We start from the raw sequence: 118918 nt of genomic DNA on the forward strand, positions 1-118918 counted from the left end.
TCACCTTGGCTATCTTCTTCTCTTTAGTGATTTTTGAATTCATCCAACACATATTAAGTAAGTGTAAGAGGCGCAGCTAAAATATTTCTTAATATTTAATATTTATTAATATTAAATATATCTGAAACAAACCCACCCTGAAGCACCCTCCTTTCAGGCCTTTTCATAAATAAATTCAATATTCCTATATGTATGTATAAGTATATACAAAGGTAGTGTGAAAAACCATTAGTAAACATAATCAAAATATACACGTTAAACATTATAGTTGAAAATAACACAACAAAGAAGTATATTTTCTTGACCTCACTATCACAATAAGCATCAAACTAAAAACACACTTTCAGAATAAACGAAAACAAAAAATGACACTCATTTAAGAATACTTCAAATCACCCAACTTCATGTAAACCAGTTACTTGTAAAAACATGATCCACATACTAGTCAACACAATCATGTCATTCGAAGACAACATAGAAGAATTAAACTTCTGTTTTCTTAAAATATCTACTGTATAACTGCATACTTATTGACAGACTCCTACACAAAATAAATAAAAATAAAGAAACAATGAACAATTGAAAGTGCTCCATATTATAGTCAACATTTTCAACCATCTCATGGACACAAATCTATAAAAAATACTTGAACAATCTATTGACAACAAATTTGATATAACATTTTTACACGTACACAGAAAGTGCCACATTGTAATACACTCAAACATAAAATATGTGAACACATAAAAATATAAACAAAGGGCTAAGTGAACAGACACAATTGAAATCCAACACTTTTTGAGCACATAAAAAAATCAACTGATAACAGCAGCACCAATCACTGATAAAGTCACAAGTCAAATGAAGACATCTTGAAGTTACAAAACTTCAATTATAAAATATTTTGTTTGATTTGTTATTTTAGTTTTTTTTTTTTTAGCTTTATTTAAGCAATCACAAGTTATAAGTTGCAGTTTAAAATTTTTAAGTTGATATTGGTAAAATGCAGGAGTGATTAGAACCCCTTTGAAAATAATTTTGAAACAGTTCTCTCCCAAGGATGATGAGCATGCCAACAAACAGAATTATAAATTTCTTGTAGTTTTTTTAATACTAAATGTGAAGTTTTTTTAAATGAACACCTTTTTTAAAATTAGATTCAATATTTCACTTTAGTGTTTTAACTTGTATATATTACCTTAAAATTCATTATTATAATGTCTTATTATACTTGTATATACAAGAACATTCAGAAAGATTATAATGAATAAACAAGCATCAATGTCATATTGAAAAAAGTATTTATTTGCAAATAATAATAGTTATAATTGTTATCAATGAAACAATAAATATTGTGATATGGGCTTGTACATATCTAAACAAACTAGTAAATATTTTGGTTTAATTTTATGAAAGTAACTGGCTGACTATTACAGTGTTTAGTAAGTTGTATTGTTAATCTGAAGTCTAGATTAGCAACTTTCACTTGGTGGTGAAAAATTTCTCCTTTGAATAGCCTTAATTATAACTATAACAGGTTACATATTTATAAGCATAAATGAAAGTAAAGACATTCCATTAACTTATCATAATAAGTATTTAATAAACTAGAGACACAAAAATAAACACAATTGATTGTTGAAATGGTATAAGATAATACTCATAATATATCTAAAAAGTAATATCTAAAAGATTTTTATTTTTAACAGAAATAAAAATTTTGGCCAATTATATTTTTTAATTTCAAGTTTACTTATGTAAAAAAATATCAAAATAAATAATCTGACTCAGATGACCCAATCTCCGAATGTACACAAAATTTGGTCAAAAACAGCATATGTAGTTATGTATTTGGATGGAAAATATGAATAAAACAATCTTTAATTAGTTTATGTATTTATTCATAGATTACAACAGATACTTTTTTAAAAAAATAATAATTAATTTAGTTTTGGTTCACATAAGAAAATAATATTACATAAAATGTAAGAAACATTGTATATTTTGTACTACAAAGAAGCAGATAAAAAAAAAAAAATAAAGAAATATGATCAAGTGTCTAATAAAAAGGTAATATAACAGTACATTAAAAACCCACTTGTGAAATATATTAAAAAAAAACTTTGAAAATAAGAGTAATAAATAAGAACTGAGACTATGGCAGTTCAAATGTAATTTTAATTTTAATTTTAATGTACAATTTAGACTGGTTTGAGGTGTGTTGGTATTAATATCAACAATTTTGAGGAAAGAATAACAAATGAAAATTTAAAAATAATTTCCTTGTGAGTAGTACACACCAGATTTAATTACTAAATGATAGTATTATAGCACGTCATATGTATTGTCAGAATGTGAATTATGATTTTGTGAAATTTGGTAATTTTTTTTTCAGTAAATGTTTTACTGCTGTGCTTGAGGGTAGATTATCTGGAGTGGAATAAAAAAAAAATTACAAGTTTTATTTTAAATTTCATTTAAATAGACCAATAAAAGCAATGAATGCATCTAAAAAATTCAAATTCTGTGACTTAATAAAGCTGGGAAATTTAAGATAATTTCTGATTTACCCAGACTTACGGTATGCTTTTTTGAATGCAGTGCAGTAACATCAAGCCTGAATTAACAGATTTAAACTATGAAGGCTCTCAAAAACTGTACTGCTAGTACAACAATTCTACTGTAAGTGGAATTATAATTTTAAATCCTGTTAAAGAAGTTCAAGTCATTCATAGATCATAAATCTGAATAGACTGTTGAGAAAGTTAATAGCAATATCAAAAATTTTGATCATAAGTTGCAGAGGCAGGTATATTTCAAGTTTACCAGAATAAAGTAATGTGATTATTACAGAGCTATTAGTGAACTGAATCAATATTCAACTGGCCTGATGAAATTTCTTTTTTTTTTTGTCTTCCTAAAACACTTACTTTGTTGCGGTAAAAAAGATGTTATGGACTTTTTAACTGGTATTTATCTGGTATTTAAAACCCGAGACTAGCCCATTTTTTGTAAGATATTTGTCTGTTACGGTCATTTACAGTTTAGTTACGAGGGATTAAATAGAAATATTTTGCTACGGACTACTGGATGCCTTTTCTATCGCCAATCTACCAGAGGGTACACCCAGGTTAATGAACGTAAAAGAATGCATGCTATTATGAATGGTCGCCGGCAATCTACTAACTACACCCAGTGCTATTCAATATATAGGCATTATTGTGTAATTAGGGAGAAAGAACCTGGAGTTCATAATTGGTATGGAACACAAAAAAGGATAGTTGGGACTTCATTTTTCGACAGAAGTGTCGAAATAGTGGCAATTTCTATCTTGAGTTGTTAAAAGATGTTGTTATCCCCATGCTATTTAACAACCCTCTCTGTTTGACATTAGCCATCCCAGATTTTGGTAACAAAATGCAAGATGCCTCTTCATTGTAGTCTTAAAATTATGTACTATCTCGATTGAAATTTTCCTGAATGGTAGGATGCTGGGGAACAATTGAATGGCAACTGTATACATGTGATCTAACACTTTGGAATTTTTCAATCGGGGAAATCACCAGACATACTATTTTTTCATCTGTCGTTAAATTCATGTATCATAAAGTGACCGTAATTGGGCATAAGCCTTTGTTGCTTTGAAATAAATTAATAAATTCTTTTGCATTATTTACTATATTTTGAGCAAAATCTTAGTTTTATTCATTATTTTCTTTTTTATAAGAATCATTTTGTATTTTATGCATGCAATAAAATTTATGTTTTAAAGAAAGTTTGATAAATTTCCTGATCAATTTCATAAATAGTAGTAAACAGTTGGGAATTAATATAGTTTAACAGAAGACAATGAAAAAAGGCGAATCAGGAGATTTTTAGGAATTCTTTTTTAAATTACTAAAAACATAAAGAATAGAAGAAATATCATAAAATAAATTTTAATCCATAATTACTTTTTTTTAAGCAATCTCAGAATCCAAGAATATATAATTCTTTTGGTGCAAAAAAACTGCTAAGTAATGTATGATTCTAATTATGCATATTTAAAAGGACTAAGTACTGTATTTACATTATTGAATTTTCACTAGCTGTTGCATACTGTTACAATAATAAATTACCTGACCGACAGTAAGTGAAATTTTATCCATTGTACAAAGTAAATTAATTTTTGAGAAGGTTAATAATACCAATATTATCAATGTGCTGTGATGGATAGCATTCAGATGTGTTTGAAAAAATAAAGACATATTCTGGATAAAATGTTTAGGCATTATAAAAATAGGAGTATTTTCTGCAGATGTTTTTTCATAATATGACCAGTTATTAATTAACTTTTAATGTGATTAATAGAGCTCTTTGCTTTCCAGTTCCCACCAAACTGACTGTTTTTAAATATAAAAAGAAAGTATTAAAAAAAAAAAAAGAAAAATTCATATTTTTTCATTATTTTATTTATTTTTTGCTTAATTTAAACGAAAAAAATTATCCAGAAAGAGATTTTAATAAAACAATAGTGTTCTGCATGTAAATCTGTTAAAAAAAATATGTTAAAAATACTATTATTGTTCATTTTTGCCACCAAAAACTATAAATAAAACGATATACCGGTACTATTAAAAAAACTGTCGTTTATTACTTGAAATGTAACAAACTAACACTTAATATAAAGTCTACATTAAACTACTTTCATGGATAAACTTAAATGAATATTGTATAACTATTTCAATCCAACAGACAACAATGGTCAGGTGCGCTATTTTAGAGTTACACTCTTTCTCATCAGAAGCATACAGTTTTGGTTAACGATACAATAGCTGGTCAAAAGAGCATATAGCAAAATCAACATAATATGATAATTTATAGGCTACCAGACAAATCAACCAAAAGCGCAGTCAGAAGAGATTTTACCAAAAGCAAAATATTGATTTTTAAATTATTCGGAAATAGAAAATGGGTGTATTAAAATTGATGACTTCCAAAAAATCAGTGAATTAACTAAAAATTCTTTCTTAAAAAGACACTTTTAAAACAAACCGTCTTATTAATGCAGTTGAACAAGCCAAGATTATGGTTGAGCAGTAAATGCAACTTAAAATTACAGAATGCAAGTCATTTTTGTACATTAATTTTGTAGGATGAAATTTAGAAATATTCTATATTAGCTTATTAAAATAAGGTATAAAAAGAAGAGGGTATAAAGTCGTAAACCATTGGTCGACCTGTTTTTACGAGACAACCTGTCTTACAGGCTTTAGCGAGTGAAAACCTACCGACGCTCACGTCGACGAAGGTACTGAAAGTGCGGGTGGATAGGCAACATGAAGAATACGTGCTCCCACTTATGGTACATCACATGACCAAAACAACTCACTGTCCTTGACCTTGATAAAGACTATACCAAACTCATAATAAATTAAGTTGTAACGTATCACAACACTTTCGAATTTTAATAATATTTTTTTTTAGCAACTTATTTAAAGTATATTTTCAATAAAAATGTTGATGATTATCATGTGATAATATTTTTACCCTTGACTGTGTTTTATAGAATACCTATCCATTAAAAAAAAAACTGTACTTGTGAACTTAACATTGAGAATTTTATTTTAAATAATTAATTCGCTTAGCGTTAAAAACTCGATATAATATAAACATTTTATTTACGAAAACTAAAAATTACCGTCCAGTTGTAAAAGTGTTTTTGGTATGACTTTATTTGAACAAATAGCTAATATTCAAAATAGTCGTCATAGGCTTCTAAACGAGTCTTAGATTTGATTTTAGGTAAAGTTTTATAAATTTTAACCAGCCGTTTCATTTTCCGCATTCTTCTCACATCTCAAGACTAGGTAGTCTTTTCGTTCATCCGGTAATACTCGTATTGAAACAATTTCCTGATTACATTAATGGATAAATATATTAATCTAGAGAATATCTGTAGTGTACATGAAGTATTAAGATATCTTAAGGATTAAGGGATATTATGCAAGGGATAAATTAAGGTAAATTACTTTAAAAATACTTGCTTATAAACCGTGATTTAAAAATCACTTTACCAAACTTATCGACATAACTTGTCATATTTTTTTTTTTGTCTTCAGTCATTTGACTGGTTTGATGCAGCTCTCCAAGATTCCCTATCTAGTGCTAATCGTTTCATTTCAGTATACCCTCTACATCCTACATCCCTAACAATTTGTTTTACATATTCCAAACGTGGCCTGCCTACACAATTTTTTCCTTCTACTTGTCCTTCCAATATTAAAGCGACTATTCCAGGATGCCTTAGTATGTGGCCTATAAGTCTGTCTCTTCTTTTAACTATATTTTTCCAAATGCTTCTTTCTTCATCTATTTGCCGCAATACCTCTTTGTTTGTCACTTTATCCACCCATCTGATTTTTAACATTCTCCTATAGCACCACATTTCAAAAGCTTCTAATCTTATACTCCGATCGTCCTAGTTTCACTTCCATATAAAGCGACACTCCAAACATATACTTTCAAAAATCTTTTCCTGACATTTAAATTAATTTTTGATGTAAACAAGTTATATTTCTTACCGAAGGCTCGTTTCGCTTGTGCTATTCGGCATTTTATATCGGTCCTGCTTCGTCCATCTTTAGTAATTCTACTTCCCAAATAACAAAATTCTTCTACCTCCATAATCTTTTCTCCTCCTACTTTCACATTCAGTGGCCCATCTTTGTTATTTCTACTACATTTCATTACTTTTGTTTTGTACCTGTTTATTTTCATGCGATAGTTCTTGCGTAGGACTTCATCTATGCCGTTCATTGTTTCTTCTAAATCCTTTTTACTCTCGGCTAAAATTACTATATCATCAGCAAATCGTAGCATCTTTATCTTTTCACCTTGTACTGTTACTCCGAATCTAAATTGTTCTTTAACATCATTAACTGCTAGTTCTATGTAAAGATTAAAAAACAACGGGGATAGGGAACATCCTTGTCGGACTCCCTTTCTTATTACGACTTCTTTCTTATGTTCTTCAATTGTTACTGTTGCTGTTTGGTTCCTGTACATGTTAGCAATTGTTCTTCTATCTCTGTATTTGAACCCTAAATTTTTTCAAATGCTGAACATTTTATTCCAGTCTACGTTATCGAATGCCTTTTCTAGGTCTATAAACGCCAAGTATGTTGGTTTGTTTTTCTTTAATCTTCCTTCTACTATTAATCTGAGGCCTAAAATTGCTTCCCTTGCCCCTATACTTTTCCTGAAACCAAATTGGTCTTCTCCTAATACTTCCTCCACTCTTCTCTCAATTCTTCTGTATAGAAAAAATATGTAATAAATAAAAAACTTTTTCGATTTTTGCGGAAGGGAAAAATTTTTTTAAATTGTAAGATAACCATGCACGCATGTAGCGTAATATAAAGTGGGGTTTCGTTTGCAAAATTTTGAGAAAATTGACCTCAAAAAACTATCTACCCCTCTTGGAGATATTGACCCCAGAATTTTACCAACTAATTACTCCATATACACGAATCTTTGTATAAAATTTCATCAAAATCGGTTTATACCGTCAAAACTTATTAATTTCAACACATGTATATACACGTACGTATGTACGTGCGGTGTACTTGAAAATAATTAAAAAAAAAAAAAAAAAAAACTGTACCTTAACTGGTACAAAATTTCTGGTTAATATGTAATTAGTTTAGTAAAATTTTCAAAGTGTGACTACATTTAATAACAGAAGTGAAATTTATGTGTGTGTATATGTGTGCGTGCGGGTTCTTACAAACACCACACAGACACACAATGAGACTGGAATTGAATAACTAGTACGCAAAATTCAACCAGTGATTCTAAAGTGAACTCGACCGAAGTAAGAGCTAATAATTTATCATCGTTGGAACCTATCAATTCCGGTTAAAACTGCAGTTGGCGAAAAGATAAACCATTAATACAAAAATGATTGTTTAAAAACAAATATAACAATAACAATCCAAATTTAATTGCAGTAGAATGAACTGGAAAATGTAGAGACGTAACTGAAAGATTAATGATACATAATACCTAATTTCTCAATTTTAACATATTTTTATTAGTAAAATCTAGGAATATGTCATGATAATATCTAATAATCTGTCATGATATGTCTAGGTAAGTCATGATAAGTGATAAATGATAAGTAATAAGATTATCAAATAAAAATCTAATAATAATTATGATAAAAGAGTGGGATATCTTAGTGTATGCAATATAAAATTAATTTATTTTGCAATTCAAATTTATTAATTTATTCGTGGTTACGGTTATCTAATAAAAAAATAACTGTAATTTAATTTTATGACTTCTTAAATGTACATTAAGTTAGTTAAGGAGAAGGGTATGTAGCCATGCTAGCAGTTCTTATAAGAGGACGATTACCGCTGATGCTGTTGTATACATCCGCACTTAAACCCCGTTATGACCTCTAGACCCGGCTAGCTTTTGTACGTTACATATATATACATGCACACATACAAATACAACATATCCATGAGAAGAAATATATAGTTTATTTGTGTGCGGACATCCCCACTCAAACACACACACACACACACACACACACACACACACACACACACACACACACACACACACACACACACACACACACACACACACACACACACACACACACACACACACACACACTTTTGCACGTGACTTCTTAAAGTATATACTGTATTTCCTTCGTAACACTGACTTATATTACTAATGTAATTACGTACGTCTAATTCATTATGATCTTCACTTTTGGATTACGAGCTGTAGGAAACAGCAGTATGTAAATAAAATTTGAATCTTATTAATATGACAAAGAAATAATATATTTTTACTATAACCGATCAGACACTTTGTGTAGACACTTGATATTCACAGTCACATCACTTCAGATACCAGAAACTGACTGTGTTTTTTTTTTTCAATTGTGACTCAGTATTCGCAGGTTTCAGATATTCATTTTTCACTTTTTTTTTGTGATTTTCATTCTTAATTTATCTTGGGTATGTAACGGTAGTTTTATAAAAAATTTAAAAAATCTGATGTAGACACTACATGACTTCCTTGTACGCCTATTAAATTACATATACACATATTTTACTGCACTTCATTTAAACTTATTTCATTTGAAAATGAGATACGATCCTCCAATTCTTTAATAAAGAATGTTTTTATTTTATTTTTTATTTATTTTTTTGTTATTATTTATTGTAATTTTTTTTACAATCACAGGTTAATAATTATTAATAAATCAATATATTTAAATTAAAAAATTTTCCTTCTCCTTGTAAAATAAATATTTCATTAATTATAATTTTAATTGGCTATAACTCTGAAACCAATGAAAATAAGTACCTGTTACGATACATTGTTGAAAAGCTCTCAATGATGGCTTATTACTGCAGTTAAAAAAAAAGTCAAATATTTTGGATTTTGAGCGGTTTTTGATAATTTTGGTCCAGTCAATTTCAATCAAAAGGGGAGGTGCACAACTAGATGTTACAACAGTCCTAAATTCAAAATTTCAATATTCTCTAGCTAATCGTTTTTTAGTTATGCGAGATGCATACGTACGTACAGTCGTCACGCCGAAACTAGTCAAAATGGATTCAGGGTTAGTCAAAATGGATATTTCCGTTGAAATTTGAAAACCGAAATTTTTCGCGATCACAATACTTCCTTTATTTAGTGCAAAGCAGTAAAAAATATTTTCAATAAAATCACGATGGCGAGAACTATCCAAAAAACAAAGAAACTGGTTTTTGAATTCTAATATTATATCTAATATAATAAATAAAGAATTACGAGAATAAAGAGTCTAGTGAACACGATATTTTCCGTATTTTAAGTACATTTTTGTTGGCTGTTTCATTCATAATTCTTGATTAAGAATACGTATGGACTATTTTTAAAATTTAATATCGATTAACATGTAAATTGAAAAGAATACGTAAGAAATCACCTCATAATCCGAATTAGATAAAATTGCATAAAATCTTACAAATTAAGCTATCTCTACAAATTTTTTTCGCAAAACAATTTGCGTTCTAAAACAATATTATAATCACGAATTAATCGTCTGAATTCTACTTTACCTAAAATCATTCTCTGTTACGCTGAAGCATTGTACACATTGTTTCAACACAAAAAAGAGTAGATTAAGCTATTGCTTTATACTGTCTGTGTCATCTTTTCGACTGATGTGACGCACGTAAAGCACCTTAGATGCAAGAGACACCGATGCAAAGTTTTGTTCTCTAAGAGTAATAGTTTTCGCTAAGTAGTTCGTCTCTATTGTTTACAGAGTGAACGTTTTACTTCTAGACCTGAATAATATCTGAATTTTAGTGGTCTGGCCTGCTGAGGTAGAACCGTATATTCGATTCAATAAGAATACAACGGAAAACCATTTTACTCAATCAACCTGACAAGGGGTGAATTTTATTGTTCTGAATAGTGATATCTCTTTCGGAAACGACATGACTCATGTTAAGTCGCTTTACCCATTGCGGTTATAGTAATTAATATTCATGTAGAGAGTATACCAGTTTCTAGCTGGGAATCAAACTAGGAACCAGATAATCTAGAATCTACTTTATTAAAAACTACGCTAGTAGATCAGGGAATTAATTTCTTATCGAAACAAATAATTCGTAAATCTTTTTCAATGCTACACTGTTAACGGAATTGTACCGGATTAAGTCGGTTTTGCAGGCCCTAACGGGGAGAAACATAGACGAATGGAACAGAGAATTCGATAGCGTGATAGGGACGCAGTATTCGAATTGATATTTGATCTATTTATTTGGTAATCTCGAAATTATTATCGAGTTTCTCCTTGTTGTTCCTTCTAAAAACGATCAGAACCTATGAATGCTTTGATATTTATTGAAAAAACTCAATTGAAAAACACGACTTAATGACGAAAATAACTTTTTCCTTCATTTAGATGAACTTATTCAAGGCGTAGACCATGAAAAGGTTAGTGGCTCTGGCAGTTTACGCGATGGCCATTGCACAAATATATATTTATGTAGCGAGCATATATTTATACTCGCTACAATCTTGATCTGTCCATTCTTATAATATGATCACGTATCCTCACGACTAGAAACATATTTGTTCTTCTTAAATCGTTGTCTATTTCTTGCTAAGAATGAGATCCTTTATTCAGTCACTGATCAAGGAATCTCTTCTTTATCTCTTGTAATCTTTGCAGTTATTAACTTGTGCGCACTAAATATTTATATTCTACACGTATGTAATAGAAAAGACTCGTTCACTCAATACTTACAACCTAAGAGGTTTAGAATGTAAGCTAAAACGGGTGAACAGTCTTAAGGATTGAGAAAAAGATCATCTCCAATAATCAAAAGAGTGGGTGAACGCACAGGAAGACATCCATAATCACAGTTGCTTGTATATTTAAAATGAGTTATCAGCACCATCACCAAACTACTAATGTAACCTCAACGATTATCTTTACTTCCATATTAATAAAAGGTGGTAACGTTTAAATTATTTTATGTTAATTTAAATTATTTTTGGACATTTCAAATGTGTCTTGGAAACGGAAATTAGAATATCTTTTTATTTGCTGAAACTTCCGCATTTTAAAAGTAAAACTACGGAGTGATTCGAAAAGGATTTCACAAGTTTAAAAGCATATAAAAGTTATAAAAAAAAACAAAAAACAAAATAAAGCATAAACTTTGTCACCGAATAGTCACTTTGGTTCGATATGGCTTCCATTTGCAATGCGACATATTCCACCTGAAGTCGATTTCATTTCAGACTGTAGACAGCAAGTCAAGCGTTACCTCTGCAGCTACGACGTTAATTCAAAGTCTTAACTCAACAAGATCAGCAGGCAAAGGTGGCACATAAACCCGACTTTAATTAAGTCCCACAAAGAAAACTTTAGTTGAGTCAAATCTGGAGAGCGAGGTGGTCGTGCAATTGGACCCTCGCGACCAATCCACCGACCAGGGAATCAAGTATCAAGAAAATCTCGGACTTCTAGGCGATAGAGAGGTAGTGTCCTGACTTGTAATGGAGTCCATCTTGGTTATCATCGTCTAACTGAGGAATTAAAAAATGTTTAAGCATGTCCAGATAAACGATACCATTTACGATTGCCTCCTGGTAGAAGAACGCGCCGTACAGTCTTTGTTTGCTTTAGGCACAAAAAACGTTGAACTTGGGCTACCACGAATGGTTTTTGTTACCCCTATTCGGTAGTTATGAGTGTTCACTTTGCCACTGATGTGAAACGTTGACTCATCACTAAAAATTACGCGCCTAAAAATGTATCGTTGTCTGTAATTCTATTCATCATTTCCATACAAAACTGCAGCCGAGCATCTTTGTCGTCATCTGTAACGTTTTGTACCACGGTTAGTTTGTTTGGCTTCAAGTGCAATCGTTTTCGTAATACATATACAAACACGAAGAGAGCACGTTCAGCACCAGTAAATGTATCCATTTTTAACAAAACTGGTGGCTGAATTCGGTACTAGTGAACTACGCGAGTCAAAACTTGATGTGGTTTGCTACGAAATGAAACCTCAACCAAATCTGTAAGTTATCTGAATAAACTTCTACATACTTTTGATGTTTTGAAGTGCTTTTTGAATCACTTTGTACGGTTAATATTCTCAAAAATATAGTATGAAGTATGTCTTACAAAGAGCAATTTTTGGTGTTGGCAATAGATATACCCCTTATTACTTCTGTGAAAACCTACATGAAAAATACACCTAAAAAAGCACCTATCAATTCCTCAAATATCTTTAGAAACAAATATTGTATTTTCAACAAAAAAAACTGTATTAAAATCAGTCATGCAAGAACTATTTATAAATTTCCTGCGATAAGGTACGGTTCTAAACTCTCTTCTTTTCATTGTACGCAGTGTAGCGGGCCTTTACACTAAATATAAATTCTTCGTAGACCGACTTGTTATAGAAACCCCTTCCCGGACATACGTGTGTCTGGAGATTAATATTATCTACAGTAAAGAACTTCTGTTTGCTTCTGAAAAGGCAATCGCCGCCCCAAAACCGCGATCGCGAATTACCACCAAATTGTAAGTTCTCTATTCCCTTTCCTTTCAAGAAAGAAGAATGAGGGAACGAGCCCAGCAGTCACAAGCCCAGCAGTCACCTGCCCAGCAGCCACTGACAGCATGGAAGAAAGAAGAAATCTGCACTTTCCCCCGTTCGGGGCCTCGGGAATACTAAGGTTAACGGTATGTAACTTCGGTTACTACCAATTCTCGGAAAGTGAAGGCCAAAGAAGAATGAAGAAGTCATCGGAAGAAGAAGAGGGAGAAGAAGAAGATGAAGAAGAAGGAAGACCCTCTACTCGTCCCAACATCACGGATTGGAGTCCGGAACAGAGCCCAGCAGAGATGCGTCCTGAAAGGCAGCCATAACAGAAGTGGATGAAGAGTTTCTACACAACCCTTCCTTTAAAACTTACATAAAAATTAACACAAATCAGCAATTGCGACTCCTCCGGAAAAGGGGGCGCATTGCTCTCTCCATATAGTTAGTGACCCGTTCTGGCGTATTCCTGCTAGCCTATGAAGCGTTAGCACCGAAAGGACTTCAGTGGACGGTCTGAAGGGGAATTACGTCGGGAGGACAGGTTGCATAAGCCTAGCCTTCCGCGGTCGGCCCATAAAATGGGTTCGATAACGCCGGTTTAACAACGGATTGGAATGCAATTAAATCCGTCCTTAAAATACTAAATATTAAATAAAACAAAACTTGAAAAATTAGACCCGTCACTTAAAATAAACCTCTTAAAAACACCCCCGATTAGAATCATCCAGCAGCAAGGGACTCTGTCCAGGTTCTGCGATCCGTAGGGAGAAATAAACTCCCGCCAACTTTACATTCCATTCCATGTTATAGAATTTTAATGTTGAATAACTTTGATTAATCTCAAATCTAATATTAATATAATTAAGAAAGAAATTAATAAGCGTAAAACATTTAATTCTGAAATTAAAAATTTTTATTTAGGTTTTTATTATACTTTATCAGAAACAGCGTTTTATTATTTTGCCATGAATATTTTGAGATTAATTTCCTGCTACAGAAACTTCCGTATACATCTGTTAATTTACCCTACCGACTGTAAATTCATTGCGGGTCCTCGGGCACGTATCTAACATAAGTCTTAAGTAATACATCCATAATTCAGTTCCCCCTTCTTATTGTGTCCGCGCAATTTTTGTTGTGCTGATATTATCTTCTCGTTTTATTAACCTTAGGCTACACTGAACAATAGGTTTATACTAAGACTAATATTTGATATGATAAAATTGTTTGGTGAGAAATTATTACGGTACTTATAATAAATTTTAAAAGAAAAAATATGTTATTAGATACTGAAAAATAAAATTAAAATAAAATTTTACGTTTTGTTAATGTAGTTTTTGCGATAATATCTTAATGGGTTGAGTACACGACTTGTTTTTCATATTCTTTGATTCAACCGGCCAAATATCGTGAGCGTCCAGTATAAAACCTGCATCATCTCGTAATACTACAGGAGTAAGGCACGTCAAACGGTAATTTTTTTAATAAATCATATCTTGTAGGAATTATAAATAAAGCAGGGGTTTACAGTTCTGTTTAATTTTTTCAGTAAAATATTTAACAATGCAATTATAAATTAATTACTTTATGAATAAACTAAGATTTTCTTTTAAAAAAAATAATAAATGAATAACATTTTGAATCTACTTATTGTGCCCTAGTAACACTGTTGTTTTTGTAATCTACTTTTTAATCTCCATATTTATGTGGTATTATGCCGCAAATTGTTTTCGTAAGAAATTCTAATTTTACATGAAACAATAAACCGATGGAGTTAAATGAAATGATTAACCCGTAAAAATTAAATATTTCTCGATAGAACAAAAAGGTGATTGCAGTTAAGATGATTACATCGTAATACTACCGATAAAAAAATTTTATATCTTTTCAGTTTAGCACTAACAATTTATTACTATTACCCCTCTTAACCGAATGAAATAATTTAGTATTCTTCCGATCGAAGTTTAAAAGAAAAGTAAACAAATTGATTCGGTATTCAGCGATTCAAAGAATCTTAATAGAAACTTCACGAAATGTAATTGTAAAGAAGATTACACGGGTAAGTAAATTGAAAAGCGTAAATATTTCTCAACATTAACTTTCATCTCCTCATTTTTATCATTTCTCCTATGAAAACGAATTCCAACATACGCGGGTTGCTGTCTATCCTTTTAAAGCACAGCAACTGGAAAGAATAGTCAGCGTTATAAAGATGATTCCAACAAAACGTAGCTTTCACTTTATACCGGTTCTGCGTTAAAATGGCAATAATACAGGCAGCAATATCGCATTCAAGTTAACCTACCTTTCAGTAATCATCATAAGAATAGCTTTCGATAAGAAAAATTATTATTGGCTACAAGTAAATAAATTACTTCATAATCAGGGCTACCATGCATCCGTTACTACCACATACACAAACCCTCCCGCGCGTACTCCTTAATATATATAATAAAGCTGTTCTAATGATTGTGTATTAATTTGCACGGTTTTGAGGTCCATTTCGTGAAAAAGGATTTCTTTTCTATTAAAGATAAAAAAAATGATACGGCTAACAATTATTATAAAAATTCTCTTTGTTTCACTGAAAATTAATTATCTTGTTAAAACTTAATGTAATGCTCAATAAAAAAAATCAGTAATACGTAATCTAAATGAAGATAATTAAAAAATAGCAAAACCCTTTTCTTGCAATTTAGTAGGAATCTCATTTTAACACCTCTGTTTTTGCAGTTCGTTCACTAAATCAAACTCCGATAAAAGTATTTGTATATAAGAGTGGAAAATTAATCTGTCATCTGTAAATGATAATTCTTAAAGCTTCATCCTTACGGGTAGAGGTTTTCAACAATCTTATTGGAATCATTGTAAGGGGAAAATGTGAAGGCTTTTCCTTCAAATTTAGATACATGTGAATATTAAGTGATAGCTTTCAAGGTTAAATTAAAAAATTATTATTTTTTATCTAATAATGTCATGCCACAGAATTCAAAATCTGATTCAATTATTTCAAAAAATCTGTAAGAGTTTATAATGGTGTATTTGTTTAATTAAAAAATAATAAAACCATAAAAATAAATATTATGATTATATTATATTATATTATGATTTCTTTAAGGAAATTTTAAAGAAATAGTTTTTATATGCAACTGAATTTCGTAGCTCTTTTATAACTTAACAGTTACAGCATAAAAATACAATTTAGAAGAAATGAATGAATATACGATATTGAAAGCATTAAATTACAAATTTTTTCCACTTTATTTTTAATGTCATTAAACTATACAATTTTTTTAATTCATCCTATCTGTTACGATTCGCTTTAGATGAGAAACATCAGTGAATTTTTAAAATTTAATAATGTAATTAATAGTTAATGATGTTAAAGAACAATTTAGATTCGGAGTAACAGTACAAGGTGAAAAGATAAAGATGCTACGATTTGCTGATGATATAATAATTCTAGCCGAGAGTAAAAAGGATTTAGAAGAAACAATGAACGGCATAGATGAAGTCCTACGCAAGAACTATCGCATGAAAATAAAAAAGAACAAAACAAAAGTAATGAAATGTAGTAGATATAACAAAGATGGACCACTGAATGTGAAAATAGGAGGAGAAAAGATTATGGAGGTTGAGGAATTTTGTTATTTGGGAAGTAGAATTACTAAAGATGGACGAAGCAGGGGCGATATAAAATGCCGAATAGCACAAGCTAAACGAACCTTCAGTAAGAAATATAATTTGTTTATATGAAAAATTAATTTAAATGTCAGGAAAAGATTTTTGAAAGTGTATTTTTGGAGTGTCGCTTTATATGGAAGTGAAACTTGGACGATTGGAGTATCTGAGAAGAAAAGATTACAAGCTTTTGAAATGCGGTGCTATAGGAGAATGTTAAAAATCATATGGGTGGATAAAGTGACAAAGGAAGAGGTATTGCGGCAAATAGATGAAGAAAGAAGCATTTGGAAAAATATAGTTAAAAGAAGAGACAGACTTATAGGCCACATACTAAGACATCCTGGAATAGTCGCTTTGATATTGGAAGGACAAGTAGAAGGGAAAAATTGTGTAGGCAGGCCACGTTTGGAATATGTAAAACATATTGTTAGGGATGTAGGATGTAGAGGGTATACTGAAATGAAACTACTAGCACCAGATAGGGAATCTTGGAGAGTTGCATCAAACCAGTCAAATGACGGAAGACAAAAAAAAATGCAATTAATTATCTAAAAGGTTTTGGTAATGTTATGTAGAAGTATGCGGTTTTTCCAAAGCAATTAAAAATCCTTATTCCTACTTTGTTGCGGTAAAAAAGATGTTATGGTCTTTTTAACTGGTATTTATCTGGTATTTAAAACCCGAGGCTAGCCCATTTTTTGTAAGATATTTGTCTGTTACGGTCATTTACAGTTTAGTTACGAGGAATTAAATAGAAATATTTTGCTACGGACTACTGGATGCCTTTTCTATCGCCAATCTACCAGAGGGTACACCCAGGTTAATGAACGTAAAAGAATGCATGCTATTATGAATGGTCGCCGGCAATCTACTAACTACACCCAGTGCTATTCAATATTTAGGCACTGTATTAAAATATTACTAAGAAATATTACCCCATGAATTGAAATAAATAGAAAGGAAAAAACAGGAATTAATAAATCTTAAATGTTTTAATCCAAATATTAAGGATTATTAATTAATCTTTTAAACATAATTAACTAAAATTAAACATCATACGTAAACTTCACCAAATATATTTTCTGCGAGTAACTCTAAATTATGATAATAATAATAGTAAAACATAGTGCTCAGCACGTTACAAGGTGACGTGTGCAGATATTAAAAATAAGTAAGTAAGAAATTTCAGTAAAACGGTCAGCAGGACGGTTACAACACTCGAGTAAGCCTATAAAACCTGTTCATGCTCATCGAAAGAACTGCGTTATTTAATCTGATGATTGGTTGTGAAATTAAAATAACCAAACAAAAGTTAATCTAGATTGATTATTTTTACCGACTTTTTTTCAGGTTTTGGTAAACAGTTTTTAAAAAAAGCTGAAATTTTTAAAAAATTTTAATTAAGGAACGTTCTTCATGATTCGATCCGCAAATTTATTTTAACGAATTTTATTTTATCTAATATAGTGTTAGGAGATATTAAGTAGTAAATAGATTAACAAGGGCTTCGGTAAATACCTTAAAAATTTTGTAATAATTTTTTCAGAGTTTGTAAGGTTTCGAGTTGACAGAACGTATAAATTCTAAGAAATCAATGATGCTCTCTATTTAAAAGAGAACCAAATTAATTTAAATAAACTAACTCACAAATAATAAGTAACACAGAATGCGTCAAGAAAAATACTTATTTGCACTAGTAGGAGACTTAGTTAATTATATTAATTCAATCGTAGGTAACAGCTGTAAGTTTTGAACTTTACTCACCATCAACGTACAAAACAGTATTTACATTTTCTTGGAAATGGAAGTGGAAATAGGTTATCACCCGTAATTAAAGAGATACTTATACTGTGTTCACCAGGGAAACAAGTTTCTCAAGTAAAAAAAAAAACTATGTGAAAAACTCAACGATTAAAACAATAGCTATTGTCCGTTCTGTTATAAATTTCTTAAAATAATACCGTAATATGCTAAACCATTTGTACAATTTATTAATTAATCGAGATATGAACTGTTTTAGGCTGCATAATTAAGAAAAATGTATGCTACAGTATTAATTTATTATTTATATTTATATTTATTTTATTTTTATTTAGTATTTGTATTTATTTATTATTTCGTATGAAGAAATAATGCTGATATGGAATACGAAATTAATGAACTATGATTTATCAGATCACGTGAAAACATTTAAGAAGATATATAACGTTACATTAATATAATTTTTAAAAATTATAAAAAAGCAAGAAAATAATTAGTATCTTGAATTTTTTCGTTTAAAAGTAATAATAAACAGAATAAGTAGCGAAGAATTGATTATTCTGATCTTTTTCTTTTTACTCGTTTTGTCTTTCTTTGGTGGATTTTAGGTTATTCTTCTTAACTTATATTTTTCATCAGTTTCATCTTAGCGTAATATTAGGACGTTTTAAAAATTGTGGTTTTATAATCAAAAACAATCTATAACTTACGTTTCTACTATCATGTATTGGAAAAAAATTACAGATGCAGTAAAGTGTTGACGCTGATAAATATGGAGGACCGAAAAATTATTTATTTGCAAGTTTAAGAACAATAATAAAAATTTATAGTTACATACGTAAAAACGAGAATATTAACTTCTTCTAGCCTACGTTTTTAACAGGTGTTTTATAACCAACAAAGTTTTAGGTGTATTAATGAAATACAGAAGAAGTCTCCTATTTAATACTATAATAAAAAAAAAAAGGTATATGGAATTTACTTCCGAGTCTAATGCTAGGAAACATACCTCTGTTTAATAATAATAATCTCGATTTTTTCTGATTTTTTATTTAAAAAAATTATATTCCTCCAGCATACGTTTTAAGCTTGGAACATTAAGTTACGACCATATGGAATATTATATATTCACGAAAGGTGTTAATATTATTCCAAAGTTATTCCAAAAAAATAATTACATTTATATTTCCATTATTTAACAGATCGATAGTTCTTTGTAAATAATAATAAAAACATAAAAGTTAAAACAAAAATCTGATGTGGACACCCCTTGACTTCCTTGTACACCTATTAAATTACATATACACATTTTTAAGTACATAAAATTTTATTTCACTAATACTTCTGATTTTTTTATTGTTATTATTGAATTATTATTTATTATAAAACTTTTTACAATCAGAGATTAACTATTAATATATTTAAATCAATATATTTAAATTTAAAAAAAGTTAAAAAAAGGAAATGAAGTCAGATTCGAATCGATGTGCCTTCTCCTTGTAAGATGCAAATATTTCATTAATTAAATTTTTATTTGGCTATAACTCTGGAATAAAAGAAAATAAGTATCACTTATGATATATCGTTGAAAAGCTCTCGATGATGGCTTATTACTACAGTAAAGAAAAAGTCCAAAATCCAAATTGTTTGAATTCTCGGCTTTTCTGGACACTTTTGGTCCAGTCAATTGCAATCAAAAGGGAAGGTGCACGACTAGATGTTACAACAGTCCTAAATCCAAAATTTCAACATTCTACGTCTAATCGTTTTTGAGTTATGCGAGATAAATACGTACATACGTACGTATGTACAGACGTCACGCCGAGACTTATCAAAATGGATTCAGGGATGGTCAAAATGGATATTTCCGTTGAAATCTGAAAACCGAAATTTTTCGCGATTAATACAAGGAAGTAAAAATAGGCAAATAAAATATTACCTTTTTCATTCTTATTTTAAAATATGAATTTTCTAATATAACTTTTACTCACATTAAAATTTGGAGCAAAATATTTCTATAGACGTGGCTGTACAAGTTATTCCTATAAAAAAGGATCTGTCATTTATAAAAAAAATCAGTATTCTGGTGTAATAGAAACAATAATGATTTTCGTTATTAATAATAATTATCTGATTGAGAAATATATTTATATTAAAGTCGATTGATAAGTTATACCATTAAGGGTAATATTTAAACAATTATTATAACGAATAATGTAATTTAAATAATAAAATAAATATTGTCCTGTAGCAAGATTAGTATAACAACTCAGAAAATATCAAGTACTTACTATTTTACGTATTTAGAAATAATTATTTTCTAATTTGATCATTACACTGTGTCAACTAATTTGTTATAATGCAGAATATAAAATAATGGATCTATTTCATTATATTTTGGAAAAAAAAATGGAAAATGTATGTTATCATAATATTTTATGTTTACGCTACCGTGTTTATAATAATAAAAATTGGAATATGATTTAATCAGTAAAAAAAAAAAGTATTATATTCATTAACTATTTATATTGTTAGATTTTTCACACGCTATGTTTACACCCAGAAAAGTAAACGTTTTAGTGTGGTAGAGTACAATTAAAAGTAAAAATCAGAATTCCCTTAAAAAGTGGAAAAAATTATAAAATTTATAAAGATAATACAAGATTTTTCAAAAATAAAGGATATCAGTTACTTGTTTGCATAAGTACCGACCATGCGCATGCCCGTTTTATACAACAGCTAACGCTATCTCATATACCTGCGGATAAGTTGTATTTGGATTTGTATACTTTTAATCAGATAAGAGCTGTAACTTCAAAGTTCACTTTAGTCGTTAATTTAATAGGTGTTTTGTAAGCATATGTATATTTCTGGAAGTAAAAATCCACTTTCTACCAAACCCAAAATAAGCCAAAGCAATCAATATTTCTCCTGGTACCTTTCTTTCTTTCTTTTTCCTGTTTAGCCTCCGGTAACTACCGTTTAGATAATTCTTCAGAGGATGATATGTATGAGTGTAAATGAAGTGTAGTCTTGTGTACATTCTCAGTTCGACCGTTCTTAAGATGTGTGGTTAATTGAAACCCAACCGCCAAAGAACACCGGTATCCACGATCTAGTATTCAAATCCGTGTAAAAATAACTGGCTTTACTAGGACTTGAACGCTGTAACTCTCGACTTCCAAATCAGCTGATTTGGGAAGACGCGTTAACCACTAGACCAACCCGGTGGGTTTTCTCCTGGTACCAGATTTTATATACTGTCTACAAGAGATCCCTCAACCAAAACTCAAAAAAAAATTTCGTATGAAAATTGTTTAAAATGTTATTTACTTTAATACTTGTCCATCTAAAATGTATTGCTGATATTTATCCAGCGTATAAATCAAGAAATATTCACCTCGCGAGAGAGAGATTGATTAATTCTACTAGAAGTTTCAAAAACGTTTTTGTGTTAACTATTTAAGATTATATTTGCTTTTATTTTAATAGAGTCAAAACTTTTGTTAAAATGCATCCTGATGAGAATATATTAATTCAAATTTTTAATTTTATTCGTGTATATTCCTGTCTAGTTAAAAGTACTGTAATTTCATTTCACAGGTTAACGCTTAATCCCTGTAATCCAGCATAAACAAAAGCAGGCGTTGAAATAAAGCAATTGAAGCCAAAGCTCATCGCTTTATTTATTTTTTGTATCAATATAATTATAACGTGAAAATAAAATTTATTTCAGAAAATATTTACAAACCCAGTTTAAATTAAAGTTACAACACAAAAACAGTAGGCCTTTTAAAAAATAACTTTACTCGCCTATTTACGATAGTAAAACAAAATTTTCTATAAATAGATGATACCTCAAAATCAGTTTCATTTTAAAAAAATAAAACGGAAAATAAAGTTCAAACTTTTACATACTTTTTTTTTGCTCGGGAACCATACAGTTATCTCTTACAGAAAGTGATTAATTCAGCGACTGAAAATATGTCATCACGAAAAATTACGCCATAAAACACAACACTTTAAGTTGGGCTAGGCTTTAAAGCTCGACCCACCGGGTCTTCCCAAATCAGCTGATTTGGAAGTCGAGAGTTACAGCGTTCAAGTCCAAGTAAAGCCAGTTATTTTTACACGGATTTGAATACTAGATCGTGGATACCGGTGTTCTTTGGTGGTTGGGTTTCAATTAACCACACATCTCAGGAATGGTCGACTGAGACTGTACAAGACTACACCTCATTTACACTCATACATATCATCCTCATTCATCCTCTGAAGTATTATCTGAAAGGTAATTACCGTAGGCTAAACAGGAAAACGAAAGAAGAACGGTATAGCGAGCCTGAGTAACGGGTTCCTACCATTTTTCATGAAAGTAACAATTAATATAATAATGGGAGAAATTCAGAAAGGGACAAAAAGGAGAACCCTTTTTGTAAAGTACAGGTCCGTTTTACAATCATTCTTTGTTACACTGCCTGCTGACCTGTTGACGGTGAAAAGAGACCAGGTTTGAAATTCATGGGAACTAAAGCCTCGGCAGGTAAAGTCCGGCAGGTAAAGAAGCTAGCAGTATAAATAGCTCAGTAAGACCAGCTAAAAATGGAGACAAAATAACCCAGCAATTGCGACTCCTCCGGAAACGGGGACGCATTGCTCCCTCCTTGCAGATAGTGCCCCGTTGTGGCGTATTCCTGCTAGCCTATTAAAGAGTTAGCACCGAAAGGACTTCAGTGGACGGTCTGAAGGGGAATTACGTCGGGAGGACAGGCATTATAAGCCTAGCCTTCCGCGGTCGGCCCGTAAAATGGGTTCGATAACGCTGGTTAAACAACGGAATTGGAATGCAATTAAATCCGTCTTAAATTCACAAAAATAATAATAGACAAAAATTGAAAAATTAGATCCGAGATTAAAAATAACCTTTTAAAAAACAAGCCCGATTAGAAGGATCCAGCAGCAAGGGACTCTGTCCAGGTTCTGCGATGGAGTAGGGAGTGATGGACTCCTGCCAGCTTTGCATTCCATTCCATTCCTAAAAATGAGTTCTATTAGAACCAGTCTAAGAGACGCTACGGCGTCGGTCTCGCAAAGGCAATTCTGCGAGGAGTTCAGAAAGAAGAGGCTGAGAGCTGTATCGGTTTGTCGGAGGTCTGCGAACCAATCCAGTGAGAGTTTCGACGTCGGTTCAGCGAGGAGAGTCACAGGTGTGAGTCTGTGAGACGTCAGTCCAGCAAGGAGAGTCTTAAATTCGGTTCCATACAAGTAAGATGACGCCATGAGTAATTCCAGTAAACTAGAAATACTATCGGGGAGTTACAGTAAAACTATAAGTGTATAAGTGAAAGAAATAATGTAATAAACTTCATTCATAAACTGTTAGGGTAGACGGCAAAGATATTTGCAGGTGAACTTTATACGAATGTTAGCTGCTATAAGACTAGTGGTTAAAAAGGGTTAAGACTAACAGTTTCTTTTGTTAATGGGTCTAGTTTTAAATTTATCTACTTAGAATAAATTCCAAACGATTATTTATTATGAATTCTGTCTTCTGGGTAATCTGTATTTACTTATTTACCATCACTATTTTACGTGTAATATTTTGATTGTTATTCTTTGTTGATTACTTTATATATTTTGCTCTGTTTTTATGTCATATTTACTGTTTTGATTATGTTACGTATTAATTGTTTCAGTTGTTATTGACATGTAATAATGATATCGTTTAGTACAATTATCCTGATTATGATTGTGGTTATAATTACTATATTAATATTTTTGTTCATTAATTGTTTTGTTATTGGTCTTCCCAAATCAGCTGATTTGGAAGTCGAGAGTTCCAGCGTTCAAGTCCTAGGAAAGCCAGTTATTTTTACACGGATTTGAATACTAGATCGTGGATACCGGTGTTCTTTGGTGGTTGGGTTTCAATTAACCCATACATCTCAGGTATGGTTGAACTGAGACTGTACAAGACTACACTTCACTTACACTCATACATATCATCCTTATTCATCCTCTGAAGAATTATCTAAACGGTAGTTACCGGAGGCTAAAACAGGAAAAAGAAAGGCTTTAAAGCTCAGGTAAGTTGTACTGCTCCTCTAATGGTAAAATACATAGATAAATTCACGCCTAAAATTAACTTAGTTCAATAAATACTTCAAAAAAAAACCATTCTAACAGTTCCAGTGGTTCTTGAGTTTTAAGCAAATATCACACATTTACATACAAACATACACACGGACGGTCTAATTTGTTGATAAAGAAGATTCCTTTTGGAAACATTAAATAAGCTTAATAGGTCTCAAGTAAAACTCCTCTTCTACTAAACTCTCTAACCTTGGAGAATAACAATTGCATAAAAAGTAAATATTCTTCTGTAAATGGATTTGTATCGTTTTAGGTTTAGGTCCGTATGATATTTCTGATTTTTGAGTGTGATAATTGTAGTCGGTCCTGTTAAGGATGAATTTTTATTCTACAGAACATATATTAAATAAATTTCATATAAGACGCCAACGTGTATATATACGTTATATATAACAGGTCAGGTATATATATGTTTGTATACAGAGTGATTCAGGATGAAAGTGAAATAATTTAGGAACTGATTCTAAAGCATGAAATAAGGAAAAAAGTTCATATAAATAAATATTGTCCAAAATGGGCTTTATCAAGTTACGGCTAGCGGAATATTTCGTCCAGATTGCAGTAACCCCGGTTTAATGAAGTCATACTGAAACTTCAAGTATTATATAAGGGGTAAATTCTTATGTTTTTTGAACTAAAAAATAAAATAAAACAGGTTAAAAAATTGTATCTCCCGTAGTTTTCATGATATCCAACACAAAACAGAAAATTCGGTAACGAAAAACACTTTTTTGGGGGGGGGGGGGTTTGAATTACAATAACTTTGTAAAATGACTAATACAGAGTCTCCCATATAAAACGCAACCCATCAATCACTCTCCATAAAATTTCAAAAGGCAAGCTTACTCCCCTACTCGTTACTGAAATGGATTCGTCCAACATCTGAACATCGCGGCGACGCAGTAGAACACTACAGATAGTAATAACAATGTAATCATAACGTTCAGCGTATTGCTAGAGACAAGATGGTGTTTTCGCTAGATGAACGTGTTTTCATTGTTGAGTCGTACTTCAGTACGAAATCAGCGGTTGCAGTGCAAGATTTGTTTCGCCATAAGTACCCAGATAAACCGGCTCCTAACAAAACATCAGTATTAAGGTTAGTCGCAAAATTTAGAGAGACCGGTTCTGTTAATAACAAGGAACACAAAAGATCTGCGTCAGTGTTGAATACAGATACAGTCGCTGAAATCAAAGACCGATTACTCGCCTCGCCAAATAAATCGATCAGACGTTTGTCTGCTGAAATTAATTTGTCTAAATCGACTGTTCGTCGGGCGACTAAACGATTACAATTACGACCTTATCGCATTCAAACGGTTCATCGACTTCTTGAGCCCGACAAAGAAAAACGGCTACAATATTGTCAACGGTTCCATCGACTCCTGCGCGAGGAAATTAATGTTATGGATTCGTTATTTTTCACAGATGAAGCACGGTTTCATTTGGATGGCTACGTAAACACCCAAAACAGTAGAATTTGGAGCGCTGAAAATCCCCACGTTTATCACGAAAAACAATTACACCCGCAAAAGTCAGGGGGTGTGGTGCGCGATATCGCGGAAGAAAATAATCGGTCCTATTTTTTTCGAGTACACCATTAATGCAGAATGATATCAGGATATTTTATTTCAGTTCATCGCACTCTTGGAAGAGGAAGACAGACACTGCCGGCTACAACATGACGGTGCGACATCGCACTACGCAGGTTCAACTTCTGATTTCGTCGAGGAATTCTTCGGTAATCGTGTTATCGGTCGAGGCTTGTGGCCACCAAGATCTCCAGATTTGACTGCGGCGGATTTTTTTCTACGGGGTTACCTCAAAGAAAAAGCGTACAGCGACAAACCACGAACACTTGAACGATAGAAAGTCAATATTGAACAAGCTGTATTAAATATCCGGCCACAAACTTTGAAAAAAGTTGCAAGAAACGCTGTAAAAAGAATTGAAGCTTGTATTCAAGAAGATGGCAGCCACTTCCAACATTTACTCTAAATGTAAGGTAATGGATGGTAATAATAAAAATTACATTTACATTTACACATGCCTTTTTATTATTTCACTACCTACCAATATACGGTTGGGTTGCGTTTTATATGGGACACTCTGTATATGCGTAAATTTTATTATTTAAACTTTTACAGAATTTAATTCTGAGAAAATTAATAAAGTATACGAAAAACAAAAAAAAATCTTTTATTAAAAACAAAACAAAATATAACTTAACAGAAGTTGATGTGAATTTGTAAAAAACCAAAGATCTGTTTATTAAAATAAAATTAAACCTTTGTAAAACTAAGATACTTTTATATACTATTAAAAACGTACTCACTGTAGCCTATACTGAAATTATTTTACAGTAAATGTTCGAAAATTCTACCATTGATATCGAGCACTTGTATAATTCGTTTCCTTATATTTTCTGTCGCCAATCTAATGATATCTTCGCTATTCCTTGATGAGGGCCACAGCATTGAAAATACGAGCGATCAGTTCATCACGTGTATCTACTTTCTGTTTGTATACTTCGTACTTCATCCATCCCCATAAACAGTAAGGTCCGGTGATCGATTTACCTATTCACTACTCCAATTAATTTATCAGTAAAGTTTTCATCTAAGAATTGTTACTTCACTCATGATATGTGTTGATGCTACATTAATCTGATAGAATATTTCAATTCGTTTCTCCAATCAGAAATTTTCAAGTACTGTAAGAAATTCATTGTTTAAAAATTCCAGATAATTTCTATCCGTAATACGTTGTTGTAGTATTAAAGGGCCTATACCACACCAATGGGGTTATCTAGTATTGGTTGTCGATCGTTCCACACCAAACGTTCACAGAAAATCTTTGCTATAAATTTGATTCGACTACAGCATGCAGGTGGTTGGTAAAATCAGTGGTTTATCGTTGGTAAAATCGATGTTGTTTGTACTATTACAAGTAAAAGTAGCTTCATCCACAAAAAAATGTGAACGGAATTAAGTTGTAATTATTGCTAACTAATTGACAATGTGCAGTCGCCTGGCATAATCACCAAGCTGGAGTCGTTGAACTTTCTGAATATGACGAAGACCTAGTCCGTGAGCATGTAATATCCTCCACAATGTACTTTGTGGAATGCTGAGTCGTGTAGAAATTCCTCGTGTGCTCTTTGGAGGACGAAGCTGTACAACATGAAGAATGTTTTCCCTTTCATTACCATGTACCGTTGACATTCAGATGAAACATAAGCGCTGGGAAGTGTACCATTCTCATGAAGATTGTTGAAGTTTTGAAACTATTCGTCCATCGCACTTTTGTTATTCTTCCACAGCAGCTGGAGCATTTTCATCGCAAAAGACGAACGCAAAAATCATACGAGCATATTCTGCATGAGTGAAGAGACGCGGCATTTTTAAAAACAAAGAATTCAAAACGGAATTTCACTTTTTTAAATTCAGATTCGGATGTAACAATGTTGGCACAGTTTTAGAGTACAACAAACAAAAAAACACTACATAACTTGATTCTCAAAAATAATTAAATACAATCAAAATTCTGTCAAAAACAACTAAACTGACTTAACGTTTATTATTAACAAATAATCACAATTTTATAACAATGTGTAGTATTCAAATTAATCTCGAAGCATGCAGTTAAATTCACCACATTTTTCTGTTAAGTTTTGTTTTTAATAATAAAAGTTCTTTTTTTTGTTTTCATAGACTTTATCAAATAATTTATCATTCTCTCAGAATTAAATTTTCTACAAGTTTTGATAATAAAATCTCCGCGTTTATTAATTATTTAACAAAATTATTATACTTCAAAACTAAAAATCGTGTTTTTCGTCGATGAATTTTTTTTGTTTTCTGTTGGATATCACAATAACTATGGGACATACAGTTCTGGGACCTATTTTATTCTATTATTCAGGTCAAAAAAATATAAGAGAACATCAAATTTATAATGGCTTAAAAATTTAAGTACAACCTTATTTAACCGGGGGAACTGAGATCTGAGCGAAATTTTTCGCTACCCAACTCGACAACAAACCGTTTTCGGTCGGACATATATTTGCATGAACGTTTTTCCTTATTTCAAGCTCTAGAATCAGTTCTCAAATTATTTCCCTTTCCTACTGAATCATCTGTATCTATGAACTCGAAAACGATCTATCAAAAATTTTATTCAGAAACAGAGAAGTTTTCTGAGCTTTAATTATGAATTATTATAACAACCACAGAAAGCAGTAAAATAAGCTATGATCATATTCCTTGAAATATAATCCTGCACTGGAAAGTCGGTGTGAAAAAAGTAGCCTTTCGTTAATCTTTTTTTATAAAGCAATAAATCCTTTGTAATTAGTTTGAAATTTACCTCCAGAAGTATTTCAGAGTTACGATGTCATTTTAGAGCGGTAAGAAAATCCGTTTATTTTTTAGTCAAATAGTTTTCATCTGTGTAATGTTTCTCCATTTATTATTCTATTTTAGCACATTTAATTTATTTGTAAATTTAAAAATATTCTTCAGCTTTTTGAGCTGGAGAAATTGGGTATTCTGTGTAACATTTGAATGTTATAGTTAATCATTCATCAAGAAAAGAAAGCAGGTGCAGATAAATGTGAAGAATAAAGAACAATTAGTTTAACTAGTCATGCATCAAAACTCTTAACTAGAATTTTATACAGAAGAATTGAGAGGTGAGTGGAGGAAGTGTTAGGAGAAGACCAATTTGGTTTCAGGAAAAGTATAGGGACAAGGGAAGCAATTTTAGGCCTCAGATTAATAGTAGAAGGAAGATTAAAGAAAAACAAACCGACATACTTGGCGTTTATAGACCTAGAAAAGGCATTCGATAACGTAGACTGGAATAAAATGTTCAGCATTTTAAAAAATTTAGGGTTCAAATACAGAGATAGAAGAACAATTGCTAACATGTACAGGAACCAAACAGCAACAGTAACAATTGAAGAACATAAGAAAGAAGCCGTAATAAGAAAGGGAGTCCGACAAGGATGTTCCCTATCTCCGTTACTTTTTAATTTTTACATGGAACTAGCAGTTAATGATGTTAAATAACAATTTAGATTCGGAGTAACAGTACAAGGTGAAAAGATAAAGATGCTACGATTTGCCGATGATATAGTAATTCTAGCCGAGAGTAAAAAGGATTTAGAAGAAACAATGAACGGCATAGATGAAGTCCTACGCAAGAAATATCGCATGAAAATAAACAAGAACAAAACAAAAGTAATGAAATGTAGTAGATATAACAAAGATGGACCACTGAATGTGAAAATAGGAGGAGAAAAGATTATGGAGGTTGAAGAATTTTGTTATTTGGGAAGTAGAATCACTAAAGATGGACGAAGCAGGGGCGATATAAAATGCCGAATAGCCCAAGCTAAACGAGCCTTCAGTAAGAAATATAATTTGTTTACACCAAAAATTAATTTAAATGTCTGGAAAAGATTTTTGAAAGTGTATGTTTGGAGTGTCGCTTTATATGAAAGTGAAACTTGGACGATCGGATTATCTGAGAAGAAAAGATTAGAAGCTTTTGAAATGCGGTGCTATAGGAGAATGTTAAAAATCAGATGGGTGGATAAGGTGACAAATGAAGAAGTATTGCGGCAAATAGATGAAGAAAGAAGCATTTGGAAAAATATAGTTAAAAGAAGAGACAGACTTATAGGCCACATACTAAGGCATCCTGGAATAGTCGCTTTAATATTGGAAGGACAGGTAGAAGGAAAAAATTGTGTAGGAAGGCCACGTTTGGAATATGTAAAACAAATTGTTAGGGATGTAGGATGTAGAGGGTATACTGAAATGAAACGACTGGCACTAGATAGGGAATCTTGGAGAGCTGCATCAAACCAGTCAAATGACTGAAGACAAAAAAAAAAAGTTAATCATTGCAAGATAAATTTTGTAGAGGTTGGTATCGAATCTGGTTTATTTGACAGATGTAATATTTGGTATACACATTGCAGTCTAATTTGTTTATTTCTGGGTTACCGTATTCATGAGTCTTTTTTTATATTTCTATGGTCTATGGTTTTTTAATATTTCATTACTAATTAAAAAAAGCAAGAAAAAAATCATCATTTTTCCTTTAAATATTAATAAATTTGAATGACTACCATAATATATATATATATATGTTATCTATTTTTGTCACTAACTGTCAAAAGCTAAGTGTTAATTTCCTTCCCAAATGTGCCTAATTACCATTTTTTATGAAAGTAACAATTAATATAATAATGGGAGAAATTCAGAAAGGGACAAAAAGGAGAACCCTTTTTGTAAAGTACAGGTCCGTTTTACAATCATTCTTTGTTACACTGCCTGCTGACCTGTTGACGGTGAAAAGAGACCAGGTTTGAAATTCATGGGAACTAAAGCCTCGGTCGACTGTTCTCACGTTTCGAGTTGGGTCCGGTCCGGCAGGTAAAGAAGCTAGCAGTATAAATAGCTCTGTAAGACCAGCTAAAAATGAGAAGAACGAAGAGGTCTTCGGAAGAAGAAGAGGGAGAAGAAGAAGTAAGACCAACCACTCGCCTCAACATCAAGGACTGGAGTCTGGAACAGAGCCCAGCAGAGATGCGTCCTGAAGGGCAGCCATACCAGAAGCGGATGAAGAGCTTCTACACAACCTCTCCTATTTCAAAACTTACAATAAGACAAAATAACCCAGCAATTGCGACTCCTCCGGAAAAGGGGACGCATTGCTCCCTCCTTATAGCTAGTGCCCCGTTGTGGCGTATTCCTGCTAGCCTATTAAAGAGTTAGCACCGAAAGGACTTCAGTGGACGGTCTGAAGGGGAATTACGTCGGGAGGACAGGCTTTATAAGCCTAGCCTTCCGCGGTCAGCCCATAAAATGGGTTCGATAACGCTGGTTTAACAACGGATTGGAATGCAATTAAATCCATCTTAAATTCACTAAAATAATAATAGACAAAACTTGAAAAAATTAGACCCGCTATTAAAAATTTACCCTTTTAAAAAAAAACAAGCCCGATTAGAATGATCCAGCAGCAAGGGACTCTGTCCAGGTTCTGCGATAAAGTAGGGAGTAATAAACTCCTGCCAACTTTGCATTCCATTCCATTCCCTAAAAATGAGTTCTATTAGAACCAGTCTAAGAGACGCTACGGCGTCGGTCTCGCAAAGGCAATTCTGCGAGGAGTTCAGAAAGAAGAGGCTGAGAGCTGTATGGGTTTGTCGGAGGTCTGCGAACCAATCCAGTGAGAGTTTCGACGTCGGTTCAGCGAGGAGAGTCACAGGTGTGAGTCTGCGAGACGTCACTCCAGCAAGGAGAGTCTTAAATTCGGTTCCATACAAGTAAGATGACGCCATGAGTAATTCTAGTAAACTAGAAATTCTATCGGTGAGTTACAGTAAAACTATAAGTGTATAAGTTAAAGAAATAATGTAATAAACTTCATTCATAAACTGTTAGGGTAGACGGCAAAGATATTTGCAGGTGAACTTTATACGAATGTTAGCTGCAATAAGACTAGTGGTTAAAAAGGGTTAAGACTAACAGTTTCTTTTGTTAATGGGTCTAGTTTTAAATTTATCTACCTAGAATAAATTCCAAACGATTATTTATTATGAATTCTGTCTTCTGGGTAATCTGTATTTACTTATTTACCATCACTATTTTACGTGTAATATTTTGATTGTTATTCTTTGTTGATTACTTTATATATTTTGCTCTGCTTTTATGTCATATTTACTGTTTTGATTATGTTATGTATTAATTGTTTCAGTTGTTATTGACATGTAATAATGATATCGTTTAGTACAATTATCCTGATTATGATTGTGGTTATAATTAGTATATTAATATTTTTGTTCATTAATTGTTTTGTTATTGGCACTTATTATTCTTCATTATTGTATTTATCATCATTGTTGTTATTATTAGTTTGCCTGGTTGTAATTTGAACATTTTAAACCAATAAACTGTAATTATATAAACATTCTAAATTATCAACAACCTCTCGATATCCTTTCTTTTTCCTGTTTAGCCTCCGGTAACTACCGTTTAGATAATTCTTCAGAGGATGATATGTATGAGTGTAAATGAAGCGTAGTCTTGTACATTCTCAGTTCGACCATTCCTGAGATGTGTGGCTAATTGATGAAACCCAACCACCAAAGAACACCGGTATCCACAATCTAGTATTCAAATCCGTGTAAAAATCTTGGAACTTTACTAGGACTTGAACGCTGTAACTCTCGACTTCCAAATCAGCTGATTTGTGAAGACGCGTTAACCACTAGACCAACCCGGTGGGTTAACCTCTCGATATCCTGATCGAGCCGCGGAACACACGACAGTATGTAAAAAACTCCTCATGTTTATGTTTTTAGGGTGATTAGTTGTGTTTTGAATAAGTGTAGCATCTGGGGGGGAGGGGGGTTCTATGTGTATTAAGTTGGCGCAATCCACATATTAGATAAACAAATAGAATACAAATAAAATATAATTTCAAACTACATACTAGACGAATTTCCTAACCACTTTAAAAATATAGCTATTCATAACAGCGTCATCTGCTACACAGCTGAGGATGGAATTGCATTTTAGTTCTGAAAAGTACTTATGTAGTGTAAGTACAATTAGAATATTTAGAAAGTGTGCCGTACTACTTTCTTTTAAGTTCATAGCGCATTTTTTCATGCTAATTTACGATATTTAAAAAAATCTTTTACTTATAATATTCGTCTTTCTTTTTCTAGATTTGTGAAACATTCCAGAGATCTCCAAACATCTAATGCAGATGCAACCTTTTTTTATTTGGGCCCATAGTCCCATAGTTTTATCTGGGCCCATAGGTATGCTTTTTTCGTGTAATGAGAATACCCTTTTTAATGTACATATACACTCTTTCAATTTCTCCAGTTACAGATTAAAGCATCTCATACAATTATTACTTTCATTCGAGTATGAAATTTATACCATAAATACATGGGATTTTGTCGCAGATTTTAATGATTTAGTTATACATTTTCTAATTCATATGTTCCTAGAAGGGTTCTTTACGCGTGAGCCCGGTAGACGATTTTTTTCTGAAACTTACCCAATATTATTATCATAAATATTAAATCATTAAAGGAAACAGTAATAATTCTTCTACGATCAAATAAAAAAATAATCCTAAATTATTTCTATCTTAAACATCTTAAGAATAGAAACGAGAACATTTTAACATCTTGACACAAAATGGGGACAATAAAAAAGGAAACATGAAATTTGTATATTATCCATCTGGTTGATCCAGTGGTAAAATCGTCGTAGATTCTAAACACCAAATTAAATAAGCTTGCTAAAAATCATCTGATTTCTAAGATCGAAGATTCTGAGGTTCAAATCCTAGTAAAGATAAATTATTTTTATATGGATCTGAATACTAGACAGTGGATACCGGTGTACATTGGTGATTAGGGTAGGCCTGAGTCTGTCCATGAGGTTGCTTATTGTTCACAAACTGAACAGATTGCAACTTCCATATTAGGAATAGGAAATAAAAGTATAAAGTTTGCACAAGATCTAACTTTCTTATAAAATTTATTAATAAAAATCCCTTTCGACACGCCGGAAGGCGGAGGTACATTTCACCTGCCACTGGGAAATCTACCTCCTCTACTCAATACGACAATTCTTGTAAAAGAATTATGTTATTCTGATTTTCGAAAAATCAAAATGAAACTGTAGAATTTAAAAAAGATGGTTGCACAAGCAGGATTCAAATAAGGTTTCATTCCACCTACTCTAAAAATAATGGTGATCTTTAAAATTAAACAACAGTGAAATACAAATTTAGATGTAGTACAGAAAAATTGTTTTCTCTTTACAAACACATGTATAGTGTCGAAAATATGGTTATACCTGTTATTTATTTAAATACTACACAAAAGTAGAATTCTATACAGAAGAATTGAGAGGAGAGTGGAGGAAGTGTTAGGAGAAGACCAATTTGGTTTCAGGAAAAGTATAGGGACAAGGGAAGCAATTTTAGGCCTCAGATTAATAGTAGGAGGAAGATTAAAGAAAAACAAACCGACATACTTGGCGTTTATAGACCTAGAAAAGGCATTCGATAACGTAGACTGGAATAAAATGTTCAGCATTTTAAAAAAATTGAGTTCAAATACAGAGATAGAAGAACAATTGCTAACATGTACAGGAACCAAACAGCAACAGTAACAATTTAAGAACATAAGAAAGAAGCCGTAATAAGAAAGGGAGTCCGACAAGGATGTTCCCTATCACCGTTGCTTTTTAATCTTTACATGAAACTAGCAGTTAATGATATTAAAGAACAATTTAGATTCGGAGTAACAGTACAAGGTGAAAAGATAAAGATGCTACGATTTGCTGATGATATAGTAATTCTAGCCGAGAGTAAAAAGGATTTAGAAGAAACAATGAACGGCATAGATGAAGTCCTACGCAAGAACTATCGCGTGAAAATAAACAAGAACAAAACAAAAGTATATAATTATTGTAAAGAAAATAATCAGGTAGCATTTAGTTATGAATAAATGGCAGATGTATTTTATAAAAGTGTAAAATTTACCTGGAATGTATAAAAAACGTAAATAATTTTCATTAATTTCGGTTGCTTTTACAATAAGTGTGGTAGTTGTATCCATACAAATATCGAAAAGTGACAATTTTTTAGAATTAATGACCACCATTTGAAATACTTTTCTCGACTAAAAAATAATTGGATGGAAAATAGCTAATAGTCCATTTTTTTTTTTTTTTTTTGTTTCTGTTTAATAATTGCTACGGAGTAAAACTATACAATTATACAGAAATACTTTATGAAGCACGAATATTGTTAGAAATGGTAATGATTTTTTGTCGGTACAGATCACTAAAACTCTTGCACTGGATTATACTATGAATTATGAATTTATACGAAATTATCTTCTTTTTTTTTTCTTTTCCTGTTTAGCCTCCGGTAACTACCGTTTAGATAATTCTTCAGAGGATGAATGAAGATGATATATGATGTATGAGTGTAAATGAAGTGTAGTCTTGTACATTCTCAGTTCGACCGTTCCTGAGATGTGTGGTTAATTGAAACCCAACCACCAAAGAACACCGGTATCCACGATCTAGCATTCAAATCCATGTAAAAATAACTGACTTTACTAGAACTTGAACGCTGGAACTCTCGGCTTCCAAATCAGCTGATTTGGGAAGACGCGTTCACCACTAGACCAACCCGGTGGGTATACGAAATTATCTTTCTTTCTTTCCTGTTAAGCCTCCGGTAACTACCGTTTAGATAATTCTTCAGAGGATGATATGTATGAGTGTGAATGAAGTGTAGTCTTGTACATTCTCAGTTCGACCATTTCTGAAATGTGTGGTTAATTGAAACCCAACCACCAAAGAACACCGGTATCCACGATCTAGCATTCAAATCCATGTAAAAATAACTGGCTTTACTAGAACTTGAACGCTGGAACTCTCGGCTTCCAAATCAGCTGATTTGGGAAGACGCGTTCACCACTAGACCAACCCGGTAGGTATACGAAATTATCTTTCTTTCTTTCCTGTTTAGCCTCCGGTAACTACCGTTTAGATAATACTTCAGAGGATGATATGTATGAGTGTAAATGAAGTGTAGTCTTGTATATTCTCAGTTCGACCGTTCCTGAGATGTGTGGTTAATTGAAACCCAACCACCAAAGAACACCGGTATCCACGATCTAGCATTCAAATCCATGTAAAAATAACTGGCTTTACTAGAACTTGAACGCTGGAACTCTCGGCTTCCAAATCAGCTGATTTGGGAAGACGCGTTCACCACTAGACCAACCCGGTGGGTATACGAAATTATCTTTCTTTCTTTCCTGTTTAGCCTCCGGTAACTACCGTTTAGATAATTCTTCAGAGGATGAATGAGGATGATATGTATGAATGTAAGTGAAGTGTAGTCTTGTACATTCTCAGTTCGACCATTCCAATTGAAACCCAACCACCAAAGAATACCGGTATCCACGATCTAGTATTCAAATCCGATACGAAATTATCTGGATCTTATAATTCTCACTCCAATCGCAAACAAAAAAATGAAAAGTAAAATAAATAATATAGGCTACGTTAAAAATATATCGGATATTAAATAACAGATACACGGACATTAAATAATATATAGATACCAAGTAGTAAACCGCATTTTTTAATATTTCAAAAGATGTTCATTGTAAATACATCCTTAATACCGAATTAACAGCTTTAACAACAGCGTTATTGTTTACATCCTTAACAACAGGATACAAGTCGAATTACAGAAAAGCAGTTGATATTTTTAATCTCAGATAAACTATTTCTGAGCCATCAATTAGCAGTCACTTAATTGTGATACTTTAATAAAATATTTCGGTAGATATTTTACATTCGGTTTGGTTCAGTAACTGTAAATTAATTCTCTATTAGTTTATAATTAATCCGTTTTGTTCTCAATTAACTTTCTGATTTATGTTATCCAAGGGCGATACATCCTAAAGAATAACCATAACAGTATAATTTAAAGAAATATAATAATTTTTAAATATATTAACCAATATGCACTAATAAAATATTCTGTAACCCCACTAACATGTTCATAATTACCATATATAATAAATATAGTATAGCCTATAATTAGTAGATATTGTCAGTAGACTATATAATTAATAAAGTGGTAGGTAGGCTGTATATAATACAACCCCGCTGAAACATTACATTAATTATATTCAATATAATCTTTAGTTCTTTTAAGAAGTGGAATATTATTTATTAATAGATTCAACCGCATAAATATAAAAGAGGTTTAATATGAAATAGGACATAAAGAACCATTTAAATAACGGGTCCTTCTATAAAAATTAAAAAACCCCTCTAGCTAGATCCATTTAGTTTCAATATGTAGCTCTACTACTTCGGATTAAAACGGATGACAGCATCTGACCAAAACATCTTTGGAATAATAATAAATTAACGGCATATAAACTTACATCAAAATGTAAAAAACATAATATTGTATTTGGGACTTACGGTAAATTAATAAGTAACAAGGTAATTTAATTTATTATTAATAATAATAATAATAATTATTATTATTAATTAATTTTTATCCCAAAAAATACTTTTTAAATTAATCTACCAGACTTACTCATCTTCGATAGCTTTACTGAGGTAATGTCTCTCCGAATTAATGTAAAAAAATTTGTTTTATAAGAGGAAAAAATTAAAAAAAAACTTTCTTAAAACTATTTTTTGATGAATAAATGATTTTTTTTCAAATAAGGCCTAATGGACGAGTAAAAAACAAAATTATGTTTCATTATGACAGCTTCAATCGTCAAAAGTTCTTTTTTGATTAAAAAAATAAATAAATTTTTAAATAAAATTAAAAAAAACTAGTTTCCAGCAATTATTAGTCTAAAAATAAACAAGAACAAAACAAAAGTAATGAAATGTAGTAGAAATAACAAAGATGGACCACTGAATGTGAAAATAAGAGGAGAAAAGATTATGGAGGTAGAAGAATTTTGTTATTTGGGAAGTAGAATTACTAAAGATGGACGAAGCAGGAGCGATATAAAATGCCGAATAGCACAAGCAAAACGAGCCTTCAGTAAGAAATATAATTTGTTTACATCAAAAATTAATTTAAATGTCAGGAAAAGATTTTTGAAAGTATATGTTTGGAGTGTCCCTTTATATGGAAGTGAAACTTGGACGATCGGAGTATCTGAGAAGAAAAGATTAGAAGCTTTTTAAATGCGGTGCTATAGGAGAATGTTAAAAATCAGATGGGTGGATAAAGTGACAAATGAAGAGGTATTGCGACAAATAGATGAAGAAAGAAGCGCTTGGAAAAATATAGTTAAAAGAAGAGACAGACTTATAGGCCACATACTAAGGCATCCTGGAATAGTCGCTTTAATATTGGAAGGACAGGTAGAAGGGAAAAATTGTGTAGGCAGGTCACGTTTGGAATATGTAAAACAAATTGTTAGGGATGTAGGATGTAGAGGGTATACTGAAATGAAACGACTAGCACTAGATAGGGAATCTTGGAGAACTGCATCAAACCAGTCAAATGACTGAAGACAAAAAAAAAATTAATCCAAAATTTATAAGTGTTTAAGTTGTTATGTAAGAATGTATTTTGAATTTGTCGCGCAAAAAGCTAATCAAAATATAAATGGCTGTAAACAAGTATTTTAAGTCGTAATACGCTTTGTTAGAATAATTTTTAAGATTACTTCACCCTTCACGATTTTATTTTTTCTTAATTCGGTTGTTATCGTTGTGGACAAACAAACGAAAAAATACAGGCAAAAAATTAGGATAAATAAATTTTAACAGTCTTAAATTATTCTTAAACAAATCCCTAAGTTGCAATTAAAAAACCTGTATTTTTAATAGCAATGCACAGACAAAATTTAAATATTACGACTGTTGCATGATGGGCCTCTTGAAACGCTAATTTCATTTATTCCGTTATATGCCTTTCAGCATTTATGTAAATAATGTGCCAACAAAGAACTTTATTAGATTAATTCAAATTTCACTTTTAACAGCTTGTCAAAATTAAAAATTAAGCAAAATTAAAAAGCAATTCTTATTAGGAGAGAGAAATATTATTAAAACATAAAAAATGTTTCAATCAGCAGTAACCAAAGTTTCAGAATTATTGTTTTTGTAACCGATTTTAAAAAAATAACAGACTAAACTACAGATTTAAAATTTATTTTTAAAAATTACGTTTCCTACAAATTAAAAGTTAGTTAATAGTTAGTCGTTTTTAATTTTATTCAAATTTCAAAGGTTGAAATTTAAGGAAGAATTGAGAAAAATTTTCATACAATGGTTTATTTTACAATTTAGTACGGTTCTCTTCTTTTTTTTATATATTTATTTCATTTTTAATTAAGTTTCCGATAAATCTATTTGAAGAGATTTCATAATCGATAAGATAAGTTTTCATCAAAAAGGATTCATAAGATAACTCTCTAACATCAAATATGTGAAACCTATACATATAGGTTTCACATATTTGATATTAAACAGATATAGTTAAAAGAGTCGAAAGTGAAGATAATTTTATTTTATGCTGCCTGATATTAAAGCCCTTTCTTCGTCGTATGTTGTGATTTATCACAACATAGAACTTCATTCTATTTATGTTAGTTATATATACAAATAAAACCGTGACTTCCATCCGGAGAAAAGCTGGGTCTCCTTAACAGATAAACAAATTTTTTTTTTGTCTTCAGTCATTTGACTAGTTTTATGCAGCTCTCCAAGATTCCCTATCTAGTGCTAGTCGTTTCATTTCAGTATACCCTCTACATCCTACATCCCTAACAATTTGTTTTACATATTCCAAACGTGGCCTGCCTACACAATTTTTCCCTTCTACCTGTCCTTCCAATATTAAAGCGACTATTCCAATATGTGGCCTATAAGTCTGTCTCTTCTTTTAACTATATTTTTTCCAAATGCTTCTTTCATCAAACAAATAAATAAAATAATACAACGAAGTTTTAGGTAATTATTATTTTTAGCTTTATACAAAATGTTTTTCTTTTTCATTGCATTCTTAATGAAAATAGTTAAAAGAAAAACATTTCCACCTAGACTGGACCGCAACTGCCAGAAAGAAAAATTTAAGATAATACTAAGTGACCCGTGTGTTGCTCCACAGCATCAGTAAATAAATTAATTTAAGTTATAATAAATAATTTACTTTGTTATTCACAAGACTTCCTTCCAGGCAACATTAGCCGTGGGTCGATTCTTAAATTAATCTCCCCCGTTTAACCAAACAGAGAGCATAAATACTTGCTTTCTTATTGGTTAAATAACGTTCCCTCAAAACGTTTTTAGTCATCGAGTGATCGAACTCGATGTGAGCTAATTTGATGGCGCGTTGGTGAGTTTTAAAACCCAAATCGATTTTGTATCTTAATTAACTACTGAGATATTTTAATGCCACTGAGATATGAGAAAAGCTATGTTTTCTTAAAACTTCTGTTATTTGTGGTCTGATATAATGAGTGTTTTAAGACCCCAACGAAGTCTGTAACTAAATTGGTTACCGAGTAATTGCAGGAAAACTAATATTTTTTAATATATAGATACAGTTTAGCAGTAGTAATAGTTTAAGGTTTAATTTATATTCAGAGGGTTTCTGGTTAATTAAAAATAAATAAAGGAGAAAATGTTGTAAAATTCGTATCTTATCGTTTGTCTTGAGATAAACCTACTAACAGAATTACCAAATAAACATTCAATACTGGGAAAATCATTTAATTTTTGTTACGTTATCTATTTATATTAATTTAGTAACTACAGGCAAACCACCCGATTAGTTTTTTTATGAACGTGAGCGTTTTAGCGGGCCAAACTCGATTGGGATTCAAACCCAGAATCTACCAGATGAAAGCCACAGACCTGCTCTGCGTGAAGATCGCAATTATAATCGCACAAAAAAAGATATTAATAAAAAAAATTCATATTAATTTACTTATTATGCCAAAAATAATAGGAACAAAAATATTAATCTGTAACGTAGAAAATAAACCGTCCAGAAAATTTTTAACTACACCGGCCGACCTTTTAATAAATTTTAAACGATTTATCATTTCTGTCATAAAAACCTCTACAGTAATTAAACTATTATAAAACGTTTAAGAACAACGTTGTTTAAAGAATGCATGCGTGCGTTTATGTACGAGCTTGTACGCGTGTATTACAATCTCGGACGTTAATTCAAATTCGCATAATCATAACGAGAAAAGCGAGACGAATAAAACAATAAGTGAAAAAATACAGTCTCTTGCCAAAAATCGAACCCGAGACCGGCTAACCTAAAAGCCAACCGGCTAACTAGCCGTTACACTAACCTTAAACGAATAAAAAACATGAATAAAACTAATTACGATGAGGCGATTATAATTTATTATTAGCATTGTAAAATTACTTTTTTTATATATAAGGGCAATAGATATCTGTTTATCGCCGGCCTACCTTATATAAATTACCTTAGCTCGAGGATGTTATTTGATTACTTCAAGTGTACGTATATTAATGATGCTTGCATAAAAAATGAGGTCTGCTTTTTAGACTGTTTGAGAAACTAATGTAGAAATCCCACTTACCGAAGCATAAATAAAACGTAACTGATATCGATAAAATTATGTAAACAACGTCCACTTAAATTAAAATCTAACCGTTAGAAAGAATTCAGACACGCTTGCATTAATTAGCCGAATTAAAAAAGATTACGTTAGCACTGACAATTATTTTATGTAATACCACTTTTTTATTAATAATTACAAAAAATTAAATTAACACTTAACTATTTTTATAATTCAGTAGTATTTTATTTGATTATATGCAATACATACTAAGAAAAAATCAACAACGTTAATGTTATTCCTCATAACTTTGTATTTTATTTTGTTTAGTAACCTTACTGCTATATAAAAATCAAAATCGATGTGTTTAGATTAAAACAATGGAAACGTCTACTGAAGTAAAACATATTTTAAAAAACACCCGAAAAAATAAATTTCAAAAATTAGTTTAAACAAATCTTTTATATTACCAAATATTTTTTTCAACAAGACTGCTTTAGGTAGAAAAATAATCATTTTTAACAATATAGTCGTTATTACTGTTAGTTAATCAAATTAATTATATAATATAATGATACATAAGTTACAAATAACATTTAATATTAAAGTAAAACACAAAAAGTCAAGAGCATCGTACATTTAACCGCACATTCTTTAAAATTAATAACTTTTAATATACTTTAAAATTGTCTATTTACAATTAAATTGAGTAGAAATTCTGCATTAATTAAACCGTTTTTTTTTTTAAATTAGTTAAAAATAAAATCGTAATATCGATTAACTCGACTTAATAATCGGTTACAGTTAAATCATATCAGAAAATTACGGACCGTCTTACAGTTTTTCATGAATTCTACAATTTACTTTTTGCCTGAATTATTGTATACATCTATTTATTAAAACGATCACCTCAAAAGTTCAACATAAACGTTCGCGATTGAAAGAATCGTGTAGGAAATTTTACATTTAGCGCTTAACATGTTTGAAATTACCGTAAAGGACTTAGCGACGAACAGTGATACTAAAATTAATAATATCGTGTTTACCTGTTATCGTAATGAAATTATTGATCGGTGATGATGAATATTATTCGATTTATATTACGCAAACAAAACCGATTTATGTGGCCGAAGCGAGCGTGATAAACGAATAAACGTTATTCTCACACGGCCGGTTGCGGTTCCACTGGTCAACGAGGGGTTTGCCAGTGACCCACTTGATCGAAACAACACTAGTAAACGCACAACATAATCTAATGGCACATCCGACGAAGGGACCGAGTCAAACCATCAAACAACATATAGATTACTCGTAGTAGCCTGGTGGTACTTACCCAGAAAACTCTCGGCTTCATCGAGTCGCAGCTGGGGATACATGTACGTATAATGGCACGCACGACATGAGTGAGTGAGGCCGGGTCACTCATCAATGGAGTAACTGGGAACTGGGTCACAGTGGCACGGCGCGGCGCGGGAGGGATGAACCGTTAGCCGCCCAACCCATCTGTGTCACCCATCACTTTCTTTCCCCACTCGTTCCTTTCTTCATTTGAATAACTTTTCCCTTCTCGATTGACGCAGATCGCGACAGTCCTAGGGGCTAACAGTACCGAGGTCGCCTGCTGACCCACCATCATCGTCTGGGCATAGGCCCAGACGCAGACGATGAGACTTCGTCCATCTACAACAGCTTAACGTTCGCCTTGATCTTACTTCGGTAGAGGGATGGACGGTACCCTCTAATACGCGGCAGTTTAATTACTATTCGGCTAAATACTGCAAAACATCTAAATATGGGTCACGTAACATAATTCTATTTCGTAGCGCTAATGTTAGCTTTTTAGTAAAACATCTATCCTCGAAATTACATACCCTCGATCTCACTAAAATGATAAATCTTTATAAAAAGATGATTTTAATAGAAGATCTTTACATACAACGAACGTGTAGTCTATTCAACTAATAAATTTATTGAAAGGGAAAGCGTAACAATAACAGTTCGTCTTAGCTTTTGTTTAGCAAAACAATGGTTTAAACATTATCCTTTCAACAATAATAACTTTCTACCTCTAATCTAAACCATTCGATTAAAAAATAACGCAATTCTCTTCATTAATGATGCTGAGATTAATATTTAAAAACGTTCGTTCAATAATATAAGTAATGGTAGGTGAAGTATGAATTTTAACACGATAATAAAGAACTACCTTGGCTTTTAAGTACCTTTATTTTGTATGTAACAGTGAAGCCACGTAAAAATTATTATTTTCAACTTTCATTTTCAATTAAATAAAAAACTAAATGAAATTAAAATTTTAATAAAATAATATAAATCTAATACAAAAAGAGACAAATAAAAATTCGATTACTTTAAAGGAATTTTAGAATACAATAAATGTTTTCTTAATATCACAGTTACGATCGAAAAACAGCAACAAATCAAAATCGGTTTCGCTATCAAAGCAAAAGTAATTTTTGATATCTTCTATATTTTCCTTATTTTGAAAATATAAAATTTAAAAACGGTTAAATTAACTAAAATTCACACCGTTTTGTAGATTTTGATTTCATCGATAATCTAATAGTCTTATATTTGCTATAAAAACGGATAAAAATGAAGTCTACAAGAAAATGTTCAACCAGCCGATCGTCTATTCCAGCAACAATTTAAAGCATCTTTCACTGCCGTTTCTGCTTTAAAATTTGTTCTTCATTTGGCTCTTTCTATGCTAATTAATCCGATGTGTCATAAACACGAGCTGTAGAGATGTCTTTTTATTAAGGATGATTTCAGGAAGGTCTTCTGTTTCAGCTTTTTTCTCCAGATTTTCCGTCAGCTAGTTAAAAATTCTCCTTCGGTAGTTTCTCGAAAAGTAAACCTAGAACTTCTAAATTTTTTTCAATATTTCCCCGACGTTAAATCTACAAACCCTGCTTGCTGAACCTTGTTCAACACCTTATTTACTGAGGAACATTATTTAGGAAATGTTCACGAAACACGTTGGTTAAGCGGACAGAGTATGGTCATAGATCGATCACGACGTTGTAATAAAACAAAGTTAAACAAGGACCTTAACATTGTCTGTAGTCATTCTTATATTTGCACATAAGAGGGCATTTAATCTCACAATGACCTAGTAATTTCTTGTAATATATTGTAATAATTGTAATATATGTAATTTTGTAATTTGTAATATATTGTAATTTTCTTGTAATTTATTGTATTTCTTGTAATATATGTGACAAGTTAGTTTTATCATATTTGTAAAGAAAGCACTTTACGTAAAATTAAGTGTAAACAGTGGAAGTAAATATTAAAAATTCTATCTATGGTTATCAAGAAAATTATTTATTATTTTTCATGACAGACCGAATCAATTTATAATAAATTAACAAGAAATGTAATTTAAAAAATAATTTTAAATTGTGTCCATTACCAAGTAAAGTCCGTAATATTTGTATTTTATTATTATTAAACCACGCCTTATTCACAAGGAAGTTCGCAAATCGGCCCAACGTTGATTAAAAATATTTTAAAAAGTTATGTGTGAACTATCACCAAATTGTGTGCGTAAATTCAGAGAATCAACTGAACACAAATTTTTTTGTTTTAAAACGAAATTAACGTTCATCTAAAGACCGAACGAACAGTGAGAAAAAATAACTTCTCTGAAAATAATTTTAAGAAGTGAAATAGTAAATTCCTTAAAAGAAACTAAAAATGGTAAGTAAAATGATAAATGTATCCTTATCGCTGGGGTTCCTCACGTTTAATTTTCCAAGACTGCGATGGAAATTGCGACAATCACCTGATCTACGTAACAGTCAATAATGCTTTGTAAATGAATAATTATTCATTTACTTTTATATAGTAGCCTGTTTATAAAATCTCCAGCCTTTTAATGAAATGCTATTTTCTAAACAAGTATAACTTTCGTTTGCAAACTTCAGCTTGCTTATAGATTGCCTTTTGTCATAAAATTTAATTTATAATAGAATGTTGGAATTATAGAAAAAGGCAGGGGGTGCTTAAACAAAATGAAATTAACTTTACAAATATTATACTCATTAACCACAAATGTTCAGCATTTTAAAAAAATTAGGGTTCAAATACAGAGATAGAAGAACAATTGCTAACATGTACAGGAACCAAACAGCAACAGTAACAATTGAAGAACATAAGAAAGAAGTCGTAATAAGAAAGGGAGTCCGACAAGGATGTTCCCTATCTCCGTTACTTTTTAATCTTTACATGGAACTAGCAGTTAATGATGTTAAAGAACAATTTAGATTCGGAGTAACAGTACAAGGTGAAAAGATAAAGATGCTACGATTTGCCGATGATATAGTAATTCTAGCCGAGAGTAAAAAGGATTTAGAAGAAACAATGAACGGCATAGATGAAGTCCTACGAAAGAACTATCGCGTGAAAATAAACAAGAACAAAACAAAAGTAATGAAATGTAGTAGAAATAACAAAGATGGACCGCTGAATGTGAAAATAGGAGGAGAAAAGATTATGGAGGTAGAAGAATTTTGTTATTTGGGAAGTAGAATTACTAAAGATGGACAAAGCAGGAGCGATATAAAATGCCGAATAGCACAAGCTAAACGAGCCTTCAGTAAGAAATATAATTTGTTTACATAAAAAATTAATTTAAATGTCAGCAAAAGATTTTTGAAAGTGTATGTTTGGAGTGTCGCTTTATATGGAAGTGAAACTTGGACGATCAGAGTATAAGATTAGAAGCTTTTGAAATGTGGTGCTATAGGAGAATGTTAAAAATCAGATGGGTGGATAAAGTGACAAACAAAGAGGTATTGCGGCAAATAGATGAAGAAAGAAGCATTTGGAAAAATATAGTTAAAAGAAGAGACAGACTTATAGGCCACATACTAAGGCATCCTGGAATAGTCGCTTTAATATTGGAAGGACAGGTAGAAGGAAAAAATTGTGTAGGCAGGCCACATTTGGAATATGTAAAACAAGTTGTTAGGGATGTAGGATGTAGAGGGTATACTGAAATGAAACGACTAGCACTAGATAGGGAATCTTGGAGAGCTGCATCAAACCAGTCAAATGACTGAAGACAAAAAAAAAATAACCACACTGTAAAATAATTTAATTATCAACAAAATAATAAAATATACATACAGATTAAAAAAAATTGCTTTTTTATGCATACACATTAAAAAAAAATAAATTACTGTACTTACTGTAATCGATGCAAACATAAAAAATTATCAAATTTATGTACTACTAAAAAGCTTGTCTAAGTAAAGGATAACTCAAAATTATTGCAAAAATTCCTTTTCTCTAGTTTATTTATTCCTAATTGGTCAGTTGGTGTAGAAGACTCCAAAATCAATTGGTTTCAAATTTTATTTTTAGTAAGAGTATGAAATTTATTCTCATAAGTGATAAGTGACATGTTTTCACTTATCATTTTCATTAACTCAACTTTCTCATAAACAATGTTAAAGCGTATTTGAAGTAATGATAATAAAAAGTAACTTTAAATGTAATTAATCATAATGATGCATAACTGTGCATTAAAAATTAATGGATCAAAAAATGATGCTGTAAAAATATTTGGGTTACTGAAAACATTATCATCTTAAGGGTGGTTATATACATGCAATAATAGAGCTTAAAAAGAGGTTTGTTTCACTGTCCAGAAAATGTAAAATTACTAACTTCATATTTGTATTTAACTTTCTTTCAGCAACACATATATGATATTTCAGGCTTTGAAATTGAGTTTGAATGAATTATAAGTGTAGATTTGATAATTATATATTTTATTGAAAACTTTAATTTTTCCTAAAATTAGAGAATTTAAAATATTCAAATGTAAATTGTACAAATTTGTTTTACGTACTGCATTAATTTCAATTGAAAGTTAAAATATAACATTATAATCTTGCATTTTTCAGGTTAAGAAGCAGTATGGTGCTAGTACGTGGTGAGATAAATGAACAGTAAATAAAATAAGGGAATTCCTAGAAGCCAAATCCAATTATAATGTATCAAATAAATTTTATATTACCCGATGATTCGTGTGCTTATTTATTTCAGCAGTACATTATTTGAAATTTATTCAGCAATAGCAAATTAACTTGAGAATATACTTACCATAAATAAAAGTTTTGAATACTAATATTCCAAGGTTAAAAAATATTGTACTTTCAGTCCTGTACTTCTATAAGCTAAATTCAAAATGAAGCATGCTCAAGAAAATTAAACTTTTAGTGGGAGGGTAAGGATTGTTCTTAACAATTGAGAGCTGTATTAGAGTTTGAAATGAAAGTTAAAAATAAACTACGATAAATAGGAAAGTAGTCTAAAAACCTTGGTTAAAGAATTGCTACGGAACAAATCAAGCAGGCAAAAATTTGAATTCTGCACTAAGAGAAGACAGGAAAGATATTTCATCAGCTCTACTTTATTACTTTCCTGGCATCATAACTCTAGAACTATGCTCCAAGTAAGAAAGTATAGTAATCAGTCAAGAAATGGGGTACGGGTTTTTCTCAATGTTTCATGACCCAGAGACCCCAAAAAACAAAAAAAAGTGGGGAGTAACATTCATACTTACGTACGTATGTACTTTGGCATCTTTGAAACTTAATAACTTCTGACTGGTTAAACTGTTTTTGATAAAATTTGGCACAGAGACTTGTGAATATGGGGCACTTTGTAAATGTTTGGAGTCAATACCTCCACAGGGTGGGGTAGATAGTTCTTTGCGGTCAATTTTCTCAAAATTTTGCAAACCCAACTTTATATTACGTTAAGTACATGCTTATCTTACCATTTTAAAATAAATTTTTGCCCCTGAATTCTCCCCTTTCCAAAAAAATTTAAAAAAGTACTTTTTATTGATTGCATATTTTTTAACCAAAGTTTTTTTAAGTCTTCCTAAGTATAGTAGCAGTGCAAGTGACCCAAATTATTTCTTACAATTTCCTTTTATTCCTACAGTTTTTATTGCTTGATGCTAGCTTTTTAATGTTACTACCTAAAAGTATAATGTTATATAAAAAAAATTCATGACTAACAAGTTATGTTCTTTAATATTAATATTTAAGTCTTCATTTACTGTTTCATTTATCACATAATCCATATTTTAATATTTAAAATTTGTGAATAGATTTGATAAATTTTCAATCTTTAACTCAATAAATCTGTCTTATCCAAGAAAGGACATCATAGTAAGTGTCAACTGCCTTTATCAGAACTGCATACTCATTTGTGTGCATGTGTAAATATACATTGTCGCCTGGTTCCACGGCTTGATCAGAATAATGTGAGGTTGACAATTTAGAATGTTTATATATTTACCGTTTATTGGTTATGTTCATAATTACAACCTGACAAATTAATAATAATAACAATGGTGTTAAATGTAATAATAATAATTTTTTTTTTTTTTGCGGAGGGAGGTGGAAATGCATTTACGCACAGACTGTCGGGCTCCCGTTGATGGTATTATCCAATCACTATCAGCAGACTACCAACTAAAACCACCCCTCATTCTACCAGGACTCGACTCGGAACTGTTTAACACATTACTTCCGGTCGAGTCCTCCTATACTAGCCTGATTAGGTGCTACCTAATTTTCAGGACTATCCAGGTCAACCTTTTTGGCCCTGAGAATGTTGCCGACGAATCAGGCTACACTTTCCCAGCTGCTAAGGTCACAGAGCATCATCACAACCACGTTGTGGGGACTCAGTGTTCCGAGATCCGCCTCTAGTGTCCCTTGACCTGCCGCCCACCGAGCACATTTGAAAAACGAGTGCTTGCATGTTTTGACATTCAATAGGCCGAATCTTCCTGAAAAGGTACGAGCTGGCATCCATCGGCTTGATGTACAGGCAATCATTCTGTAGCCAATGAGAAGTTTTAAGTGTCAACGTTTTGGACACACTGCAGCTAGGGAAGCGCAGGAAATATGTATATGTGGAGTGAAAACACATGAGGGTGATCCATGTAAAGACCCTCCAATCTGCGTTAACTGTAAATGGCACCACAACTGTTGTTCAAGGAACTGCCCTGTATATAAATTAGAAATGGCTATTCAGGAAGTCAAAACGCTTCAAAAAGTTAGTTACCCTGAAGCGAAGAAAATTGTCAACTCACAAACACCTCGACCATCGACTACATATGCAGAAGCGGCGGCTGCTCCTTCCACATGTAAAATGAATGTGGAGCAGTTGCTTAATACGATGGCACCGAGTCATGCGACAATGATAGAAAGAATCATTGATTCCAAGATTGAGTCGACTCATCAGACAGAACAAAGTAAACATGAGAAGGCTCATTCCCAAACTGACGTTTTTAACGTAAGACATATACCAGCACAGCCTAAAAAACTAGCAAAACCAGCGATTTTAACGCCACCAACTGATGTAATAAATAAAAGTCTTGAAAAAGGAAAAAGATCACTCTATCGTCTAGTAATAAGACTAAAGAAATTATCCCAAGAGTACAGGAAAAGTCTGAGTCTACCGAAATGGAGGTGCAAGTCATTATTGAAAAATCACCAGACACAGACGATAGACAAACTGCAACAATGGAGCCTCCAAAAGCTCAAAGAACAGCTTCAGCTAGAGCATCTATTTCAGCTGGACCCAGCACTTCATTAGAGATCGAATCCAGCTCATCAGCCGCCAAAAGTGCATCGCTTGCTAGTTTAGATTCCATAGCAACGATGCTTACAGCACCAACGAAGCTTTCATCACCTGATGTAAGCCGGCGAACGTCATTGGCATCAGAAAGAGAAGAGGATGCCATTTCTGAGGCCTCAGATACACTCTCATCAGAAGCTGAGGCCGTTCGCAGAATGGAAAAATGGTGCAAGAAAGGATGGCCGAAAGGAAAGCCTAGAAGGTGAATATTGGATTTGAATGCATATTAGAATATGAAATTTTGTATCTTTTTTTAATTTTTTTTTTGAAGTGGGATGGGGCTAATGACCAAAGTATTTGATGCCCCTAAAAACGTCAAAAAAAATAAAAATAATAATAATAAATATTAACAATAAAATTAATGAGCACAAATATATATATATAGTAATTACAACCACAATCATAATCAGGATAATAATACTAAACAATATTAATATTACATGTCAATAATAACACATCAAACAATTAATACATAACATAATCAAAACAGCAATTATGACATAAAAACAGAGCATAATACATAATATAATCAACAAAGAATAACAATCAAAATATTACACATCAAATAGTGATGAATGCTAATAGTAAATAATAAATACAGATTACACACACAAGACAGAGTTCAAAATAAGTAATCATTTGGAATTTATTCCAGGTAGATAAGTAGAAAACTAGAATTTAGACCCATTAACAAAAGAAACCATGAGTCTTAACCCTTTCTAACCACTAGTCTTATATTAACTAACAATTGTATCAAGTTCACTTGCAAATACCTTTAATTTCTTCTTCTAACAGTTTATGAATGAAGTTTATTGTATTATTTCTTTCACTTATACACTTATAGTTTTACTGTAACTCACCGAAAGAATTTCTAGTTTACTGGAATTACTTGTAACGTCATCTTACTTGCATTGAACCGAATTCAAGACTTTCCTTGCTGGACTGACGTCTCACAGACTCACACCTGTGACGCTCCTTGCTGGATCAACGTCATAAAATAACTTTTTGAACTCCACTGAACCCACACAATTTGCAACCTCTCCTCTCTGAACTGCCCTTGCGAGACCAACGCCATAACGTCTCGCAGACTGGTTCTAATAGAACTCTTTTTTAGCTGGTCTTACTGGGTTATTTATACTGCAAGCCTGTTTACCTGCCAGACCGGACCCAAGTCAAAGCGTGAGAACAGTTGACCTAGGCCTTAGTTCCCATGAATTCCAAACCTGGTCTCTTCTCACTGAACAACAGGTGTTCATTGTTTGTCAGCAGGCAGTATAACAAAAATTAATTGTAAAACGGATCTGTACTTTACAAAAAGGGTTCTCCTTTTGTCCCTTTCTGAATTTCTCCCATTATTATATTAATTGTTACTTTCATAAAAATTGGTAGGAATCCGTTACTCAGGCCCGCTATACCTGTCTTGTTAAAATATTTAGTAGGTGGAATAGGGTTTCTTAGAATTATACTATAACAATGGTGATTGTATTATATTAAATTTTATAACTAAATTTAATCTTTTTTCTTTTCAGATGGTTCATAGAACCCATAATGGCAAATATAATTTAAATACTGATACAAGAAAATGGGGATTAAAAGAATATTGGAATTCTTAACATGTTGAAACCTTTAGAAGAAACCAGATTCGAACATTTGGTACTCAGGCCCCAAAGAGATAAACCATTTACTCCCTTCATGACAAATTTAATACTACTGGTTCAATTCTTAATGTTCCAAAAATTAGTCAATCCAAAACAGTTTGCACAGAAGATCATAAGCAACTTTCTGCCAAAGCATTTGTTCGTAGTCCCAAAACGTCAACAAGAAAAGCCTCAGGAGAATTAAGCATTTCACAAACATCTATTAAACAAATCCTGAAATCTATTGGATTGAAAGCTTATCATCCACTGCTAATTCACGGCTTATTGGAGGATGACCCAAACAGGTGGCAATTAAGTGAAATCATACTGAATGAAATTAGAGAAAATCCAATAATTTTAGAAAATACTGTCTGGTCCAAAAAAGCTTCTTTCAAATTAGCTGTAACATTAACAGATAAAATTGTGTTTACTATTATACTGAGAACATGCATTTAACATCAAAGCAATAACTAAACCAGCCTGGTGTCACTGTTTGAGGTAGTATTCAGTATTCCAAGTTCTGTTATTTTAGGAGAAATTTTTTTTATGGTATAGTCACAGATAAGTATCTCAGAATTAAAATGAATCAAATTGTTACAGTTACAACAGCCTAATTCATATGACCTTTATTTCCAACAAGATGGGTTCCTCCACATTATTCAACAGCTGTTTGTGAGTATCTCGAAGAAATATTTCCTGAGAAATGGACTGGCCAAACAGGGCCAACTGGCTGGCAGCATGTTCACCTGACTTTACCCCATTGTAGTTTTTCTTTTGACAAATACTGAAGGACAAAGTTTATAGTTGAAAATCATGAAGTGTTAGTGATTTGAAAAATTACATCAAAAATGCATTTTAAGAAATTAATACATAAAGATACTTATGCAAAAATATTTGTCAAAGTATGAAAGGTAGACTTCAAAGCTGTTTAAATTGTGATGGATAGCAGTTTGAGCACATGCATTGCTAAAATTCAATAATTGTGCAAGCTACTGAAAATGATAGACATCAGACTAAAACAGGGCATAGAGAATAGAGGTTTCTCAAACAGCCAATACTGCTTTAGGAAAAGGAGATTTGCCCCAGACGCAATGAACAAAGTCCAGTCTGGCATCAGAGGCAGCAGCCAGAACCAGGTGCACGAGGAGAATTCCAATTGTCATACTATTGGATGTAAAGAATGCAATCAACTCACTGCGCTGGAAGCCATATTCCAGACCCTTAAGGATAGGAGAATCGTTAACGGCATTAGACGGCTCATACAAAGATACCTGGAGGATAGGTATCTGTTGTATGACCCTGTTGACCAGAGGCTCCTCATTCCCATAACATGCGGAGTGCCACAAGGCTCAGTCTTGGGCCCCAACCTCTGAAATGCTGTCTTCGACGATGTCCTCCACCTTCAACTACCTGAGGGAGTGACTCTAGTAGCTTTCACAGATGACCTCACTCTTGTGGTTTCGGAAAGAACAGTTTAAGAAGTGACAACGACAGCTAATGAGGCCCTAAGGCAAGTACAAATGCGGTTGTTGGACAAGGGTTTAGCTCTCTCTGGGGCCAAAACGACCTTCCTCTGCTTGGCTGGAAGATGGCCACCACCGGCCATACCGATAAGGACTGACAATGCCTTTATCACTCAGGTCAAAACAGCTAAGTACCTGTGGATATGGCTGGATCACAGAAGGTCGTTCTCGTCACATGTGAAACAAGTGTCAGGCAAAGCTGGAGAGATAGTGCAAGCTCTCAACAGACTACTAGGAAACATCACAGACCCCAGAATGAGCGAAAAGAAGCTCTATGGTCACATCATCTACTCCATACTACTGTATGGGGCTAGGCCTTAGAGATAAATAAGCATAGGCGTATACAAGGAGTGCAGCGATGGATTGCTCTAGAAGTAGTCTTCACGTACTCCTTGGTTTCAACTGAGGCTACACTAGTTTTGGCTGGCATGCCTCCTCTTCAACAGATGGCCCACATGAGGAACAATGTGGAAGAAGGAATGGACAAGACCGAGGCACGGAGACGAATGTTACAGGAGTGGCAAGGGCAATGGGACCAATCTTCAACAGGGTGATAGACTCATTGCCTAATAACATAGATTGAACCGTGGGTCAACCTTAAGACTGGAGAACTGAACTATTGGTTGACCCAACTACTGACAGGACATGGTGTGATCAGGGCGTACCTATACGAAAAAAGAAGGGCAGAAAATGACCTCCGCTGCTACAGTGGAGGAACAGACACCCCTGAACATCATATTCGACTGTCAACAGTGGGAAGGCAAGCGTCAACAGTGCACTCAAATAACCAGAACTTTCACAGCTGATAATTTAATTGAAACCATGCTGAACAACGAGGAGAATTTTAAAGCCATTGCAGGGCTTACTACACAAATCCTACAGCAGAAGGGCAGGGAGGACAAAATGACAAAGGGTGAGGGATAGCCCTACAGACACAATAACACACACTTTTGAAGAAGGGCGACTCACAAAACTCCTTATGGGAAAGAAAAGACCCAGATCCGCCAAAGCGCTCTAAAGGGAGCGTACATAGTAGAGGCATGAGGCATAAAGACCTCATGGTCTTTATGCCTCATTTCAAAGGTCACCTCATTTCAAAAGTTAGAGGCAGGCAAAAATTAAAGATCCAAACTGGCAGGCTGACCTGTCATACCAGACACACTGCCAGTGGATGGGAAGGCATGAGTTAGACAACCTTCTGAGCTGTGCTAAGCTTATTCAGCTTGGGAGGTAGGAGAAAAAAAAAGAATAAATTCTCACCAGGTCTTACATCAATAAGAAGATTGTGTCCTTCAATGAAAATTTTTAAATACAGTCTTAATGGGGGCTCTTTAATATAGGATAATTACTATTCAGAGCTCTTTAATATAGGACAATTACTATTCAGAGACTCCTGACTGTATATATATATATATATATATATATATATATATATATATATATATATATATATATTTAAGTTGATGACTGGTGACCCATTATTTTATTTTAATGAATACTACATAACTATAATTGGTCCTTTATTTCCATATTTTGTTTTCTTTTTTTTTAGTTTCATTTATTGTCATTTTTCTAGTTCAATTTACATACTGATTTTTTTGGCAGCCATGTTTTTTCATTTTTATAATTGTGTTAATATTTAATATTTTTTAGTGATCATCGAGAAAAATTCACAATTCAAAAACTTATAGATATAATGTATTTAATGTACTGAGCAATTGAGGAAACTATAAACATTAAAATTTATTTATTTAATTGCCATATACCAACCTAAACTTACAGATTTCTCAAGCGGTTAAGTTCCTTGAGAGACTTTTTACTGTGCGGATCATATAGCAATTTTCTGTGATCCAAACTAATGGCTAAATGCTTAATTGTCTCACACAACTCACTGCTACTGAGTCGCCAAAATCAGTGACAAGGCCTAGTCCTAGTAATTTATGCACCATCACAGTCCAACACAATATTAGTGCAGCATACTTCATTCTTCTTTGCCCTGTCCCTCTAAAGCACCAAATTCGACAACAGTGAGCTCGATCCTCAATCTGATGGCAGCATTATCTCTAATCAAACTCTAAAAGACCGTTTGTGAGAGCTCACCAGGCTCCAGCTGGTCTCGGCATACTCAGGTCACTGTATTTTTCTGAGAGTATCAGTTAATTTTTGTTCTACTTCCAGTGTGATTTTGTACTATATTAGCAAACACCCTGCTTCAATTTTGAAAATTGGAAAATTAGTTGTGAAGATATAACAAAATTTCCGAATAACTGTGATCTGTGACTAAGAGTAAATTGGGGATCACTAAATTCTATCTTTTAACCTCTGAGAATTACAATAATTTTTTGTAATACTGAAATCTAACTGAAAAATCATAATTCATTCAAAATATTTTCTCAAGCACACTAGTTCAAGATTGGTTTCATTCAAGCGATGAATTATTTAACAATCCAATCACAGTTGATTACTTAAAAGAATGGGAAAAGGCTGTGTGGATTATGTTGATCTGTTACACTTGCACTCTAGATGATTCTGTTCCAGTATTAAAAGTTATTATTCTAGCAGTATTAAACGCCTTAGTAGTATTTATTTGCTACATATAATTTAATAATATTACCATTCTACAAAAAGTTTCCAGTTATAAATTTTGACTTTGGACATTTCTGAGATGTGTGGTTAATTGAAACCCAACCACAAAAGAACACCAGTATCAATGATCTAGTATTCAAATCCATATCTAGTATTATAATCCATATAAAAGTAACTGCCTTTACTAGGATTTGAACATTGGAACTCTCGACTTCGAAATCAGCTGATTTGCGAAGACACGTTCATCACTAGGCCAACCTGGTGGGTGACTAAGGCTCAGTCTATTAACAGCAAATCCCACCTTTATGAAAATTCCAACACAATAACAATTTATTCCACATTTCATATGTGAAATAAATTGTTATTATTTTACTGATATTGATTTAGAATCTAAAAACCTGTACTTTTTACACTAGGTCACAAGACCATGTCAAGACAGAAATCATTGAGATATCTATTACCTAATCTGATGATTATGGATTTTGAAAACAAAAGTCTTCTACACCAGATAGGTTATTTCAAAAAAAATATATAATTTAATCTTTCATATAACTATTTTCTTTTAAATACAATCAAACTTTGATTAAAAAGGTAAAATTATTTTTCTCAGTAAGAGAGCAAAAAGCATGATACAACTACAAAGAAATCAATATAACAAATCTAAGCTGTAATAACATTTTTTTTATTGTTCATGTCTCAATATTTGTTCATTAATCTATACTTATTTCAATTACAATAAAATATATGCACACTTGAAAAATTATTTTAACAATTCAGTTATTGAAAACATTAATCAGAATGAGATTACTTATCACGAAATATTAAAATAAACTAATAAAAGAACAATGAATAATAAAAATATAAAAGTTTTTTTGAATTGTATAAACATTACAAATTCATAATTTTCAGAGTTTATTAAATTAAGTACTATTTATTAATAAAAAAGTAATTTATCTTGCTATTTATTATCAAAATAGCCAAATAAAAGATGTGTGTGTTTATATATATATCGTAAAAACTACATCTTTATAGACTTCATTGCAGCAGAATCCATTTTTAACACACATCACAAATTGTAACTTTTAAAGCCGTTTATTTGAATGATTAGGTCCTAATGGAATAAACTGATTAATGTAACTATACTTTTTTTCAAAAATAGTCAACTTTCTATAAAAATTGAGAACATCAGGATTTGCCCAAACTTTTTTAATATCAAAATCAATAACACGAAGAGATGAAAGATTTTTAGCTCGAGATAAAGCCACATATGCTTGTCCAGCTTCAAATACCTGAGCAAGAGTCATTTCAACGCAATCTAGTGTCAGACCCTGAAATATGAAGCTTATATAAATAAATAACATACTATATAAAGATAAAATAGTATTAGTAGTTAAGGATACAAATCAGATATTAAAATAAATCAATACTAAAAATACTATCGATTATCCATTTGGAATCATACGAGGTGCGACAATAAAGTAATGAGACTGATGTGAAAAAAAATGTTGCTTACCGTTTTAGTCATGTTTAGTGTTGTCTCCTTCAAAGTAGCCCCTCTGATTGCACACACTAATTCCAGCGCTTATGCCATTGATGGTAACATTTCTGGAACTCATCTTCTGTAATATCCACCAAGACCCTCGTCACAGCTTTTTGGATATCTTGGGTTGTTTGAAAATGGTGTCCCCCTTGACCGCCATTTTGACTCTTGGAAATAGAAAAAATTTGCACGGAGCGATATCTGGTGAATAAGGTGGCTGTGGTAGTACTGAAATTTGTTTTGAGGTTAAAAATTGCTGTACTGACAGAGCAGTATGGGATGGCGCATTATCGTGATGCAGAATCTAATTATCAGCAATGTTGGCACGGACACGAAGAACTCGTTTACGAAGTCTTTCTAAAATTTCTTTGTAGAAATATCGGTTAACTGATTGTCCAGGAGGCACCCACTCTTTATGAACAATTCCCTTGGAATCGAAGAAACACACAAGCATGCATTTCACTTTTAACTTTGACATGCGAGCTTTTTTTGGTCTGGGTGATCCCTTTGAGCACCATTGCGAACTTTGGCGTTTTGTCTCTGGATCATATTGAAAAAACCAAACTTCATCACCAGTGATAACACGGCTCAACAAATCTGGTTTGATTTTCCGTTGGCTGCCACATTTTTCCGTGTTTCTCGCTGTTGTTGTGTGAGATTTTTGCACAAATCTTTATCATACCAAGATCTTCAGTTAATATTAAATGAACCGTTTCTCGATTGATGTTGAGTTCTTCTGCAATCATTTTCACGGATAATCTTCGATCAGATCGTATGATTTCACGCACCCTGGTCAAGTTGACATCTGTCCGTGAGGTTGATGGTCGTCTACTGCGGTCTTCATCTTCAACATTCGTTCTGCCTTCACCAAAAATTTTATGCCACCGTAAAAAATTGAGCTCTTGACATAACCTCCTCTCCGAAAGCCTTCTGAAGCTTACCATAAGTAGTCATCGTGTTTTCACCCAATTTAACGCAAAAAGAAATGGCATACCGTTGCGCAATATTTTGCGGTTTCATTTCTGTGACGAGAGACACAAACACGTGTTCACTTATTACAACACAACTCACAACTGAGCAGTTGCATCAATGTGCCGCTTGGACTAGAAGTAGCTTATAGATGAAGGTCAAAGATGGTGTGCCTACGCAAGCTGCAGGGTTGCCACATCTTCAGTCTCATTACTTTATTGTCGCATCTCATATATGATTTTTTGTGACCTTTTAGTTACAATTAAACTTATATATAGTTTTTTAAACACGTTGTCTTGTGTGTCAAATCACAATTAAGAAAGGATTTTAACACTTAAAGGTGAGATCAGTCTTATTTTTTATATATATATGTATGTATGGTGATTCTTAAACTATAAATAGTTAATACATATATATAGCCTATGACACTCCCCGTAACGTAAGGATTCCAACGTGCGGTCATAGATCTAAATTGGTTTGGCCGTTAAGCTGCTATGGTGGAACAAACATACAAGGTCTGTTAAAAAAATAACCAAACTTTTTTAATTATGCACTACTGGAGAAATTTAGTGACATGCGGTTGGCAGCATTATGTTTCGCATAACTTCCTCTGCAACCACATGTTCTTGGATTTTTGATACCTTGTTTTGTTTTCGTGTTATTGTTATTTGAGTGCAACATGTTTAAGTGTTAGTAGCGATTTTTGTAATATGCAATTTTTTGACGATGTTTGTCTCAATGTCGTAGCCATAAACCCAGCTTTCATTTCCCATTATGATCCTTTGCATGAATGTTTCGTCATCATTGGTTTGTTCAAGAAGTTACCAGCAATTGTCCACTAGATGTTCTTTCTACTGTTCTATCATCTAACGAGGAACAAACTTTGCTGCAACTCGATGTATGTTCAATTTTTCAGTCAAAATGTCACAGCATGATCCATTCGAGATGCTAACCCTTTCTGCAAGTTTTCTGACAGTCAATCGGTGATTTGCACACACCAGATCGTTGATTTTCTAAACATGTATGTCATCAGTTGAAGTCAAAGTCCTTCTTGGTTGAGGGTCATTTTCAATTGACTGACGATCACCTTTAAATAATGAAAACCATTTGCAGCATTGCGAACGACCCAGAGCATCATCTTCATAAGCTTGTTTCAAAAGCTGAAATGTTTCTGTGAGTTTTCTCCAGTTTCACAAAAAATTTTACGTTGTACAGTTGCTTCCGATAAACACACATTACAAAAATCATTACTAACACTTAAACACTCAAATAACAATAACATGAAAACTAAATGAAATATCAACAATCCAAGAATATGTGGTTACAGAGGGGAGGTTATTCAGAACACAATACCGCCAACCGTATGTCACTAAAATCTCTGTTTGCGCATAATTAAAAATATGTACGTACATACATACATACTTATACACACCCTAAAACAATTACACTCCTTTTTGGACAGTCATGCAACAAAGATATTTAATACTAATATAAACGCTTAAACTCTGCTGAAGGTTTTTCAAAAATTGATATAATGCTGGTAAACAAGAGAATTAAAAATAATAGAAAAGGAATGCCTTCTTTTATATGTAAGAAATTTTAGATCCAGCATGGGTTTTCAACTTCCTTTTGAGAAGTAGTATTTTCAGTCCAGACAACCAACTTGAAGTGTCAAAGCACATCAGTTCTGTGCTACTTTACTTTGAGATATTGCTCAGAGGTATTTATGGGTGATCCACGTTGAAAGGAAATTTCATGACCAAGTTAGTCATTTCTCTTTCCTCCACCATAATCGAAATGCCTGAAGAAGGAACAATAATTTCAATATTCACAATCATCTTTAGAAAATCAGACTTTTTTATTAGAAATGGGTTTGTTCTCATTAACTAAATTAAAAGATTGTTTCTGTGATATGCAATCTCCCAGAAGTATAGATCCAACCCTGCTGGTGAATGGATCTGACTTCTGCTGAGCTTGTAACAGTATGGATACAATATCCTACTGGAAAGAATGACAAACACAAAAATACTCTTTGTATTTATATTAACTATCCCTTTCTCGTTTTTTTTTTTTTTTTTTTTTTTTTGTTAGAAGACTGTTTGCTTCTGCTAACTGAATGACTGATCTGTAACAAAAAGCTTTAGGAATAACTGTAAAGACAAAATATTTCTAGATCTTTTAATAGAGTAAGTAATTCTAAGAAACAGATTCTTCCACAGTATGTCTTAGTGCACATTTGTACCAATTACAGTGCCTTAGTCTGTTAGAAAAATTAGATGGTTTTTGTCAGTCACATTCTTAAATGTAAAAAACAAGTGGTCCCTGAAACCATGTACAGTAATAGACTGCTAATTTTGGATTATGCTGGGGGTAAACCAAATATATATATAAACAAATTGGCTGAAAATGTTTGCATTTTATAGTTCAGTACTTAAGATACATACATGCATGGAAAACACACACACATATATTTTCTTATTTTTTTGTGAATGGGAAAATACTTGTTCACCAAGTGTAGATGGTACATGGTGCATAGAATTAAGTTTAAGTTAGTTGTATGGTACCTAACTTGACATGTATGTGTTCTGGCAGTATTTACTTTTTTCATCAAAATATGTTCAGCAATATTTGGTACAAACATTTTATTCAGATCAGTACAAAATTACACTTCATAATTTAGTAGTCTCTAATACAGTTTTTCTTTCATGACCCTTACTGTATCTGGACTGTGATGAAGGAGTAAACACTTTATAAATCTTCATCAACTTTCTTGCATTGGTGGTCTGCCACAAACCTCTCAAACAATATTATCGAACACTCACATAATCTTAGATTTTTATAGAATATAATGAACAGCTATTAATAATACTTCTCTTTTAAGGCAGCTTTCATTCACATCTAGAGTTAACCATCCATTCAGTTTCATATCTACAAAATTACAACAGTGAATGCCAATTACAATAGTCTCACTGCAAAATATAAATTTCTACACAGGTTAACTGTTGTGATGCTGATATTATATTCAGTATCCTATTATATTGTATACCTTTTTGACCATAAACAAATTCAATTTAAAACTTTTCACTACAATTGGTGATGAATTGATATTGGAAAGTGAATGGACCTTTTACCAACATAAATGAAGGATCAATGATAAAAGGAATTTTGATGGCTGCTTGGAGCCAGGTATCAAGGACTGGCATGTTAGTCTACATCTACAGTCACTTCAAATTATGCTGATTCAAAAGTAATAACTTTAGCAGTGAGTCAAGTCAATTGTAAGAAAGTTCCACATACAGAATTTTTGGAATCCTCTGATTATTTCAGAGAAACTTCATAATGTTATGATTTAACATCTTTCAGGGTAAAAAAGAATTGGTATTAATAAAATATTAGCTATGTCTAGTCACTACAAGTAAAATTTTGTGGGATGAAAAGGAAAGCAAAACATTATATTAATAAATGAATAATATCTAATAACAGTAAAAAAATTATCACTAATGGTAATTAGTAACTAACAATTTTTTTCTTATTATTTATGAATACCTGAGATTTATGAATTGAGAAAGCCCATGCTAAACGCAGAGGCAATTGCTGTCTAGAAATAATGTTTCCACTGGATAAACGCACAACCCACTTAGATTGCTGCACAGTGCATTCAGTTATTAGGAACTTAACAACTGGTAAACCTGATAATACATAAACCTCATATTATTTTCATCTTAAATTAACTGCTTAGGATTTACATTTTATTGCAACAATTATGAAATAAAAAAGTACATAAACAGCAACATATAAAAAAATTGTAGCTCAACTACCACTTCTGTCCTACCACAATCTTGCATAGCTACATACATAATAGTATTCATTCATTTTTTTTATTTCTTAGATTGGACACATAGTTTTAAGCATGCTGAAACTTTAATTGTAAGAAAGAAATTTCTGAACATAAAGTGAATTTAGCTTTATTAACCGTTTCAAAGCATATATGATCTTTTAAAAGAATATAATACAATATGATATTTAATTTAATAAATTCAAAATATTTAAAATCACAAATAACAAATAAAAATTGTAAGAATGATCTTACCAGTAATAAAGTCCTTAGAAATCTCACAGATTTTTCATTAGTTATTAAAGCAAAAATACAATAATACTGCAGAAAAGTCACAAGGAAAGCCCTGACTCTTGCAATTTTTTTTCTAACATCCTAGAATCTAGGTAATAATAGAACACCTATCTAATGTAACAAAGTGCAGCATTTTCTTTTTGTGTATCTTGATCTAGTAGGCCATTCTTAAAATGTAAGATCTGATACCCAATACAAAGCCCTGTGACCAAATAATATGGTGACTGATGAGCTACAACACTACATTCATCAAGTTGTTTCCAGCAAACCTCACTTTTATGATAAGATGCAAACCAGTAAGAAGACTACGAGATCCATGCCCTATAAAATTATGCTTTCTATATATGAAATACATCCATTCAATTTCTAACATTACAGGAAGTAAATTTTTTGGTTACTATTAATACTGTTTTATTCACCTGTCAAATTTTTTAACTAGCAAAACAAATATGGCTAATCAGTCATACTGAAGTATTCATCACAACTTTATGTTTAATAGATGGTTTCACATACATGATTTATTAAATTACAAAATGAATAAACAAATAAGTTTGTTTATTGAAAAATAAACTTAGAACAGTGAGTAGCAATGTCATTAGAATAAAGTTATAAATACAGATTGACTGCTGGTTCAGCAATATCATAATAATAATAAGCTTTAATTACTCATCTGGAAATGTACAAATGATATGAATTGTTAATATTGTTTTGTTAAGAAAGGAATGTGTCATATTAGTTTTACATCAGTCTAGCTACTTACTGCATCTCTGTCTATAATGTAAACAAATTATATAAAAATATAACTACTAATTTTTTGCTATATTATTGTAATACCATTTATCTCAAATTAGTTCAATCCCTTACTACTAAAGCAACAGTAAACTTCATGTTCTGAGTGGATGACAGGGATTTATTTAAAATTAGTACTTAGTAGCAAGTTTTATGATTTTAATTATTGTTGATAGCTGGCTTTATGATTGAATTTATGGTTGTTCAGTTTTTGTTGAATTTTTAAGTATATTTGAGAATTCTTTGAATTCAGTGGAATTTTTTTTTTTGGATGAATATTAGAATCTTTTCTACCTTTGTATATGTAATAAATAATATTAATATAGCAAAAAAAAACATGAGTTTTTTTTGTATTTGTTCAGCTACTAAGGCAAAGTTTCCATTATATCATTTTTTTTTTGTTTTCATTTGCTAGGCCTTCTATCTGTGGATAAAAAACAATGTAAATGATGACATAATTCATTTTCCGCACAAAATATTTAAAAAAAGAGTTGTTTATGAAAAACATTGTCTGCAATCATCTTTTACAAACAACATGAAAACAGAATTACAGAAAATTTTTATACATAAATAATAAATATTACACTGATTGAAGGCATTTTAGATACATTACATCATCTCCACAACCATCAAATCCAAACAATAGTTTTGCGAATGCTCTTTGCATTCCCTTGATTTTTCAACCTTAGCTTGAAAAAACTGAAACCAGTTAAAACCTGATACGTAAATCTCAATAAAATTATACCTTCTGTCAAAAAAAGGTTAGTTGAAAAATTAAAAACAAATATCAAAATTAAAAAAAGACAAGAAAAAATTATTATTAGACTGATGATATTAATATCAAAGTGTTAATATGACTGATGCTATCAAAGTGATGAAAAATCATTTATCACTTTTAGTGTCCCTATTTTTTAAACCCAATTGCGTCAGCCTAACAATTATGAAATACTGAGGAGCAAAACCTGCATTAAAACTCGATCACTTTATGCAAATAAATGTGTAATAATGGTTTTGTGATTCCTGTTCAGTCAACCATTGGAAGATGGCTGCGAATTTAAATTTTCAAACCAGAAATAAATGAACAATTTATTTACTCTGTTCAAGCAAAAAGTGGATTGTATGGCAGAAAATGAAAAACAAACTACTGTTTCCTTGATGAACTGTACATAACAAGGACCCTGGTATGTAATGTGAAGGATAACATTGTGAAAGATTTCCAAGACCTGGGAAAAGAGGGCCGATACCCTACCCCTGCCAAATAGTGTCTTAGTTTTCATGATTTGAGCTATTATTAAAGGAGAAAAGTATCTTTCACATTACATTCACAGGGCATCACTAAAAAGTGAAAAATTATATAAAATTGTACTAGGTACAGTTAAAAGTTTTTGACTAATTGGACTAAATGCACATGTAAGTGATCAAGGATTCAACAATAGATCTGTAATCAAAATGTTGGCAGTTAAAGAAAAAATCCTTACTTCATGGTAAACAATAGTAAGGTATTTGTTGTTTATGATATATCACATTTAAAATAAATGTAAAAGAAATAATTAATAAAAACAGGAAAAGATGGTTAGAATATCGGCCAAATTTAACAAATTGTTGTATAGCAGAATGACAGGATTTAAATGAGTTTTACTCCCTTGATTCCCATCTGATATGAGCTAGAAAAGCATAAAAATTAACTGAAGACATTTATTTCTAAACTAATTTGTAAAAAAAAGATGGTTAAATTAATTATGCAAGTATTCAGTAATTCTATATCTGTAACAATGCACACAGTAGTGTATGATAAAGCTAAATTCTATGCACTGTTTGCAAATAAATTAAATAATTTATTAAATTTTTTAAACAGTGCTCAGTGATTTAGCTCTTATTCTAACATATGAGCTTTATCAGAATCTACAGATAATCCAGTTTAAAAAAAAAAATTAAGGTTTAAACTGGGTGAAAAATTGGTCAGTGGTTAAATCTGGTAAAAGACCTTAGACTTTTATTGCACTTGAAATTTCTATAAATTCAAATCTACATTTTTGGGAAGACTTAAAAAAATTACTTCCAACTGTAAATAACTTCAATCTGAATGAAGACTTACAGCTATTTCATATTGGTTCCTTTAAAAAAGGAAACTGTGGCCTATAAACCAGATACTGACAAAATATTTTAATCTACTGATGATATTAAATAGTTGTGATGAAAGAGATGAAGTACATGAAGAGGGTGCACTGAGCATGCCATACAACCACCTTGGAAGAATGTTCTTAGCAGTAAATTCAATTTCTTTACTTATTTATTTAAATAACTTACATTAAAATTAATAAGCCTACTGAAGAATTTGAGATAATCTATGCCATATTTATTTACTGTCTATGTAAATTTTATTTAAATATGATACTAAATTGAAGGCCTAAACCTAGGTATTGTCCAGTAGTTTCAGTCAGTTATTAGTAAAGTGATTTTACTTACAGGTATTTTGCTGGGTGTGCAGTCCAAGCTACCATAAAAAATTCAAATGTATGGAATAAAAAAAGGGCTTGGCAAGAGAATTTCTTACCTCAGGAGATTATATTTTGATTAATAAAAAAACAAGTCTTACCCTGAACTTGAAAAAAATATTATTAAACTAGTGTGTCCAAGTATGAAACAATAGATGTAGTCTTTATGCATAAAATATTTTTGGTAATTTTTTTTACTACAAAATGCACTTACAATTCTTAAGAGAGGCAATTTGTTGGAAATATGAAGAAAGCATTGCAAAAAAAAACTCAGACTGGCTTAATTGGACACCAGTTGCACCCACATGAAAGTATTAATAGATGTAATTTTAATATAGTTATCTAATGATATGAAACAGCCTTTGAAATGGAATAACTTGAAAATTTGTTTGTTTTAATATTGTATTTTTATTCAACCAATAAAATAGCAGAATTTCATAAACACAGCAGTAAAATTAACAGTTTCTGGATTTTTTTTTAGAGCACATGATTTATGCACATAAATTCGATTCGGAAATAAAAATTTATGCAAGTGTCAATTATGCTATTTCAAAAGATTCAATTGAACTGATGCTATTGAACACATATAATTACATTTTCATTCTTCAGCTACATTACTTATTACATTTTGATGTGGACTTCTATACTATAAATCATCATGAACTTTAAACCAAAAATCCCCTAGCCAACTTTCTTTTATAGCATCTATGATATATCATTCCAATATGGGTCCATCTGTCATTAAGCAAATTATGTATAGATTATTGTTATTTTTTTCTTTTCTAAATATACTAATCATGTTATATTTATTTATAAGAAAAATTTATGTCCCTGTAATATTCCTAACTTAAATATTAGCAGCATCTATCTGACAAATCATGAATTGCCATGTTTATTCAATAAAGTTTGTTAAATAGAATTAAAGGATAGATTTAGTAACTCACGTAACTGCATGCAATTGTATGATCATGCAACCACCAATTTTGGTATGCAAAATAAAAACTACATTTTATTAATCATTATGAACTCTCTGTTAATATCTGAAATTCTAGTAAGGTGTCAATAACTATCATTAAAATTAATGAAAGTATAGAGGTTTTCATTTCATGTATTCAGTAAGAAAATTAATCTTTTGGACATGTTTTATTAGTAACGAAAGTTATTAGAATTATTACTGTTTAAAATAAAAATTCCTCAAGGGTACCAATAATTTTGCTACTGCTTTCTACATTTTGAGTTTATTATTTTATTTTTATTTATTTAATTATACAATGAAAATGTGAAAATAGATCTAGTCTTTTACTGGGGTTTTCTGTAATTCTAGTTTAGTAATACTATGACTAAATTGTTGAAGTTGTTTGAAATATGATTTTTATTTTTGTACTTGGGTGCCAAGTAAAGGAAAATATTTGATAGATTGTAAATTATTTTCTGATTTTCTTTTAAATTGTTAACTACATAATTATTTTCGAAAAATAATCTTTTTTTTAATTGCCTATAAAGTAAAGGAAATAACTTTAGACTGATTGTATTTTTTTGTATGTTTAGAAATTATTAAAAGATTATTTGCAAAAATATTTTGTTGATTTCTGTAATTTTTGGTATTGTGTAAAGTAAAAAAAAAAAAAATCTTTTTTATTGGTTGTATTCTTTTCATTTTATATAATTTAAAAATAATTATTATTCAAACATTTTTATTCAAATACAATATAATTTTTACTTTTTTATTCACCAGTTTCCTCTCGTAAACAACCTGTAATTTATAATTTTCAAAATCATAAATCTTTAATAATAAATTTTAAATTATAGTCTTCAGAGATTAAAAAATTTGCCATACTATTTTTTTCTTTTATAACAACTTGAGATAGGCAGAACAAGTGATATTGTCACATTTAAAAAAATGACCTGGCCACTTTTTTAGCTTTAGGAGCTTGTAACCAAGTCATCTTCAACTGTCTTAACGGAAATTGCTTATGAAAAATCAATTGTTTCTTTTTACCAATAAAAATAAAAATTAATAAAGATAATACCTGAAAATGAAAAATAAATATTCAAATCCTGATTTTTCAGGGAACACTACATTTTCATACGCAATTTCTCATGAATACATTTTTTAACCTGCATTGAAAAGAGAAGATATACAAATGGAAGTGTAAAACTGAAGATATAATTTTTTTTACAAAAAGTAAATGATTAATTATTTTTGTAGCATACTATTATACTTTTCTCTTTCGTTTGAAATAGATAAAATACTTTAAAAAATTAATTAACTGCTATAAAAATATTTTTAGATTATAATTTTAATTGATAATTAAAACGAAATAAAAAATAACTATGGTACTGTAATTTATAACTTTAAATTGAATAATGAAAATTACTTAGTAAAAAAAAAATATATATATATATATATTATTATATTATTATGCTTTTACGGCCAACATGGGACCACTTAAGTCAATTTTAGTTGGATCTTTTCTGAGAAAAGCGTGTTATTTTACTCTTCCGAGCTGCCCAGTATTTCTTCATCCGTTCAGATCTTGCTTTCTTTTCTTCATCCGTAAACACCCTCTTCATTGTATTTTGTCGTTTGTCTGTCTTCTGTTTAAATCTAATGCTTTTATCTTTTAGCTTTGTAATTTTTCCAGTTTTATTCTGTAGGTCAGTCAGGGAAATTCCCAATTCTTTCATATCTTCTCTAATTTCTTTGATCCATCCTACTTCTAGCTTTTGGAACCTGAGATTTTCAATGATATTTCTTGACAGTCTTGTTTCCGGTGTCCTTATGAGATGACCGAAGAAAGAGATTCTTTTTTTCCGCATAGTATCAGTAACAGGCTCTATTTCTCGATACAATATATGTATATATACATATATATTATGAAGAATTATAAATTAAAAACATTGAATAAAAGAAATATTTTTAAATTGACTTTTCTGATAAATTAATTGATTAATTGGTAAATTTTAATTTAAATAAGCAATTCAAAATCAATGAATTTACTATAATAACCTTTTCTACTTAATTTGAAGATACTAGAGCTGTGGCATGTTTTTAACTTGGTTACTGCGCACATTTACCAACAAAATGTTTCTTATGCGAACTAACAATGTTTCTCCAACTTGGATTACACCACCACAAACATCTATTAACAATGTGGGATTAGTCTGTCAGGAGGGTGAATATTATGCTATCTGTGTTGACCTAGCACGAAAGATTGCCACCAGGCTTTGGACTGGTTTCTATTATTATCTAGATTTAAGGACAGCATTCAATTAACAAAAAATGGAACAGCTCATTATTGATCATTTCAATCACAATCTTATCAATCAACCATTCCTCACAGAATTATATTTTTTGGCAAAGTTCTCAATCCATTTCTTTTGATGATATTCATAAGAAGAAAGGCAAAAACAGAAGCATTTGCCTCCTGCTGACAAACACTACTACATTGTAAATTGTGGCTGAAAGAATACACAGAACACAACTAACATACACTAGAACAATCACCTGCACTACAGTTTCAAAACTATTTTGGCTTACTTTAAACAACCAACTTCACCAGCTCAATAATTAGCTATCTCTATCTCATAAACAGTTTTCATAGGGTTCTGCTCTTTCACAACATATATTAATCTTTTTCTGATATACTGGTTACTTGTTATTTTGTTATCTAGTTAACTGTTATTTGTACAGGCAAATACTGAATTTCTAAGCTCTTGTTTGCATTTCTTTCCAATTTTATGACTAAGAAGCACTTTAAAATAGAAATGATAACTTTTATAGTCCAGTGAATTTAAAACTCAATCCACAAACAAAATGTGCGATTGGCTACCTGACATTAGATTTTTTGTCTTTCATATGAGGTTTTTGTTATATGTTTCAACCACATTTCGAATATAAAGTAGAAAAATCCATACATCTCTAGTTTCATCTTTTTAAGGTTGGTTTAACGGAAAATTCTGAATTATATTTTCATAAAAAATAACAACTGCCTTTAAGAGGATTATTTTTATATGGATTTGAATACTAAATCATGGATACCAGTGTTCTTTGGTGGTTGGGTTTCATTTAACCACACATCTCAGGAATGGTCAATCTGAGACTGTACAAGACTACACTTCATTTACATTCATACATATCATCCTCATTCATCTTCTGAAATAATACCTTATGGTGGTTCCAGAGGCTAAACAGAAAAAGAAAAAAGTCGGTTTTAAAGGAAATAACAAACAGGTTTGTGTCAATTTTACAAATCTCAAAAGTGTTGAAGTACATATTTGTGAAAGTCTCACTCTGCATCTGAGCTAGAAAAGGATACGCCGCTGACTTTATAAAAATGATTTATACCACTTTGCCACTGGATGATTGTTCTGTATATGTATTCAAGTGTGACTGTGCGTGTGTTGTGTGGTGGGGGTGGACGAATGAGTGTACGAAAGTAGGGAGCGACAGGAGAGTGAGTCTGGTATTGGAAGCGTGATCGTCAACATGTGTTAATACAGTCCACTAGTTCAATGTGTAATTAGTTCAGTAATCAATAAATCAAATTATAATTCAAGGTGGGTGTGTCATTAAATACCAGCGCAAAATCATTCAGCCACATTAGGGAAGAGCAAGAAAAAAATTATTTCCCCTAATAGAAGTAAATTTCTATTAGGGAAAACATCCCTGCCAGGTTGCAAGTTTTCAACTCTTTTGTTATGGTACTCTTTTTATCATCCATTACAGAATGTTAACTTAAATAATTTCTACTTATTTTCTAAAGGACCCTCAAAGGAAGAATTATGCAAATTTACAGTTTCCTAGCCAAGTAATAAATAGGAGAATAGTGATGAATGATGGGTCCCCTTTTTGCACACAGATTTACTATATTCTAGGATTTACAGTTTTTTGTAGTTTTTCATACATTTATTGAATAAAATGAGACATATTCTATGATGTTAATATACTGATAATTGAAAACTATGATTAATGTATTAATGATGATATTAAACTACTGATATTATTAAAAATTATTACTATACCATTAACAAACTTTGTTAGAACTCCACGAGCACCATTTACTAGACCTTTAGCCACATTAATATTTTTTAGAAGCATAACCTGGGCACCTACTTTCAGGACAATCTTCTTTGGCACAGGTGTAAGCTCATCAAGCATTTTACTATTTCCACTTCCATTATCAACTGCTTCAAACTCTTTTGGCTCCTCTGAAACAGAGATGAACTTAAAAAATACAATTATTTTTCAATTCTGTAAGCTGACCATTACTCAAGTAATCATCTTTGCTACCAAGGTTGTACATCCAGTACTGAACTGGATGATCAATACAGCTTAGCAGTTTTTTTTTATTTTTACTGAATTTTATATAAATATATATATATGTATAATAAATGTGTTTAATTTGTATATATAAATATATGTATACTCGTATTATGAATATATTACATATTATATACTATACAGCTATAAATTTTAGATAATAAGCAATAACAGCTAAGTCGACAACGATTGTTAACATCTATATGGCTACAAGTGTCCAGGATGATGATGAGGTACATCGTGTATATAATTGACGAAACAATTAAATACATAAAAGGGGATCAAATATCTACTAATAGTTGGAGATTGGAATGCAAGATTGCAAAAAGCAAGAGATTGGAAAAAGCAAGAAAGGAAATATTGTGGATGAATACGGGCTGAGCAAAAGAAATGAATGACGGGACCAACTTACAGAATTCTGCACAAAGTATAATTTAGTAATTGCCAACACCCAATTTAAAAATCATAATAGAAGAATATACACATGGAAAAAGCCAGGCGATACTGCAAGGTATCAGATAGATTATATCATGGTTAAGCAAAGATTTAGAAATCAACTTGTCGACTGCAAAACAGGAGCAGATATTGATAGCATCCATAATTTAGTGATAACGAAATGTAAATTGGGTTTTAAAATCCTAAAAAAAAGGTGTCAGATGAAAAGGTGGAATTTAGAGAAGCTTGAGGAAGAGGAGGTAAAGAGATTTTTAAGGAGGACATCACAAGAGATCTGAGTAAGAAAGATAAGATAGAAAATATAGAAGAAGAATGGGAGAATGTAAAAAGGAAATTCTTAAATCAGCAGATGCAAATTTAGGCGGAACAAAGAGAACTGGTAGAAAACCTTGGACATCAGAGGATATATTTATTGCAGCTGTTGGATGAACATAGAAAGTATAAGAATGCTAGTGATGAAGAAGATAAAAGGACCTATAGAAAATTAAGAAATACTATATAATGTATTAAATAAAGATGGTATATCAATTTATGATATGAAAGGAAAGGTTGATAGGCGAGTGGAAAATATTGAAGTTATACATAGGAAATGAATTAGAAACTGGTTTTATAGAGAAAAAAGAGGAAGTCGAAGAGGATGAAAAGGGAGATAAGATACTGAGATCTGAATTTAAGAGAGCATTAAAGGATATGAATATGAGAAAGGCTCCTGAGATAGATGGGATACCTGCAGACTTACTACGCAGTGCAGGTGAGGAAGTGATGGATTGATTATATCTTATACAAACTGATGTGTGTAATATTTATGAAAAAGGGGAAGTTCCATCAGACTTCAAAAACAGTGTTACTGTCATGGTTCCAAAGAAAGCAGGAGCAGATAAATATGAAGAATACAGAACAATTAGCTTAACTACTCATGCATCAAACATTTTAACTAGAATTTTTCTGTACAGAAAAATTGAGTGGAGTGGAAGAAGTGTTAGGAGAAGAACAACTTGATTTCAGGAAAAGTACAGAGACAAAGAAAGCAATTTTAGTGCTCAGATTAATAGGAGAAGGAAGATTAAAGGAAAAAAACTAACATACATGGCCTCTATAGACTTAGAAAATACAACAGATAACATAGACTGAAATAAAATATTCAGCATTTAAAAAAATTTATGGTTCAAGTATAGAGATAGAAAAACAATAGCTAGCATTTACAGGAACCAAACTGCAACAGTTATAATCGAAGAGCATTAAAAAGAAGCAATAATAAAAAAGGGAATCCAACAAGGATGTTCCCTATCCCAGTTACTTTTAATCTTTACACAGAACTAGTAGTTAATGATATTAAAGAACAGTTTAGATCTGGAGTAACAGTGTAAGGTCAAAGGATAAAGATGCTACAATTTGCTGATGATACAGTAATTCTAGCCAAGAGTAAAAAAGATTTACAAGAAACAATGAATGGCATGAATGACGTCCTACACAAGAACTACCACATGAAAATAAACAAGATGAAAGTAATGAAATGTAGTAGAAATAAAGCAAATGGACTACTGAATATAAAAATAGGATGAAAAAATACTATGGAAGTAGAAGAATTTTGTTATTTGGGAAGTAGTTCCAATTAAAGATGGATGAAGCAAGAGCGATATAAAATGCCGAATAGACAAAATGAGCTTTCAGTCAGAAATATAATTTGCTTACATCAAAGTTTAATTTAAACATCAGGAAAAAATCTTTGAAAGTATATCTTTGGAGTGTAACTTTATAGGGAAGTAAAACTTGGTTGACCAGAGTACCTGAGAAGAAAAGATTAGAAGCTTTTGAAATGTGGTCCTGTAGGAAAAAGTTAAAAATCAGATGGGTGGATAAAGTCACAAATGAAGAGATGTTGCAGCAAATTGATGAAGAAAGAAGCATTTGAAAAAATATAGCTAAAAGAAGAGACAGACTTACAGTCCACATATTAACGCATCCTGGAATAGTTGCTTGATGTTGGAGGGACATGTAGATGGGAAAAACTGTGCAGGCAGGCAATGTTTGGAATATGTACAACAAATTGTTAGGCATGTAGGATGTAGGGGGTATACCAAAATGAAACGATGATAGGAAAGACACTAGATAGGAAATCTTGAAAGCTGCATCAAATCAGTCAAATGACTGAAGACAAAAAAAAAATTGTTCTTGAGCTATTATAAAGTGAAAGATGGGTGCCACTTTCAAATTACAAACAAAATTTTCAAATTCACAAAGGCTGTTTCCAAATTATTATTATTTCCAAATTGTCTTCATCCAATTCAAAACAAACAGGCTGTTAAATATTTATTTAACTTCTTCAGTTTTTTAACTAAAATACCTATGTTAAAAAAAGTATAAACAAGAATACATCTGACTGTGTACAGATAGGTACAACTCTTAGTTAACATGGAAGAACATGACATTCAAAAATTGTTTTCAGTGTTCTGCTTTTAGAGACCCTGAATGAAACTCAATAATGTCAAACAGCTCAGGACTACCACATCTGCCATAGACAAACTAGACATAGACATCCTTGCAAATGACTAGACATAACACAACAGTGAGCTTCTGCAGGATCCCCAGCCATACTGGAATTTCAGGCATTGGGCACGTAATCAGTGCTGCAAAAGAGGCTTGTTTTCAGCCTACTTTTACCAACTGCATTGCTTCTAACGATCTTGTTTGTTTCCTGAAGATGGTAGTTCGCGATAAGTGGCAAAGTGAATGGGATGCTACTATTAACAATCATCCAATTAAGCATACTGTGTCGCTGTGGAAGTCCTCATGCATAAATAATCATTGACGGGAAGTTATTATTTGCTGTTTACGAATAGGCACACTAGGCTCACTCATCGACATCTGATGATGCAAACAGACATACCCCTCTGTGCTTGCTGCCAGTGGCAACTAATAGTGCACCACATCCTTGTGGATTGTATCTGTTACGTGGCATTGCATCACAAGTTTACACTAGGGGCTGACATGCTTAATGTATGTTGGGAAACAATACAATGACTGTCTTTTAATTTATAAAGGCTGTGCATTTTCATTCAAGAATTTAATTATTTATATGGTCCTTGTCAACTGTGTATACTGTTTGGTATATGTCGGATGGTAATTTTTATTCTTTTAAGTTACTTTTTTAATGGTGTGTCCACTATGGTTTTTATTTCGCTTTAAGCATACGTTACAGGCTTTTTAATTTTACGATGTATTTTTACATTGCTAGGTTTAATTTTTAACTTTTTCTTATCTACAACAAATATATCATGTCAGGGCGATGATAACAGAAAAATGTTTTTCCCCAGAAAAACAAAAACACAAAAAAATTGACGTCTTTGGTTTCCTTTAAATTAGAAAAACTGAAATACTGTAATTGTTGAACTGTTCTTTTTTAAAATTTAATTTACTTTCAGAAATAAGTAAAAAGAAAAATACTGATGTCAAAGAGATTTAGGCCCCCAAACCTTATGCTGCCTGCAGCCACTAATCAACAAAAATCAAAATATTGTAATATCCAAAACATTTTTTTGACCATGAAATCTGGACCCAAGATCTCATGAACCTCTAATTAAAAATAATTGCAATAACGTGATATTTGAACCAATATTTTTCAAATATAACTAACTTTCTGGATAAGTACAAATTAAGATGACCACATTTAGCCTCTTTAAAATAACAAAAAACTGAAATATTATGAGATTGAGATTGTTTAATGATGGTTTATTGATCATTAAAAAAACATTTTCTGTTTCCAGTAGACAAGTAAAAGATTTAATGATGTCATAATGTTTGGCCAACATTACAACCTATTTTTTCCTTCATAAATTGAGAAAAGCAAATATGTTAATATTTGGAATGCTTACAAAGGACTCAAAACATTAATAACAAAAATCTGGTTACTTTTTGAACAGACTTGGACAACTGATCTCAGTTATTCAAATGTTGGATTTAATATGTTATCCAAATCTGCTGCAACTAGGTTAACCTAATTAAGTACTAAATACTTCTAGTGCTGGCCTACTGACATTTTACATAGTTTTATTTACTCTTTCACTCACATAATAATTCGAATAGTTTATAAATTTTGTAATATTTTTTATTTTTGTATGAGTGGACAATTGTTTGGTTTTTTATCACCAAAAAGGCACAAGCAGCTATAATACAGATGAGCTGCAATGAAATGCAAATTTTCAGAAAAAATGATAGTAAATATAATGAAAAATATACCAACTATAAAGTATAACATAGTAATAACAATTATCAAGTACCATTATTAAATACAACATAATTACATTTTATATCTTGAAAGTGAAGGAACCCTCACAAACTGAAAGAATAAACCTGAGTCAAGTATAATAGGTAAAATTAACATGAGAACAAATGTAAAATTAAAAACAAATACCAGAACTGCTTTGGCCTTGTTAAACAACTACAGGTAACCCATGAGAATAAAGCCAACATCTGAAGATAACTTATTTATACGCCTATATACAACTTACTTATCTACACATTCATACATCTTAATATGTACTTAGATGAACATACTACACATAATCTTACAATATGTTGATTAAAAGTATCTTATGACACAAAACTTAATCATACAAATACAAAATAAAATTCCAGATACTAACAAACTGCTTCTTCATGGAGTAATACAATATAAAAGCTGAAATTTGTTTTCTACAATAATAATTGTCTATATATGACACAATTAAACATGGATAATAAAAAAAAATCAACATAATTTGAATAAACTTAAAATTCATAATCTTACCTTTGATATTATCTAAATTTGTGGCATTAATCAAATTAGCTTCTTGTGTATAACAGCAAAGCCGAGTAGCCTGGATTCCATTACCACCAATTGTTTGACTTCCAGTTTTAACCAGCTTTTCAGCAATTTCTGGAGTAATTCTAAAAAGAAAAAAATATTAAAAATGATTATATTGTAATAAAAGTACACCTAAATTAATGTAATTTTGCGAACTTAAAAATGTTTTACTATTTTGGTAATTTTTTGTTATATTCTATAAAATATAACATTAAAATATGCTAATTATCATTAATTTTTATTTGAGCACGACTATTTTCTATTACTGCTTTTGTGAATATTATGTAAACAGGAAACAAAAAAATTACTTCCATTTTCTAAAAATAGTATTACTTATATTTCATATTTGTCATCTCAATGAAAGAAAGGCAAGCAAGAGCTTATATTAACTGAGCCTACTACACAAAAATTGGTAAATATTTTTTTTTTCATTAAGAAGTTAAAAAGTGTATCATCATCCTAATAATAATAAGCAAAAAGAAAAACCAACTTTTTTTATTTAAAGAATTTTTTTTTACTACATAAGATATGTAGTGGATGATCACAAGAAATTGATGTCGGAATTACTTTGATGGGAACTCCTAAAAAGTTGACAATTGGTTAAAAATGAGGTTATGTAAGTTTCAGCTTGATCAGATAACATTAAGATTTGCCTCATCAGACCTAAATTATTAAAAAATGGCTATATTTCTAAAAAAAAAACTGAGGTTTTTTCACTACAGAATTACAATTTATCTTAGGAATATGTTTTTATTAGTTTTTTAGAGAATGGTCGTGGCTTCAATTTTCACTTCCACAACTTGTTTCATAAATGTAGAACGCTTTATTGTGCACCAGACCCAAAAGATTTTTTTTCAAAAATATATTAAAATTGCTACAAACATGATAAAATTACTTTTTAACCATGCTTTAATTATTGGTTGAATTCTTTGCATTCAAACACATCAAAGTACTGTTTCAACATAAGTTTTTTATATTTACGAGGGATGTTCAATAATTAACAAGACCAACTGATATAAAGAAAAAATGATTCAATCAATGAATGAAACATTTTGGAAGTCAAGTTGGCAACCTTGGGAACACATTCAATCAGCTGTTTGATCATAATTAATCTAAACATAACCTCTTTTGTTGATTTCAGAATGTCAGCTCCGCTTGAAACATGTACACTGAAAGAGCAAAATTCAGTGATAAGATTTTTGCTATCAGAAGGTGTGAAACTGATGGAAATTTACTCAAGAATGTTAAAATAATATGGTGAAAAGTGTCTAAACCGCAATAACATGTATATGTGGGTGGTACAGTTTATTTTGAGCAGAATAAGTGTGACTGATCTTCATTGCTCTGGAAGTCCAGTTGAAGTTTTGATTACGGCGCTGCAAAATCGCATAAATGATCTTATTCACGAAGACAGGTGAGTCAAAATTTGTCAAATTGCTAGGTTTTGTAATACTGGTGTTGGAATCGTGCATTCAATCATTCATGATGTGCTGAATTATTGCAAAATGTGTTCAAGGGTAGGTTCCAAGACAGCTGACTCAAGCCTACAAAAACACCCAGATTCACATTTGTTCTGGAATGGTTTGAAACAGAAGGTTTTTCTAGACCATATAATAACCTGTGATGAAGTGTGGAAACACGATTTCGAGCCCAAATCCAAACGGCAAAGTCTTGAGTGAAAACAACTGGATTCATCAAACCAAAAAAAAAAATTCAAAACTTACACGTTAGGTAGTAAAGTGATGTTAGGTAGTAAAGTGATGTTCTGGAACTTGCATTTTTAATGATTATTTAGAAGAACAATGTATTGTGAACAATGAGTACTATTCTAACATGCTCCAACAGAAAGTAAGACCCACAATAAGGCAAAAACATCAGGGTATTCTCTCAAAAGGTGTGATTCTCATGCATGACAATGTGCGCCTCCACATCGCTTAGAGAACAGGAGAAATGCTGAAGAATTTTGACTTGGAGGTACTGCCACATCCTCCTTACAGCCCAGAACTAGCCACATCTGATATTCATTTGGTGGGCCCGCTCAAAGACGTTTTATGCACCAAGAAGTTTGACGATGATGAAGTGGTCAAAAAAACTATATACGGAGGGTTCAAACAGCAAGGTAATTGGTTTGCTTGGCATTTCTCCTGCCACCACTCCATTTGATCACCCTAAAGCATAAAACCAAATGTCTGTGCCATAAACGGCAACTGAGCCTCAAATCAGTTTAGCAACCAGCGTTCTAAATAGCTCCATAGGTCCTAGAGCATATCTAACAGCATGAGCGGACTAAGCATGGGTGCCATACACCACTGGCTTACTTGTCCCAATCGCTCACTTGTTATATATTTACTAAAATGGGTAGCTGCACCCTGTCAACTACCAAAAATATACGAGGTGCGACAATAAAGTAATGAGACTGATTTTTCTTTGCAAGATGTGGCAACCCTGCAGCTTGCGTAGGCATACCATCTTTGACCTTGGTCTATAAGCTACTTCTAGTCCAAGCGGCACATTGATGCAACTGCTCAGTCGTGAGTTGTGCTGTAATAAGTGACCACGTGATTGTGTCTCTCGTCACAGAAATGGAACCACAAAATATTGCGCAACGGTATGCCATTTCTTTTTGCGTTAAATTGGGTGAAAACGTGACAACTTACGGTAAGCTTCTGAAAGCTTTCGGACAGGAGGTTATGTCAAGAGCTCAAGTTTTTCAGTGGCATAAAATTTTTAGTGAAGGCAGAACGAATGTTGAAGATGAAGACCGCAGTGGACGACCATCAACCTCACGGACAGATGTCAACTTGACCAGGGTGCGTGAAATCGTATGATCTGATCGAAGATTCAGATCATATGATCTTCGGCAATCATTTTCAGTGGTGAAAATGATTGCAGAAGAACTCAACATCAATCGAGAAACGGTTCGTCTAATATTAACTGAAGATCTTGGTACGAGAAAGATTTGTGCAAAAATGGTCCCCAAAAATCTCACACAAAAATAACAAGAAACACGGAAAAATGTGGCAGCCGATCTGTTAGAGCAAACGGAAATCAATCCAGATTTGTTGAGCCGTGTTATCACTGGTGATGAAGTTTGGTTTTTTCAATATGATCCAGAGATAAAACGCCAAAGTTCGCAATGGTGCTCAAAGGGATCACCCAGACGAAAAAAAGCTCGCATGTCAAAGTCAAAAGTGAAATGCATGCTTGTGTGCTTCTTCGATTCCAAGGGAATTGTTCATAAAGAGTGGGTGCCTCCTGGACAAACTGCCAACATTGCTGATAATTGGATTCTGCATCACGATAACGCGCCATCCCATACTGTTCTGTCAGTACAGCAATTTTTAACCTCAAAACAAATTTCAGTACTACCACAGCCACCTTATTCACCAGATATCGCTCCGTGCGACTTTTTTCTATTTCCAAGAGTCAAAATGGCGGTCAAGGGACATCATTTTCAAACAACACAAGATATCCAAAAAGCTGTGACGAGGATTTTGGAGGATATTACAGAAGATGAGTTCCAGAAATGTTACCATCAATGGCATAAGCGCTGGAATAAGTATGTGCAATCAGAGGGGCTACTTTGAAGGAGACAACACTAAACATGACTAAAACGGTAAGCAACATTTTTTTCACATCAGTCTCATTACTTTATTGTCGCACCTCATATATGACATCCATAAATTGAAATTTACTTCGTCTAGACAGCAACTTGCTGCCACGCCTAGGTTGCTGAATGCCAGCAAGTACCTGCTCACCATAATAAAGCACTTGCAGTCTTTAATTGGTTGGTGGTCAGCCATATATCTCTAGGTTAGCTTCCTGCAGCTGTGCGGTAGGAGTCTTAAGTAAACTACTGATGTCGGTTGAACAAAGCAACTGCATCAAGGAACTCCCACACAGTCCAAAAATGCGGCTCTTGCCACATTGACGTGCCGCTTGTGAGTGGCCAATTTTCTTCTTGATCTCTAAGTTCCAGGATGGCCCGGTCTCTGGCTCCCCCAAGGGCAGGGCAAATGAACCTTGCATAAGGGCAAGGTTCATTTGACTGAACCTTCCCACAGACACATAGCTCATCAGCTGCCAGGCGGAACCGAAACAGATATTGGTTCAAATTACCATTATTGGCGAGCACCTGGGCACCTGTTGCCCTTAAAAACAAACTCAAGGCATACCATCCCCCAGATCCCATAAAAACTTATATAGGGATCTTCCCTTAGTCATGGTGCATCATTCCAGCTGTATGCTTCCATCACGAGGCTCTGCAGCTTCAAACAACCTGTGTCGAAACAACAAGGTAAAGACACACAGCAAAAGCTATGTCTTCAACAGCAAGATGTGTGTGTTTAACAGCAAGGTAAAGAATTCTATGCTGGTAGAATCAGAAAGATCATAAAACAGTGGGACAAGTGTCTAAATATGCTGGAGATTATGTTGAAAAGTAGTGCAAGTTTCATTATCACTGAATAAATTGTTTTTTCTCTACATCAGTTTGTCATGCTGATTGTTGAACATCCCTTGTATAATTTTTAATTATTATATATTTTGTTTCCCAGAGCTGTAAGTAATAATGGATTCAGAAACTTCCAATTCATCCTCTACAGCTACAAGTGGTGTAAGTTTGAGGCAGAAAGACAAGATTTTTTTTGACAGCAATCAACACTTCACAACCCAAGAAAAGAAAGTACTACTAAGCAAGTCAAGAAATTATTACAGAGAAGTTGTCAGTATTGTTGGATGGATGTAACATTCTGGATAGAGATTTGCTTAGAATTGCTTTGGCTACTGCTGAAACATTAGCACAAGAACCACAGAAGTTAACAATTAGTAGGTCTACAGTACGATTCTGCAGACAGAATTTTCAAGACAAAAGAATACAGACTAAAAATAGATTTGAAAATCTAGCTTTACAAGGTGATGTCCTATACTGGGATAGGAAATTGCTGCCACATATATCAAATGAAGAAGATGTGGACAGGTTGGCAGTTTTGATGAACAGTTGATAGTTCTTCAGATAGAAAATAATAAAGGATATACTTAGATAAAAGCTGTTTTTTCTGAAGTGAAAAAATGGGGGGCAGTAAAAAAAGTAGAGGCAATGTGTTTTGGCACTAGTATTGTCAGTACTGGTTGTTGGAAAAGAACATATTTGTATTAAAACAATTATTTGAAAATCATTTATACTTGGTATGTCGCCACCACATTTGAAGGCAGGCTTTTGATTGCAAAATGGTTTCAACTACTGGCCCTCCAGCTGACATTTTTAAAAGATTTCATACAGGATGGTCCAAAATTGACAATAACAAAAACATACATATAAAATTGGTCTTGCTGATGAACATGTCAAATTTAAAATAAATGACCTTGAACAGATTTCTAGTTTTCTTTCAGAGCAATTAAAAAAATTAAGGTATCAACCCAAAGAGGAGTTTTTACAGTTGCATTGCATATTTTTGGGATGTTGCTCCAGAAAACGTTTCTTTTTTAAAGCGCCATGCATCATGCCATGTGGATGGTAAAAGCCATTTACTCCCCAAAAACTTTCGTTTATAGGAATCAATTTTCTTTATGTGACTGAGATAATTGTCATCAGAGGTATATCTTTATTCATAATTACTGTTTATGTCGAAGTTTGGTTTAATGCTCCTAAAGCTACACTGACCCCCCAACCAAGATTTACAGTTGTTTAAAACCCTAATTACGAAAAAATTGATGGAAACATTTCAAAGGTAGCATTGTTTAAACTTATACATCATTTCTGGTATTAGAACCCAGATCAAGTTGCTATCACAAAAAAACCATATATCTTCCAATCTGTACATCTGTCAAACAAGTTCTGAGCGTGAAAATTGAGACCAGGAATTGTTCTCTGATAAACAAAAAGTTTGTTTTTAGAAAAAACCTTTCTAATTTTATAGCAGAAAAAAATCAGATTTTTTTAAAAAATAGCTACTTTTTAATTCTTTAGGGCTGATAAAGCAAGTCTTAATTTTACCCAATCAAGTTGAAATTTTGATAATCTCATTTTTACATCAACTGGCACTTTTTAGGCATTCTCATCAAAGATACGACAAAATAATATTTCCTTCCCATCTTGCAATCACCCTAATATGTAGTTTTAATGCAGGGTTAAAATACTTTTCATCTTTTATCATATAGTCAGAGGTAAAATTTTAAAACAGAATACCAGAATATAATTCAGTTTATATAAACCACAAGATTATCATTTTAAATGTTCAGAGCTATGTTTCATATTCCAGAATGATCTATCTCCTTTTGATAAACAAACAATCATTTTAAAAAACTCATAAGCAAGATCATAAAGGTAATTTTAATTATAAATTTTACACTGTGCCAGAGTTAAAATTTAATCTCCATGCAAATGCTTTGAAAGTTCAACATCATAGTCAGTTCTTACACAATTACGCAATAAATAATTCAAGATTATTTTCATGTGTACCACAAAGAAAAAACTAAGAATATTGAAAATATTTATCCTGTAAATCAGTAGGCAATTATACTTATTTAATATTAATATATGACTTACTGTCCAATTCTAATACTATTTAACATGGAAATAAAATCAGGATCACTTTGACGATGAACTTGTTTCAGCTGAAATGTAATTAAATTGCAATATTTCCAAGCAGTAGTTTGAAAACAGAATCTAACAGCTGTAGAATCTTGACATACAGGAGGTAATTGTAAAAAATCTCCACTTAGTATTAATTGTAACCCTCCAAATGGTTTATCACATTTACGAATACGTCTAGCCACTTTATCCAGTTTCTATTAAAATAAAAAATAAAATGTTAGTTATATACAACACTGTAATAATTATCACTATAATAATGTAATAAAAATAAACTTCTGATATAATAATTACTGTAATAAGTGGAAAACTACCACATATTTCAAAATCATCTCTGAAATCGATTTTAGGCTAGATGTAACCATTCACCCTTCTATACTTTTGGAATCCATCTTCAAGGTGTGGGCATTCATTTCTAATGTAGTTGAATAAGCAGTAAAGATCAGCTTTTTTTTACCAACATCATAATAAGTACCTACCTTTCAGACAGTTCTATAAAATTATTTTAAAACTGAAATTATATTGCCTTACTAAAAAATTAGTTTTAAGCAGCATGGTGATATGAAATCTAATTAGAAAAAATATTACATCTCCTGTAGTTTTAATATAGACTATATCTTCCACTATTTATTTACTATATGTTGCAATTAAAAATTTGTCAACTGATGAACGACTGATTGAAATTCTAATAAGGAAACAATTCTGTAGCACTGCCAAATAAACAAAAGTCTACTAAGGAGTAATTTAGCAGGAATATTTTTTATTCTTTCATATTTTATAAACATTTCACCAGATTTTGCCACAAAATTATTAAAGTAGAACTGCACAAATTAATGAATATTCTTTTAAAGCATTTACACTTTTCTATTGATTACTTAATTTTATTCTAATTATGGCTGATAGTTTTGTTAGTAAACAATGACAAATCATGGTTTAAGTAATGGAAATTCATAAATAAGTTTGTGATAATGATTTAGCAACAAAAATTCAGAATTTTTTTTATCTTCAGTAATTTGACTGGTTTGATGCTGCTCTCCAATATTTCCTATCTAGTGCTAGTTGTTTCATTTCGGTATACCCCCTACATCCTACATCCCTAACAATTTGTTTTACATATTCCAAACGTGGCCTGCCTACACAATTTTTTCCTTCTACCTGTCCTTCCAATATTAAAGCAACCATTCCAGGATACCTTAGTATGTGCCCTATAAGTCTGTCTCTTCTTTTAACTATATTTTTCCAAATGCTTCTTTCTTCATCTATTTGCCATAACACCTCTTTATCTGTCACTTTATCCACCCATCTGATTTTTAACATTCTCCTATAGCACCACATTTCAAAAGCTTCTAATCTTTTCTTCTCAGATACTCCGATCGTCCAAGTTTCACTTCCATATAAAGCAACACTCCAAACATATACTTTCAAAAATCTTTTCCTGACATTTAAATTAATTTTTGATATAAACAAATTATATTTCTGACTGAAGGCTCGTTTCGCTTGTGTTATTCAGCATTTTATCTCGCTCCTGCTTCGTCCATCTTTAGTAATTCTACTTCCCAAATAACAAAATTCTTCTACCTCCATAATCTTTTCTCCTCCTATTTTCACATTCAGTGGTCCATCTTTGTTATTTCTACTACATTTCATTACTTTTGTTTTGTTCTTGCTTATAATTGAGAATGCGAGTGAAAAATGATAATTCCTGAAGAATGAACTTAAAATGATTAATAGTAATGCAATAACTTAAAGCTAGCAAGCTGTAAGTATAAATGCTAAGTTAATATCACCCATAAGTATTTAAATTTATTCAAAATACATGTAATAAACCTTGATAACCTAGTTTTTATAAGAGGTATATAACGTAATTGTTAGAACAATGCATATATTATATTAAAATAAAATTTAACACAATAGTTGTCCGATACTAACTGGATGAAAGTATTTGTTCATGCTAATATTGTATGGGCTAATATTGTTATTTAAAAATGTAGAAATAGAATGTAAATTCAGTACTTTAATTAGGTACTATTTCATTTAAAGAAAAATAAAAAACTAATAATGTCAAAACCATTCTCTGTAGATTGAACATTCCCTTTCCCTACCCACTCTTTCATTATCCTTCTACTTTTCTGCTGGAATAGGTATGTACTGTAAGTCAGCTGTTGGGAGCTGGCAAGAACGCTGCTTCTTTTGCTGGGGCTTAATTAAGAAAATATACAGTAACATGAAAATTAATCTGAGCAAAGATGTTATTTAATAAAAACTTTATTTAGGAAAAAAACATACTTGTACAATTTGTGAATATCTAGTAATTAATATGACTTTTTTTATTCATAATCACTTCATGTATATGATTTGGCATTGATTAAACAAGTGTACAACACATTATTTTTTTTATTTCTTCACCATGAAACCATACCGATACTACTGCTTTAATGATGTCAATTTTTGTGGCACAATTCATTTTTAAGAGTTGTTTTTTGACTGTTACCTATTTTCAACAATTGAAGATTTCAACTGAACATTTCAAGATTGAAGATTTCAACTGATGACACCCACATTCAGAAAATCAATGATCTGGTGCATGTAAACCACCAATTGGCTGTCACAAAACTTGCAGGAGATGTTAGCATCACAACTGGATGCCATGACATTTTGACTGAAAAATTGAACATACATCGAGTTGCAGCAAAATTTGTTCCTTGTTTGATGACCAAACAGTAGAAAGAACATTAAATGGACATTTGTCGGCAACTTCTTGAACAAGCCGATAATTATGAAACATTCATGCAAAGAATCACAATGGGAGATGAAATCTGAGTTTACAGCTACGACATAGAGACAAAAATTCAATCATCAAAAAATCACACATTAGAACAATCACTGCTAACACTTAAACAAGTTGCACTAAAATAACAATAACATGAAAACTAAACGACATATTAACAATTCAAGAACATGTGATTGCAGAGGAGGTTACATGGAACACAATGCTGCCAACTGCATGTCACTTCTTTCAATTTTTTTTTGGCGAAAAACATTTTCACATTATTGGCAGAAACAAAAATATAAAATTTAATAAAAAACAAAATAAAAAACTTACAGTAAAATATTAAACACAAAATCATACAACTATTATCGTAGCTAACATACTAAAAAATGAATTATAATTACTATCACAGATAAATTCTTAAAAATAACTAATATTTAAAAAAAAAAAAAAAAACTATATATATGTATAACTAAAATAAAATTAAAATAAATTTAATGAACTACGAGTGTAAAGGGCTGCTTCTGGGATAACAGAAAGAATAAAGATTTAACATAAAATTCATAACAATATTAAAAAGTATGTAAAATACTAAGACATCAAAGAAATAAAAACACTGGTTCAAAACTTCTTTATCATTACCCAGGATTCGATAAATGTTCTCAGCAATTTAAATATATGACGCAAGGCCGCATGACATATGCAATCCACAAAGATGTGGCACACAGTCAAGTGGCAGTTGCATCGTATACATATTGGTGCATTTACTGTTGACATCATATACCTGTGAGTGACTATGGTATGGCCAAACCGCAATTGAAAAAGGACCACTTCCTCTCGATGGAGTTTTCTGAATGACAAATCCCATGGCAACAGTGTCTTTAATGTACCGGAGTTTACTATCCATTATGGCAGTCCATTAAGGGGATTGAGAGACCTTCACAGTGGTATCCTTCTAGCAAACACCTCCTTCCGCAAGAAAATAGCAACTCCATCACTCTCCCCACTGTCTGCGAGATAGTTGTATGTCTCACAGAAACAGCCTGTGAGTGTTACGCATCCTGTTCTAGAAGATAATGTTTCTTGGAAGCACATTATTAGTGGTTCATGTACTTGCGTCAATACTCTAAAAACTTCAATGCAGGACCGAAGACCACTAACGTTCCACTGAATAATGTCCATAAGTAAAGGTGGTGGTAGTAGTAGATACAGAATTGCAGGCAAATACATAAAGATTAGTTGTAGGTGATCTGGTTTCTCTTTTTCATATCTTTTATTTTAAAGAACTTCAGTGCCCTAGGGTCAAGGGGTTGTTCCACAACCATATCCTTCAGTAAATGAGGTGATGGAGGAGATTTTGAAGAATGGGAAGTCACAGATGGATGACACTCCAGAGGGGATGGTTGGATGGACTCCCTTAACAGAGAGTTTATTAGATGGCTTACCATCAGCTGTGTTTGCTACTGCCCTTAGAGGTAAAACTTTGGGAACAAGAACTTTCAAAGGAATCCCACTGTTGGTTTCACTAACTGTGACTAACGATTTTTTGTTTGTCTCAGTAAGCTCTGAGGTAGTGACTGTAAGTGAAGCAACTTCATCAGATAACATCTGGACAAGTTTTTTTAGCTCATTGCAGGATCCGCACAGCTGATTATCTGAATTTGTAGGAGCTTATTTTGATGTAGCAGTGGCAAAAGATGCATCTGGTTTAACCAAGTTCCATGAGTTAATTATCTTTTTATACTCTCTTTTTGCAGCCGGAAAAGATAGCTAGCTTTAAAGATAAGATAGCATAGGATTATGAGAATTGCCTTTTCTTTTTTATAAGTTGGGCAATCTTGGGAACAAGCTGTATGTGAACCTCTGCAGTTCGCACATTTTTCATTTTCTTGGGAGTTAGTGTCATTGTTAGCACATAGAGCACAGATCTCTGTTTTTCAGCAAGTGTAGTGACTATATCCTTGACATTTGAAACATCGTTGTGGGTTGGGAATGAAAGATCGTACACAAACTGAAAGATGACCAACTTTTATTTTTTCCGGTGGTACTGGAAGGTTGCAAATCAAGATAAGAGGTGTTGGTTCTTCCATTCCATTCTGCTGTTTCATTATACGCTTCACTTCTATAACATCTTGGGGATGAAGCTCACCAGTTATTTCAGTGACATCCATATCAAAAGATCTCGGCAAAAAATTACTCCCCAGCTCATATTTAGAGTTTTGTGGCATTCCAAACTTCCATTTATACTACCCAAATTACAGAGACGTAAGATAGATCAACTCTGCTTATCATTAAATGTTTTAATCCGAATCAATCCATCTTGTAATTTTCTAATGTTCTTCACGGAACCACTTGAACCTGTTATACCTTTGTTTATCAATTAAGGGAGACCTTATGGAAGGAGCCACCTTCCTGATTATTTTGAAGAACAATGAATTGAATATTTTTGTATTTAAGACTTAATGCAACACAATTTAATATACTATCTTCTGCATGTTTATTATCCTTATCAGACAACACTGAACGAGGCCTCTACACAAGACTTACATCAGTGATTTTTCCAGAAGGAGCAGAAACCATCATATGAGTTATTTGTGGACTAGTAGTTTTCGACCACTTCAGCAGAGTGTACGCATACTGGAGCTAGAGCTAAATACAACTGGGTTCGTCCAGGAGTCCAAAGGACATTGTTTGAGACTCACACATAGAGCTATTCATCCATCAACAAAATAGTTTCCACCTTGAGTTACGGTTACATTTCGTAAGGTGTCACAACGCCACAGAGTGTAAGTGAAAGAAAAACTAGTGTAGAATTTGTTGTGTAGTTGTGTAAAGGTATATGTTGTAATTTGTGTAGTGTTCGTGATGTAGTGAGTGTGTAGTGTGTATGTAGTGTGATGTAGTGTAGTGTTCTGCAGCTCTGGATGTAGTGGGAAGAAAAGTTGCAGACACTTTGACCATGGGGACACTACACATCACTAAATATCTTCTTTGGCACATAATTAAAAATGTTTGGTTATTTTCTGAACGACCTTTTATATTACTTATAGAGCTGAATATCTTGAGAATAGAAGAGATGGTTCCCATCTACCTTCAATTCACTATTGTTGTACAAATCATAGAGCTTTTACAAATGTAAATGTACAAATCTCAGTAAAGCAAGCAACCTTTAAACTCATCATAAATTTCTTTCTCTTCTTAACAGATAACCAGACATTTTTATCCTATGTATTATTTATTATAGCTATTTAAGCTCTTTACTTTCCAAAGAAAACCCTGGAGATAAAAAATTACATTTTCCTAATATTAATTCTTTAATTCTGAATTAATATTTTTGGAGGTTATATTTTTTCAAAATCTTTCTATATGCAACAGGTACCTTACCTGAAAATACTTTCTTTTCTATATCAAAATAATCCTTTCTTCTGATGAGTTTAACTCTGTAAACTTATTTTATTTTTTTAAACAAATATATTTTCTTATTATGCACATCTTTTCCATTTTATGCCATCTATATTAATCAATTTCTTACAGTCTGCCATTTTTCCACTAAGTTTTTCCTCCTTTGTTTACCATTACTTTTTTTAAAGTTGTGCATTCCATTTCTACAGTAACTGTTTTTGTAGTAACTTAATCTTGTTCCTGTGGTTAGTTTTAACTTTAATTTCACATTATCTTCTAATCTTACTATATTTCATTATTTTTTCTCAGTTTCTAATAGTATTTTACAGATCAAAATCACCAAATGAGTTGTTAATACACTAATCCAATACAACATAACCAATGAAAATATAAGTTACAAAGCTAAAAACGTTTAGGCCTTAATCAAAATAAAATTAATTGTTTACATGTAAAACATTGCTATTATGAAATAAGTACACAATTGTTAAAATAAAATGTACTTACTTTTTTATATTTAATATAATTAACTTGCTGCTTTGTAACTGCATAATTTTTTTTTTATATTACCTGTATGTTATTGCAAAGGTTTGTGTAAAATAAATAGGAATAAGTTTATTTTATTTATTCACTAAATAAAAATTCATGATCATTTCATGATCAACTCATGATCATTCATGATCAATTCATATTCATGATCATAAAAATTCTTACTATTCTGATCTAGAATAACTTACTTTAGCCTAATTCTTCGCACAATTGCCAACACAGTAATAAATGATCTCCAAAATATTGTTGTCAAGCTTTTCTCTTTTCAGTCAATTTAACAATTGTTTGATAGTTTCTTTCAGTTTCTCATTGATGCAAATTGCTCACCACCCAAAAATTCCATTAGCTATTTGTAAATATGAAAATCACTAATAGCTAAAATTGGACTTTGATAAATGCAAACATTCCATCTAAATTCTGTTTCAAATTTACCCATCACTGATTTTGGTGGCGCTGTCTGAAATCCAGTCTGTGACAATAATGATTGTCTTATTCAACTTAAATGAATAATACTTAATAATAATAAAAAGGCAGGCAAGAAAGTGTTGGTTTGTATCAAACAATATCAACAATTGATCCAGATTCAACAATTGAAGGGATTCTCTGGTGACAACCTCCAAAAGAGAAATTTCAGGACGGCCATTACTTTCACAGCAACCCTGGAGCTTAATATTTTACAAAGATTGCATAAAATAAAACAAACTGCTTGTGAAATTCAAAAATAAGGTGAATGGAATGTATCAGCCATATTTATTATTGCTGGTTAATTGTAAAAATATACTAACTTCAAAAAACCATCCATTGACCATCGAAATTTCATCAATTACTAAATGCCTGCACCTTTTCCAATTCTGCATTATTTGAGGTCTTTCAGCAAGCTGCAAACATTTCTCTAAACTCCCTTCCCCACTTCCAATACCTGCACACAAAATTAATAACTGATAAAAAAAAATTACACAATAATTGTACAGAGTAATTGCCAAACCGTTAAATTTTAGGTATGTTTATAAACAATCAGTCTTTAAGACAAGATTACATTCTGGAAAAGTTTCTATCAGTTTTAAATGAAACAGTTTTCTTAAAATGAAGCTGTTTTACTACAGTGTCAAATTTCGGAGAATAATGTTTGAGAACCAACACCTATCCATCTCTAAGCCAAGATAACAAATGACCATGAGTGAGTAACTAGTCAAAACATTGGTTTCCACTTAATTCAATCTGATCTATGCGTATAACTAACCAAACCAATATATAACTAATATTTTACGTACTGAAATTCACAGGCCAAATTCAGAGACCAAAAAGAAAAGCGAATACATATTTATTACAAAAAATGACTGCACAAAATGAACTACATATGTAACAAAAGTATTTTCAACTTGGTAATAGATGTAGCACCATTGATTCTTTTTACCATGCTAAGGCAAGAACTTGCTGCCTTAAAACTGAATCACTCCAGCTAAGGTGTGGTAACCCTAACAGACGAGTTCCTGGTCCTCAACCTCAAGTTTGGGAGTTGGAGCGAGCGATGAGCCTGTATCCCATCATCTATAAAAAGTAATAAAATAAATGCTTTGTTGGAAAACTCTCAGTCAAGAGAGGTGTGAAGGGTGTTGGGTTTGATGAAAATAGATGTCAGATGGAATTTACCTATTAACCTATTAGCAACGAAGAGTGGAAAACATATTACCAACAGCAACTGTCAGAGGAAAGGGATGAATTTAGAGATAGATCATGTCCCAGAAATAGTGGATTCTAGTTCCATCAGCGTATTGGTGGAGGTGGTGAAGAATGCTTAAAGGAGTAAGAAGAAAAAGTCACCAGGGCCTGAAGGGATACTCATTGGGCTGGTTAAGAATGCTCCACTAGTGGCTGGAAGCAATTGCTGATTTGTTCACTGCCTGTCTTATGGGTGATGACATTCCGCATGAATGGATGTTAGGAAATATAACATCTATATTTAAACAGGGTATTAAATTGAACTATGCCAGCATTCGCTAGATAGCAACTACGATGACCACTAAACCACCATCGGTTAATAAATTGAACTGTACAAATGTATCAGTGTTACAAGTTCAGTGGGTTCACTGTACCCATCGGGCAATAATAAACTTATTAAAACAGCCTATTGAAGGTCAGACACAGGAATTGAAGAAGAGTAGTTTTAGATCTGGCTATTCCTGTATAGATAATGTTTTTTGCATAAAACAGCTTATTGAAAAGTTATTAGCCTATAATAGAGAGCTGCATATAGTATTTATTTTCTTGATAGTATTTTTATACAGGTATGAAAGACTGTGAAGTTAAAGAAATTTACATATATGCAGTTAAAAATTTTTATCAGGGTTCTAAAAGCAGGGTTAAGGTTGGTGAACAATTATTGGATGACTTCATTGTTACTAAGAATTTACGGCAGGGGTGTTGTATTTCCCCAATGTTATTTAAAATTTATTTGCAGAAGGCAGTGAAATATTGGACTTGTAAATGTGGTCAAATTAGTTTTGATGAAGAAAAACTATATTTACAATTCATTATTTGAAATGATCAGGCCATTTTGGCAGAAGATAGGGAAAATATAATGTATATGAAGGAAAGGTGAATTACTGAATACAGGAAATGGAGACTGTAAATTAATGAAGAAAAGACAATTACATGGTTGCTGAAGGAAAAGGACAAGATTAAGAAACGTCATTGAGAATTGTGAAGCATTCTGAGGAATTTATAAATCTTGTGATAACATTAACATCTGATGGAAGAGTTATTAGGGATATTATGAATAAGATTAAAAAGGGGAAGGGAATTATGAGAAGGTTACATTCGATTTTGTGGAATAACTGTATCTCAATGAAATATAAACATAATATTTTTAAAACTTTAGTTGAAAATAGTGTGGCATACGGATCTGAGCTATGGACTCTACATAAAATAATGAAACAGAGACTGACGACTGTAGAGATGATGTACTGGAGGACGTGTTGTTACACTGATGGATAAAGTCAGAAGTGATAGGGTAAGAGAAATTATGAAGATCACATCATCTTTGATAGAGAATGTAGCAGTTAGGCAGCTGCTTGATATGGTCAATTGGCAGGATGGGTCCAGACAAGTTGAACAAATAGTAATCCAACCTTAATCTAAAATAATAAAGGATGACTTAAAGCATGCATGAAAATTGCACATATCCCACCATATAACAAGATAAAATAGATATTAAAAAACTATAAATTTATTGTAGCCTAGGAAATTGGTTTCTGTTCTCAGAAACGTTAAAAATAAAATTAGGCCCGTTAAACACGCATAAACAAATTTATTTTAAGAACAATAACTTAAATTTACTTTATATAGACCGAAATAACAGAAAGATTGAGAGTAGAATAAAGAAACATTTGTCTCTTTAAAAAAAAAACACCAGAGAAATCAGTTGCAGCCCAACACAACCTGGAAACTCATTGCAAAATTAGTTTATTGAAGTCAATGTTAAAAAAAAAATAACCATAATAGGAATAAGGTAGAAGATAAACCTACATTATTAACAATGATGCAATGATAGAAAATTTCATTGTTGATTTTCTAAAATAAACTAACTTTACATTTTCCATGTATTTTGATAATTTAAGATATGAAAATATTAAAATTTATTATGAGAAAGTTAAATACAAAGTAGCCACACTCATAAAAACAGATTAATAAGGGAAAATTTCTACTTCCTGCATACAGTAAAAAGCAATTAATAATAAAAAGCAATTAATAAATTCCAAACATAAGTTTTATCAAAGGTAGATTATTGAAAATTCCTGATTACACCAGATAAATAAATAAATTAATTATGCATTTATTTACAGTAATTATTAGTCCATTATTAACCATTTTTACAAATGTTTCATAGAAGAGAAATCAGATGACATCCAGTAAGAGGTGAATTTTTGTATTTTGAATACTCTTTATAGGAAGTTTGAAAGATTAGGTGTCTTTTACAGATAGGCTACTTCATGTAAAATTATTTTTTTGAATAATATTTTGTACATCCATAATCGTTTTTTATAATAAGCTTGTAATATCAGTAATAAAGACAATGAAAAATTATCAATACTCTCTTTCTTGATGAAAAATCAATTCCTAGTATTTACTCACCTAAGTGAGTAAATCTATCCTAAGATAGATTTAAAAAATAAAAGTATCAGGATAAACAATTCATTCTTACCTTTGGGGAAACTTATGTTTAATTTACAGGCTCAGGATGTGTTTCAAAAAAATCTAACAATAAAAATTTAAGTTCCATAGTTAGGTGAATTCTTCGAGTGTTGTGTACAACTTGCACAAGCTTTTTAGAATTTTAAAGGGTTATTTTTCTCATCTTTCATAAAATCCTCCTCTCAGTCATTGATCTCTGACTGCAGTGTTTTATGAATAAAGAAAAAAAATGTAAAACAACCTTCATAAAAAATATTTTGGGATTTAACTGAGTTCCCTCCTGAGTAATATTCAATAAGATGAGGTGCTGCCCTAGGAAAACTGGGAAATTTAGGTTGTAATTGTATGAAACAATATGCCATACATGGGTGGGTGTGTGTGTACAAATATATGTAACTGATGATTTTAAACAATATATTTAACTTCGAGAACACAAAGATATTTTATCTAAAATAATACTGGATGTGGAATTTGTATATAAGTGGATTTTATACCATGAAAGAGGCAAAAATATTTACTACAAATATATATAAACCAAGTTCCAACTCTAAGTTTTCTTTAAAACCACAATGTACGAGGACTGTAAATAAAGTAATGAAACTAGTTTTTTATGGCAGCCCAAGTGGCAACACTGTAAAATTATTAGTAAACATATGGTTATATGAACAGCTGATTTATATTAGATATTAATATTTTTAGTCTGTTGTTGTTAATAAAACTACAGAAATAAACTTTTCGTGAAATGAAATAAAGTTTTTGTTATGCATTACAAAAAGGAGTGAAACTAATTTTCAGCAACATTGTGCAATCAAGTTTTGTGTTAAACTCAGTGAGAATGCTACTGAAACTTTTTCAAAATTGAAAAGGGAGTACGGATAATACTCTGTCATGAGCCCAAGTGTTTAGGTTGTTTAAAACATTTTCAGATGGTCGGGAATCAGTTGCGGACAATCCACAATCCGGAAGACCATTAACATCAAAAAGTGACAATGTTGAGCAAATTACTGTATGTTGGGCAATCGGCGATTAACTGTCAGAATGATTACAGAACAATTGATTTTGAATCATACCACAGTCCATCAAATTTTGACAAACGAATTGGACATGAAAAACGTTTGTGCAAAATTGGTACGATAAATCCTCACTTTTGAACAGAAAAACAACATGGTGGAAGTGTGCCGCGCAATCTTCTAGGGCAAATTGAAACTGATCCTGATTTTCTAAAAAATGTTATTACTGGTAATGAATCTTGGATATTTGAGTACGATCTGGAAACAAAATGCCAAAGCAAGGAGTGGCACTTCAAACTCAACACGTCCTAAAAAACCAAAAATGAGCAAATCAAAAATCAAAACCTCGATGCTAACTTGTTTCTTAGATAGTAGTGGCATTGTCCATAAGACGTTTTTTCCTACAGGACAAACTGTACATCAATATGTTTACAGAGAAATTCTTGAAAGGCTGCAGAAAAGAGTTGATCGTGTGAGATCTGCCATCAAAGACAACTGGATGCTGCATCATGATAATGCACCTTGTCACTCTGCACTCTCAATTAACGAGATTTTTAATAAAGAAAAATAATCCTGCAGTTCCCCAACCACCTTATTCACCTGACTTGAATCCCTGCGACTTTTTCTTGTTCCTGCCTTAAAAAAAAACATCTCAAAGGACACCATTTTGGAACAGTAGAAAACAAAAAAATAATAACTAACCATCTGAAGGATATTCTGGTTTCTGAGTTCCAATACTGCTAGGACAAGTGGGAAAACCATTTGAATTGTTGCGCGGCTTCCCAAGGAAACTATTTTGAAAGTGATAAAGTCAATGTATAATTGGATTGCAAATAAAGTTTTCCTAAACTAGTCTTATTACTTTATTTGCAGACTTTGTATACTTCACTTTCTGACAGGTGCAACTGTTTAAAAGAACACAAGTGTTACAGACACTATTTATAAATATATATATTGCACCGCAAAATTTTGAGAGCTGATCAGGAACATTAATAAATGTCTATATTCCAAAGGTAAAATAAAATCACAGTGGATCTCTTAAAACCCAAATTAGGGTAAATTTGGTGGTTCTGAATATTTTCCGACATGAAAAATTTAATAAAGCAGGTTAACAAACCGTATCTCTAGCCGTATCTTATTACACTGCTACAAAACAAACAAAAAAAAAATTATTAATTATAATTAAAGAAAATATCCTCCTCTGAGCAATTCATCACTTTCTTATTGTTTATTTTTTAATTTATACATGTAATAAAAAACTTTTGTTTTTTCTATTCAGATTTATTCAAACTGATACACTTTTACTTGCACTGTGAAGTACAAATGAAATATAAATACTGTGAAACATGAGTATATATATATATATATATATATATATATATATATATATAAACTATATAAACTTATATAAATCTAAGTTAAGTCTTAATATAAGTTCTTATATTTATATAAGTATATTATATTTATATAACATATAAATATCAGTACTATGAAATATACATACTTAAATTATTTATTACATTCATCATTCAAATTATTAATATTTCTCTATGCCAAAATGAATATATTTTACACTGTGAATTTTTCCAAGTGTCCGGCATTGTATTATTGTATTTTCAATTTAATTATATTTTATTTTCATTCTTTCTCTTTGGAGTTTCCCACTGCATTAACTTACATAGTTTCTATGTGTAGTATTTTATAAATTCATTCATAACAACTATTTTGTAACAATACACTTAACAGTGTATTGTATCCAATTCATAAGTAAAATTTAGTTTGTCATCAGAAATATTTAATTTATTCAATATTGTAGTGGGATCATTTTATATAGCAGAATTAAAAAATATCAGAATGCCAACTCTGCATGCCTAACATAAAGTAGTTAATTATGTGTATTGTTTTATGCCATGTACTATTGTTTTTGTATGCACATAATTGTACATCATTACATGGCAATAATAATAAATGAAACAAATTAAATGTATCAATAAAATACCAGCAAATGAATGAAGAGTGACACCACCAATTAAACAAGAAGCAGCTCCAGTGCTGGCAGTAGCTACTGTCACATCTGGTGGAAGAGAGTTTATAATATGACGAAGAAGAAATGACTTCCCTGTGCCAGCACTTCCTGAAAACATGTATAAATGATGCATTTAAAGCAGAAAAAAAAAATCATGTCTTAGAATAATATGGGGCAGTTTGCTTACTGCCCTAAGGAACAAGTAAATAATAAGTAAACTTAAGTAAAAGTAAATAATTATGTGCATGAATAAGTAATAAAAATAAATAAGTAAGGAATAAAAATAAGTAATAAGTAATCAACTGCTGTTCTATCTACTGGTATAGAGGCTAAAAAAAAAACAATACAAAATATAATTTTATTGCTTTACTTTTTTTGTTAACTTCCATGTGAAAAAAAGATTATAATTAAAATACCTATATAAATTGGCACAAGTGGTCAGAGAGAGTTAGTGTTTGCTCTTCTCTGAAGAAGTTCAACAGCTTGAGGCCAATCCAGACAAGTTACACTTTAGAGCCAATAGTTACTCAATACTTTTAATACTTTTCTGTAACCATCATTCTGGTGTTAGATTTTAATTAACAATACAGCCTGATTCGATGAGTTACAGATTTAACAAGACAGTTAGTTACATTAAATACACAATCAAGAAACATAGTCGAAAATTATGGTCTAAGTCTAAAGGCTACTACCAACTTTGTGGTCTACAGAGCCTTAACCAACATTATAATATAAATTGTCTCTAAAAATCTTTTCATGACATTAATTTAATGTGTTGATTGTTGTAAAACTGTAGAAGTATTGACAAATTTAACTGTGAGAAGATGATTTATTTTGAAAATACATTATAATAGCTTGATAATGAAGGCTGTGGTATCACATTGTTAGAAAGCAACATTATTAGAATATTAAACTCAAAACGAAATAATAAATATATTAAATCATTTTATAAAAAAAAATAATGTATTCCACACCGCAAAAAAAGTACACAAATCATTCAGGTAACAGTATACAACATTGGTGATGGAGAGATTGACAGATAATTTCTCACTCAAATTAGAAAATTCATCAATAATTTCTAAGGAGATCACTGCACCAATCTCAGACAAAACAGCCTCAAAACACTATAAACCAAGATAAAATCTTATCTCAAATATTTGATCAAACTGTACATTAAATTTTGTTAACATCTTAAAACAAGATATAGTCAACTCAACAACTACAATTTGAAATTATCATTCTGTTGTGGGAGCAAAATTTTAGTTTAAAACACCTTTTCAATAGTTATGGTCTATTCAAAACCATAAAAAACTCATGGTAAGATTACTCTAAAAATAATACAGATAATGTGATAAGGTAATGAGATGAAAGAGACAGATAAATAGTAGGCTCCCACAGCACTACAAAACTAATAATAAGCCTCATACACGCCTGTGAAAAACTAAATCTATCGTTAATCCTTCCCTAAGTAAATTACTTTCTCTGATGAAAGAACTGATATCTGCTCTGTTCAGCAGTCAAGAAAGAGAGCCATCTAATGATGAAATCTAATAAAGTTCATCTTCCCTCATCGAAGCCATCAATATGTGATTAATCCTATACTTCTGGATAGGAAGAATGGCATTTAAATGTCATCAAAGACGTTAAAAACTAGTGAACCCTAAGGTAAAATTTCCAAAGTTTCAAACATTTAACATCTCCCAGGTTTACGTTCTTCATCTACTGAAGATGTAAGTGATTTCCAGCAATTGAAGGTGAGGATTCATCTCTCAGCTACTCTTAAGATAAGTTAAGAAAGAAAAAAGAGCTATTTTGACAGAACACTGTTAATGAAATATTTGAGATGTTAATAAAAAACATAAGAGATTAAATATAAATAACTGATCTGGGAATTATGATCTTTTAAATAAATTAAAAGCAAATAATTGAATCCTTATCAGTTTTAATTTTTTTTTTTCGTTATTAAAGCAAAACATACTTTCTTTAATAATATTTTGAATAAGGTCAAATAAAATTTTTATTAATATGATTTTAATTGATATTATATTAAAGTTTAAATAATATTATATTATATTATATTGACTACAATATTCTTATAATATTATGAAGTAATATTATAAGAATATTATACTCTAATATTATACTCAAACTGATAATCGTAATAAATGAACAATTTTGTTATGTAAATCGCTCTATGAATGAATTATAGTTTTACTGCCTTTCTGTTAGAAAGTTTTCACATTCAGTTACTTGCAAATGTAGTATAATGTGTTAAGTATTTATACTTTTTACTAGTTATAAGTACCATAAAACATTTTTCTTAAGCCCTGTCTAAATTATAGACTACTCCAAAAGTGACTATTTTCTGAACCCAAAATTATGCAATTTGGAGGTTTCAATATTCATCACTTACCAGTAAAGAACACATTATGACCTTCCTTAACAGCATTCAATACTCTATTCTGCTCTTCTGTCAATGACAACAAACTTACAATATTTGAAGAACACTGTTTTTTGAACTTCTGAAAAATTTTAAAAATTAATTTGTTTCTCAATAAGAAAAAACATTCATATTTTTCTTAAACATAATAATTAATTTACAAATTAAAACAGAAATGGCAGAATTTGTACATAAAATAGGGAAAGCTTATGAATTCTGTGCAAGGCTCTAATCAGCTAAAAACCATAATGATTGTTTAGATATTTGTAAATAAACAATAATTTTTATATTTATTTTAACAGCCTTGTCTCGACTGCAACACTTTCATCACTTTGAGAGCAACCTTTCATACAAAATTCATCAGCAATGCATGAAAATATAAGTATAACAATTAAATTAAATACACCAAAGAATTTATCAGTAAAAAAAAATTAATCAAAGGAAACCAAAAAGAAGACCATCAGTTCCATACCCCTGTTGTCTTCAATGAACATACAATCTCTTCAAATGAAAAATGTGGTCTTAAAATAAAAAAGATTACAGTTCAAAAATGTTCCCCAAACTTTTAAAGTTACAATTTATAACTAATGACTATTTATTAAGAGCACTAATGAAGAAAATCTGCAAAATAATATCCACATTTATTAAGTGTAGGGAAAAATAGGTTGATCCTTAAGAATTATTTTTTTAAACTGAATAAGAAACAATAAAAAAATCTTTTTCAAAGATACTGAGAGAAATTCTCAGATAAGTTACTAATATTGTTATTTTTTGTTTTTAATTTAATATTCTGCTTTACAATTATACTTACAAAAAAATTAAAGTGTACAAATATTTAAATTTTCAGATGGCTTTGTTTGGAAAAACTGAATTTTTTTACAGGGTAATTTTTAAGTAACATTTAGACTATTATTCTACTTTACATTAGTTTTAATTTAAAAGTAAGAATTGTAGTGCTTCATCAGGGAAAAACTCTTCATGTGGATAGAAAATGCTCACCTCACCAGATTTGGTGGATACCAGGAAAACAAGATACACAAAGCTGAACAAAACTAGTAACTGTGGCAATGTAGTAAAGTTTGCTCTCTGTAGATTAGTAGAAATAAACTTTTGCAACAATCTTCCAGATTCTTCAAGTCTTGGGGGTTTTGCAATGAAGTAGTAATACATCCATGTGAAATTCTTTAATTACTATCAGTAATCATAACAGCCTTGAATTAAAGTTTGGACTTAAGTTGGAAAAGTATAACATTAGCAATTAGGTAGTGAAATAACATTCATTACCCTTTAATATAACACAGAAATTTAATATAATACGGAAAGGTAGAGAGACTAAATCATTGGCAGTTTTTTAATGTTTTACATTGGAATAGAGTTGTGGTGAAAATTTGAAATAAAAGGTTATTTAAACACAATCCAATCATTACATAATGAGACAGATTTCATATTAACAAAGAGACAAATGATTTCTACCAGTTACTGCATTCAATCAAGTATCCCTAATTTAAAATTTGGCCCTATACTAATCATATTGGAGAAAGATACAACCAGTTGCATCTTTCTTTAGTTATTTAGTTAGGATAAAACCACTGACTCAATATGCAACAGATAGTATTAAATTCAGTTTCAAACATGAGGAAAAAAGCATGAAATTGTGCAATTGATGAAGCAAGAGCATGCAAATACATGTACATGTTATTTAGCTGGATTAATCAGTTAAAAAAAGGTAAAGAAACTCTTGTAGATGAAGACAGACTATAACATCTAACTTTTATTCAGAATGAAGAACTCATTGTAAAAGTTTGAGAATGGATTCAAGATCACTGTTAGTCAGAAATTATTTATTATAAATTATTTATTATGATGTATTATGAGAGTAACAATTTGCCAAATCTTAGTAAAAGTTTGAGAAATTCACTTATGGTTTATGCACATAACTTGTCAAAGGATCAGAGACATAACCGTGCGCAATATGGAAGATGTCTTCAAAGGGCACATAAAACTAAAAAAATAAAAAATGATTAATTTGTTTGTGGTGAGGATGAACATTTGTGTTTTTTCTACATTCCTTTAACTTATATCAGTGTAGTGCATAGATGTAAGGAGGCAACATAAAAGCAAAAAAACTTTCTTCACAAATACTAGAAACAAGAACTATGTTTGTGTGTTGGAGAAAAACGGAATTACTCAACATGAATTTGATTTGAGAGCAAACTGCCATTAGAAAAATCATTATCTGCATCAGGAAATATGAATGGAGAAGGCACTCCACTGTCTGGTTCAAATACTTAGCCAAGAATATTATTGTGTGTGTGTGTGTTGGTATGTGTGTTTGCATGCGCGCGCGTTTTCTTTAATGAAATTATTAATATTGCTGTTAACATTATTTAATGGGTAATAATGATTTGGACTCATTTGTTTGCGATACCAGTAAAATATCACTGTAATTGATGTAGTATCAATGCAGTTTTGTTCTTCGTTAGAATGCTTTGATTGTGGATTAACATCTTAATAAAGATAATGTTTAATATTACTATTAATATTATCATCGTTTGTATTTTTAATAACCCGAATTCTGCTGTCCTTGTAATAAATAAGGTACTGCATATAAATTTATATTAGTGTGCGTTTTTTATACAAGCAATTTCCTTTGCTGTTGTCTTGTTTTTGATTTGTTTGCGATACCAGTAAAATATCACTGTAATTGATGTAGTATCAATGCAGTTTTGCTCTTCGTTAGAATGCTTTGATTGTGGATTAACATCTTAATAAAGATAATGTTTAATATTACTATTAATATTATCATCGTTTGTATTTTTAATAACCCGAATTCTGCTGTCCTTGTAATAAATAAGGTACTGCATATAAATTTATATTAGTGTGCGTTTTTTATACAAGCAATTTCCTTTGCTGTTGTCTTGTTTTTCCTTTGAAGAACTGCACCAGAAAGCTAATACTAGTATTAGTAATTCTATGAAACTAAGTATATTTCCCACAATCACGGATGCTCATTTGTATATTTCAATAATGCAGTCAACAAACTATCAGCAACTGAGCATTTTCTTCTTCGTAATATCAAATAAGTGTGCAGCCCAAGCATCGCTCAAAGCCGAATCATCAATTATTAGGATATTATCAAACATTATTTGATTTGACATCAACAAAGTTCTAAATCAACTGCCACAATCGATGTTATTCTAAAAAGATCTCAATCTTCAAAGTAATATGCATTTGGTATCCTTTGTGGTGCCAACTTTCCTTGATAATTAGGATTGTTACGAGCAGTGGTCTCCATTTTCCTTTATATTCTGGATTTAAAATTTCTAGTGGTGTCCATGTTCCTCAACCAGGAGCTTCATCACAAGCAGGATTTGATATTAATGGTGCTTCCCACTCACCATCAATATCTTAGATCCAATCTGCAGGTTTTAAGCAGATGGATCAGGAATATTTTGTGGTTCATCATCCAACCAACCATGAAGTTTAATTGCTTCAGAATCATGTATGTACTGTAGTACATCTTCATCCCAATCGTTGGGCTTAGTTGCAGAGCCATCAGGTATACTTTTCTATCATCCCAGTTGGCAGGCCTAACATCACTTGGATCATCGATTTTCTCAGGCAGGTTAACTGGTGGTGTAAAATCTGCTGGTGTGTTGCGGCTGTTGCTGCTGCTGCTGTTGCAGATTCTTCTATCCCCTCATCATCACCTTCATTATGAACATCATCATTCTGTACCCCTTGATCATCTGGAGTAAACGCACCAGCCTTCTTTACATCTTCTGATTTCTTAGCTTGATTAGATTTAAAAGAGTATTTTATTTTGTCATCTTGATCAAAATGTTTAGATTCTAAACTATTCTTTTTATTTAAACTATGTTTGAGTCTTGACATATTTAGCTGCATGAAGAAGGCAATAAGAAACCACTTCACTCATTGTCTGTAAGCCTGAAATGAGATTTTGATTATTATTCTCTGAGAATTGCTATTTCATTTTTGTAAGATATGTAACTCATATTGAGTTATCTACTTAACCTTTATGGTTATGACACTTAACTTACACATAAAGGATAATAGAGATTAAATTAAACAGTAATATAAGGATCTTAGGTTTAGGGCATTCATTTTCAAAGTGGGCAATAACGCCCCCTTGTGGGTGCTGGAGGCCTTCAGGGGGTGGTAAAAGGTCCACAGAAAATTGTAGGGGGATGTTCAGGAGGTCAAAGAAGGCGGTGGCTGATTAAAAAAAGGCAAAAATTATGTTTTCCTGATATTTCAAACTAAAATTAAATAACTACTACACTAGTAGAAAAGATTAAAGGTGCACCAACATTTTATGATAAAAAAATGGTTGTATTCAAACTACTTTAACTTTACAACCAACAGGCTTAGAGAGACGAATAAAAAAATTAAAGCTTGAGTACTCTACTTTTTGACAGTATGCTTCAGATTTCAAAAATCATCAAATAAAATAAAAATCACTATTTTACACACATAATCAGAATGAAAACATTAAATATTAACGTTAGAGTAAGAAATAATCCAATCAAAAAAAAAGCAATAGATTTTTGAGGAAGAGTCTGTGAATTACAATGGTAAAAGTTTACATGAATTCTTTACTTGTAATGGACTAAGAATAATGAACAATTTTTTTAGAAAGAATTATCAACCAGCTCACTTATCAATAAAGTATTGATGGTTTAATTCAATAAAAATCTGTAGGAAATTTCTTTAATTTCTACAAGGAGAAATAAAGTGGCTAAACATAAAGTCCAGTCATGTAGTAGCATATTGATATAGTTTCTGAAGTATAATAGGAAAAAAGACTGTAGAACGTGAAGACTTAGATATGGTAATAAATGAAGAAGTCCATTGGATCACAATTTTAATCCACTGAGCTTAAAGTAAAATACAAATAGGCTCATTATGGACTTAATAGGCTCAACAGCAATCTTGAAAAAATTCATTAGAATGACTGAAAATTAATTCATGGTTATCAGACTTTGTCAACAAAAGGTTCAAAACCTTTTGAAAGTCTTAAAACCAATAAAATAACAAAAAAGGTCAGAGTAAACAACAGAAGTCCACAAATACAATAAAGTATTATCAAAAGTTATGATATGATGCTAAAACAGAAGAGGATCAATGAATCAAACAATATGGAGTAAATAAAATAATTATAAATTACTAAATGTTATGAAGAGTATGAAACACCGAAAATCTTGTAGCCTGAATAGTTTAACAAAAAAATTATTTAAGTATAGGGGTGAAATATAACATTTGAGTTTACTGCAACTTTATAATATATGCTTAAGTAACAGTGAGCAGTGTTTGGCGATTGACATAATACAAGATTAATGTATTTTTAAATAATTATTACACTAATTGTATTAGTTTACTGAATATTCACCAAAGTTAGTGAAGATGTAGACTTTTAGCTAATATTAATTTCAGACTAAAACTTCCCATAGCATTTGATTAAAGCCAAAGCTTTAATCAAATGCCTCAAATGATATTATATTTTAATGGGTTTTTAGCAAATGGAATTTTAATTACCAGAAGTTTTAGACATAGGTGTAGTTTGTCAGTCTTCTTAACACTCTATGCATTAAAAAGATATATTATTTTAATACTTATCTTGAAGAAATTGTCACGTATAAAAGATTTAGTCAAGGCTGAAGAGCACTTATGTAGACAGAGAATATAACACCTTATAGTTTCTATGCAGATGATAGTTATCTAGAACAGTAAGATAAAGTTGCAACAGTTCATACATAAACTACAAGTATGTGAAAGTTGTGGTTTTAATTATATCCTTCAGCAAAATAAAGATTTTCCTTCTGAAACAACTATTTGATTAAATCGTATTCATACCACCCTTCGCAATATAATACACCCTCCGTCCATAAGTTGGGGCATCATAAGGAATAGTACTTTTTATTATCATTTATACTATAATTTTTTATAATATTATTCATATTCACACAATTTTCTGTTTACAGTTAATAGAATTTTTTCAGTAGCTGCAACTTATTCACCAATTTTGATTTTGATTCTTTAGTGTCTATGTTATGCTTACTATATTTACTTTCAGTGTAAATTTTTTAGTGTATATGAGAAACAAAATATATCTTGATATATATATATAGTTTGTTCAGATGCATTATAAAATTTGTCTTTCTCTTACCACAACCAAACTAATATATTTTTTTTCTTTTTTTGTTCTTTATTTATTTTAAAACTATTATAACAAAAGCTACTCATATATAGTGATAAAAACTTAACACCAGCATATTATGAAAGAAAATTGCATAAAACAGTTAAAAAAATAAAAAAACATCAAAAAATGACAGCTTGGTGAAAACACTGATTATCAAGTAAGTCACATGAAAATTTTCTCTACTGTATGGTGCATGTAGTGAAAAAGATAAATGGAGGCCAGCTGGTACTTTCCCCTTCCTATGCCCCATAAGTGGGGCACACTTGTCATTTGTTTGTACATATGTATCTTTGTACCGTGTATCATCTTGTATATATGTTTGTACCATGTGTCATTTATCCATACTATGTACCCATATGTATCAGCTCAAAAATAGGTTAAATGAAGCACTTTTAAATAAAAATATAAATCAGGGAATAAAAAAAATTAAATAATAAATATAAATCAGGGAATAACAAGACTATGGGAAAAATATTGTTGAACTTTTTCTCACCATGGGAATGCTCCTGGATTAATGACTAACACTGATGTCATATTTCTTTAAATAATGATTTTCTCCTGTTTAAAGTATAGGGCAAACATTTGCTTATCTCAAAAAGTTATTGTATGCACAAAATTTAAAAGCAATTACTTATATAAACAATAAAAAAAGTCTCTTATTTACCTCATTATTTTTTTCAGTTTCTTGTATTTGTCTTTTCTTTCGATTTTCCAGTTTCTTGACATCAACCACTATATCTTTCTTAACTCTGGTTACATCTTTCACATTTATAGGGCTAATTTCTTGAATAATATTTGGTTTGTTTGAGAGGAACTGTTCTCTTAAAGGAACTTTAGGGGAACTTTTTCTACTAGTCATTTTTATAAAAACAGTTTTCAAAAATAATATCAAATTAGATGTTGGAGCATTTGAAATATATATGATAGTTTTACTTTCACTAAAATTTATTGTTGCTTTGCCTTCTGTTATGAACTTTTTATGCATAGTTAAGTTATTTACTAGCAATTTTAAATGCAAACCCTCTCCTGTTATTTTTAAAAATAAATCTCTAAATTCATTACGAACTAACTCCAACAGAGCTGTTTTGCACTTAGTTTTTTTAATAACTGACTTCTGTTGATTAAGCCATTCCACACATAAACTACATGTAATAGTTGAAGAGGCCATTAAGTCAGACTCTGCCATAATTAATGAGAAAGAAAAGAATTTTCAGATTTTCCAACAATAATTTTCTGCAACAAACATAAACACAGTTAATTATTTTAAAGAAATGGTTGATTTTTAAAAATTATCTTCCAATGGAAAAGTAACAGACACAGCTTTATAATATTTAAGAAATGATTTTAATTCCATTAAAGTAACATAGATCTTATAACAGCCGTAAAATTTATAATTTGTCATAAAGCAAAGTTATAAATTACTCAGCATATTGCAGGCAATAGTAAAAATTTCACTTAAAACCACACAAATTTAATTTTAAAACTAATTTTCAATTATATTTAAACAATAATTAAGCTTGTTGCTTTATATTTAGTGTAGATTAATTATGAGATTTTTTTCAAAACCATTTCAATATTTTAGAAGGCTTCTGTCATGTGTTTTTTCCTAATAATAACTGTTATTTCAATATAAAATTTGTATTAAAGTTGTGATCTTCATTAAAATGTCAAGTTTATCTTAATCAGTAATTGATAATTTTATTCTCACATAAATACTTCGTCGATAATAAACTCCGACGGATTAAGGATTCAGTGTTGCCATGGGGCTCCTCTTGCAGAAACTCTCGTCGTGAAGAACTGGTCCTCTGCCGGTTACGGTTGGGACATACGAAGATCACACACGAATACCTAATGTCAGGAGAAGACCCACTCCTGTGCACACGATGTAACTGCCGAATGACTGTGCACTACATTCTCGTGGACTGTATATGTTATGCGGCGTTGGGTCATCAGTTTAATATACCGGGAAACATCCGTGATGCCTTGTGCGACGATAGCGGGATTTTGGAACGGGTGTTTATCTTTTTGCATAGTACCGGGTTACTGCAACGGATTTAATATGCTCATATATGTTTTTCTGTAAGGACAGTTTTTTTAATAATTTTTACCTTTATTTTCAATTTGATTTTTGATTCTATGTATTTAATTTTACTGTCCGGGGAGGGGATTTTTGCACAACCCATCGAAGTTAGGTAAGTTTTATATACTTTCTTTAATCTATTATTTTAACTTTTATATTTTATCAACTTTGTCTTTGGTATTAGTTTTGAGTTTTATTTTGCCTTCTTAGCTTGTTTTAGTAAATTTTTATTATATGATTGATATTACGTTTCCGTCTTGTATAATTTATTATTTCGGAGTTATTTTACCCTAGTTATTTTACTGATAGCTACCGGATGATGATAACGCCCAGGCGTTTTTCGCCCACCAACACCAAAATTAAAAACTTTGCATATTTACTTCCACCAATCTTTCTTTCTATTTTCCATCAGTAGAAATTATGAGTCAATATCATACTGATAAAAATTCAAAAGTAATTAATTCACTGTTATACATACAGTATTAAAATAATTAAATACAAAAGAATGCACTGACAAAATTGCTTCAACTAACCGAATTACTCTTCATAAGAAAATTACACAATATAGCCTGTGAACCAATATTAACTGAACAAATTAGGTCTAATTCTGCAACCAATGTATTGGTAGTATGCTATTTAAAATGTAGTATTAAGTTTTAAATCAATCACATTGAGTAAAGTGAATAAAAAGGAGTTGAAGCTATCACTACATTATTTTTAAGTTGTAACTACTCTTGGTTGAATAAAAAAAAGTAAGTTACAACTAACTCCTATAGTTACAACTTTGTTTTTCCGTAAAGGTAGTTGTAATTTCTCTTTTGATGTGAATAAAGTAAAGATACAACTACAAGTGCAGTTAAAACTTCATTATTTCAGAGTTTGAGATAAAGCAGGCACACTCCAATTTGTTAGTAGTCTTTGACATGGAAATACTTCCGGACACTTCGGTGAAAACTGGATTTTCTTTTTCACCCAATACTAATAAAAATATTTTTTTCCCGATCTTTAAGTTTGATCTTTTTTTTTAAAGTACTAACGAAGTTGACGAAGTACTAACGGTACTAACGAAGAGTTGAGAGAAATTTTAGTTTTTTTTTCCTCTTTAGTTAAAATAAAGTACATCCTAAAACCTTTTACTTTATCAAAAAAGTAAATAAATAAAATTAAAAAATATTTAACCCATTGGTACATATGTGCATGTGAGTACACACATACACTATGAAATACATTCAGTAAACTGCACTTACATGTTGTATGTAAGTTGATACAGACACACAAAAGCATCTACTTAGATGTGATTATTATTAGCATGATAATTAAAATATTTTTATTTATTTTTATATATATATTAAATTTTTAAAGGAATTTTGAGGGAAGGAAAGGCCATAAACTGAAAAGTACAAGTTTACAAATTACAAAAAATACAATGATTGAAAAAAGTAAGTTAATATGCATTTAACAAAAACTATGACATTTCTTGACACTTTTGTTCACCATGAACTTCTGTTCCTTCATTTTCATTTTGCTGTTCATTATATTCACTATTTTCATTGTTGTCTTCCACTACTGTGTTATTTTCAATATCAAATCTATTGTTCAATCATTTTGTTATACATCATATAATACAGTACAACAAACAACAACTTTTGGTACTTTCTCAACAGATACTCAAATGCAGTTTGCAAGTACGAGGAAGCATTGCTTGATTTTCCCAAAGCTTCTTCCTATGATGTCTTTCTTTGGCATGTAAACGACTAAGATTTTTCTGTTCCATGTTACAAGGAGGTTAGAATGGTGTTATTAGCCAAGGCGAAATTTTTTTTTACAAGTGAAGGAACCCCAACTTATGGGCACCGAAACAGTGTCAGACACGCTAACAGGTTCTGCAAGCTGTTACAGAAAATGCGTATGTATTCCCGCGCACTACCGACTAAACCTCCACCCCTGGTGACCCTACCTCCTGGGAAACTGCTAATAAAGCATTACTTCAGGAGGGGGATAAGTGCCCACACACACACACACACACACACATTTGGTCTCCACAAGCAAACATCATCCGTATTAGACCACTACACGCACACCACAAATACCTAAAGGAGGAAAACATCCAGAAAAATAACACACCTTACAGGTACTAGACATACCACACACATTCATGCATTCATACAACCAAGCCAACAAAAGACAAGCACACAACAGTCATTAAGACATGGACACAAGACATAACTTATTCACCAAAGCACACGCAACAGTTAATTAAATTTCCACAATCTCACCCAGAGTACACAAACACACACACAACTCAATTACTTATCAACTTATTACTTACCCACACGACTGTCAGCCATAATCACTAAAAACATGAGCAACACCCTCAAGCACCGGGAGCAAAGTGTCCACGACCTCACCGCACCAAAGCAACCCCCCCCTCATGTTTGAGAGGGCTCCCAAGGCACTCAGCCGCAGACTTGTCCAACCGAGTACCCTCTGACACCTCATTCCCTTGCAGGTTGCGCCAATGCTTGCCATCTCCTATAAGATTTTCTGTGTTTCTAAGTTCTTCTAAAACTTTTCTATTAAAATTTGCAATAGTAGTCCACTGCTTCATACCCTGAAGCATTATCTGCTGAAAATCCTCAGATCTGAACATGTCCATCTGACCCAAGGCATCCAGCATGCACCTTCACACATCCTGGAACCTCGTACAACAGAAGAAGACGTGGTATGGAGTTTCCTCCACATTGCAGGCTGGACAGCAGTCTGAATGGTCAAGAGCAAAACTAAAAAGATACTACCTGTAAACACCATGCCCGGCCAAGAATTGCGTAAGACTATAATCAATTGATCCATGAGTCCTACCGCACCAACTCCGTACATTCCCAATCAGATGGTAAGTCCACCGACCTTTCTCTCCCGCATCCCACTGTTCTTGCCAAGTATTCCATCAACTCTTGTAAATTAGCCGCAATCAGTCTCCTCTTTTCTGAAGAAGGAAACATCCTTAATTCTCTACACTTCCTTCTGTGAGCAACTAGCAGGTCAATTGGCATAACACCCAACAGCACCTTTGCAGCCTCTCTTGAGATCATACAATAAACTGCCATAATCAATTGACAGCATCTCTTATGCAGCGCAGCAAGTATTCCCATATACCTTTTATACCTCAGAGCATCTGCCCAGACCTCTGCCCCATATAAGAGGGAAGAATACATCACACTTGATAATAACCTCCTCCTGAGTCTCCAGGCCCCCTGATGTTCAAAAGTAAGATGGCAACCGCATGCATTGTCCTCTCCGCTCTCTCACAACTTTCCAAAACATGGACTCCGTACCTCAATCGGGCATCAATCCAGATGCCAATGTTTTTAATGGCCATTCTGAAATCAACCCTCGTTCCCACCATATCCACTGTCAGTGTTTGACGTCTTTTATTAGAAGTGATAAGGACTACCTCTATCTTTTCTAGGGGCCATCTCAAGGCCAACAACCCCAGCCATCCTAGTACTGATCCTAGTATACAAAGCCTGAATTTTGTCCACAATCTTTCTCTTGGTGGTAGCCCTGACTATGAGTACTATGTCATCTGCATAACCGACCACAGCTTCCTCCAGAAGTGAAATTCAAAGGACTCCATCATATACCATATTCCATAAGGTAGGTCCAAGGACTGACTCCCGCAGCTCACCCCGATCAATGGTCTTTACAATCATGCCATTCTCTACCCTATAAATCAATCACCTGTCTCTTAAGTAAGACAATAATAATTTTAACAGATATACAGGAACCTACAGATTCCAAAGAGCATTCACAATGGCAACGTGTGAAACGCAACTAAATGTGTATCTCACGTCCAATTCCACCTTGGGTGTATCTTGCAGAGCAAGATACACCTGAATTGTGCCTATCATCTCCTCCACCACATCAAGTGCAGACCTGCCAGCTTGAAGACCATATTGTCTCCCCAAGAAGCCGCCTGCATCCTCCACTGCACGAACAAGCCATTGCTGGAGCATATGCTCCATGATTTTGCCCAGTGTATTAATCATCACCAGAGGACGATAAGACGATGGAAGCACCAAATCACATCCAGGTTTCAGCACTAATACAAGACGCTGTACCTTCCAAACTTCAGGGAATACCCCCTCTTTTAGACAAGTATTATAAATGTAAAGAAATACATCTATATTAGCTTGGACTGCCAATTTAATCACAAGGTTCGGTAACGCATCAGGACCAAGGGCCTTGACACGAGGGACGCGTTCCATTGCTATAACCAAATCTTCCTTCGTGAACATTAGTAGATCCACTATCTCACCTGAAGTAATCAGCGGAACCCCATCTCCATCTGGAAAAAATCCATCAGTGATGTGCTGGGCTGCCTCCACATCCATAGCAGTGGGTACTCTAGATCTCACAGCATACTTAACAATAATCTTGTATGGTCTCACTCATGAATCCTTTTTGATCTCTTCAATAAGTTTGTGCCAGCAAGCCTTCTTCGATTCCCATATGAGCTTCTGTAACTCCCTCCTTCTCTGTTTGTAAAGTACCTTACAATGTTCCCTAGCTGAATTGAAATAAGTCTGCTGAATTTCCCTTTTGGCCCTTAGGCATTGGCTGGGTTTCCATGAGATCTCCTCATTCCACCAATAAACAGGTGGACAACCAGCCCTGTAACACTTCGAAATAGAAGACCATCACAAGCCCTCATAGATTCATCCACTAATAATTGAACCTTTTCTTCTGCCACTGTAATCTCAGTGACCTTTCTCAAATCAAGACTCTCCATGAATAACTGGAGATCTACTCCCTTCACACTCTATCCTTAAGTCAGGGGTCGCCTTATCCCACGATGTCTGCCATTGTCAATCGTCAGAGGTGGTTGCTCCCTGCATAACCTTCCCACTCCCACCAGTAAGACAACAGATCTAACCAGGCTTTGTTGCCATATCGTGGCATCATGGACACTTCCAAACCACTCAGCGCTTACACTGGTAAATACTTCAGCTGCATTACAAGCAGCTGTCATAAAAATCACCATGGCTAGGACTAACTTAAAATTAATTTGCTTTACATCAGAATTAATGAAAGGATAGTTTAAAATAAGATGACAATTCTAGAACAACTGAAGGATCTTCCTCTTATGAGCTAAGGCTTCCCACTGAGCTAAAATTGGTATGAAGTGAGTAGCAGTGCGAAGTAGGAGGCAGAAGAAACAATGAACAAGTTGTAACATGAATGTTAGTTATTGGTGGACTCTACAGTCCCTGGCCAAATTACTAGGCTACCCATTCAAAAGGATTAAAACTTACAGTTTTGTTACTGAAATTGTGTTTTCAGTGTAATTTAATTAGAACACTCAACGTTAATTCAAATATTTAATGTTATTAGCAAAAAGATTTATGATGAAAAAACTGTAAGCTTGCTGTATTGTGTTTTAAGTATTACACTACAATGCAGTCAGCTTTGTGATTCCGTGAATCTGCACTGAAATTGTTTTAATTGCCAGTTTACACATTCAGTTGTTATTTTCTTGGTATTGTATTGTTATTATTTGTTTTTTATTGTTATTTAATTTACCGCATTAATTACTTTTAAAGTTTAAGTTTGTTTCCTTTATTTTGTAAGAACATTGTAGCCTCAAATATTGGAAAATTTTGCCATGGGCAAAGTAAAAAATATCAGTGACGATCAAAAAGCCATTGTAAAGCATTTACTTGAAGTAGAAAAGTGTAATATCAGTTAAATCACTAGGAAGTGCAACATTTCTACACCAACAGTGAGAAGAATAAAGGAAAATATAGCAAACAATGTTTCACTTGGTAGCAAGAGGAAGGGAGAATGTGGCCGTAAAAAATTATTTCTTCTGGAACTGAAAGGAAATTAATAAAAATATTTAAAGAAAATATGGCTGCTACTAATGCAATCATCACACAAGATTTGCAGGATTCTGTAGTAGCAGTATCTGAAAAAACTGTTTGCCGAAATCTGTATGCACTGGGATTCAAAAGCCGATGAACCTGTCAAGAAGCCCAAGTTGACTGCAGCAATGAAACGGCAAAAAGACTACTATGGGCTAGAAACATTCTATTCAGAACATTCCCTTCTGAAGATTGGAATAAGGTAAGTTGCTATACAGTGTCTGTGTAAGGTTGGGTCTACTTTAAGTACTGGTTCAACTCTACTGTAACTTGTCCATTTACTACAGGTATCCTTCAGTCTAGAGTCCACATTTCAAGTCCTTACAGACAAAAAGCAGTATATTAAATGAAGCTCTGGAGAAAAATTTAATGAAGACTGTGTCATAAGAATCATCAAATATAATATAGTTCGACATTTAGCTTAAAGGACGGCTTTACGTTGTTGTAAGGACAATGTGATAGGACTAGTACATCAGAGCTCTTCAAAGAAGACTTATTCCTTAATTAAATGAATAGTTTCCCAATATGGAAGAAAAAATATTTATGCAAGATTCAGCTCCTTGCCCCACAGCAAAAAATTTTAAGACATTTCTCTCTCAGAGCACAATATCACTTCTTGAATGTCCAAGAAATTCACCAGATCTCAACCCAATTGGGTTGAGAAATTCTCAATTGAGAATATGTGGACTTTTTAAAACAGGGAATAGGAAAGGAAAATGTCACAAGTAAACACAAACTATTTGCAAGAATAATTTGACACTGGAATCATAATTACAGGTTAAAGGAAAAGGCATTAAATTGCATTACAAGCAGGCTGAGAAGAACTGAAAGTGACATCAAAGCTAAAGGAGGGATAACAAAATACTGAAATAATTTAAAGCTACTGCAATTTTTTCTAATTAATTATTAAAATATATTTAACAATAATAACACAATATAAAGGCATAAACTTGTTAAAATAGAATTCCAAAACAAATCTGTAAACTCATTTTTTTTTTAATGAGTGGCTTAATAATTTGGCCAGTGACTGTAGTTACAACTACCTGCAGTTGTATCTTAAGTTTTTCAGGATACCACTTCTGTCAGGGTAGATATAACTACCTAGATGTAGTGTTTGTTTATTTACTTCAATTTGACTTAAACACCCTAGATTCTACTATGAAGTTGCTACGTTTTATTAACTCGACCCATTATGTGACAAAATTACAAGGAGAGCTACAAGGCATCATTCTTTAGAACAATGCAGATAAAAATTTAAAATAATTAACTATTAAACTGTAAATTATTTACTTCATAAAACAAGATGTAAAATTTAAATGAAATTATACTGATTCAGTCATGCAAATCAAGGCAGTGGTAATTTATCTGTAACACATACATACTTATATTATAATCAGCAGGTTTATCATACAAGTTAATAACAGACTCAAATAAGCTAATACCAAATAAATACATCATTAATACCATATAAAAAACCATTTCTATCAAATTATATAAAGAGACCCATAATGGTACCCAGCAACACCGTTATTATTAACATAGCACATAACATGCACAACCACTATGACAAAGAGTATTCAATATAACTATAATACCTGTAAAATAGCTTAAAAGCCACAACTAAAATAATTTTTTATGACAGTCATTAGTTATTCAGAAGCCCCTGCGTACAAATCTTGATTGGAATATACTGAAAACCTCAAAATACGGTTAATACTGGAGTAATACATACTATATTAACAACCTCTAAAAAGGACACCAAGATACATTATAAAACAAAACAAGCATAAACCAAATCAAAAGAAAACATTACTATATACAAAAAATTCTAATCAAGCCTAACAAAGGACTAATACCCATTCCTAGCTTCTTAGCTGAAATATCCTTTGCAACACTCTAAAATATACTTTTTAACTACACACTAAAGGGATTTACCATCCACTGTAGGTCCCATCAATAACAGTTCCAACTGCTCTATTATCAACAAAGAACTTCCTAATAGCTTTGAAACCACTGAGAAAAACACATATAATTAAAAACTATTTTTTTTTTCAACTGAGCCTTTAAAAATCAACATCAGTTTTTTCATAACAGAAACCTAAAATATAAAAAGAAAATTTTCTTAAAAAATCACTAACACTGATATGCAGAATGATTCAAGAGGAAAAGGAAATAATTTGACAACTGATTCTAGGGCTTGAATAAGGAAAAGGTTCTTACAAATGTGCGAGTATGTCAAAAAACACTATGTTATGAAGTTTTGGCTAGCAAAAAATTTCTCCTGGATTTCAGTTCCCCCGATGAAATGAGGTCATACTGAAAATTTTCAGGTGTATGATATCTAAAATAAAACAGAAAAATTAGGTGACAAAAACGTTTTTTTTTTGTTTGGGTACAATAACTTTGAAAAGTAACTACAAAATGCATAAATTTTATTATCAAAACTGGTTGTGAATTTAATTCTGAAAATTGATCTAATATAGTGTAAGAAAAACCAAAAAAAATGAACATTTATTATTAAAAACAAAACACAACAGAACTGAACCTAACAAAAAATGTTATGGATTTGTAAAAATTAATAACAGTTGTTTTCAGTACATTACTTTTAATCATCTTCATGAGAATGGTACACTTCTCGGCGTTCATGTTTAATATGAACATCAACCTTCTGAAATACCTTAAAATCTTAAATTTGAACGTCAACGTTAAAATCTGAAATTCATGGTGATGAAAGGGAAAATATTTTTCAGGTGATAACAGCATAATTCTACAAGCCCACAAAGAATTTCTACACAATTCCTTCAAAGACAATTGTAAATTATCAAGTTTGTGTATACTTAAATCATGAAGTATAAGAACAAAATAGTTATACATATATCAGAATCTCTTAAATACACAATGTTTTGTATATGAATTTGTGTTTTTACACATCAACTTCATGATAAACAATCTCAAAAATCAAGTAACAAGTTTTAAAGGGATTTAAAAATTTTTGCCATCGTAAATCTGGATTTTTCAACCACAGATCTGTAATCAGTGACCTTGAAAACTCTCCAGCAGCAATTTTAAGGCAAATATGTTGGACATTTCTTGAGTTAACACTCGTCCTTTGCCTCTGTGTATCCTCTGTACCTCCTCCCCTACCAATTTCTCTGGAATTTGTCATGAAGGAGGTGAAAAATGCCATGAAGGAGATGAAAAATTGATCACAATATTTAATTCAGAGATACACATGATGGTCAGTTAAATAAGTGTTTATGAAAATCATTAAAAACAAATATAAAGGCACTTTCATACTAACTTTCAAAGACATACGACTTATAAATTAAAACAAAACAGTTGTACTCACCTTGGAGTCACTCAAGTACACAATGACTTGTATAAATAATTATATTTTGGTGTATAATAACAAAATAACCACTAATTTTATTTCATATTCTTAAATTAAATACTTGCTCTTTCAAATGCCACTGATTCCATTCTTCTAGGTTTAGGAGAAATATTATTATAAAACTGAATGACAACCATAATTTGAAAAAGTGTATTCTGGAGCTGGAAAATTTAAATTATTTACAAACCTAGTGATATATTTATGGTAATAGCATACTGTATTTGAATTGTAAAAATCTGACCAGGTTCCAGGTTATCGTAACGGTTTGTGGGATGAAAAATGAGGAGTTAAAATGTCTTTAAATAAAATCTGCAGGAACGTAAGAGCCCAAATGGAGCTGTTCTAAGAATAAAAATATAAAATCCTCATCACAGATATAATTAGTTAAGGCCAAATGTGTTCTTAAAGTTTACCACAAATTATAGCAATTGGTGGATAGCATCCATGATGTGACTTTTCTTGTTATACTCTATTCACTTTAACAGCTATACTGTTGTATACAAACTGCATGACAGTGTAATAAGCTGTCTAGAAAGTTAAATAAGTAACTGATATAAGAATGATTCCTTTATTATTTAATGTTTTTATTTGGTTCCCACTGAATTGAATTAACAAAATAAATACATGGCAACTATATTTATAGTTATATCCCTGTTGGCAAAACATGATAGAAGATTAAAGTATTATAAATACTGTTGGAGGACTAAGAAACTGAGTCTCCCAGTAGATTTTTTTCTTTTAACCTCTGTAACCACCGTAAAGTATTACTAAAAAAAAAAAATCTCAATACTACAAACAACGGCTAAATTATTTCTTACGCAGACACAGTACAGTAAGGTAATAAATAACAAAATTGAATTTTTTACTAAAGAATACTCAATGATTTCATTAAACTTACTTTATACTTAGATGCTAAACATATAATTCAGTATTACATTACACACAATTCTGTCAATAATACGTATGTCATTATAAGCTAAAGGTAATTAACTTAGCAATTTTGTACAAAACTAGTTATAGTTTAACTAAACAATATAAGAAAAATAAATTCTAAAAGAATGATTTCATGTATCGCAGTTTAATAGAACTGTACATAAAACCAGCTAACCTAAGCAACACATGAAATAAACTACCTAACGTATTCTACCGACAACAGCGAGGTAGTTTAATGATCGATAGCATTTGATGACAATCGATATTTGAATAACATTTATCGTTTCTGTTGCTTACAAGTAGATTCCTGAAAAATGCAGCGAACCAAATAGGAGGTGTGTCGGGTAACTTTTGTAAAGTGTGGATTATATACATATTAAGTAATTAATAACATTCTTCTCGGATAGCTGTGTCTTTGAACACAAAGAAAATTATTAACCATTCATCCTATTCATAATCACGATTATTTCTAATTCAATTAAAACATAATTTTTTTGTCAGAATGAATAAATAGAAATTA

General features: G+C 31.8%; 1 protein-coding gene across 1 annotated transcript; it reads right to left on the minus strand.

The window, feature by feature from the left end:
• Positions 1-57004: 57004 nt before the first annotated feature.
• Pif1 (Pif1 DNA helicase) lies at positions 57005-118604 on the minus strand. The gene is made up of 10 exons (XM_075354074.1): positions 118364-118604; positions 106738-107306; positions 99827-99935; positions 97387-97521; positions 90972-91105; positions 83424-83665; positions 76820-76959; positions 71280-71465; positions 62388-62530; positions 57005-57660 (listed from the first exon to the last, which is right to left on the minus strand). Exons 2-10 carry the CDS (start codon positions 107257-107259, stop codon positions 57415-57417), a joined length of 1857 nt encoding a protein of 618 aa, XP_075210189.1. The 5' UTR covers positions 107260-107306; positions 118364-118604; the 3' UTR covers positions 57005-57414.
• Positions 118605-118918: the final 314 nt, after the last annotated feature.

This window comes from Lycorma delicatula, chromosome 1, assembly GCF_047948215.1.
Source record: "Lycorma delicatula isolate Av1 chromosome 1, ASM4794821v1, whole genome shotgun sequence".
NCBI classification, from domain to species: Eukaryota; Metazoa; Arthropoda; class Insecta; order Hemiptera; family Fulgoridae; genus Lycorma; species Lycorma delicatula.

Coding starts and splice junctions, on each gene's coding strand:
- Pif1 (XM_075354074.1), bottom strand. CDS start 107,259: ATGGCAGAGTCTGACTTAATGGCCTCTTCAACTATTACATGTAGTTTA. Junction 83,666..90,971: donor TCAATGGATGGTTTTTTGAA/GTTAGTATATTT, acceptor TTATTTTAATAG/AAACTGGATAAAGTGGCTAG. Junction 57,661..62,387: donor TCTCAATTCATAAATCTCAG/GTATTCATAAAT, acceptor TTCATATTTCAG/GGTCTGACACTAGATTGCGT.